Source organism: Microcaecilia unicolor, chromosome 11 (genome assembly GCF_901765095.1).
Source record: "Microcaecilia unicolor chromosome 11, aMicUni1.1, whole genome shotgun sequence".
Classification (NCBI taxonomy): domain Eukaryota; kingdom Metazoa; phylum Chordata; class Amphibia; order Gymnophiona; family Siphonopidae; genus Microcaecilia; species Microcaecilia unicolor.
The window spans coordinates 170,135,903-170,245,368 of NC_044041.1; the positions used below are offsets into that span (position 1 = coordinate 170,135,903).

The window sequence follows — 109,466 nt, forward strand, 5'->3', positions numbered from 1 at the left end:
GTGCAGGCTTCAGTGGCTGCAGGCCAATTGAGAGCTAAGGGAAGTACAAGGTCCTCCAACACATATATGGCAGGGGCGTAGCTACAAGTGGGCCTAGGCCCACCCATTTTTGCCTAAGGTCTGGGTCCATCCGTCCGGGATCGTTGCCTCTTTCTGCTCCTCCCTGCTGCTGCCACAGTGCCTACAGCTTTCATTTTTGGTGGGCCATGGCTGGCAGTGATTCACACAAGCATTTCCCTCTGGCACGTCTGGCCCTCACAGAAACGAAGTTGCAGAGAGGGAGAGAAGCTGGATAGGGTCAGAAAGGAGAGAGAAGCTGGACAGTGAAATATAGGGACACCAGGGGCGTAGCCAGACTTCGAGGGGAGGGGGTCCAGAGCCCGAGAGGGGACACATTTTAGCGAACCCCCCCTTCCCACCGCCACCAACTTTCACCCCCCTCCCGCAATCCTCTCAACCCCCCTTCCCGCCGCCAGCCGAAGTCCTCTCCTCGGCTGCGTGGCATTGCTGACTCCCCCGCCGCAACCCTCTCGATCCCCCCTTCCCACTGCCAACCCTCTCCCGCTGCATACCTTTGCTGGTGGGGGGCGCCAACCCCCGAAGTCCTCTCCATGCCATGCGGCATTGCTTGCTGAATGATCTGATCAAGTTTCTTTCGTGCATCTGACGTCCTGCACGTACAATATGCAGGACATCAGACACACACACAGAAACTTAATCTGATCATTCAGCAAGCAACGCTGCACGGCCGAGAACTTCAGCTGGCGGGGGTTGGGGGTCCCCCGCCAGCAAATGTATGCAGCGGCGGCAGGGGAGGGTTGGCGGTGGAAAGGGGGGGGGTCGAGAGGGTCGCAGCAGGGGGTCCAGGCCCCCGTGGCTCCATAGTAGCTACACCCCTGAGGGACACAGAGAAAGGGAGATACAGAACATGGAAGAAGACAGAGGCACAGAGATGGAAAGTAGACAGAGTAGAAATATAAAATGGACAGGAGTCCTTGCTAAGTGAGTTACGAGAAGCCAGCAGGAAGTAGAAAGCAGAGCCTGGGACCAATATGATCGAAAAATAAAATGACCAGACAACAAAAAGTAGAAAAAAATAATTTTATTTTTCTAGTTTGTGATTAGAATGTCAGATTTGAAATGTACATCCTGCCAGAGGTGGTGTTAGATATGGCTGGGAAATTTGGGAGGGAACCCAAAGCTTACTAACAGGCTGACCCTCCTTCAGCTTCTGGCTGACCTGGGGTTCTCTCTGGCTAGGGCACCAAGGGCAGTTGCCCTAGTTGTACCCCCTTAACACCATCTCTTGCTTGTGCTATCATAATATTTTGCACAGTGTAGGAGAAAATGCAACTTTTTTTATTTCTCTAGGCTGTGCTACATGCAAGGTCTGGCCTCTTCGTATTTCAATTTAATTTGTTTAAGGCTTGTGGTCACTTATTCTGTATTTGGCATTTATGTTCTGTGTGTGACCAAAATATTCTTTTAGCATGAATTTTTCTATGTAGTGTCCTGTAGTAATTTGGCTTGTTCAGTTTTATTGATAGAAATATTGATATTTTAGGGCCCCACTGTAATATTTAGGGCATATTTGAGGGAAGCATATGTGTGTTGGCAGACTGTGGCTCAGTGGAGGCTGAAGAGTGTACCCTCTTGCATTGGCCCTAGCTCTCAATGTGGCCTGCAGCCACTGAGGCCAGCACTGCTACTCCCATTGAAGTTATTGGGGTAGGGGCATAAGACATAAGCATTGCCACACTGGGATAGACCAAAGGTCCATCTAGCCCAGAACCCTGTCTCCGACAGTGGCCAATCCAGGTCACAATCACCCGACAAGATCCACGGAGCAAAGCATTTTGTACTGCTTGTCCCAGGAATAGTGGATTTTTCTCTACGTTCCTTTAATAACATTCTATGGCCTTTTCCTTCAGGAAGCCGTCCAAGCCTTTCTTAAACTCTGCTAAGCTAACCGCCTTAACCACATGCTCCAGCAACGAATTCCAGAGTCAAATTACGCGCTGAGTAAAGAAAAAATTTTCTCTTGTTTTAAACTTACTGCACTCCAGCTACTTCGCATGCCCCCTTGTCCTAGTATTATTGGAAAGCGTAAACAGACGCTCCATATCTATCTTTTCCACTCCACTCATTATTTTATATACCTCTATCATATCACCCCTCAGCCGCCTTTTCTCCAAAGCTGAAGAGCCGCAGCCGCTTTAGCCTTTCCTCGTAGGAAAGTCGTCCCATCCCCTTAATCATGGGCATGAGTGCATCAGATGACAGGTGTTTCTCTAGTGCCCACCCATCCAACTTGTTGGCCCACCCAAAAATTGCCTTCTGGCTACGTCACTGACATATGGTATTGAATATTATCACACTAACTGGGGATACCTAAAGCTAAACTGAAGCATGTGTATCACAAACTTTGCCCAAATATGTTCCAGAACACTTATTTACTATATAGAGTTCTTTATTTGTTGCAATCGCAACTTAAACAAACACAAAAAACAGTATCATCACTCAAACCTCATTCATACCAGATTTTGTTAAGCTGTCTAGCTGATGGAACCTAAGTACTAAGCAACCAGACAACTATAGCACAAAGATTCGCAGCGGATATTTATTTTGTTCTACCACAAAGAGAAGATAATCTCTTTGTAGTAGACCAAAATAACATTCAGCAGTATTATACGAGATTTCACTGAAAAACTTCCTGATTTGCATGAAGCTGTTGTGTTTAGTAAATCTGTACTGATTACATATAATTTTGGACATGGATAAATCATTCAACTCTGTTTTTCTACAATTGACTTTTTAGTTGGATCATCAGCTTCTGGATAACGATAATCTTGGACTTTACTGTTAAGACTGTTTAACTGGCCATTGTGTTGGATGTGGTGAAGGGAAGGTGTGACTGATATGAATGAGGTTTGAGTGATATGTTTTGTGTTTATATTTAAGTAGCGATTGCAACAGATAAAGAACTTTATGTAGTAAATGAGTGCTCTGGAGCATAGTTGATCGAAGTATATGGTATTGAAGACAAATACATCCCGCATCCAGAGAACCTCCTGGCCCTCCACCAACAATGGATGCAGAGCAGAGCAAGGACATTTCCCCATAAAACTTACCATACAAAGAAATTTTGGTTTCTAGTGTAATCTCAATAGACATACTGTAAAGTAATTTTTAAAAATCTATAAACAAAAAGTCACTAACTTCCAAAACAAGGATCCTACCTATGAAAAGGTAGTGCCCTAATATTACAGTGGGGCCCTAGAATATCGATACATCTATTGAGAAAACTGAACAAGCCAAATGACTTTAGAATGCTACATCATGGTGACAAAATACCTTGGTCACACACACAGCACACAAATGCCAAATACAGACTAAGGGACCACAAACTCTACAAATATAAATTCAACTGAAACCCCAAGAAGCCAGATCTTGCATGTAGTGTACTACTAGTACAACATTAGAGAAACAAGAAAAAAAGGCATTTCCTCCTGTGCAAAATATAAAGATAGCACATGCCAGGGATAGTGTTAGAGGGGTGCAACTAGGGCAACTGTGCTTGGCAATCTGGCCAGAGAGAGCCCCAAGCCTGCCAGAAGCTGAAGAAGGTGCAGCCTGGTAATGGGCTTTGGGGTCCTCTCCCAGATTTCTGCCCTGAGCCCCAGCCATGTCTGACACCAGCTCTAGCAAGATGTACATGCCAAATCTGACATATTCCAATCACAAAATAGAAACTAAAAATAAGTTTTTGTACCTTTTAGCAGTAGTAGTAGACAGTGTTAATCTTCATTTGGAAGATGAACCGACTCATTAGTTCCATTGGCAAGGTTATTTCATTTTTTGGCGAATGACATTCGCTTTATCGTTTTTATAAAGGAAGATCAACAAGAAGCAATTGCTAGTTTTAATCAAAAACTGGCAGTATTGGGGAAATAGCTGAACATGAGTTGATATTAAATATGGAAAAATCAGTACCAATGTGGATTTCTCACAAGTCCAATCCTCTAAATTTTAAGCCATTTTTTCAGGGTGAGGAGTTTCTTATTGTGCATGATCTTGTAACACCAGGTTTTTAATTTGTAATGATCAAATGAAATTTTCAGGTTAGTAAAGTTGTTAAAGCTTGTTATTTTCACCTTAGGTTGATATGCAAATTACAGCCAAGTTTGACGAAAGCAAATTTTTTGAAGGTCATACATGCACTGGTGACCAGCAGATTGGACTACTGTAATTGCGTTTTTTCATAGACTGACCCAGGTCAATTTAAATATATTATAATTAGCCCAAAATACTGCAGCCCATTCAATTATGGATGTGAAGACATCTACTATAATAAAACTCACCCTCAACGTTCTGAGGACACTGACGTCAGTGAAGCCAAGCCACTGACTTCAGTTCCTTCAAGTTCGAAGGTTCGTGGTGGTGAAGCCACCGGGCCCCGCCCTCGCGTCAAACGTCATGACATCGAGGGCGGAGCAAACGTTGAGGGTGAGTTTTATTACTGTACCTGTGCTCCGCCCTCGCGTCAAAATGCGATGACGTTGAGGGCGGCCCAGGAAAATCGCCACCCACACAGAGCTAGTGGCGGCGCACGAACCAGCTACAACCGCGACGAGCCACGGGGCGGCCCAGGAAAATCGCCACTGTTCTCCGTATGTGAGTTCCCCCCCCCCCCCCCAAAAAAAAGCTAGCGCCCGTTTCATTGCTCTGAGAAACGGGCCTTCTTTCCTAGTTTAACCATATAACACCAGTTTTGGCCAATCTGATTACTAGTATCTGCAAGGCTTGATTTTAAAATTTTGGGTTTAGTATTTAAAGCCTTTAGATTTAAGGCACCTGAAGATCTTGCTATTCTCATGAATAGGTATGTTCCTTCAAGGCAGTTACAATCTTCACAAAGAACTATTTTGAAACTTCTTTCTTTAGCTTTAGTTAGGCTAACCACTACTATGAAGTGGGCCTTTTGTCATTTTGGCCCTACCTTGTGGAACCAGTTACCTGAAGAAATAAGGAACATTTGAAGTTACTTGCAGTTTCATAAGGCATTGAAAACCATGTTTTAAATATCCACTTTCTGCCATTTGTCATGATAAAAGATTATTTTGTCAGTTAATTTATAATTATTCTGGACTATTTTGTTATTGGTTTTATTGCTAATCTGTACTGGAAAGGTATAATTATGCTATTATTGTGAAATGTAGTATTGTAAACCACTCTGGTGCCTTATGGCGTAATGCGGTACATCAAATAATTAAATCAAATCAAAAATGTACAGGCTTTTCATAACTTTCTGGAAGGAATAAATCCGAGAATAATGAATATGTGCTGTTCCTATATGGGGAACCCTTGGGAGTTATCATCTTGTTTTTTTGATTTGCAAGAGGAGGGCTATGGTTAATCTCAGTGTGAAGGAGGAATCAGGGAGACCAATGTACTCATATTTATTTATTCATGACATTTAAACCCCACATTAGCCCGAACTAGTCTCAAGTTCAATGTGGCTTCCAAACGAACAATAAAGTGAATAAAACATAATAGTGTACAGAATATAACAAATTATAAGTTCAAGAAGCAAATTAATACATGTGCAGTATCTAGACTACAGGAAGAACAGAATCACACCTAAAATAGGTGTTAGAACGTCTCCGTAAACCGAAAGATAAATTGGTTAAATTCTTATTTAAAGATTGGAATAAAGTGGTACTGGATATGATGGCTAAAGTTAAACCTCTTAATTTGATGAAGATCCTTCCATCGGGGAACTTTTAAGAGTGGTAAAATGAGTTTATCTTGTTGGGCAGACTGGATAGACTGTTCAGGTCTATATCTGTCATCATTTACTATGTTAACGAATTTTGTTAGTTCTCCAGGAGGGACTTCACATATTGAGGCCCATGTGAATTCTTTTTTTTTTTTTTTAACAAAAAGAGGTGTGAAATTACAAAATAGTATAAATAGAACACCTACTGGACCAGATGTTCCAGTTAAAGAAAAATCAGAGCTAGACACTGAAGGATGCCCAGCACCTCTTGCCTCCAAGTCCTACTCTCTCTCTTCCCTGTACCCCCAGGTCCATTCTCTCTCTCTTCCCTCTTTCCCAACCCCCCCCCCCCCCCCCCCCGGATTAACACCTCCTTCCTTTCATCCTCTTCACTACAGGTCCATTATCTCTCCCTCCACTTCCCTCCATCCTTCTCTCCCTCAATTGCCATCTTTCCCTATTTCCCCCCCCCCCCCAATGCACAGTCCAGCATTTCTCCTCTCCCCTTTTGGCCCTGCCTACAGCTCTCTCTCTCACCCCTCCCCCACTGTCACAACCCCCCAAGGTTCTCAATTCCCTCCATCCCATCTATCCCTGGTTCTCTCTCAATTCCCTCCCACCCACCCACCCACCCACCTACTTCTCTCTCCATTCTCAATTCCCCCTCGCCATCTGTTCTCGCTCAATGCCCTCCCTCCCTCCCTTGCCTGCACACACAGTCATCGTGTTGCCAGAGAATGTGGTAAAAGCTGTTAGCTTAGTGGGGTTTAAAAAAAGGTTAGGATGGCTTCCTAAAGGAAAAGTCCATAGACCATTATTAAAATAGACTTGGGGAAAATCCACTGCTTATTTCTAGGATAAGCAGCATAAAATGTATTGCATTGTTTTAGGATCTTGCCAGGTACTTGTGATCTGGATTGGCCACTGTTGGAAACAGGACGCTGGACCCATGCAGTCTACTGCAATGGAATCTATGCCAGATGTAAAGAACAACTATTAAAGAAACTGCAAACAGCACAAAACACAGCAGCAAGACTAATATTTGGTATAAACAGATTTGAAAGCACAAGACCACTGCTCCAAAAACTATACTGGCTACCCATCAAAGTACGTCTATCCTTCAAAATCTGCTCCATGGCCTTTAGAATAATTTTTGCCCTTGCACCAGAGTATATGACAAACCTAATAGAACTACCTACACACAATGCAATCAAAGACGCTTTCCTAGATGTCAAGGCCTAAAATACAAATCTTCATACTCAACCAGCTTCACATATGCATGCCTCAAGATAGGGAATACAATACCAAAAGTCTTAAAATGCATGATTGACTACGTAACTTTCCGAAAAACCCCTAAAAGCCCACTTCTTCAGAAAATCTTTCTTCAATGATCCCGCAAAGTCAAACCATCACCAAATGAAACACTACAAACAGAAAATGAACTTGAAACCTGTCACATCAAAACTTTAATGTAACATGTCAGTCTGAAGCAAACTGTAAACCACATTGAACCAACAACTTGATTGGAAAATGTGGGGTACAAATGCAGAAATAAAAATTATTCCATTTACAAAAAAGGCTTTCAAAACCTGGTTATTTCAAGAAGCTTTTTAAAAAAAAATTAGATCTGCAATATACTACTACTTGACATTTCTAAAGCGCTACTAGGGTTACGCAGCGCTGTACAATTTAACATAGAAGGCCAGTCCCTGGCTCAAGGAGCTTACAATCTATTAGGAAGTATTTTACTTATATATTTCTTTTGTTTTGTATTATAAGTGGCTTGCTGTACTGTTAATTTTGTTTTATATTATATTGTAAGTCACCTTGAACATTTTTTTAAAATGGGAAGGCAGCAAATAAATATACAGGCCCTTTATCTATAAGGTTTGCATCCACATAATGCAGGCATCACTACTCATTTAGCCACTGTGATTCAAATCAAGTAGGACTTGGTGACAGGCCACAAGGCCAGCCCCATTCCACATCATCCAGTTTCCAAAACCTATCCAGCACCTTTAGATATGGCTACTAAAAAAAAGAGATGGGCAAGTTCCAACATATCATGAACCTATCATACTCAATGTCTTCATGCATGACTTCAAGGCCCACATTGTTCAATACTCATCCATTAACAGTCATAAAATTGGTTGTAGAAGCAAGATGCAATGTATTCATGATCAAAAGGAACACCAAAGTCAGCCTTTAGACTGCTACCACTACAATCCTACTGCTTTGCCCTTATTAGGTTTTACTTTCAGTAGGCACTGTTACTTCAATACATGTATGCTGATGGGAATGTGCAACTTCCTGATCGTTATTTCAAATATTCAGCTCTTTCTGGCACTGGAATGTCTGCCAACAAGCCAGGGGAAGATGAAGTGCATTATGTCAACAACTTGCTTTTGTTGGTCCCGCACATTGGACACACCTGCCAGAGATTGCTATTGTACATAAGTATTGCCATACTGGGACAAACTGAAGATCCATCAAGCCCAGCATCCTGTTTCCAACAGAGGCCAATCCAGGTCACAAGTACCTGGCAAGAACCCAAAAAAGTACAATACATTTTATGCTGCTTATCCTAGAAATAAGCAGTGGATTTTCCCCAAGTCCATTTTAATAATGGCTTATGGACTTTTCCTTTAGAAAGTCATCCAAACCTTTTTTCAAACCCTGCTGATCTAACTGCTTTTAACTACATTCTCTGGCAAAGAATTCCAGAGTTTAATTACACATTGAGTGAAGAAATATTTTCTCAGATTCATTTTAAATTTATTACGTTGTAGCTTCATTGCGTGTCCCCTAGTCCTAGTATTTTTGGAAAGAGTAAACAAGCAATTCACATCTACCCGTTCCACTCCACTCATTATTTTATAGACCTCTATCATATCTCCCCTCAGCTGTCTTTTCTCCAAGATGACGAACCCTAGCGGCTTTATCCATTCCTTATAGGGAAGTTGTCCCATCCTCTATCATTTTCGTCACCCTTCTCTGTACCTTTTCTACTTCCATTATACCTTTTTTGAGATGTGGTGACCAGAATTGGTGCGGTCACACCATGGAGCGATACAAAGGCATTATAATATCCTCATGTTTGTTTTCCATTCCTTTCCTAATAATACCTAACATTCTATTTGCTTCCTTAGTCACTGCCGCACACTTGAGCAGAGGGTTTCAACATATCAACAATGATGCCTAGATCCTTTTCCTGGTCGGTGACTCCTAATGTGGAGCCTTGCATTATGTAGCTATAGTTCAGATTCCTCTTTCCCACATGCATCACTCTGCACTTGCTCACATTAATCATCATCTGTCATTTAGACGCCCAGTCTCGAACGGTCCTCTTGTAATGTTTCACAATCCTCTTGCGATTTAACAACTTAGAATAACTTTGTGTCATCAGCAAATTTAATTACCTCACTTGTTACTCCCATCTCTAGATCATTTATAAATGTTAAAAAGCAGCAGTGCCAGCACAGACCCCTGGGGAACCCCACTATCTACCCTTCTCCATTGAGAATACTGACCATTTAACCCTACTCTCTGTTTTCTATCTTTTAACCAGTTTTTAATCCACAATAGGACACTACCTCCTATCCCATGACTCTCCAATTTCCTCTGGAGTCTTTCATGAGCATTTTTTTGTCCAGTAACAAAGCTATTTGTCCATCACGGGTCATATCCTTCTTGGGAATAGAGATTGAATTGAAAAAATGGTAACCACACTCTCCCAGTACAAGCTAAAGGTTGATGTAGCAATAGCATCCAAAAAGAACACATTATGGAAGATTCATCTCCTCATAGGATTTCTTAATGTTGTCTATCAAATAATGCACATAGCTAAGATCTTCCTGTACAGCAGTCAACTACTGGCATCTATCAAAGCCATCATTGCATAAGGGTCACTCTACTAGTCAGGCAGGACTGAGTTTATGACAGGCATTCTTTTGAGAAATTCAACATGGTTGCCAGTGGTTAGAGTACCAGTTTTGACAGCGAGAGGTGGCTGGTTTAAATCCCACTGCTGCTCCTTGTGATCTTGGGCAAGACACTTAACCCTCCATTGCCTCGGGTACAAACTTAGATTGTGAGCCTACTACCAAAAAGGTGTGAGCAAAATCCAAATAATAAATAAATGTGTCAGGGCCAGTGTGTAGCAAGGACCTTAACTTACTCAAGGATGCTGCAGGAACCATCAATTTTAAAATCCATTACAAGTTATCTTGCTCGATCTATTCCTGAGAGGTGATATTTTGGTCACATAATGCTGCAGTTATTAGTCAGTAGGCCATCAGCAAAAATCACAAGGTAGCTACACTGAACAGAATCTTTGATGTTGCATTGCCTGCATGGAAATGTGAAACCCGTCCATGAGAAGAGTCATATAGCAGTCTCTTGTACCAGTTACCTGGACAGTATACAAATACAAGCAGGACTACAAATGCAGTAAGGCCTCCCTATTATCAAAGGCTGAAAGTTGGACTCTGATGTTGACAGCTGAGTACTTAAACTATGGTTATGAGCATCAATTTCTGTGTTATTGGCAGATTTCAGTAAGGTTGTGGGTTGGGGCAATCTAGTTTTGGGGTCAAACCACTTTTCAAAGCTGGGGCATGTGGTATCACCAGACAACCTGATAAACCCATGAGAGATTAGTTTCTTCAACTTCTTTGGCAAGTTTTTGGCTACAGGGGAAGGGGATGGGCTTTTGCTGCCCTGGGTCTGTGATCAAGCACCTATTGTAAGACAAGCCTTCGGCTCAGGATGTAATAGAGGTTTGTGTGGTTGCCCTTTTACAGCCACATGCACATTGGCACTCTGCAGCCTTAAAAGTGGGCAAACTAGTAGCTACAGCAGTGAAAGATTTTGACTTTCTACCTGCCATGCTAGTTCTCCTTGGTTTGCAAAACTTGATATCCATTCCAATTGCTTTTCTTGCCAGGCACTGACTTGGGCCAAAGCCTGGCCCACTAGCTGATCAGAACTTGATGTGCATTCCCAAGGGAATTCTGTATAGGTCACCCAAAGTTGGGTGTTCAATTTTGCATCCGGATCGAAGTAATTTGCTTACTTGGTGTTAACAAGCACTTAATTGGTCATTAGGAATTACATACCGATCTGCCCTACACGCTATAATATACACTCCCTCATTTTCATAGCGTCCAACTCCAAAAGGTGCAGGTGCAGGGCCCATGGCCATGGCCATGGCCATGGCAAGGGAATGGGTGATCAGGGGCATTCCTATAATTTAGACAGTGTTACTGAATAATCTTCATTTGTATATCTGCCATTTGTCAGGCACAGGCATAAATGCTCACACCTACAGTTAGGTACAAAATACATGCTAAGTTATTATTCTAGAAAGGCCGTTCTATGCAGAACAGCTTTTACAGAATACTAATTTAGCACAATCATCCTGGCACTTAACTCTGGGCCATCTAAACAGAATTTCCCCCCACCCGGCTGCTTACTTCTTCATGTCGTCTCTTTACATAGCTTCCAGCCGACTGATTTTTCTATTCTTCTCTACCTCTGTCAAATTCATTCCTATGGTCTGATGTAGTTTCAATAAGTCTATGCTGAGTTTACTTTGGTGGTCATGACCGTTAAACCATAAGAGCCAAATGGCACATCCAGTATGCCCATCCACAGCAATCACTATCTCCTCCTTTCCCTAAGGGATTCCCCCCCTCCCCCACATGCTTGTCCCACTGTGTCTGAATTTAAGAAAACATGGGACAGGAACGCTGGATCTCTTAGGGAAAGGAGGAGACAGTGATTACTGTGACTGGGCAGACTGGATGGGCCATTTGGTTCTTATCTGCCGTTATGTTTCTATTTAAAATATATGACTTTCACATCTTTATGTTCCATTCTGTGTCTTATTTCCTCCTAACCTTTATAGACAAGTTGTAACTTCAACCCTTTTGTGTCATGTCCCACCTTCTTGTCATCACTGTTGTAAACCATGTTTATGTTTATTATGAAAGGCAATACAGAAATTCTGGTTAAAAATAAACTTACAATGATGGCCCAGGACTCCGTGATCTAAGACTCGGGATGGATATGGTCATGAATAACCATCTAGCAGTATAAGACCAACAAATTTGCCAAAGATCAGCTTATAAAGTTATTAAGAGGTCCTTACACTTGCTAACTGTCCAGCATCCGTGCTTTGCAACCTGAAGGGAATTAATGCTACAATTATATCACACATATTTCCATCATAACACAATAACTTGAAAGCAATGTGTTCGCAAAAAATGGAATAACCACAGAGCCTTACACAGATCTTTTTCATGTTTCAGTGTTAAATTTGTAATTATTGCTCACCAACTTTATAAACATAACTGCAAATCATATATAAATCTCAGTGATGCAATAGGTTTTCAAAAAAATATTGATAAAGTGACAAACTTCTCTTCATGGAATCCCAACACAGACTGCATTTCGCAATAGCTGCCTCAGGAATCCTCAAGTAGGTGGATTCAAACCCTTGTGCCACTTCCGGCACTAGGGAGCAAGCTATGTTCACTAGTTTGCTTGATTCTCTATCATGGTTGTGCCCCTAGCTATCTGTTTCTGCTTATTTATCAGTTAGAAACTCAAGTCCTGAACATTGGGAATTTTTAATTCTGTATTATCCCAACCCCAGGAAGACTGTAAGATACTTTTTTTCGGCTGCAAATCAATGGAATGAGCTTCCACGCGCAATTAGACATCAGGCAAATGATGGTAAATTTCAAAAACTGCTGAAGATTTATTTGTTTAGAAAGTATTTGGTCTTCAGATGATCTGATTTGATTTTTATAGCAAATCTTTTGTAATGTACCTGAGAATACCCAGTTTCTTATCTTGTAAGCCACACTGAACTCAGGAAGCATGTGTGGAATACAAATGTCATAATGTAATGTAACACCACCAAACACCATTTGGATCTCATCAGTGGACAAGTTCAAATTCACTAGATGACTAAGAGTGGCATTCAATGGCATCATCTTCTTTTTCTCAAATATCTGTTAGTGTCACAGCACGCTGCAACATCATAAAAAGAAGCATAACATAGTAAATGACAGTAGATAAAGACCTCAACAGTCCATCCAGTCTGCCCAACAGTCACACTAATTATCAATTCATGATTAAACCAACAATGAATGTGATATCAAAATCTTGATCATTGTCTTTCTATGTGATTACTGAGGCATAGACCATAGAAGTCCGCCCAGCCTTGTCCTTATGTTCCAACTGTTGGAGTTGCTATCAAAGCCTGTTCCAGAACGTGCTTTAAGGTCAGAACGGGTAAAGGCAGAGTGTTGAGGCTTTATAAAGCACTGCTGTAAAGAGGTATAACTCTTATCACAGAGAAATGGGAGACTATATTAGCACAATATTATAAGCCTAGACAATGGGGCAAAATATTTAAATATCTGTTTAAGATACATGAGGCGACCCCTTTGATAAAAAATGGCTAAAAAGTTTTATCAGTAGTATTATACCCTTGAATACTTATTGAAACTGTCTGGTAGGGGGCCAGCATAGGGATTTAGGCACTTTTTGTATTTTGGTTTTTTTTTTTTTTTACATATTTGGTGGTCCTGTCTTGTGGTGGAGACATTACACGTCAAATAAATGCTTTTTTTTTTGCCTTTGTACCAGCCTTTGAGGGCAGATTGTTGTCTATTACACTTAAAAATGACAGGGGTCACTAAGGAAATACACACACACATATATATATATATATATATATATATATATATATATATATATACAGCAGCCAGGATCACCTTGGCTAAGTTTTGGAAACAAGCAAGGATTCTATCAATGGAAAGCATTTTTAAAAAAAATACATTATTACTGTTTATGTCGCAACTGACAGCCTGGAAGTAAGGAAGAATCATTCAATACCATAAAACATGGAACATATATAGAACTGGCGAGAACATATATTGCAGGAGCCATTGGTTTAACTATGATCCTATAGACAGGACTTTGGCACATGATTAAAGATCAACTTTATTTTTGGGGGGAGGGGAGAGAGGGTTTGTTAATGTGGTAGTATGGAATGGAATGAGTATGTTATGCATATTTGTTTGATTTATAAAAACAATTTAAAAAATATATATATATTTAAAAAAATACGTAGGCTCTTAGTTTCAACCTGATAAACCAGTGACACAAATTCCTTCAAGTCCTTTGTCAAGTTTTGGGCTACAGCAGAAGGGATAATTCACTGGCAGAGGAGGAGAGAAAGCCCAAGGAGAGCCAAGGCATGCCAACTTGGCTGCATGAGAGACACTGGTCTTAGATCAGAAGCAGTGAGTGCCAGAAAAGACTTGGCTTAGCACAACATGGCAGGTCACCCTCAGATCTAGTTATCACCTAACTTGCATTGATAGGGCAGGTGACATGGCGGAGAGTTAGAGTAGGTTGTTTGTTACTTATTATGGAAGCCACTTAGAATTCTTGGATGAGTGGCATACAGAAAATTTAAAGCAAGAAAGCTGCAGTCATTACTTTACCACAAGATAAAAAGGCAATTCTATAACTGGGCGTACACAGTTATGTACGAAAAGTGGCACTTGTGTGGGTAAATGCACTTTGTGTTATTCTATAACATAATGTGTAAATGCTGTATTGCGTAAGTGCAAGGGGGCATACACCTGGGTGGAGCATGGAAGGGGCATGAGTGTGTCTCCAAATTACATGCTCAACTTATAGAATATTATAAGTTATGCATAACAAACGGCACATTTAGGCATGTCCTTTTACACCTGCTATTGACCTAGCATAAATGATTGCACCTTAATTTAGGTGCGTTAATGCGGGTTTACAATGCTACTCTGACAAGAGAATTGGGCACCCAGATGCCATTTTAGAATAGTGGCTCCACAAACTGCACTGGGACACCCTGTTCCAGAATTGCCCTTTAAGTGTCTCAAGTATGGGCTTGCAAAATGTTGACTTACCCAGATTTTAAAGGACATGCCAGGATGGATGGCCCCGTCTGCACCAAAGGTGATATGTTATTATCTAATGTGAGTGGTTCTACTACCAGGCTGTGGTGGGTTTCAGTACTGTATACATTATGTTTCTAATAGCCGGTAACATTTTGGTGTTCATTGCTTTAATTAGAAGTTAGATATCTGTTTTAATATCCACATGAACAGACAGTTTGGAAAATTAAATCTGAAAAGCCATTCAGAAAGGGAAATGAGGATGCAGGGGTACAGGGAAAAGGACTATTTTATCTCTTATGTTCGTATCGCAGAAGGGACAAAAAGTTGAAAATCAAAGCAGAAACACTGGTTTTGATCCACATCCTTGCCCTCTGCAGATGTGCCCATGCTCAGCCGAGCTTGAGAGAGAGATGGAACTCTTCTCTCCACGCCTCACCTTGGGCCCCAGCTGGTGCACAGCTTAGAGAAGCTAGGCTCCCTCACGCAAGCAAGGATGAGTACTCCCAGGCTATGACCTCACTCAAGCAATCACGAGTACAGTGCTCAGCAGAGCAAAACCAGGATAGGTTGAACACTTGCCATGAAATGGCTAAGAACAAGCAACCTTGTGCTTGGTTAGGCATCACAGTGCAATCATACATCAACAGCCTTGATAATGTAGAGTTGATACTAAATCATAAGGACAAACGCTTTCAATGTTAGAAGCAGCCATCTTTCTCTCAAAGGCCAAACACACATCTTCCACTAGCATAAGGGTCCAATGTGCACCCACAGGGGCAGCAGGATTCAGCTGTATCAGAACAGTCTGTGAAGTAAGACTACTTTCTTGCTAGAGTGCCCCCTTGAGGGCTGCAGGGAACACACAGCAATGGCAGAAAAGTATACACAATATTCATGGATAAATTCTCTCTTCCATAATAAATTAAAAGCAGCCCAATACGGAAGAAACAGGATGCTATGTAAAAACTGCAGAACCTCTGTAAAAATTGGGAGCTGGTTATTCTTTCAAGTGATCTCTTCCAAAACATGTGTACAAATTGGACCACTGTGTACCACCTTTTCAAAACTCTCAGCACCTATACTCAGCTCCTGCAGCGAGAACCTGGATTATGAAACTCAGGACAGGTTACTCTCTAGATGGCACAGCCATCACCTGAAAGGGATATAAATAATAGATAAGCAACATCAATAGGTACATCCTCTGGAGCAGCAACACCACCATTATGTTGTTGCAACATCAGCCAAAGAAGGCCTCTCCTGCTCCCAGTACTTCCCATACAGGTCTTGGAATATCTGCTGGCAAGGGATGATGGCTCTGAGCTTGGTGCAAATGAGGAAAGAGCCAGCCATTTTACGATGCAATGAATAGGACTCCTCTGGGGGCGGGACAAGCCGATGCTTCAGCATGACTGGCACCAGGTTGTGGATGCGCCGTATCGTGTTTTGTGCCCCAAAATCAAAGGGCTCAGCCGAGGCAAAGGGCTCACCCAGGATCATCACTGCATCTACATGTGCCTCCTCAAGAACCTGGCAAAGAAGCACATTAGTGTGAATATGGCAAACAAACACTAAAGTTTAATCCTTAAACCAGTTGTATATTTTTTTGGAATAAAAAATGAGTGCATGTTTAAAGTCTGGTTTGAAATAAATTAATTACTTTCCTAATACTGTGCTTCAGCTTTGCATGCAGTATGGATAAAAGTCATACCTGCTAATTTTATTTCCTTTAGTCTCTCCAGACTAGTCCGGATGTATGAATTATGCAATCCTCCCAGCAGAGCAGACTAAGATGACATTACTTCTCAGAAACCTATAAGCACCCTGTGTAGTCCTCAGCCAGTCATACCCAGGCCCAACAGTGTACTTAATAGAGGAACATAGCTGGGAAGAAGGCTATTTCTTTTTTTTTTTTCCAAGCATGAGAGAAAGAAAACTCACATCTACCTAACTCTCCTATCCAGCATCTTCTGTCACTAGGCAAAAATAAGCCATGTTCCAAACTAACACTACAGACAATGCTTTAGGGTGGATTCTGGACCGGTCTGGAGGGACTAAAGAAAGAAAATTTGTAACAAAGACCTAATTCATTGTTCCTTAAAATCCCTCCAGACCAGTCCAGATGTATGGGAAGTACCAAAGCAGTTACCATTATGGGCAAGTTCACAGGAACCCTGCAGTAAAAACTCCCATCATATAACTCTTAAAACTTCTCCTCACTTCTGGAGGTTGCTGAAAGGGAGCAGTGATTCATACATGCTACTTACACCAGCCCCAGAGCTTTCCCTCTGACGCACTCCCACATACGCAGAAACATGAAATTACATCAGAGGGAAGGCTCTGGGTCAGGTGCAAACTGGATGTATGAATTACTGCTCCATGCTAGAGATCTCCAGACGTGAAGAGACATCTTAAAAGGTACACTGGGTGGGGGGGAGGGGGAGAGATTGATGCCATAGGCAGGTTGAGGGACAAGGGAGAGAAGATGGACCGCAAGTAACATAGTAGGATGACAGCAGATAAAGACCACATGGTCTGCCCAACAAGATAAACTCATAGCATAAGGTATGATGCGATACTACATTGTACACCTAATATTGATCTGTCCTTGCTATTTCAGGGCATAGACTGTAGAAGTCTGCTCAGCACTGTCCATGTTCTCCAACTTCTGAAGTTGTCATTGAAGCCCCACTCCAGCCCATCCAAATCTGTCCAGCTATGATCAGGGCACAGACTGTAGAAGTCTGCCCAGCACTGGCTTTGCTTCCCAATTACTGGTATTGCCAGTGAAGAGAAAATTTTGTATCCACCCACTTGAGGCTCAGGCCCAACCAAAATTAGTAGTCTGGCAATGCCATTGCTCCACACCATGGTTTCTGGGGCCAATCTGGTGCCACCATGACCAAACGACTGACATGACTCAATCCTCTGGATAATCCGAGCCACCAGTGGAGTAGGCTGCTGTATGGCCCCAGAGCATCAATTCCCTCTGATACTGGCTCTCTCTGGTGACTGAAGAAAATGGGAATCTTTGCATTAGCCACTGATGCCATTAAATCCCTCAGTGGTCAGCCCCAAGTTCGCACAATGCTGTTGAATGCCTGTTGCCCTAGATTCCACTTTCCTGGGTCCAAAGTATTTCTGCTCAGAAAATCCGCCTGAATGTTGTCCACCTTGGTCATGTGTGTTGCTGACAGATCTAACAAGTGGCTCTCCACCCATGTGGCCTTCATTGCCACCTAGCGATCTTCATGCACTCCTGACGATTCACATACGTCACCACCATCGCATTGTTGGACAGGTCTCGCACTGCCTCAATAACCATCAAGGCATTAAAGGACTGCAATGCTGCTGTGATCTCCAACCAACTGGCTGACCACTGAGTCTCCTCTAGAGTCCTCCAGTCCTGTGCTACCTGCCCCATTGAATGGGCTTCTCACGACTGTCCACTCTGGAGACTATACATGTCTCCTGATGGGATGATGAATCCACCACTGCAGACCACTTCTTGTGCACCCCCTGGAGAGGATAAAGGGGATGGGACGACTTCCCTATGAGGAAAGACTAAAGCGGCTAGGGCTCTTCAGCTTGGAGAAAAGACAGCTGAGGGGAGATATGATAGAGGTCTATAAAATAATCAGTGGAGTGGAACGGGTAGACGTGAATCAATGTTTACTCTTTCCAAAAATACTAGAGCTAGGGGGCATTCAATGACGCAACAAAATAGTAAATTTAAAACGTATCAAAGAAAATATTTCTTCAAGCAACATGTAATTAAACTCCGGAATTCGTTGCTAGAGAATGTGGTAAAAACAGTTAGCTTAGTGGTAAAAAAAGGTTTGGATAGCTTCCTAAAAGAAAAGTCCATAAGCCATCATTAAGATGGACTTGGGGAAAATCAACTGCTTTTTTCTAGGATAAGTAGCATAAAATGTATTGTACTGCTTTGGAATCTTGCCAGGTACTTGTAACCTGGATTGGCCACTGCTGGAAACAGGATACTGGGCTTGATGGACCTTCAGTCTGTCCCAGTATGGCAATACGTATGTCCTTATGCTCTTATAAGGTCTGAGGTGCTGTCACTAGACCAAAGAGGAGAGCACAAAACTGAAAATGCTGCCCCAGGACTGTGAAGTGAACAAATCTCTGATGTCCCTGATGGAAGTTACGCCTCTGTGAGGACCAAGTAAGAAACTCTCCTTTCCTCACCTCCATGGTGACAGACCAACATTTCCATGCAGAACCTGGGCACTTACAGCCTTGTTTACTCTTTTGAGGTCTAGAATCGGCCAGAAGCTGTCCTTCTTGGGAACCACACAGTATATATTTTTATTTATTTCTGCATTTGTACCCCACATTTTCCAATCAGGTTGTCGGTTCAATGTGGCTTACAGTTTAATATGATTTGACGTACCATTTTCGTTAGGCGTGTCATTGATTCCATTTCTGTTAGTGATTGGGTTTCGTGGTGTGTTGTACTGTTGATTAGTTAGTCTATGTGGGATTTTCGAAGAAAGATTGTTTGAAGAAGTGGGCTTTCAGGTATTTTTGAAAAGTTATGTAGTTGGTCGTGCATTTTAGGATATTAGGTATTGTTCCAAATTATGGGACAAATGTATGTGAATCTGGTTGAGTATACAGATTTATTTGTTGCATTTGTATCCCACATTTTCCCACATTTTTGCAGGTTCAATGTGGCTTACATAATACCGTGAGGCGTTCATCAACACCGGTAAAGAAACAAATACATTCAGGTGTTGTGGTCGAATAAAGTACGTGTGCAGACACATTAAAGGAATCATAAAGAGGAGCAGAAGGGTTAGTTTATAATCATTAGTTGCTTGGTTTCGTTGTGTCACAGGGTTTAGATATTTAAGTTGGGTTAGTGGGGTAAGCCTTTTTGAACATATTGGTTTTTAGTAATTTTTGGAAGTTTAGGTAGTTATAAGTTGTTTTCAAGGCTTTTGGTAGTGCATTCCACAGTTGTGTGCTTATATAGGAGAAGCTGGATGCATATGTTGATTTGTATTTGAGTCCTTTGCAGTTTGGGTAGTGGAGGTTTAGGTATGCTCGTGTTGATCCGATTGTATTTCTGGTTGGTAGGTCTATGAGGTCAGTCATGTATTCCAGGGCTTCGCCGCAGATAATTCTGTGAACCAGAGTGTAGTTTTTCTCTGAGAGGTTTGGCACTTTCGAATCGTGTTTTTCCAAATATGAGCCTGGCTGCCTTGTTTTGAGCGGTTTGAAGTTTATTTTTTAATGAGTTGTATGTTAGGCTTTGGACTCTGGAAAAGTGTAGGGTGAGGTAGGTTCTTGCGCCTTTGATTACGTTGCGCATAGGTAGATCTATTAGGTTTGTCATGTATTCCGGTGCAAGGCCAAAAATAATCCTGTGAGCCAGTGTACAAATCTTGAAGGATATACGTGCATTGATAGGGTAGTCAGTGACGTTTGAGAAGCAGTGGTCTTGCACTTTCAAAGCGGTCTATTCTGAATATTAGTTGAGCAGCTGTGTTTTGTGCAGTTTCTTCAGTAGTTGTTCCCTACATCTGGCATAAATTCCGTTGCAGTAGTCTGCATGAAAACAGTAACAGAATTCAAAAATGCGTGGGATAAACATAAAGAAATCCTGTTCAGAAGGAATGGCTCCTCAGAAGCTTGGCGGAGATTGGGTGGCGGGGCTACTGTTGGGCAGACTTCTACGGTCTGTGCCTGAAAATGGCAGATACAAATCAAAGTCAGGAACATACATAAAGTAGAACATATGAGTTTACCTTGTTGGGCAGACTGGATGGACCGTACAGGTCTTTCTCTGCCGTCATCTACTATGTTACTATGTTACATCAGTGGTGGGATAGGGGCAGGGAGATAAGGAGGGAGTTCTCCCAGTTGTAGAGTGGCTTGAGTTTGGGATCCTTTGGGGTTGTGGTGGGCTCTGCAACAAAGCCTGCATATTCTATCAAACTGGTGGAGGCTACTGGAGTAGGTTTTATTCTTTCTGCTGTCTGTTTGCTGGCCATCACAATCACAATCCTGATGCACAGTGGATAACCCTTCCCAAGGTTGTGTCTGTACTCCGGCTTCCTCCCTCTTTGAATGCAGAAGTCTACAAAGCCTTCTGCAGGTCAATGCTTGTCCACCGTGTGGCCGCTCCTGCGCTGGTCGCACTCCACCACGTGGTGTTGGGCACAGGGAGAGAGACTCCTTCAGGGGAGCAGGTGTGTGGATAAAAACCGTGCATCGCAGGCACCAGGTGAGCATCTGTTGATCTCCTGCGGTGTCCAATATCCACTCTCCTCCGGTTCCCTAGTACCGGGCGCACTCTGCCACTCAACGCTGGTTATCGAGAGGGGACATCCTCTGGGATCTCACTCTGCATGCTCCGAACACTCTGGCGACAAGCTGCCCTGGTAGCGACTCTGCCTTCCAGGTCTCAGAAGTCCATGGACACTGTTCTGCAATGCTCCGATGCATCCGATATAGAGAACCTTCTAGATCTGTGCTCCTCCTGTGGGACCGGGACCACCACCTGCAAATGTAGCAACCTCTATAATGTGTTTCCAACTGACCTCCTCCCCCAAGGCATGGGCAAACTCTAGAGCATATCTATTGCATATGACCTTGAGGACCCACTGGTACATAGTAATCTGGGTCCACCGCTGATAAAAGCCTTTATTTTGTCATCTACTGCTACCAGAGGATGGATCTCAATACCTTCATTGAGATGCTCTGGACTGACCAGGTGCAACCACACTGTTGGCCTTGAAAGGTTTGGGTCTTCTGAAAAAAAATGGCCATGTTGGCCACCACCGACTTGATCAGGATTATAACAGTGGACATCATAAAACCTGCCTCAACTTTGAGTCGCCTCATTTCATGCCTTTCAGCTCGTCCTTGGCAACCACGGAACCTTGGTTTCTCCTTGACCAGCTTATCCAAAATCATCCCCAAATAACACGATTCCCTTAAAGGGGCATCTACTCAACTTGATTTAAACTGAACATCAACTGACCTAAAGCAACAAGACTCTGAAAGCCACCATTACAAGTGCCACATTCTTAGCCGAGGTTCTCAGCAAGTCAGAGAGGGCATCCACCAAAAAGGATGACCTCAACTCAATGTTGGCCAGTTCCTGATCTATAGGGACCTGACTGGACACTGGTTTATCTAAGATTTCCACCAAGCAACATGATCCACATTGCAGCCTGCATGGCCAAGGCCGAAATATCAAAACTCTGCTTGAGAAGGAGTTCAATCGACAATCCTGGGGATCCTTTAAGGCTGCCTCTCACCAACTGGGATGGTTGTCTTCCTAGTAACTGCCACTACCACCACATCCACTTTGAGGGCCTTAGTCCCTATCCATCCTTCTCTGAGATTAAAAAAAAAAAAAAAAGCTGAAAGAAACTCTGAAAGGCACATCTGGCACATTCTATTCTGCTTTCATGCTATCTCAGAGATTCTGATGCATGGGGAATAACCTTGTTAGCTTTCAGATGCCTTACAAGACTGCGAGTCCACCTTCCGCATTTCCTCCTCCTTGGGCATCTCCTCAGAAAAACTGAGAACTGAGGAGACTTGCGAAATAATCTCTTGCAGCTCATCTCTGTGGAAGATGCGGACGATTGATGGATCTTCTCCCGGAGGCAGGTCATCCATCCAGATATTCTCTCATTGACCCCTGTACAGCTGTTGCTGTTCTTTATCCTGCAGGCCCAAGTCATTCTCAGACAGGGCAGAAACCTCATCCTCTGGGCAGGGCAGTCCTCAACCCAATCCATTCTGGGCCTCTTGGCTGCACACAGGACATTCTGGAGTGACCCAGGACATGCTAACTCCTGGCCTTCTTCAAGCACAAGACGAAAATCGAGAACTCCTGATGCTTCCCCTACACTAGCAACACCTAATACCTCCAAGGAAGGTCCTACTGGCTCCAGATGCAGCAGCTGCTCCGCAGCCCGTGGCTTTGCCGTGCTTAATATGGGCTGGAAACTCATCAGCGGTACAAAATCGTGGGAGCCATCATCCACTGCATTGGCTATCCTCATCATGTCACACGACTTACAGGCTGCACCAGAGCTCTGCAACCCTCAGCAGCTTGCAGCTGTGTGGAGACTGAAAAAGGAACTCATGGTCACCTCCCCCCAATGGTGGGAGAAGGGAAGCAGAGACACTACATGGCCCTCTCACATACAACCTGGGAATATGGAAGGGCAAATGCTGAGGAGGACAGCAAGGGGAAGAGGGACCTAGTCACCCGAATTTAACACTCCCGGGACTCCTGAGGACTTCTGCCTCATTGGCCTGAGACACAACACAAGGGAAAGGAGGTGGCTTTCTATTTTCAGTGGTAATTAAAAACCCAGAGAACACACCACAGGGACCTCCAAGCTCTCTGAGCGCCAGACTAACCCAGACAATAGAGTCTTTACCATATCTACCATCTGCTGAAGACAAGAAAATACTGGCTAGCTGAGAACTGCAAAGGAGAAATTAGAACTTACCTGATAATTTTCTATCAGTCCTTCCCATTATTCCAGGACTTGTGAGAATAGTTATGTCCATCAACCAGCAGGTGGAAATGGTGAAAATAGAAAAACACAGAACTGAACTGAGACACATACCTGTAGCCAGAACCACCGAGCTCTTCAGTATTTAAGTAGACAAGCAATATGGGAAAACTCGAGAACAAAAACACAACCACCTTAAACAAATGTGCAAATGGAAACTGTAATCGATAAGAGGAAACTTGTGACGCACTCATTCCTCTGAAAAACTTGCAGAGAGCGTAAGATATGAGAACACCCCTAAAGGGTGGTAGCCGTCACTAACCACATCTCTTCGCACTGCCTAAAACTAAGAACCACAGGTGGGCTCCTGTAATAGTAGGAAGGACAAATGGAAAAATAATTAATCAGGCAATTCTTAATTTTTCCTTCTACTGTGTCGTGTCCCACTATTCTAGGACTGGTGAGATGTTCAAAAGCAATCACTAAAGAGGGTGGAGGCTCTAGGCACTACTGCCTATAGAACCGAAGCTCTATAAATGGCCTCTGAGTGAGCCACGTAATACAACAAAGAGGGAGCAAAGTAAAGACACAAGTCCAAATAGCAAAATAACAGTACCAGGAGCCTTCATTCACATGATAATGCTTGACAAAAGTATGCAGCGATGACTATGTCGCCACCATATAAATATCCACTGGGGATATCAATGAGACTTCTGCTCAAGAGGTGGCCATGTGCCGCACAGAATGAGCTTGTAAAGTGGAAGGGGGTTGCTTCCCCATAAGCAGGTAAGTCAATGCAACCATTTCCTTTAGCTATCTAGCAATCATAGACTTAGACGCCATTAGGCCCCATTTCTGTCTGGAGGTCACAAATTATTTTCTTAGATTGGACAGACTTTTCATCCTTTTAAACAGAAATCTGCAGAGGACCCTATGCATGGAATAATATTGAGCCTCCCCATGCAGGTCTCCCCTTTTTTGTTGGCATACACCATCGCCGTTGTATTAACTGAGAAAACTGTGACCGGGGTTCCCCTAGAAATGGAGAAAAGGTAGTAAATGCTTTCCGAACTGCCCAAAGTTCCAAAGCAGTTGATAGGCCACCGAGCCGCCTCCTCCTCCGACCAGGTGCTCTGTGCAAGATGAACTTATAATGGGCCTCCAGCCTGAGAGGATGGTGTTTGTGGTCACTACTTCCCAGCGTGCTCTTGGAAAAGGAACACCGATGGTCAAATTCTGCACAGACAACCACCACTGCATAGTCTGCCAGGCTGATCATATCCAAGGAAGACGAAGGCTATAGTTCTGGGAGATTGGCAACCAGTGGCTGAGCAGTGACTCCTGCAGTGGATGCATATGCACAGATGCCCAGGGTATTACCTTCAGTGCCACTGTCATGGAGTCCAGCACCTGAACACAGTCCCAGGCCCTGGGCTTGCTTTGCTGGAGGAGAAGGTGAATTGCTGAACCAGCTTCTAGCGCCTGCACTCCATTAGGAAGATCCTCTCTCTTTTCAAGTTGAAGAGTACCCCTAGATACTCCAGGGACTGCATCGGACATAGCCTGGTCTTCTCAAAGTTGATCACCCAACCCAACAACTGAAGAAACTGAATAACCTGGGATGTTGAGGCCTCACTGTCTGGAAAGAGGAAGCACGAATGAGCGAGTTGTCCAGTTAAGAGTGAACTCCGATTCCTTGGAAGTGATGGCCGAGCACTGCAAAGTACAGAAAATTCTGATGTGGAATATAGAAATATGCCTCTTTTAGGTCCAGGGTGGTCCATATTGACGGCGGCCAGGCCTGTATTGCCTGCTGTCCCAATCCTACTACAGGAGGCACCTGAAGATGAGCAAGCAGAGGACTTTGGTGTATCATCAGGCAAGCGTTGAGGCTTAGTCTCATCAAGTTTCTTAACCAGGTTACCGAGATCCTCACCAAAGAACCACTTGCCCCTAAAAGGCAACTTCATTTTCGTGACTCAGAAGCTGCATTCGCTGCTCAATTTCTCAACCACAGTTGTCTATGAACCATAATTGTGACAGACATGCCCAGGACCTTAGTGCGGAGCATGTTGTAAACAGCATCCACCAAATAGGCTAAAGCAGCCTCCAACTGGGCAGAATGGAGTCCTCCTTGTGTCCTGGACTTCTGATGCTACTTCAGGCAGGCTCTCACCTCAAAAGAGCTGCAATTGGTTGCCTGGAGACTAAGGAAGGCCACCTCAAAAACATGCTTCAACACATTTTCCAAATTCCGATTCTGCAGATCCTTCAGTGAAATTCCCCCTCCACAGGCAGGGTAGTCTTCTTACTCACCACCGTATTGAATGTGAAAGAGTGCCATGAGCTAATTCTTGGAGGTCTAATCGAGACCTTTTGGGAGCAGGAGAGTCTGTAGGCAAAGAAACTGAAGGGCTGTGCTGAGATTCCAGCTGCCCCTACTTAAATAAATATGCCCAATGCAAGAGCAGGATAAATTCAGGAGAAAACAGAGCCTGAGGCAGCAAGATCCCAGGCATACCTCGAGTGGGAAGATCAGGAGCTTGCTCTCCACTGCCTGCCTGTCTTGTCAACATGGCTGACATATCCCCATGGGCTGCTGAGGAGAACTGCAGACCGGCATAACAGGGGAACCCAAAGGTAGCGGCAAGCTTGTCTGTTGCACACAGTTCCCCAAAACACCTTTGCTGGCATTTTCAGCCATGTCACGAGGGTTTTCCGGCTTGCGCACTCAACAGTGCCCTGATGACCTTCAGTGGGCTCCACAGCGGGAACACCGCTTAACAGCCTCCGCGGAGCTGTTATTCCTCCAGACCACTGCTGCTGTGCACCTAAAGCGGTTTGCATACGCCTAGGAAGATTCCGCCCCTCGTCACAAAACCAATTTCAAGCCCAACCCTTATCAAGGTTCTGTGCCCAGACAGCTGGACTTACCACTGCCTGTTCTTTCCAAAAGACTGTCTCCACCAGTTTACCTTGAGAGGAGCAAGCTGAAGAAGTGCCACTGTGCCATATACTTCCCAGAGCAAAAGCCCAGTTGTAAGCCTTTGTTTGTGTTTTTAAGGTTGCTGTACTTACAAATGAGAGAAGAGGCAGGGGTCTGCATGACCCCGGAGACAGGGATCTGAAGGCTTCCAGATACGACTCTGTAGAAGCCAGGCACCCACCCACTAAACTCAACTGGGGGCCAATGGACCCAGACGCAAAGCACTCAGAACCAAAGGCTGAACAGTATGTTCATCCACCTGCAGGAAATTGAAAATACTGAAAAGCTGGGCGGTCTGTCCATAGGAGTTGACTCTGTGGTATGTGTCCAGGGAGGGGTTATTTCCATTGGGCTTAGCAACCCCAATAATTTTGAAAGTTGGCTCCTATGGGTCTGTCTACAGGTATATGTCTCAGCTCAGTTCCTGTGTTTCTAGCTCCATCTGCTGGTTGATAGGCATAACTATTCCCACAAGTCCTGGAATAGTAGAATGCTATGTAATGGAACGATACAAGTTTCTCAGAAGTGAGTTCCTCTCAGTCTCCATCTGCTAGTAGGAATGTGCAAGCCATAAGTCAATCTCTCTGGAGGGATGCTAAGGAATCATGCTTTATATCCATCCATGCAGCAACTGATGACAATCAGCACATCAACATTTCCTGACACACAGATTCGTAACACCATGAGAGGCTAAGCAGGAGTAGTCAAAACAACCCCAAAACATGTAAAACACTGATATCATTTCAGGAATGAACGAAAAATCAGAATGAATAGTAGGTTCTCAGTGGTTTTGGACCTTAAGTAGGTAATTTTTAAGGTATATGTGGAGTTTTCTTTTTGAAAATGCTGGGCTAGCTAATAATGCAGGTATATCAACATTAAAGCCCATGGGGCTGTCTGTTGACTTCACCTTTTTTCACCTCAGCCATCTGTGGTACCAGTAAAGATACCTATGTAAAAAGTGGCATTTCCAATATCAACAAAACAAGTGTTACATTAAAGTTGAAGAAATTCTAGTGGACTTCTGTTATAAATATCTATATATATATATATATATATATATATATATATATATATATATATATTGATTTAAAGGAAGGAGAAGACCTCACAGTCCAAGTCTAATCATTAAAAGACTAACAGGACATTTACCTCATCGGCCAAAAACCTTCCATAATACCGTGAAGACATTCACCAAATCCAGTACGGGATAGGTACAAAATGTTGTATTGGGAAAGGGAAGATATGTTGTATTGGGATAAGGAAGATAAGATTCAATCAAGTTGGGTTGAGGTAAAAGAGTTCATTAATGTCCAATACGATCTTTAATAGTGAAGTGTTGCAGGGTTGAGTCATTTAAGTTGGGTCATTCGGATATGCCCTTCCGAATAGGTGAGCCTTTAATGACTTTCTGAATTTCAGGTAGTCATAAGTTGTTTTCACCACTTGTGGCAATGCGTTCCACAGGCGCGTGCCTATGTAAGAGAAGTTGATCACATGGGTTGTCTTGTATTTTAGTCCTTTGCAATTTGGGTAATGGAGATTCAGGTAAGACCGTGATGAACTGGTACTATTTCTAATTGGGAGATTGACTAGGTCAATCATGTAATCTGGGACTACTCCATAGATAATCTTATGGACCAAGGTGCAGATTTTGAAAGAGATGCGTTCTTTGATAGGAAGCCAGTGCAATTGTTCACGGAGTGGTGTGGCACTTTGGAATCGTGTCTTACCAAATATCAATCTGGCTGCTGTGTTTTGTGCCGTTTGGAGTTTCCTTGTGAGTTGTTCCTTACATCCTGCATAGATTCCATTGCAGTAATCCACGTGGCTTAATACCATTGATTGAATTAGATTGCGGAAAACATCTCTTGGGAAGAAAGGTTTTAAACGCTTGAGTTTAAAGTGCAGACTGTTGATTTGCTACATTATAGAGTGGCATAATGTGAGATCGGCAGCGCCTGGAAGAGGATCAAACCCCCATCTATTCAGATCTACTTCAAGAGATTTTGGATTATTTACATAATAAACAAGTTGACTGCTATCAGGAGGGGGAAAGCTGATAAGTTGGATATGATTTGGGCCCTGTATGTGAAGTGAAAGGAGGACAAACTGGGCTACAGTAAGCAAACTTGTCTGTTTATGTGAGAGAGAAGTGGTGAAATTAAACATCATCTGCTGTCAAGACTGAGGCTAGGTTTCTCACTGCACTGGAAGGGCACAGTGTCGCCTCTGAAATAGGTAAGAATGACAACTATTAACTGAAAATTGAAGAGGAGACAGTCATGAGGGAAACCAAATTGGAGGGGCAAGGAGAAAAGAGAGACTAGAGAATAAGAAACTGAAGACCCTAATGATGTTCCAGAATTTATTTGTTACATTTGTATCCCACATTTTCCCACTTATTTGCAGGCTCAATGTGGCTTACATGGTACCGTAACGGCGTTTGCTAGTTCCGGTATGAACAAATACAAGGTGGTAGTGTGGGAAGCTCTTTTAAATAGTGCTCAACCATACTTAATTACAGTACTTGAGGCGATTCAAATACTGTTGAAGTGAATAACCTAATAGCTTGGGTTTACAGGTGATACTCTGCCAAAAATATAGGGAACAACTGATATGTTTAAGAAGCAGTCCAGTGAAAGCAGAATTGGATATGTAGATTCAAATAGGGAAATCTGATCTGCAGGGTGAACAGTAACTGAAAGGGCAAATAGCCAAATTTTAAATGGTTGTGCTGCCTGAGGTTTCTGGTTCCACCTCAAAGTTTTTGGAAAGATACCAAATCATTCATATCAAAATACAATGTAAAACAACCCCCCCCCCCCCACCACACATATCTGCTGTTTCTTAAGATCAAACCCAACATCGTCAATGAGAAAAGATGGTGGTAGGTAGGGGAGGAGGGACTCAGAACCTCTAAGAATTGTCCTCTGGTTCAATCCATATCCATGGAGAGCACCACGCTCCACTGGACTCCAAAACTTAATAGGTCCAAAAGCCAGTCTCACATAAGAACTTGTTCAAACTGAGGCACCTCAACTCTAAGAACCCCTGCCAGGGAAAGGGGGACTGACAGGTAAAAAAGGGGACTTGGACATAACCAAGTGCTCCCCAAGTCATTTCCTTTTACGTCCAGTTTTCTTCTGTATGCTGACAAAAAATTGAGCTCAACTTAACCAGTATAAATGATTCAGAAGCTGAGAAGGCCCATGTAGCTGCATGGTGTCCCATCAACATCCCCTGGAGTCAGAGAAATACTGAACATTCTATGGCTGCACAGTACCCTTAGAGAGCAAATCACATATAACCACTTTGTTTCTGTCTCCATCTGCTGGTAGATGGACATAACCCACATGTTCTGGACTAGCCTGGTATGGGTGCTAAGGAAAATATTTTGTACTATTTGTAATATTGTGATACACTAGTCTAGTATGGATGCCTAGGTTAACGTAGTATTTGAAAACTTTAAAAAACAGTTTAAAAAAATAAACTTGCCCTGTGTCTAAGACATAAGCTGCAAACAAACAAACAAACAAAAAAAAAAAAACCCAAACACACACCCAAATGGGACACTTCAGTTCACTGTTACTGCATAACTGCATCTCTCCAGCACCCCCAGAACATGCCTACTTTAGAAGGTGGCATGAACAGTATTTGCAGCAGCCAGGAGTAGAACAGAGGTGAAAAATAAACCAGAGTCCTGTGAACAGGACTGGGTAATTTACCTAGAAAGTTGATGTCAATTCTCTGGGGACACTATGAAGATGGCAACCAGCCACTCTCTATTCCCCACCCCCCCATCACTGCCACTCTGACACAGGTGTGAAGAACAATTAGGCCAGTATCCAGGTACCCCCACCCCCATGCTACAGAAACAAAATGCCCACAACATCAGTGTGACGGAAAGAAAATCTGGCCGTGGAAACACTTACCTTGGTTTCAAAGCCAGTCAGGAATTTCAAGTCTCGAGATTTCTGAAGGACTTTTGCTCTGTCTCCATCTGCTGCAGCTTTCACCACCTGATGAGGGAGTAGGAGAGGAGGGGTATTATTTACAAAGAATGAATCCTGCGACACGAAAGGGTTCTTGGTAATAAAAAAAAAACTTTCATTCCAGAAGTATTGTGTATCTGCTTTTCTTCCTCCTTAGGGTGGATGGTGCCTTTCAGTATTAGGTTGTGCTACAAGGTTATAAAGGAAAAAGTACATGAGTTTTAAGAACAGGGTTTCTGATCCTAGACATTTTTACTGTTTGGAATTTTAGGGGTTTATTTTTGAGGAAATTGGATGCGTTCCCAGGGTCAGAAATTTGCCTTTTTTGTCAAAGACTACCAAGTATCTTGTCCTAGAGCATCTTACTGTACATCATATACTAAGGATACTTGTGTTATACATCCAAATCAAACAGGGTTTTGTAAGAACTATAATACTGAGATAGGCCTGGTGGGTATGACGACTACTATTCAGGCTTTAGATCATCTCTGAGTTTAGATATTTCTGCTGCATTTGATATCGATCACTAATTGTTAACTAATTTAATTTTGATAGAGATTGAAGGGAATGAAGCACATGCTATGAATATAGAATATTGGGGAAGGCAAAAGTAGAGACTAATAGACGATTCACCACTGGAGACGTGAGTCCAACAGTCTTTATTATATCAGAGATAGCGACCCGACACAGGCCGTGTTTCGACGCTAAAAAGCGTCTGCATCAGGGGTCAATAAATACACAAAGTAATGAATGCAAAACGAAGAGTCCTACTTGTATATGTGTTGTCAACTCACTGATCACGTAGCACCAAACAGAATATGCTGGATACAAACTATCAGAGCAAAATGAATATTGGGCCCTTATAGTAAGGTACGAGAAAAACTTTCTGTGCCCTTGTGCAGGTTTTTCCCGTGTGCTTAGGCCATTTTTGCTACAGCCATAAAGTGGCAGACTCTTTAAATTTTTTGTATTAATGACCGTGCGCTAATGTTACCATTAGTACACAGCCATTATTTAAAAAAAAAAAAAAAAAAATTACTGCGTAAGCCAGTGGTTACCGGGCCTGGTCCTGGAGGCGCCCCGGCCGGTCAGGGTTTCGGGATATTCGCGGTGAATATTCATGAGAGAGATTTGCGTTCTCTGTCTTCTCTGTATGTCAGTATCTCTCATGCATGTTCGTTGTGGGTATCCTGGGGCCCTGACTGGCCGGGATGCCTCCAGGACCAAGTTTGGGAACGGATCATCTTCAAAATCTGCACCTTAGTCCACAAAATCATGTACGGCGTAGTCCCAGGATACATGACAGACCCTATAGACTTACCAATAAGAAAGAAAGTCAGATCGTCAAGATCCTACCTAAACCTACACTACCCAAGTTGCAAAGGACTGAAATACAAAACAACTTACGCAGCCGGCTTATCCTACATAAGCGCACAACTATGGAATGGGCTCCCAAAAGCTGTGAAAACAATCCACGACCACTTGAACTTCAGGAAATCACTAAAAACCTACCTCTTCAAAGAGGCCTACCCCACGACCCCACGTAACCCTCTTCACCTTCCAACACAGCATGAGTATGATTGCACAGGACAAAACACAATCTTCATCCTTTCCGACCCTCCACTTATACCTCAAACGATCACTATACAACTTTGTATTTGTTATCCACCGACTGGGCAAACGCCTTTGACGGTACTATGTAATCCATATTGGGCCTGCAAATAGGTGGAAAATGTGGGGTACAAATGTAACAAATAAAAAAATAAATAAAATCACCAGCTAGTCCTAGACGGGTTATCCAATATTACTGATCAGCCTTGCAATGGTTCCGTTCATATCTTTCCATCTGGTCATATCAGAAGGATTTTTGCCTTTTTTTGTGGGGTGCCACAAGGCTCTTTACTGGCACCTACACTCTAATATCTTTCTGGCCCCCTTAGCCACCCTTATACAATCCTTAGGACTCAGTCATTATATTTACGCAGATGACATTCAAATTGTGGCAACCTAAGGTTCAGACTACAGCTTTAACCCTCGACATGGTTACAAAATAATAGGCTACAACTCAATTATCGATAAAACAAAAGCACTAAATATTCTCCAGGAATCAGGATGATCAGCCACTTCAAACTATTACTATCTCAAATGCAGAAATTCGGGTTATCAATTCTCCAAAAATTTTAGGAGTTATTTTTGACTGAAATCTGACCTTTCGTCCTCACATTTCATCAGTTGTTAAGAAATGTTTTCATAGACATTTGTTCTATCCATGCTATTCTTGAATCCAGAGTGGTCCAGATATTGACTCATGCTTTCATGATTGAAAATGAGCACCTATATGTACAAAGCACGTAGACTTACAAAGTTACATAGGGGCTCATTTTCAAAGCACTTAGCCTTCCAAAGTTCTAAGTGCTTTGAAAATATGCCTCATACTATGTAACTCCGTAAGTTTATGTTCTTTGAAAACAAGACTCAGGAAAGTGCAATGCTTTGTTCATAGGCTTAGGCCAAAAGGAGCTTTGAATCCTTCAGCTCATACAAAATGCTGAGGTAAAACTTATCACTGATAAAAAGAAATTTGATCATGTTACTCCCTTATTGATATCATTGGCTGCCGATTGAATTTTGTAGTATTTATAAAGTCTTATCGCTGGTGCACAAAATGCATACTGCAAATGAACCTCTTTTCTCATCTCGCTACTTAATACCCTACACTAATACTTGAACCTTATGTTCTTTAGACCAGAATCTATAGCTAATTCCCTCTTTCCGTCATATAGTTTTAGATATATACCAGGACTCGATGTTCAGTATTACAGGGTCAACCTTATGGAATACTCTTCCATTACATCTACGTCAGGTATCCTCCCATCACTTATATAAACAGTCCTTGAAAACTTATCTTTTAAAACTAGCCTTTAATATATAATACAGTCCTTCCTGTGTAGCTACCAATATCCTTGGTTAATGAACACACCTTTTCTTTTATTCTTTCTTTTTATGCACTATAATACTTCCCCCCCCCCCCCCAATTATATAATCTTTACTAAGTAAGGCCTACTTTACTTGTAATATGTAACTGCCTTGATGGTCTGACTAAAGGGTAGTATATCCAAGCAACTTGGAACTTATCGGTATATTCCCATCATAAAAAATATTTTTGTGGCTTTTTAGATTAGTTTCTCAAAACGCAATTTTCCAGCTCCTCCCCTTCTCTCAGACTTGGCATCAGCCTGGCTTGCACCCCCCCCCCCCCCTTCCATCTTCATACCCCTGCAACAGCATCAGCCACCTCTTCTCCATGCCCTACTTATCCAGCCCCAGCATCAGCCTCCCCTTGAACCAGCTCCAGACACCTCATCTTAACTGGCAAAACAGCAGCAGGTGCTTTGCCTTTGTTCTGTGGCTTTGTGTTTCTTCACCAGCACTACAGAAGGATTTTAAAATGTGAATCTAGGCACTTCCTATTTCTTACAAGAATACAGGAAGTAAACGTTCTCAAATTTAAAACCCTCTTGCAGACAGGGCCGGCTTAAGAGGCAAGTCAGTGAGGCACCCCATCTGAAAGGCACTGAAGTGTGCCTCACTGTCCCTCCTGCTAAAGCGAGAGGGTTTAAAGCATGCAAAAACAGGGACATCCTCTATTCATGCAAGACGCAGGACATGCCCATTCTTGCTGTTTTAAAACCTCCTGCAGTGCCAACAGCAGAAGCAGAACATGATGGGAACAAAGAAAGCAGCTCCAGATGTTGGAAGTATGTAAAAGAAAGGGTCTGTTGATGGGCTGGGGTAAGGGGGCTGATGGTGATGCTGTTTAAAGTAGAAGAGGACTGAACAAAGAGACTGTTAAGATTGTGACCAGGGCTGTGGAGTCAGAGTGGATAAAAATGTACTAACTCCAGCTTCAGATTAAAAAAAAAACAAACAACCCAAAACATAATATATGGTAAAATGTATCATTTAACACTTATATATATCATCTTTGCCCTGGAGCTAAAGTAATGATAAATATATTTAACGGTTCTTTAGGTCCAGAACAAAAAAATTAAAAGCCTAATATCAGTCGAAGTTGGAGTTGGGACAGTAGAAAAATAGAGGAGTCACAGTCGAAGGTTAGGTGTACCAACTCCACAACCTTGGTTGTAACAAGAGGAATAAAGCTGGAACCAGGAAAGGGAACTGATGCTGGGAGAAGGGGCCAGCAGGTGGCAGAAGCTGGGGAAATGAAATTGGGGAGAAAGAATACATACACTGTACAGGGAGAAGTAAGGGCTTATACAGAGAAGGTCAAGAGGCATGATACTGAAGGAGGTGGAAAGGCGGGGGTAGATGAAAATTGGACAAAAGTAGATGGGTAGGAGGTGGTGGTAAAGGGGAATGCCAGGGACAATGGATGCCATGGAAGGGGAAGAAAAGGCAGGAGGGCAGATATTGAAAACAAGGGGAATGTGGAAGCGCTGGGACTGCGACTTACGCAAATGCTCTACAATCAGGTGGAGAACAGAAAAGACAGACTAAATTGGCTGGGTATTTTGAGTGTGTAAATGAGGACCTGGGGCTTGGGTAGGATTGTGTGAGAGGATTCAGGGCTTGGGTAGGGTGGAGCACTGGAAATTTAGTAGGGGGATAGTGAGGACTAAGAAACGGACCGAGGATTAGGAGGACAACGGGGACTGGGTGGTGGAGTGAGGGGTATGAGTAGGGCTTTAAGACTTAGTACAGTAAGATGGGGAGGGGAGACAGTTTGAAGGACTTGAAGAATTTTGGGGGAGGGTTGGGTAGCAGTTGGGAGAGGTAATTTCTGTTGGGTTTAGCACCCTCAATAATTGTGAAATGTTAGCTCCTATAAGCAGTTTAACAATACAACAACAAAGCAATAAGAAATTGTTCACTACTGTTTTCCCATTTATGTGCAAAAGAGGGCAAAGAGGAGGACAATTTCGTAACTGAAAACCCTAAATTTCCCCACCAGAGTTTTTCAGTTACAACTGAAAATCAGAAACTCTAGCTATAGGTTAGAGGTGTCAGACAGTAAGCAATGCCTACCTCAATGTAATTGTCTGTGAACTCCTTCCCAAATTCTCGACTAGCGCCAAAGTCCAATAGTGTAACCTGGTGGAGGGACAAGCAGCTTTTAAAATGAGTTCAAGGGCAACAGTCTCATTAGTACACACAGCAAATAGGGTGGGCAGTTCAGCTAGTTCCCCAAGCAACCTAAGGGGTCCTTTTACAAAGTGGCGATAAGCCCAATGCAGGCTTACCGCTCACTAAAAGGGAAGTACTGCGGCAGCCCAGTGGTAGTTCCCTCCCCCAGTGTGCGCCATTTGGCGCTGCAAAATATTTCAATTTTTGTAGCGCTGGTGTGTACCCAGCAGTAATCGGGCAGTGCCATAAGCTGCCCCGGTTTCCGCTGGGTTAGCGTGGGAGCCCTTACCACCACCTCAATGGGTTGTGGTAAGTGCTCCCCCCACCTTCATATGGTTGCACTTGCCGCATGGCCGTTTTCTTAAAAGAACAGGAACAAGAACCTAAAATAACAAAGAAGGAAAATCATCAAGGTAGGCCAAATGCATCCTGAAATAGGAATGCCTTTAGTTTCTTTTAAATGCCTCCAAGGAGTGCTCCAATCTGAGAAAAATAGGGAGGGCAGTCTAGAGCAATAGGCTGTCACATTAAAACTTTTGCACCCGAGCATTAAAGCAGATAATACGAAAAGATAGTAGCACTAATTGATGTTGCATTAAGGAGTGCAATGATCCATTGGGAAACAGGGAGTCAACAATCACACCAGATACTGCAGAAAGCCAGAATGATAACCTTGTGAACTAACAAAACAATCTTAAATGTTATTCTATGAATGCTGGGCAGCCAATGCTGCCACACGAAGCAGTCAAGTTACACGGTCACATTCCCAGAATTTGTATCAAGCTTGACCGCCATATTTGTACTAATTGTAGTCTTCTAATTTCAGAGGTTCGAGGTACCATTGAGCACAGCATTACAATAGTCTAACCGACTAATAATAAAGCAGCCGTTGCAAATAAATGCTACAAGGAATAGCGCCTCCGAAGCTGAAAAAAAAAAAAAAAGACAATGAGGTACAATGCTAGAGACGTGCATTTTGAAAGTTAGCCGTTATTAAAACAAGCGGGTCAATTTTCAAACGGGATGACTAGTGACATCTGCTAATTCACCTAATGTAACACATGTAGATTAGGTGCATTTTCAGTGGTGCTGCAGGTACTGGGGGTAATGGATGCCTCTGGTTAAATGCCCTGATTAAGCATGATAGGCAGCCTACTCTTTAACAGCACCTGGGTTCCCAGGTGCTGTTATAGAATACTAGTATAAGCTGATATCAGTATGCCTAACATTTATATGCCAGAATAATTGAGATTCTGATTTCCTCTAGTCCGAAAAGTTTGCACATGTTCCCGAGTCTTACATTTTCCATTTTTTCCCCATTGTACTGTAAAAGTGAGCTTACTATGATCTGACCATATTACCTCATCTCAAGCATGGTTTTCTATAATTAGATTATTTGATATAAACATGTAAGCTAAGAAATCTAAAAGATGGCCTTTTATATGTCACATGGAAGACTGGGGTATGATGTCAAGTCCCATAAAAAAAAAAACGTTCAGTAATTCTCTGATGTTTTATGGTCCAAACCATTTTCTAGATTTAGGTTAATGCCACCTAAATGTGAACAAAGTGGTTTGTACTCTAACGTATGACCATATGTCTAATGATATCAAATATTAGAAAATACTGAATACTATACAGGCTATACCGGCGTTTGCAGATAAGGATTGCTAGTTGCTTATAAAAGGAGCAGATATCTGAAAGACTTGATAGCACCCTCCAGTACTGCCAATGAATAATGAGAAGAAGAAGGGTACTGTTGAGGTCACTACCCATGTTATAATTGTTCAGTCCTGTTAATTTGAATATAAACATTTTGAACATCCACAAACAGGGACAGATATGAGTTAGTCATTTTTCTAACTGTAAAACAGAGAGGATTAAAAGAAGTACAGAATACAAAAGTTGTAGACAAACCACTTGTTGAACAGATGTTAAAAATGCAACATAAGTTTGAAGATTTGCGTTTTCTGGTTATTTATAAGATGAAACCACATTGGAGAGGTGGAGACATAGATCGTAGGGTTAATTAGGAAGACAAAAATGTATTTTAAAATTAGATATAGTAGCACCGAATGGGCAAAATATGGAATTGGATTTTTCAGCTTTTTCGTAAATTGAAAAAGGGACAGGTACAGTTTTAAAGGGAATGACATGCATATATTCCATTACTGATTTATAATAATGTAACTTGATTATATATGAATCTGGAATATTATTGGATAATTTTATGATTTGTTTTGAATATTTATAAAGTAATACATATTGTTTTTGGAAATGTATGACCTTCCCCAGCAGTTTTTAGATGAAACTGAGTTTATATTTTATTCTATTTATGAAATTGAGATTTTTTAAATTTGGGGGGATTGCATAAGTACCTTGCTTTAACACATTTGTTTGTTTGATGATGTCATCTGCGTCATTGAAGCGCAAAACACGGCTGCCTGAAAAAAAAACAGAAATTTGTGTTTTTCTTTAATTCATAATGTTTTAAATTGAAATTAGCGTTTTTTAGGTTGGGCAGGCTCGTGTATTAATAGATTTGGTTTTAGTGGTTTTAATGGCTTTAAATTTCAAACTGATCAATTTTAATTAGGATTGAGAATTTTTAAATTTATTTTATTTTTTCAATGTTTTGATGGTATTTTGAAGTTTTACAGTATTCTTGATACAATTTTTTAAAATACTTTTCAAATGTTCTGCTCTTTTAAAAGGGTTGTTTTTTTGTTTTTTTTTTTTTAGAAGAGTGACCTTTGACCTAAGCCACATTGCATTTAGGGCCTCTTTTACAAAGCTGCGCTGCCGATTCTCAGTGCACCCAAATGAGAGGAAGCCATTCAATTCCTATGGGCTTCCTCTCATTGCAGCACAAGAACTTGCAGCTTTGCAGCTTTGTAAAAGAAGCCCTTAAACTTGCACACAGCAAGGGTGGTTGTTTTTTTGAGAAGAGTGACCTTTGACCTAAACCACACTACATTTAAACTTGCAGCAAGGTTGCTTGTTTTCTGTGAGAGGAGGTGGTTACTAAAGAGCTTCAGTATAAGCTGCTTTTGGTAAAGAAATTATTATGACGTGTCTTAAGTTGAGCACTTGGAAATTGTGGAATTGAGTATCATTTTGTCTTGAGCGGACTCAGTTTTATAGAGCTTATGTGTGTTTATTTTTTATTTTTTTAGGCAATTGCAATTTACTGTTGTAGTGTTTGTTTCAATTACTATCAGGTGTATATGCCTTTAGGGACCCTGATAGGTATATGCCCCTTTTAAGCTGTTTCTTAAGAGGCACATATGACAATATGTTTTGCATGTACGTTTTTTTGACGATTATAATTAAATGTGTCTTAACATACTGACTGAATATATGTTTATGCTTATGTTGTTAACATATGTCTGTACTTGTTTTGGGGTTAGTTTTTATTTGGATTACTTACTTTTAACTGATAATAATTTACGATACTATTTAATATTTTTTTATTATTGTTGTATTTTTTTACAATGGAATGATAAGCCCCTGACACAGCCTCTGGGAGGCGAACGTGGCCATGTTGGGCAACTGATTTTAATAAAGAGTGTATTTCTACCTTCAGTCAGGTCTGCATTGTTCCCTGTGGCAAGGGGGGACTCAGATTGACTGAGAAAACTGTTCTAGAAGGGATATAGGGGATTAAGTGTTGTGAGAGATATGTGGGATACTGGGGACTAGCACATTTTGTTTTATTTATTAATTAAACATTGCTAGACGTGTTACAATAAAACAAACAAATTCCACACAACAAACAACAACTGAAATACAGAATATTTCAAGATAAAAATGCTTGGAATAAACAAGTGCGTTCTTAAGCAGTTCTTAAATAAAGATACATCAGTAACCATCCCTAAAATGACTGGGCAACTTATCCCACAGCATTGAACCCAAATTCAAAAGGCAGCATTTTTGTGTATAGAATGATGCACTTCAGAACTACCTGCCAAACACAAGTGTTTTTGCTTAGAACGCAGTGCACATGCAGGTTAATACAATCTAAGATATTCTGAAAATATTGAGGTGACCGCTCCGAAAGAGATCTAAAGACCAACAGCAACAACTTAAAATCAATTGCTGACATACAGAAAGTCAATGGAGAGACCTGGAGTAACGTGTGCAAACCTTCCAATTCCAGCTATCACATGGGCTGCAGCATTCTATCAACTGGCAAGGCCTGAAACCTGGTTGGCATAACGTCAGCATACAACACATTGCAATAGCCTAATTTTGATAAAACTGTACCCTGAATAATAGTGCTGAAAGATCTCAAAGAAAGCATAGGTTTGAGCCTAATCAACAACTTCAGTTGATAAAAGTAAGAAGACTAAATTACTTTCAAAATCTGACCCACTAATCGTCAATTGTGCATCTATCATTACACCCAAATTCAACACTTGATCTTGTATAGGCAAAGTTACTCCCAAAACCTGAAATGGATCATATTGGCCAGATTTAAGTTGTCTCCCCACTATCACCACCTCAGTTTTAGCCAAATTCAACACAAGTCTATTCAATATCATCCATTCTCGAAATGTCTTCAAATATCTCTACCCCCCCCCCCAACAAACGCACAATCTACAAGGGAAAAAACTGAATACACCCTAAAGTCTACATCCAATGTATGAAGCAGACTATGCAAAAGCACAAGATACAAATTAAAAAGCAAGGACCCCAACCTCACTGGGTATATGCAAGAAATGGACTCACCGACTTTTGCTTTGAACTCTTGTCCAGTCAGATAAGACTCAAACCAAAAATAAACTGTTCCCCTCAATCCCTACTCAAACAAGTGTCTAAGCAGAAACAAATGGCTCATCCAATCAAAGGCATAAGAAAAATCCAAGGTAACCACACAATGGCAAGATCCCAAATAAGTACAGCTGGTACCTACTATTGTTCGCCAACACACTTAGATCCAAACTCTCTCTTTTCAACAATGGTCTAACCGAGGTTTCTTTCAACGATTTGGGTAACCTGCCTTCCCAAAGTGACAAACCAACTATCCTGACCAAAAATGGGTAAGCTTAGCACCTAAACTACACAACACTGCCAATGATCAAGGGTCCTGTATAGTTTTACAGGAGTCTTATATCCCTCAAGCTTCAAATATAGCATTCTCTGTAACAGCTTCAAAAGTATCCCAAATTCTATTAAAACTGCCCCCTCTCCACAGTACAAGCTTCTGCAGACATACCAGGCAAATGAACATCAGTCCCAGCAATTTGTGCACTAAAATATTTCCCCAGTCATCATCAGTTAAAACAACCTCGTTTGTTACCAGCTGTCAGCTGCTGAACCACCCAATACAACTCTTTAGGCAGGCCTTCTCGTAGTACTCTTTCTTCAAATTATCACAAATCACCCTATACTCAACCAATCTCAGATGGTAATAATCCAAATCATCTGCTTTACTTTTCGCAGATTTCTACTCAAACACCTATCCTTTTCCATCATCCATGGCTGAACCACACTCTCCTGCAAACAACCTCTCAAACATGAGCAACACATTCTAAATCATCCTGTAATAACGTAGACCATTTCTTCACTGCCTCATCTCTAGTACCGCCACCAAAATCAACCAAAGATGGTGACCAAATATCAAACAACTGTTCTACATCATAAGCCCCCCTCCTCAAAACAACCTCTCTCTTTCAGCCAGTAGCCATCTGCCCTTCTACCTGCACACTAAAAACTAATTAAAATGATCTGATCATCCTACCTTCAAAAACGATAGTTAAAGAAACTAACCAATGCATTAAAACCTTCAACAAAAAAAATTAAATCCAAAACATGACCAACCAGGAGTCGCATGTTATGCATGTAACTGGGAGCCCCGCCCATGACTATGCCCCCTTGCAGTTACACATTACAGCACTTACATGCACCCTTACAGAATAGTGCCTAGGGTGCTTACAAGTGCTCATTTTTTGTGCATATACATGGGGGCATAACCTCAGGTGTGTGCCGATGAAATAGTCACCTATTCAATGCTTATAGGTGCCAATACTGGGCACCATGTCTGGCATATACATTTGGGCCACATGTTCCAAGGGTATACCTGGTTTAGGCACATCCAGTCCATTATCTGCACCTATATGTATAAAGCAGGTGTATGGGGGGATATTTCTATGGGGTAGACACTAATATTCACAAACTTGTTACCTACATGTATTTTACAGATGGGCAAGCACAATAGATGGATTCTGGATGAAGACTACATTTACACATGTAACAAACATTTAAGTTACAGATGTACCATTAGTACTAAGGTGTACGTACACCAGCTCTATGGCTGGTTTAGGGGCCCTTTTACCAAACCAATAAATAGTAGACTTAGTGTGCCCTTATGCGCCAAGGCCATTTTTACTGCTGGGCTAAAATGGCCAAATATCCTATTTTTTTTGTATTAAATGGCCATGCATTAAACTTTGCCATTAATGCATGGCCATTAAAACAGATTAGCTCGTGGGCCCTTACTAACACCCATTAGGTAGGCAGTAAGGGCTCACATGCTAACCACGTGCTAATCGGTTAGTGCACAGGAATATAGCGGTGCTAACCGATTAATGCAGAACACGTCCATTCTCTGCCCCAGACACACACCCACCACGAAAAAAAAAAAAATTTAGCAGGTGGGTAGCAAGTGATCCCGATATTAATGTGGGTCACCTTAGTGCACCCTGCGGTAAGCCTTTTTTTTTTTTTTTGCTGCAGTGAGCATGCATTAGTGTTTACACTTAAGCACACAGTTACGCTAGTATTCTATAAAGGAAGATAGGTGCACTGTTACAGAATTCTCCCTCACCATAGACCCAGTCACAAAAATACCCTTTTAATACCCATATTTCTACATCTATAAACTATACATGAATCAGAGTACAGTGGCGTATTTAGGGTAGGTGCATCGTGGCATACGCATCCCGTCAGACCCTGGCCCCCCTCTTAAAATCCTCTAGGTGTCTTCACCTGACAGTGGCACTCATAAGCTGCCTGCGGTCTGCTTCAGGACTTCCTCCCTGAACCATCCCGCCCCTGAGGGTGATGCAGCCCCTGTATAAAGTTCCTGGCTATGCCACTGCCAGGGTGTACACACTTATTCATGCACTTCCGCTGAAAATGAAACAGAACCAGCACAAACACCAAGGGGTAAATTCTATAAATGGTGCTCTAAAAAAAAAAATTTTTTTTTTTAATTAGCACTGGAAAAAAATCACCCTGGAACGCTATTCTATGGACAGTGCTCCGAGTTGAGTGCCGTTTATAGAATAGTACTCCACGCTGATTCCTGTGCCCAAAGTTGGCATTTGGGCGTGGGAATGGCTTTATCTTAGAACAAAACATGCAAGTTTTTTGGTCAGTTCCTGCCCCTGAGTTGTGTACTACTAGACAACATATTATAATTTACAGTAGCAATAATTGCCCAAGGGTGGGGCTTTTAATGCCTGTCTAGGTTTCAGCCAGGGCATTAACTGCCAATAAATGGCACTTAAGTCAAGGATTACTGCCAAATGATTATTAGATGGAGGATGAACAAAATAAGTTTAGTCAAAATATATCTGTACAATAAGGGAAAATAAAGGTTGGAAACAGAGAATCCCATTGAGCTGTGCAGGGAATACACAGTGACTTACTTACCTTGTGTTTCTGCATATCATAAAAGAAGTTGGACCAGTTGGGATCAGTCTGCATGAAGCGGAACTCAAACACTTCTCTCAAGCACAAGCGAAGGATGTTGTAACAAATCTGGGAAACAGGAGTGCAGAGAAACCGTTAGCTGGCGTTGGATTTTAGTCAACTCCAGCTCCAATTCCCACTCTCTAGGGAGGGCAGCAGCACCAAGCTAGGAGTGTGGTTGTAGGCTTCGGAGGAAGAGATCCATTTATCTTGCTAAGCACCAATTGAAGGCCAGTGAATGGTGCTTAAGTGGAAAACTGGCCTAATGGTTAGAGTAGTGAGCAGAGAACCAGTGCAGCCAGAATTCAAATCCTGCTTCTCCTTCTGACACTCCTTGTGACCTTGGGAAAATCACTTTACCTATCATTGCTCCAGATAACAACTTAGATTGTAAGTCATGTGGGGCAGGAGCCTAACTACTATAATATGAACTGTAACTTGCCTTGAGCCTCCCTCTGACTTCAAGACAGAAATGTCCTCTTGAACCCAAACCGATACAATATTAAGCAATCTTTAGGTTCCTCAATCTGAAATATTCTCAGTGTCATTTGCCCAAAAAGTTGAAAGAACTCTTGACAATCATCGTCATGTCACGCTTCAAACTTGGAAACAAAAAAGCAAACACTTTAGTCTAAAACAAATCATTCCCATTTAACTTCAATATTAAATTCAATAAGATCCCTGTTAAAAGTGGTCCTAGTGGTTAGCCAAAGTCTATATGGACTACAGATCATGTCTTTGTACTAAAAGGCCATTAATGCAAAGTATAATTATTAGTGTAATTATATGGTACTGTGATGTTTTATTATTTTAGTATGCTGAAAGTAGCTTTGAGTTTACCAATAGAAATGATGTACAAGTTAAACTAAATAAGCAGAGAAGCATAATTTTCCTACCTCAGGTTCTTTGTATGGTGCCAAATGATCCATAGTTTACAGCATGGGTGTCAAACTGTGATCCTGGTAGGCCGCAAACCAGTTATGAATATTCATTAAGGATATCCTAAAATCCTGTTTGGTTTGAGGCCCTACAACATCGCAGTTTGACAGCGCTGGTTACATGACATCACCGATACATTCAGGCCCAATATTCTGGCCTCCCTGCTTCCCACTTCTATAGGGAATTCTATACCATGTCTACAGGAGTACAAAATTGCCTTTAATGTGCATTACTAGTAATTATGTTCTATTGAATAAAATGGCACATGTGGTAAATAATTTGCACTAGCATATGCTAACACATATTAACACACTTCAGTAAATCTAGCCCCAGGTTAATGGCTGAGGTAATAGAAGATGAAAATAACTTGCCCAAGGTCACATGGAATGTCGGTGAGATCTGACCCTTGGCATCCTCAGGCTTGCCTGACCAATTTACTTCAATTCTTTGAAGGAGTAAACAAACATGTAAACAAAGGGGAGCCGGCTGATATTGTGTATCTGGATTTTCAAAAGGTGTTTGATAAGGTACCTCATGAAAGGCTACAGAGGAAATTGGAGGGTCATGTGATAGGAGAAAATGTCCTATTGTGGATTAAAAACTGGTTGAAGAATAGGAAACAGAGCAGGGTAGTTAGTGGGGTTCCTCAGGGGTCAGTGCTAGGACCGCTGCTTTTTAATATATTTATAAATTATTTAGAGATGGGAGTAACCAGCGAGGTAATTAAATTTGCTGATGACACAAAGTTATTCAAAGTCGTTAACTCGCGAGAGAATTGTGAAAAATTACAGAAGGACCAGACTGGGCGGCTAAATGGCAGATGACGTTTAATGTGAACAAGTGCAAGGTGATGCATGTGGGAAAAAAGAACCCAAATTATAGCTACGTCATGCAAGGTTCCACATTAGGAGTTACGGACCAAGAAAGGGATCTGGGTGTTGTCGTTGATAATACACTGAAACCTTCTGCTCAGTGTGCTGCTGCGGCTAGGAAAGCGAATAGAATGTTGGGTATTATTAGGAAAGGTATGGAGAACAGATGTGAGGATGTTATAATGCCGTTGTATCGCTCCATGGTGCGACCGCACCTTGAGTATTGTGTTCAGTTCTGGTCGCCGCATCTCAATAAGATATAGTAGAACTGGAAAAGGTGCAGCGAAGGGAGACAAAAATGATAGCGGGGATGGGACGACTTCCCTATGAAGAAAGGCTAAGGAGGCTAGGGCTTTTCAGCTTGGAGAAGAGACGGTTGAGGGGAGACATGATAGAGGTATATAAAATAATGAGTGGAGTGGAACAGGTGGATGTGAAGCGTCTGTTCACGCTTTCCAAAAATACTAGGACTAGGGGGCATGCGATAAAACTACAGTGTAGTAAATTTCAAACAAATCGGAGAAAGATTTTCTTCACTCAACGCATAATTAAACTCTGGAATTCCTTGCCGGAGAATGTAGTAAAGGCGGTTAGCTTGGCAGAGTTTAAAAAGTGGTTGGACGGTTTCCTAAAAGACACGTCCATAGACTGCTACTAAATGGACTTGGGGAAAAATCCACAATTTCGGGAATAACTTGTATAAAATGTTTGTACGTTTGGGTAGTTTGACAGGTGCCCTTGACCTGGATTGGCCGCTGTCGGGGACAGGATGCTGGGCTCGATGGACCTTTGGTCTTTTCCCAGTATGGCATTACTTATGTACTTCCTCCACTCCACACAAATTCAGCAGAGGATAACTGGTGGGAAGGGCATCTCGGGAAAAGGCCTATGAATATAGCTCATTGAGGGAAGGAAGGAACAGGGAAAGAGTGAATGTGGCTCCGCAAGGTAAGGGGAGAGGGGAGTGAGTAAATGGGACTCCATGGTAGGGGTCCACAAATGTATGCTTGCCTTATGCAAATACAATGATACTCTAGTCCTGGGTAAGTTAGAAGTGTGATACAACTTTCTATGGTTTAGATTCTAATCAACATATTAGATATTGTGATTCTAGTCAAATATAAATGCTTCTAGGATGCTGGAAAGAGTAGGATGCCAGATGCCAATTTTTGGTGGAAAGCTATGATTTAAATTTCTAGGAGTAATTTTACAAAGCATTTTCCACACGTAAAGCACGTTTTACATACAGAGAGTAGTTATCAAATTGTACAGGGATATGAATGTACAAAAAGTAGGCACACAAAATAACAGCATCTGTGTGTAGGAGTTCCTGGGGGCGTAGACTGGGCAGAACAACGATGTACATGTGTACTTTATAAAATATGCTCATGCTCACAGAGCACACAAGAAGAAATTAGATTTTACCTGATAAATTTCTTCCCATTAGTCCTTCCCACTAGTCCAGAACCTGTGGGATAGCTGTGTCAATCAACCAGCAGGTGGAGATAGAGAACTGAAAACTGAGCCGAGACATCTCTCTCTTGACATCCAGTCCTTCTCCTCGTATTTATGTAGGCAAAGCAATAAGGATAAACTCAGAACACAGAACAAACACAACAACCTTAAACAACTTGCTAACCTAACACTAACCTCTCTCACCTCTGGACAACTTGTAGAAAACAAGAGATATGCAGGAAGCACCATGCAAGGTGACAGTTATTTGACTCATTATTTCACACTGACTAAACATCTCTGAAACATCAGGTGGGCCAACAGAATAGTGGGAAGGGACTAACGGAAGAAAATTTTTAGGAAAGACCTAATTTCTCCTTCCATTATGTAGCTCCCCATTATTGCAGAATCTTAGGGATGTTCAAAAGCAATCCTTAGAGTGGGTAGGATCCTGGTGCAGCCACACTGAATATCAAAGCCCTGAAAATGTCTTCCAAGCGTGCCACATCATCCACTCTGAAGTGGTTGGCAAAGGTATGCAATGTCAACCACATCGCTGCCTTACAAATATTCTCCAGAGACAGCAAGGTAGTCTCTGCCCACGATGCTTCTGTATGCCTCGTAGAATGAGCCCACAAGTCCTGAGGAACCTGGTTCCCCACAAACAAATAAGTTGACGTGATAGTCTCCTTCAGCCATCTAGCAATTGTGGGCTTTGAAGCCATGAGGGCATGCTTCCGTTTACCAAAAAGCACAAACAGTATGTCCAACTTATGAAACTCATTTGTGTTTTTCAGATATCTAATGAGGACTCTACACACAGTGAGAAGCTTCAAGGAAGAACTGAGCCTCTGCGTCCTCTCTGCAAAAAGCTCCACAGATTGGTTGAGATGAAAATGTTGATACCACTTTGGGAAGAAAGAACTGTGCACAGGGAGACCCATGCCTCCAAAAAGTAGAGACAGGGACCTCAACAAGAAAGCCTGACGCTTCAAAACCCTATGCGCCGACGTAACAGCCACCAAGAACACTGTCTTTCACGTAAGGTCTTTCAAGGAGGCCTTCCGGAGTGGCTCAGAAGGAGAGTTCTGAAGAGTCCAAAGGACTAAATTAAGGTTCCACTCTGGACACAGCGTACAAAAAGGAGTCCACAAGCAGCCCACTCCTCACAAGAATTGAATGATATCCAAGTGAGCCGCAAGAGATGTCATCTGTAGTCGGGCCTTGAAACAGGCTAAAGCCATAACCTGAAATTTTAGAGAACCCAATGCAAATCCTTTCTGAAGGGAGAGTGTCCACACTAGAATACCAGTTCTTGAACGTCTTCTACACTCTCTTATAAACCATGGATGTACAGCGTTTCCGAGGCTTAAGCAAGGCAGCAACGACCGAATCAGAATAACCTTTATGTCTCAACCAAGCCCTTTCAACAGCCAAAACGTAACAACCAAACGGACACAGATCCTCCATGAGCACTGGACCTTGCTTCAGTAGGCTGTGTACCTGTGGAAGACAGAGATGATTCTCATCCAGCAGTTGAATAAGGTCCGCGTGCCACAGCCTTCACGGCCAATCCAGGACAATGAGAATTATTCAACCCTGGTGCAGCACAATCCTTTTCAACATACAGTATGGCCTACAGAGATAGCCTCACTTGCCTACTCCTGGTGGTCTAAACAAGATCTCTCAGGAGCTGGAGGGGCAGCAGGGCGAGAAACTGAAGCACCCTGCAGCAACTCTGACTGTCCCTGCTTCAGTAAATAGGCTTAGTGTAAGAAAAATATAAACTATGCAGAAAACAAAGATCCCGATGCAGTTGAATGCTCAGTCAGGCCCTGAGGCTGTAAAATGGCGGCTGTGCTCCACAAGTGAGCAGAGGCTGCTCCTAACTGCCAGTCGGCCCCAACAAAATGGAGTCCGTTCTCGTGCTCTACTGCATCAAACTGTGCATCGGCCCTGCCAGAGAGTTCGAAGATCCTGGTATATTCAGATGCTGTGCCAAATCCGAAGAGGTGCTGCCGCCGACTGTTTCCTTCACATCCTGCAGGATTCTCGCCTTACATACACTACAACGCCCTAACACCAGCTGGCAGGCCCCACAATAGAAACACCGCTTAACTGCCTTCGTGGGAATTGCCATTCTCCCCATCACAAGTGCAGCACAACGTGTCCCAAGCAGTAAGTCAGGATCCCTCCCCTGTACTAAGTAGAACTTGCACAGTTCTGAGTCAAACTTTAGTTGGATTTGCCACTGCCAGCTGCTCACCCCAAGCTCGGAGTTTCCACAAGTCTTACCACAGATGAGAAAAGCTCAGGATTGATACTCTGTCCCATGCTCTCCAGCAAACCTCTTTCCTTTTTTTTTAGGTTGCTGTACTAGAAAAGGAGAGCTCCACAGGAAACAGGAGAGAGGTGAGGGGAGGGAAGAAGTAAATTTGCGGGGCACCACAGACAGGGATCTGAAGACCTCCAGATATGACTTTGCAGACTCAAGCCACCTGCAATGTTCAACTGGGGACCAGTTGACCCAAGGAGGTTTAATCACAAGAGATGGCTTGATGTCAAAAAGTTGAAGCCGGTTCCCCTAGCAGCTGCCACCCTGGTTTGTCCAAAACAAACTGTCAGCTGATGCAGCCACATTGTCACTGTTCATCATTATTTTATCTCAGTTATAGTTAGAAACATGCCGACTTGTGCAGCGTATGAATGTACACAGAGGAACTACCAGCTTAGGGCTAGCAGTGCATTTTGACAGTGTGACAGCAGCAGAGGCAGCAGTTGGGGGTGCTGGTGGAGCAGAGGGGTCCCTAGCTCAGCCCCCAGGGGGGTGTCGGGACTCCTTGGTGACTTTACTGAGCAGCATGTGGTCTGCTCTTGTGCTGGGGATCTTGGCTGCTATCTTCGCCTGCTTCTGATTCGCGGCTCCAGGGGGAAGCTGCCATTGGTGCAAGAGGAGGCGGCGTGTGCGCAATGGGCTGGCGAGGAGGAGACAGCAACAGGATATTGTCTAGAAGACCAGGTACCTGTGTATGAAGCAAAAGAACAGATGGTGGGGGGAGGAGGGGGCTCAGAGGGCGCAAAGGGACAGAAATCAGATAGGTGTGAATGATGCCAAACATGATCCCCTGCTGTCCTGAAAAGAAAGGTGCAGCTGTACACGCAGTTCTTTTTCACCGCTCACAAACAGCTCCTCGGGCCCCGTGTGCTTTATATGTCCGCCACAGTCACAGGGTGGCATTGAACTCCCCTTACATCCCCCCCACCCCAATGCCCTTCTAACAGAGAGAGTGCCAAACCTAGGAGGTTTAACAATATAAACCTCACAAGTTTGCTATTGTTTTGGACAAAACAATATGACAGCAAGCTCTGCCCACTGGCTTCAGCCCATATAATGGGTCAGATAGGATCATGCTGTCTCCAGTCATCAAAACTTCCCTGAGTTGGCCAACTGCACCAAAAGCAAAGCACTCAGAACCAGAGGAGCTGGACTGGATGCTAAGAGATATGTCTCAGCTCAGTTTTCAGTTCTCTATCTCCACCTGCTGGTTGATGGGACAAAACTATCCTACAGGTTCTGGAATAGTGGGAAGCTATGTGATGAAAACATATTACACTTTCTTCAGAAGAGGTAGAAACTTGTGCGAGAGCATTTGCATGCTACTGGGGATACATTTGAGAACCTCTTTTAGAACTATGTCGGCCTTTGAAAAATCTTTAGGTGCTCCTTTATGAAATTACACCCAACAGGTATGAAGCTGCTGCAGCCAATAATGCAATAGACTAGTCTACTTCATCAAACATGGCAACTGGTTTACTTCCGATATTCACGCATCTCGCTCCTTCCCGTTTATATATATCAATAAAGTTTATTGAATTGTGTAACGTGCCTGGAGCATAGGTATGGAAAAGTGAGTAATTAACATCCGAGCCCTCGAGCAATTGCATCCACCTCCCATTACTTCTCAGCATTACAGGTTCAAGAATGGGAAAATACAAGTGCTCTTCTATAAGAGTTCAGCGAGAGGTCTGGAAGAGAGTCTGAGCAGACGAAAAAACAGTGTGAGCGAAAGATGCAACAGTGTTTCTCTCTCAGCACAAGATGAGTGCAGTTTCTCTAATTCCAAGTTTAGACATGTACAGGTTAGATCCCCTTTATTTGCATGCTAAGTTATTGCAAAGGGAATGTGGAACTGAAAGCTCTGGATGTGTTTATTTCATGCAATTGTCACTGCAGATTGCTGTCAAGCTCTCCAGCAAAAACTAGTACAGGAAACAAAAGTCATCATGATGCTTAATTCTAGAAGACTCACCTCATTCCTAATGTCCTGCGAGAGACTGGCGCAGTGGTCCAGTGGCACACCAGACACCAGCTCCATGGTGAGAACCCTCCTTGTGGTCAGATCATCAATCACTTTTGGGACGTAGAAGAAAGGGTCATCTGGCAGCAACTGCCTGAATGGGGGAAGGGGGAGAGCAAACGGAGTCAGCGTCTGTGAAAAAGGGTCTTGTGCCATTACAGCTCCCAGAACAGGAAGGAGACACATGCCAGGGAACTAAATTCTGCTCAGTGCCAGGCAGATGCATTCCTAAGTTATGCCCCTCTGCTTAAAGGAGAATTGTTATGATTTTAAACGGTCTCTTTCTGCAACATGTGTTAAAATGCCTTTTTCTCATCCCTTTAATATCCAGGCCAGTATGGAGGGAGCCATTTTGTTCAACAAGAAGCCATGGATGATATCAGTCATGTCTCAGGTGCAGCATTTCACTTATTATGCTTACCATTTAAATACCACAGCAGGAGCGAGGAAGACACCCTCTACGGAAATCCAAAGGAACCGAAGCAGGAGTAGAGGATGGTCACAATGACAATCCTCCCAGGGAGATCAAGTCAAAGCAGGTTTTATTACAGCACTAAATGAAAAGACCCACCACGGGCCGCGTTTCGGCAGACGCAACTATCTGCCTCAGGGATCACTGTACACAACTTGTGAATTGTCCACAGTGTCCTTTGTTTTACACCGCAGTGCTGTGGAGACTGCGCTTCATTGGCTTTTGTTACTGCACCAGGCATTACTCTCAGTTGTCCCACAGATTTTGTAGAATGAGCCCTGAGGCAGGTGCTGTGTTCGCTGAAACACGGCTTGTGACGGGTCTTTTCGTTTTGGTGCTCTTAAGCTGCTTTGAACTTGACCCCCTGGTGGATTGTCATTGTGTCATCCTTGACTCCTATTTTGGCACCTTTTAGATACCAACATGCTACAGATGTGCATGATAAAGAATTAAACAGTTATATTTACAGGCTGCTGCTGACATGAAGTATAACAATATGTCACCGAGGACATAACTAATGCACAAAACGCTGCCTCTCTGTTAGCTGCAATATCTGTTGAAGTGTTACTATATCCTTAAGAATATACAAGGCAGCCCTGCTCTGTTGCTTCTATAGCTTTCTGCGGCATTGGACTACTCGTGAAGTATACAGCTGCCCTCTGTCAATTAGGTTATAGCAGGGCTTCCCAGACTTGTCATCTGGATCCCAGCCAGTTAGGTTTTCAGGATGTCCACAATGATATGCATTAGATTAAACTGTATATTCTGTGTCTACAGGTTCACTGTGGACATCCTGAGAATCTGACTGGCCTGTGGAAAGGAAACAAAAGGAAAGGGGATGGGATTTGATATACTGCCTTCTGTGGTTAGAATCAAATTGGTTGTACCTATTACATACAGGTATTTTATTTTTACATGGGGCAGAGAGGGTTAAGTGACTTGACCAGAGTCACAAGGAGCTGCAGTGGAATTGAACCCCGTTCTCAGGGTGCTGCACTAACCATTAGGTTACTCCTCCACTCCAGAGAAGCCCTGGGCTACAGAAAAGCCAGGGTATGGTACAGGTAGAGAGACACATGTTCACTTTTACAGATAAGTCTTGACAGCTTGCAACTGGGGTTCATTTTTACCTCTAGATAGCAGAAGCCAAGTCAAAAAAAGTGTCACCTGAATCTCTGGGCACACTCAGCTTCCCGTGTGTAGTTACATTCCCACTCCAGCTCTCGTCGCAACACCTGGATGCTGTTATCCGGGAAGAGGCCTGAGGAGACAGGAAGTGTCAGGGCAGGGTGTCAGGATCCCAGTAGGAATCATCAAAAACAGGACATGAGGATCCATGGGAACACCACACCTGCCAAACTTTAGCCCAAGGGAAACTGTTTTGGATCGCATCTTTCATGAAAACTGTAAACCCGCGAGCTCTAGAGAGAGCCATATGACCTAACATCTATCCTACAAAGCTTCTCCCACAGTGAGAGAACACCCAGTGCCATCTTACCTTCTGGAAGCACCACATTCATTTTCAATATAGAGAGCAAATTGTCAGTGTCACTGTTGATACTTTCTGCAATCCCTGGGTACTGTCACACAAGAAAGAACAGAAGAATTCTTAGTTGTGGTGATCCAAATAGCAGTAAACCCAAAGTATGTGTAGCAGAGGATGGATAGAAAACCCCAAAACAAAAATATATGCACAGAGTTCAACAAATCCTGGGTGCCAGGTTGCCATGAGGGGCATAATCAAACGGCGCTGGCCATCTATACGGGCAGCCATCTATATGGCCGGCGCCGCAAACAGTGGTCCCGAACCGTATTATCAAAAAAGAAGATGGCCGGCCATCTTTCGTTTCGATAATACGGTTGGGGCCGGCCAAATGTCAGAGATGCCGGGTTTGAGATGGCTGGCATCGGTTTTTTCGCCGATAATGGAAACCGATGCCGGCAATCTCAAACCCGGCCAAATCCAAGGCATCTGGTCGTAGGAGGAGCCAGCATTTGTAGTGCACTGGTCCTCCTCACATGCCAGGACACCAACCGGGCACCCTAGGGGGCATTGCAGTGGACTTAAAAAATTGCTCCCAGGTGCATACCTCCCTTACCTTGTGTGCTGAGCCTCCCAAATCCCCCCCAAAACCCACTACTCACAATTGTACAACACTACCATAGCCCTAAGGGGTGAAGGGGGGCACCTAACATGTGGGTACAGTGGGGGGGGGGGGGGGGTTGGAGGGCTCCCATTTAACTTGTCTGGAATGTTTTTACGTTTGGGGAGCGTGCCAGGTGCCCTTGACCTGGATTGGCCACTGTCGGTGACAGGATGCTGGGCTAGATGGACCTTGGTCTTTCCCAGTATGGCACTACTTATGTACTTATGTACTTAGGTAGGGGGGATGGGCCTGGGTCCACTTGCCTGAAGTGCACTGCACCCACTAAAAACTGCTCCAGGGACCTGCATACTGCTGTCATGGAGCTGGGTATGACATTTCAGGCTGGCATAGAGGCTGGCAAAAAAAATGATTTTTAATTTTTTATTTTTTTTGGTGGGAGGGGGTTGGTGACCACTGGAGGAGTAAGGGGAGGTGATCCCCGATTCCCTCCGGTGGTCATCTGCTCAGTTGATGCACTTTTTTGAGGCTTGGTCCTAAAGATAAATGGACCAAGTGAAGCAGGCGAAGTGCTCGCCAGAGCTGGCCTTCTTTTTTCCCCATTATCGGCCGAAGCCGGCCATCTCATAACCATGCCCCCGTCCCGCCTTCCATATCCTGCGGAAATGCCCCCTTTACCTTTGACCGGGTCTGTGACGGAAAGCAGTTGGAGCCAGCCAAAATTGGCTTTCGATTATACCGATTTGGTCGGGTTCAGGAGATGGCCGGCCATCTCCCGATTTGTGTCGGAAGATGGCCAGCCTTCTCGTTCGAAAATAAGCTGGCATAGCACCTAGAAATTTCATCCTGGCGCCCAGGATTTCTTACCATGATTGTTTTTTAACCCTTCCTCGGTGCTGCATCAAACTCTTCCTCTCCCCTCCACAGCGATTGGGCTCTGCAGATACTAGAGTCACACAATGCAGGAAGTTGGGGAAGTCTTGCGGAACTTGAAACTGCAAGACTTCCCCAACTTCCTGCACCCCGCGGCTCCAGGGGGGGGGGGAAGAAAAGGAGTTTGAGGCAGCGCTGTGAGTAATGGCTGAAAGGGGGGGGGGCACGAGAAAAGCTGGTTGAAGGCTGGAGAAGGAGCATGAAAGAGCCTGGGTGAAGGCTAGAGGGAGGGTTATGAGAGAAAGAGAGATTGAGTGAAGGTTGGGAGAGGTGGTATGAGAAAGAAGCTGATGGAGACCCAGCCTATGGTGACAGGTGAAACAAAAAGGCAAGCTGCCTCTTTGCTTCACCTATCTAAACTAGAGGGTGCTGTCACACAGCTGACAACATGCTTTGGGAAGGGAGACTATTGACTTTTGCAATGATTAGCAGAGGCACCTTAAGGAACTGATTTACTTAAGTTTTGTTGCCCACAGACAAAATAGAAGAGGAGGGTAAAACTTTAGTAAGTCCATTTCTAAAAGAGCTACTGCTAATCTGGGAGGGGATTCCAACCCCCTCCCTCCAAAAAACCAAACAAACAGTATAGCAATGCTTATGTTCTTATTCTTAACTGTATTGATAGAATTACGTTATTTTACTGTGTTTTAGCTCGAACATTTTGAAAGTGCAAAAATTGCTAGGTAGTAATGCTAAAATATCAGTAAAGCGAATGCTACATACCTGTAGAAGGTATTCTCCGAGGACAGCAGGCTGATTGTTCTCACTGATGGGTGACGTCCACGGCAGCCCCTCCAATCGGAAACTTCACTAGCAAAGTCCTTTGCTAGTCCTCGCGCGCACCGCGCATGCGCGAGGCCGTCTTCCCGCCCGAACCGGCTCGAGCCGGCCAGTCCAGTATGTAGCAAGACAATACACTTCAAGGGAAGACACAACTCCAAAGGGGGAGGCGTGGCGGGTTTGTGAGAACAATCAGCCTGCTGTCCTCGGAGAATAGCCTTCTACAGGTATGGTAGCATTCGCTTTCTCCGAGGACAAGCAGGCTGCTTGTTCTCACTGATGGGGTATCCCTAGCCCCCAGGCTGACTTCAAAACAACAACCATGGTCAATTGGGCCTCGCAACGGCGAGGACATAACTGAGATTGACCTAAAAATTTACCAACTAACTGAGAGTGTAGCCTGGAACAGAACAAACAGGGCCCTCGGGGGTGGAGTTGGATCCTAAAGCCCAAACAGGTTCTGAAGAACTGACTGCCCGAACCGACTGTCGCGTCGGGTATCCTGCTGCAGGCAGTAATGAGATGTGAATGTGTGGACAGATGACCACGTCGCAGCTTTGCAAATTTCTTCAATGGAGGCTGACTTCAAGTGGGCTACCGACGCAGCCATGGCTCGAACATTATGAGCCGTGACATGACCCTCAAGAGCCAGCCCCGCCTGGGCGTAAGTGAAGGAAATGCAATCTGCTAGCCAATTGGATATGGTGCGTTTTCCTACAGCCACTCCCCTCCTATTGGGATCAAAAGAAACAAACAATTGGGCGGACTGTCTGTGGGGCTGTGTCCGCTCCAGATAGAAGGCCAATGCTCTCTTGCAGTCCAATGTGTGCAGCTGACGCTCAGCAGGGCAGGAATGAGGACGGGGAAAGAATGTTGGCAAGACAATTGACTGGTTCAGATGGAACTCCGACACGACCTTTGGCAGAACTTAGGGTGAGTGCGGAGGACTACTCTGTTGTGATGAATTTGGTGTAAGGGGCCTGGGCTACCAGGGCCTGAAGCTCACTGACTCTACGAGCCGAAGTAACTGCCACCAAGAAAATGACCTTCCAGGTCAAGTACTTCGGATGGCAGGAATCCAGTGGCTCAAAAGGAGGTTTCATCAGCTGGGTGAGAACGACATTGAGATCCCATGACACTGTAGGAGGCTTGACAGGGGGCTTTGACAAAAGCAAACCTCTCATGAAGCGAACAACTAAAGGCTGTCCTGAGATCGGCTTACCTTCCACACGGTAATGGTATGCACTAATCGCACTAAGGTGAACCCTTACGGAGTTGGTCTTGAGACCAGACTCAGACAAGTGCAGAAGGTAATCAAGCAGGGTCTGTGTAGGACAAGAGCGAGGAACTAAGGCCTTGCTGTCACACCAGACGGCAAACCTCCTCCAATGGAAGAAGTAACTCCTCTTAGTGGAATCTTTCCTGGAAGCAAGCAAGATGCGGGAGACACCCTGTGACAGACCCAAAGAGGCAAAGTCTACGCCCTCAACATCCAGGCCGTAAGAGCCAGCGACTGGAGGTTGGGATGCAGAAGCGCCCCTTCGTCCTGTGTAATGAGGGTCGGAAAACACTCCAATCTCCACGGTTCTTCGGAGGACAACTCCAGAAGAAGAGGGAACCAGATCTGACGCGGCCAAAAGGGAGCAATCAGAATCATGGTGCCTCGGTCTTGCTTGAGTTTCAACAAAGTCTTCCCCACCAGAGGGATGGGAGGATAAGCATACAGCAGGCCCTCCCCCCAATCCAGGAGGAAGGCATCCGATGCCAGTCTGCCGTGGGCCTGAAGCCTGGAACAGAACTGAGGGACTTTGTGGTTCACTCGAGATGCGAAGAGATCTACCAAGGGGGTGCCCCACGCTTGGAAGACCTGGCGCACCACTCGGGAGTTGAGCGACCACTCGTGAGGTTGCATAATCCTGCTCAACCTGTCGGCCAGACTGTTGTTTACGCCTGCCAGATATGTGGCTTGGAGCACCATGCCTTGACGGCGAGCCCAGAGCCACATGCTGACAGCTTCCTGACACAGGGGGCGAGATCCGGTGCCCCCCTGCTTGTTGACATAGTACATGGCAACCTGGTTGTCTGTCTGAATTTGGATAATTTGGTGGGACAGCCGATCTCTGAAAGCCTTCAGAGCGTTCCAGATCGCTCGTAACTGCAGAAGATTGATCTGCAGATCGCGTTCCTGGAGGGACCAGCTTCCTTGGGTGTGGAGCCCATCGACATGAGCTCCCCATCCCAGGAGGGACGCATCCGTGGTCAGCACTTTTTGTGGCTGAGGAATTTGGAAGGGACGTCCCAGAGTCAAATTGGAGCAAATCGTCCACCAATACAGGGAGTCGAGAAAACTCGTGGACAGGTGGATCACGTCCTCTAGACCTCCTGCGGCCTGATACCACTGAGAGGCCAGGGTCCATTGAGCAGATCTCATGTGAAGGCGGGCCATGGGAGTCACATGAACTGTGGAGGCCATGTGGCCCAGCAATCTCAACATCTGCCGAGCTGTGATCTGCTGGGACGCTCGCACCCGCGAGACGAGGGACAACAAGTTGTTGGCTCTCGTCTCTGGGAGATAGGCGCGAGCCGTCCGAGAATCCAGCAGAGCTCCTATGAATTCGAGTCTCTGCGCTGGGAGAAGGTGGGACTTTGGATAATTTATCACAAACCCCAGTAGTTCCAGTAGGCGAATAGTCATCCGCATGGACTGCAGGGCTCCTGCCTCTGATGTGTTCTTTACCAGCCAATCGTCGAGATATGGGAACACGTGCACCCCCAGCCTGCGGAGTGCCGCTGCTACCACAGCTAGGCACTTTGTGAACACCCTGGGCGCAGAGGCGAGCCCAAAGGGTAGCACACAGTACTGGAAGTGGCGTGTGCCCACCTGAAATCGCAGATACTGCCTGTGAGATGGCAGTATCGGGATGTGTGTGTAGGCATCCTTCAAGTCCAGAGAGCATAGCCAATCGTTTTGCTGAATCATGGGGAGAAGGGTGCCCAGGGAAAGCATCCTGAACTTTTCTTTTTCGAGATATTTGTTCAGGGCCCTTAGGTCTAGGATGGGACGCATCCCCCCTGTTTTCTTTTCCACAAGGAAGTACCTGGAATAGAATCCCAGCCCTTCTTGCCCGGATGGCACGGGCTCGACCGCATTGGCGCTGAGAAGGGCGGAGAGTTCCTCTGCAAGTACCTTCTTGTGTTGGAAGCTGTAAGACTGAGCTCCCGGTGGACAATTTGGAGGTTTTGATGTCAAATTGAGGGTGTATCCCTGCCGGACTATTTGCAGAACCCACTGATCGGAGGTTATGAGAGGCCACCTTTGGTGAAAAGCTTTCAACCTCCCTCCGACTGGCAGGTCGCCCGGCACGGACACTTGGATGTCGGCTATGCTCTGCTGGAGCCAGTCAAAAGCTCGCCCCTTGCTTTTGCTGGGGAGCCGCGGGGCCTTGCTGAGTCGCACGCTGCTGACGAGAGCGAGCGCGCTGGGGCTTAGCCTGGGCCGCAGGCTGTCGGGAAGGAGGATTGTACCTACGCTTGCCAGAAGAGTAGGGAACAGTCTTCCTTCCCCCGAAAAATCGTCTACCTGTAGAGGTAGAGGCTGAAGGCTGCCGGCGGGCGAATTTGTCGAATGCGGTGTCCCGCTGGTGGAGAGACTCTACCACCTGTTCAACTTTTTCGCCAAAAATATTGTCCGCACGGCAAGGCGAGTCCGCAATCCGCTGCTGGAGTCTATTCTCCAGGTCGGCGGCACGCAGCCATGAGAGCCTGCGCATCACCACACCTTGAGCAGCGGCCCTGGACGCAACATCAAAAGTGTCATAAACTCCTCTGGCCAGGAATTTTCTGCACGCCTTCAGCTGCCTGACCACCTCCTGAAAAGGCTTGGCTTGCTCGGGGGGAAGAGCATCAACCAAGCCCGCCAACTGCCGCACATTGTTCCGCATGTGTATGCTCGTGTAGAGCTGGTAAGACTGGATCTTGACACGAGCATAGAGGAATGGTAGGCCTTCCTCCCAAAGGAGTCTAAGGTTCTAGCGTCCTTGCCCGGGGGCGCCGAAGCATGTTCCCTAGAACTCTTAGCCTTCTTTAGGGCCAAATCCACAACTCCAGAGTCATGAGGCAACTGAGTGCGCATCAGCTCTGGGTCCCCATGGATCCGGTACTGGGACTCGATCTTCTTGGGAATGTGGGGATTAGTTAAGGGTTTTGTCCAGTTCGCAAGCAATGTCTTTTTTAGGACATGGTGCAAGGGAACAGTGGACGCTTCCTTAGGTGGAGAAGGATAGTCCAGGAGCTCAAACATTTCAGCCCTGGGCTCGTCCTCCACAACCACCGGGAAGGGGATGGCCGTAGACATCTCCCGGACAAAGGAAGCGAAAGACAGGCTCTCAGGAGGAGACAGCTGCCTTTCAGGAGAGGGAGTGGGATCAGACGGAAGACCCTCAGACTCCTCGTCAGAGAAATATCTGGGGTCTTCCTCTTCCTCCCACGAGGCCTCACCCTCGGTGTCAGACACAAGTTCCCGAACCTGTGTCTGCAACCTCGCCCTGCTCGACTCAGTGGAACCACGTCCACGACGGGGGCGTCGAGAGGAAGACTCCCTCGCCCGCATCGGCGAAGCTCCCTCCGCCGACGTAGTCGGGGAGCCCTCCTGGGAGGTGGCCGCGGTCGGCACCGCACGCAGTACCGACGTCGGGGACCTCAACCTGGGCGATGGGCCAGCCGGCGCCACGCTCGACGGTACCGGAGGCGCAAGCACCGCCGGTACCGGAGGGGTAGGGCGCAACAGCTCCCCCAGAATCTCTGGGAGAACGGCCCGGAGGCTCTCGTTCAGAGTGGCTGCAGAAAAAGGCTGAGAGGTCGATGCAGGCGTCGACGTCAGAACCTGTTCCGGGCGAGGAGGCTGTTCCGGGCTGTCCAGAGTGGAGCGCATCGACACCTCTTGAACAGAGGGTGAGCGGTCCTCTCGGTGCCGATGCCTGCTGGGTGCCGAAGCCCTCGGCGACCCAGAGCTCTCGGTGCCGACACGGGGAGGAGACCGGTGTCGATGCTTCTTCGATTTCTTCCGAAGCATGTCACCGGAGCTCCCCGGCACCGACGAGGAGGACGTAGAATCCATCCGTCGCTTCCTCGGGGCCGAGACCGAAGAGGGTCGATCTCGGGGGGGCTGTACCGCGGGAGCCCTCAGGGTAGGAGGAGACCCACCCGAGGGCTCACCGCCACCAGCAGGGGAATGGACAGCCCTCACCTGCACTCCACTCGATGCACCACCGTCCGACGACATCAGGAGACGAGGTCCCGGTACCACCGACGTCGATGCAGCTATCCGATGTCTCGGCGCCGATGCAGAGGCCCGATGCCTCGATGCACTCGATGCAAGGGCGGCCGAGGAAGATGGTCTGGACGCTGACGACGTCGATGCACTCGAAGATCCCGGTGCCGATGCCGACGAAGAGCCCGAGAACAACACGTTCCACTGGGCTAGTCTCGCTACCTGAGTCCGCCTTTGAAGCAGGGAACACAGACTGCAGTTCTGAGGGCGGTGCTCAGCCCCCAGACACTGAAGACACGACGAGTGTCGATCAGTGAGCGAGATAACCCGGGCGCACTGGGTGCACTTCTTGAAGCCGCTGGAAGGCTTCGATGTCATGGGCGGAAAAATCACGCCGGCGAAGTCAAAAGCCGAAATGGCGAAAATTAAAGCACCAAAAGTTTAGAGGGAGAAAAATCTCGACCGAGGCCGAAAGAGGCCTACCCCGACGACGAAAGAAAACTTATCGGGGCAAAAAACTGGAAGTACGGGGAGGATTGACACGAAACCCGGGGAGGGTTTCCGGAGCACTTCCCGCAGTAGAAGAAAGCTTTTCCGAAGAAAAAACACGCTCAAAAAACTTTGGACGCGCGAGGTCGACTCTCCGGGGCTCGACACGGCGAAAAAACGACCGTACCGAGTGCGGACAAAAGAAGACTGGCCGGCTCGAGCCGGTTTCGGGCAGGAAGACGGCCGCGGGGGCGCACGAGGACTAGCAAAGGACTTTGCTAGTGAAGTTTCCGATTGGAGGGGCTGCCTTGGACGTCACCCATCAGTGAGAACAAGCAGCCTGCTTGTCCTCGGAGAACATCAATATAACTTAACATAATTAAATGTTGTTTAATAGCAATTCGCAAGTATGATGATTAAATAAATATGCAAGATTTCTTGTTGAAATTCAAAGCAGTTGTCAAGAAAACAGCAAAAAAAACCTGTAAGGTGTTTCTTTTTTTTTTTTGCCTTACCCTGCATGTCTTTAAAAACCACTCCACCAAACCCACAGAAATCATGGCTAAAATGAGACCATGTAAATCGCGACTCCACCCCAGGAACACCTACACTGAAGTTCACATAACACTATGCGCCTGCTTGTCACTTGCATGTTTGTAACTGGCTGGATAATTTTATAAAAGACCATTTACACATGAAACATCCTTTACAGAAGTTCTGTAATAGACATAGAACAAAGGCCAGGGGTCAGACTAGCAGAGCTCGGAGGGAGATCAGGCTGGCATGTGCCTTGTAAGTAAGACCTTGCAAATGATTTGGTCATTGGTTCAAGAAAGATGTAGGAAGACATCAGTGAGCGTCAAGAATGGAACCCAGACCTTCACATTAACTCCACCCATCAGGATTTTCTTGAGGTGATATGTCAAACTCACCTGGACCTTCATGGCCACCTCCCTGCCATCATTTAGCACCCCCAAATGCACTTGCCCAATGGAGGCAGCTGCAAATGGACGCTCCTCGAAAGAGGCAAGTTTCTGCTGCCAGTCTGGGCCCAGCTCCTCCACCAACACCTTCTAAAACACCAGTGAGAGAGACACACCAAGAGGTATCATTAAGACTGGCAGATGTCTGAATATGACTGCGGTATTAATCAAACACTCTCAGAGAGAGCTGATTGTCATGGCACTTAGCTTCACTTACAAGCATTTGCCAAGTGGGCATAAAGTCTGCACTCTGTCTAACCCGCTCAAAGATCTTCTGCAGCTGAGGGCTGATAAAGCTGCTATCTGCAGAAAAAGAGAGGGAAAGGTGAGGTTTGGGAATCATACAGGCATGACACCAATGAGAAAACCGATGACAGTTAAAGCCACACTGCTATTACTCAGTAGCTCCTGTGTGCGTTACATACTTTGGCAAAGCCATCCTACCAGACAGTAGCTCCAGTGTGCATTACATGGTTCGATGAGACAGCGTTGCTATCAGTACGGTCTTGCCAAACCACATATCAGATGGTAGCCCCTGTGTGTATTATGTGTACAGACTGACTTTAATTATCGTATAGTTGGTGATTAGTGAGGGCAGGAGCAATTCCCACGCTAGTTGCTACATCAGGTTCCTGTCTCAAAATGGCTTCTGAGACTGTCGCTGGAAATCCTAGAACCCATGTTGACGCAGCTGCTGGTGTGGCCAGAAGCAAGTGGGCATCACTCCCGCTTCCACTAGCCATCAATGACATGGTAGGCCGTGGAGGAGGGCTGCTGCAGCTGACAGGTGGGTCTGGAAGGGGAGCTCTTTCTGGTTGGGGTGGAGGGGAGATAGTGAGTGCTGTTTGGGAATTGGGACAGGGCTATTTTAATTTTCAGCTTCGGTTTTGGTTGAAACTGAGCAGCTAATTTAGGCCGCAGATTCAGTTTCGGCTGAAAACAAAAATCCTGGTTTCAGTCAGGCACTAGTTATGTGGTTCAGTGAGGCCACATTGCTATTACAGAATAACCCTAGAACTGCTACCACACAGCAGTCCCTGTGCATGTCACATGGATTGGCAATAACACACTATCAGACCGTAACCTCTATGCGAATTACATTTGCAGGTGAGGGACACTGCTGTGAGATGGTAGCCCCTGTATGCATTATGTGATACGGCGAGGAAAAACTGTTATCGAATAGTAGTCCCTGTACATATTGCATGGATTGGTGAGGATGTGCTATGAAGAACGTAGCCCTTATGTGCATTACATTTTCCAGTTAAACACACTGCTAAGAGAAGTAGCCACCGTACCTTGAATGCTCAGCATCTGCCCTATTTTCAGTGCAGCCCCTCGCACCCGGCACAGCGTGTCCACTATCTTTTCAGCATTGGCCTCTGAGAGGAAAGGACTAGAGTCTAACAGGGACTGAGTATCTGTGCAAAGAGAATAGGGACACTCGATTTTGTGTAATGAGAAGTACTCCTTACCCCACCATTTATAAGAATGAGCCACTGCTCTGGGACTGTACAGAGCTCTTACCTTTGGGGTTCTCCCCATTTAGAGATTTCCGTGCCATTTCTGTCAAGGTGCCAAGTCCTAGGCTTACTGCCAGACCTAGAAGTGAATAACCCTACAGAGTCAGTGTCAAGTCAAAGGGAAATACTGTATTCAAACACCCTCGACTCCCAACGGCCCACTACATGGAGTAACTAAGACACTGGGAACAATTCTACATGCCCTGATGCTGCACAGTCAGCGCCTGTTCTGCGACGGCATCTGGACAGTCAGATTCCGTTATTAACGAAATCTGGTGTCGGTACACCTAATGTTTACATCAGTCATAGACCTGGTGTAACTAAGTTACGCAGCTAAGTGGCAGCTCCGCCTAAGCCCCTCCCATGTAAACACTCCCTTACATTTATGGGATACGCAACTTATCCACATCCTTACAGAATAGAGGTCAGTTGCTGTGCTGCCACTTACGGCGCATTAACTGCACACTTACCCACAAACGTTCTGGCAGCCTGTGTATTTACATGTGTAAATGTGGGCATCTAGTTTAAATAATAGCCCTTAGTGTGTGCACGCCTCCTGTGGACAGCGGGTAAAAATATGGGAGGAAGCAGCACTTACAGCATCCCAGCTAGTGAAAAGGGAATCAGAAAAATGGCTAGGATGGGGGCAGCAGGACATTTCAAGACGTCTCTAGTCTACATACGTTGTAACTGGAGAATAGTACTTGTGAGAGAGAAGCGCCAGCAGAGGGCTCCATTGTCCAATGTAAGTCTCCTGTTGTCAAACTATTTCATCTTTTAAGGCCTTAAATAAACCTGATGCTACCATATCTCCTTCCACCTACTACTGCCCTCACCGGTTGATATAATTACAAAGAACTCTCAGCTCTTAGCAGCCATGTGATGGATTTCATACTACATGAATAATAAGACCTTTGCAAACCTGCTCGGTACATTCCACAGCCAGTCGGGTTTCCAGCACATCCACAATGAATATACACAAGATAAAATTGGTATACTGTTTTCCAACATATGCAAATTTATCTCATGCATATTTATTATGGATTTCCTGACAACCCAGCTGACTGTAGGATCCCCAAAACAGGTTTGGGAAGACTAGAAGTAGGGATCCCTATGCCACAAATTCAGAAGAATCTTATGGTTGAGACAGATTTTTTTTTTTCTTTACCTCCAAAGTTGGCAAGACGACCGATTCGAGAAGCAGGAACTTTCCTCTCCCGGGCCTTTTCATTCAGCTGCAAAATAGGAGGTGAACCATGTTAAATAAATAAAACAAACATCCAAAACACAGCAAACCTGAAATACAAAGTAAGGTGACCAAGTGGAGCAAAGCCATGAGGGATCTAGTTCAGGGCTTATATCTCCTATTCAATCCAGACTACAAGGGAGGCTCAGCCAGTTCTCACTTCATCAAATGACTCTTAGGACGCAACTCCAGTCCAAAAATGACAGAGCTCCATGACAACCCCCAACCCAGAATCAGGTATGAGAAGAGGGCTCAGGGTTCCAGCTGGAGACTTAAGTAAAGACATTTTGTACCCTGAAATTCAAGAGCCAGGAAGGGGAAATGCGGTGATAAGTAAGAGCATGAGGACTATGACCCAAGAAGAATTTCAGAAACATAGGAAGTGGCCCATGAAATGCTCAAGTGGCCTGTCTGTAGAATGTCAGTTATCTGCCATTTGCCAGTCAAGTCACTTAGCCAGGACTCCATAATTCTTGCAACTGAATGGTACCAACCATTAGAGCCACCATGTTTATGTTACTCAGGAAGCAGAAGCTTGAAATTGGAAGGGGGCATATTTGTGGGACAATTAGCTATGAAACAGCCATCATACCATCCAAGCTGCTGACTGATAAAATACAGCAAGCTCTGTAATCTAAGTTCTGGTGCAGTATCTTTCCAGCTGCTATATCCTTACTTTTTGCCTGGGAGGCTTGACCTGGGTTTCTCTCTCCACTTTCTGTTTGCTTTCCCGGGCTTTCTTCATTTCATCGGCCGTAAGCCCTCGCACAACAGTGTCCTGATAGATGGATCTAGTATGTCCCATCCCATGGACTCTGTTCTCTCTAGTAGAGCAGCTAAACTGATTCCAAACAAGATGCCCTGAGGGCCAGTATTGCTCTGCAGCAGGTTTCCTTCGGCTGGAAGTACCAGTCACTATGCAGGAGAAAGAACTGCATTCTCTGAAATCAACACCTTCAGGGGGAAGCATTCCTGAAGCCCATTCCAACCTCACAACCCGACGAAATGCATCTTCTTCCACTGCCTTGGAAAAGTCTCCAACAATTCTCTAAAATACATCCATGTAAAGAAGAGATAATTATCCAACACAGGATTTGAAAGATAATTCAACATAATCATCTCAGGATGGCTGAATGACAAGGAGGCTCATTTTCAAAGCACAGACTTACAAAGTTATGTATGTTACTATGGAACTTTATAAGTCTATGTGCTTTGAAAATGAGCACCCAGGTGTCTAAAGCACAGAGTTGAAGACCCTGGTTTAAATCAAAAGGCGTCACTTGCTATGCTACTTTAGAAAAGCAAGCCACTGCCCTGTGCTTAAAACTCAAAACTGTAAGCTCTTGAAGGCATGCATGCTCTAACACCATAATGTAAACAATAAAGAGAGGAAATGCGACAGAGATCAATGAGTGCAATGGAAAGGGTAACTGAGTCAATTCTTCAAGCTTTTAAAAAGCCCAAAGACTAGGGGACATGCAATGAAGTTAGTAAGTAGTACACTGAAAACAAATCAGAAAATGCATTATTTTCACTCAATGTACAATTAAATTCTGGAATTCGTTGCCGGAGGATGTGGTAAAAGCAGGTAGCTCAGATGGATTTATAAAAGGTTTGCACGAATTCCTGGATGAAAAGGTTAATACTATTATTAACAAGGTAGACTTGGGGAAAGCTGCTGCTTATTCATGGGCATAACCAGGATGGAATATGTCTACCTTTGTGGAATCCTGCCAAGTGCTTGTAATCTAGATCGGCTACTGTTGTATTGGAAAGAGTATACTGGGCTTGACGGACTTTTTAATCTGACCTATTATGGCAGTTCTTCGGTTCTTATGTGCTATTCAAATATTTGCTACGTCCATTTCTTCAAAGTATTTTCCAAATACTGTGAGAATTTAGTAGTACTTAGTTTCAGGTGGCACTTCTTTCATCAGTTTTTGAAAATGAGAAGACCATACCAAGAAGGGGTTTTATGGTATACCCTCTTGTGTGTTTGAACAATGGAAAAATGGGGAGGGGGGTGTAGTTCTAATTTTGATTGTTAGAACAAAGCTTGTGGTGTTATTTTTGTTGGTGTGGTTATTGCTTATGTGCATATTCTCCTTAATAAAAATATTATTGATATATAAAAAAAAAGACCATAGCAAGATTTGAACTCAAAAGTCCAAGATGTTATACTTTGTAAGCAAGCACCTTGGTTAGGTGAGTTATGGCTTTTGGCGCTCATAGTAACTGTATGATCGATTTTGTACAGCACTGTTTTCTGTAATGGTGGTGTGGTCAATGGTAACTACAGTGACCATATCACTCCATGTCAAGGGGAACAGACTGGGCTAGTCTTGAACTTAAACTACAGATGGAGTTCTTTATGTTTATTTGCATCCTTGATATACCACGTTTTCAAATAATATACTCAAGGCAGTTTACAAATCAATGATAGCCAAAAGCAACAAGAAAAGGAACAACATCATAACAACAACAACAGGAAAGATAACACATACACTCATCAGATAAGGAGAACAAAGCAAAGAAGGGGAATCAGGAAGGGTAGAGGGGATCAAGCAGAAACCGGTTCTTTGTCTACCAGGCATACCGTTATGAGTCAACAGAACCAAAAGCAAGCTCAAAATAATGCATTTTCAACTGACTTTTAAATTTAGGAAAAGATAGTTCAGAGCTAATACAATCAGGCAAATCATCCCAATTTCCACACAAAAAAATTGGGACTACAGTACCATATGGGATGGAGTGGACACATAGCTTCATGGTTAGAGCGGTGGGCTGAGAACCAGAAAAGCCAGGGTTCTTCTGATCCCAGTGCAGCTCTTTGGGATCTTGGACAAGTCACTTAACCCTCTACTGTCTAACTTTTTTTTTTTTTTTTAATTATTATCATCTTTATTAGACAACCCGCACAGGACAAACACAAAACAGTGGGCTATAACACTCAATTCAATAGCATATTTTACAGTTCAACATTTATGACATCTCGCCCAGCTTGGTTCTTTTTTCTTTTTATCCTTCCCCCACCACCCAGTCCCAGGTACAGACAGTAAACCCTCCTGAGAGAATATCTACTGTACCTGACTGAAACTTGCCTTCAGTTACCACTGAAAAAACCAGTATGAACTAAATCCAAAATTTCCACTTTCCATGGGGGTAAAATCAGGACTGGTTCAGCTTATCTCCCAACACAGAACTGTAAGGTCAGCCTAACAACAGATATTTGGAGATGAATAATTTACCTCGTAGCTTGCTAGCAGTGAGCTGGTACGTTGCTGAACGGCTCCTCGTGCACACTTCCATCCAGACTCCAGAGTAATGCTGCGAGCTACCAAATAAACCTGCTCTCTTGGCATCTCAACAAGCCCCTGCCCAAAGCGTGCTGCCTCACGCAGCACTGAGCCCGTCTCACGCCACATGTTACTTTCCTAGAACAGAGAAATCAATGAATACCCAAAGGAGACACTTTCACATAAGTTCTGAGGTCCCAGAAAGGGGTCTCTGTATCCAAGTTCAGAGATGCATGCATCAATTTGTTAATTGATTTGTTAACATACTGCAGCAGGACATGTTTATCCGCTCCTACCCTGAGATAATATTTAACCATCTCTCTGACCTCACGTGCAACTTTCTTCAAATCAATCACCTTACTTTTTAATTCTTCCTGCTTTCTTACTCATCTATATGTTACAACTTTGCCTTACCCTTCACTACCAATTATAATGTTCTAGTACACATTGTGTAGTCATTGCAAGTAGTATACCATGCCATACTTTGTATTGTTGTTCGAATACTTTTACTGCTCTAATTGCCTCCTGCTCATGTTTGATCTATTCTTATTGTACACCACCTTGAGTGAATTCCTTCAAAAAGGCGGTAAATAAATCCTAATAAAATGAATAATAGTATTCTTTTACCATTTCCAAATGTTTGTTACAAAATATTTCTTCCTCACTGTCATTTTTGCTAAAAGCCTCCATTGTCCTTTCTTTCTTCCTTGCTTGCTGTATTTTTTAATCAGCTGAGATTAGTATTCTTCCCCATTGGTGCTATTCATTACTGTTCTAGTATTTTATTCACACTTCTACACCATATATCCAAAGCCACAATGTGAACTTTTACAGAACCCAATGTCAATCCTTTCTAAAAGACCTGCCTGAAGAAAAGCTAGGATGTGTGCAATATGAGCAGAGAAGGGAGGAAGTCCACCTCAGAATACCAGCCCTCAAACGTCCTCCATACTCTCGCATATGCCATGGATGTAGAGCGTTGCCTGGTGCTATTCATTACTTTTCTAGTATTTTATTCAGACTTCTACACCATATATCCAAAGCTGCAATCTGAACTTTTAGAGAACTCAATGTCAATCCTTTCTAAAAGACCTGCTTGGAGAAACGTTAGGACATGTGCAACCTGAGCAGAGGAGAAAGTCCACCTCAGAATACCAGCCCTCAAACGTCCTCCACACCCTCGTATACACCATGGATGTAGAACTGAAACCAGGTAACAATGACTGAATCACAATAACCTTTTTGTCTCAACTGAGCTATTTCAATGACCAAGTCATAAGACCAAAAGGCTTGAGCATCGAACCTTGCTTCAGTAGGCTATGTACCTGTGGAAGATGGAAAATATCACCATCCGGCAGCTGAACCAGATCCACATACCAATGCCTCCGCAGCCAGTCTGGGGCTATGAGAATTATTTGACCCTGATGCAATGTGATACTTTTTAACACACAGCTTACCATAGGCCAATGAGGGAAGACATACAGTAGATGTGTTTCCGGTCAGGGCAGCAGTAGTGCATCAATCCCCAAAGAGTTCAGTCCTTTCTAACGGCTCTTGGGCACTTTGGCATTCCACTTTTGTCGCTATCAAGTCCAGAAGCGGAGAACCCTCATCGGTCCATTATCAGCTGAAAACCCTGGCTGGATGGTTGCCATTCTCCAAAGACCAAGGAGTACCTGCTGAAAAAGTTCACCTCCATACTCAAGAGACCCAGCGATATGAACTGCAGACAAGCAGAGAAGATTTTTCTCCGCCCAAGTCATGAGGGAGGCTGCCTTCATTTCCATCAGATGGCTGGAGGTCTCACCTTGCTTGTTGATAAGCCACTGCTGTCGCAATGTCGGAGAAAAATTGAACTGGGGCTCCTGCCAGAAAGTAAGCAAAGTTGTGTAAGGCATTCCACATTGCCCAGAGCTCCAAGCAATTTATCAACCACCACGACTCCTGTTCCATCCAGGTGCCCTTGCCAGATGGAACTACAATTGTAATGAGCTCCCCAACCCAACTTGCTAGCGTCCATTGTCATCACCCCCCCCCCATTGTGTTATCGGAAAGGGAACACAGGGTTAAATTCTTGGGTGAAAACCATTACTGTCTACTCCATCTGGCAACCAGCATCCAAGGAAGATGAAGGTCGTATTTCTGTGACACCAGAGACCAATGGCTAAGAAGAGATTCCTGTAAAGGCCACATATATAAGCCCTTGTCCATGGTACCACTTCCATTGCCACAGTCACTAACCCCAGAACTAGAACATAGTCTCAAATCCTGGGCCTGCCTTGACTGAGAAAAAGATGAATCTGTTGAACCAGTTTCAACCTGTCGAAAGTGCAAACGGAGGAACAAATGGCTAGAAATGTAAGGAGGGGTGACAAAAATTTCTTCAGGTATATTAGTGGAAGGAGGAAGACTAAAAATGGAATTGTGAGACTGAAAGATGCTGCGAACTGCTATGTGGATGATGATGAAGAAAAAGCAAATTTGCTAAACAAATACATTTGGTATGTTTTCACTGAAGAAAATCCTGGAGAAGGACCATGATTGACTGGCAAAAGTACATATGAAAATAGAGCGGCTATAGTACTGTTCACAGAAAAGAGTGTGTATGAACAACTTGAAAATCCATGGGACCAGACGGAGGGAGCTCAGAGAGGTTCTGGTGGGTCCTCTTAAAGATTTGTTTAATAAATCCTTGGAGACGGGGGAGGTTCCATGGGATTGGAGAAGAGCGGATGTGGTCCCTCTTCACAAAAGTGGCGATAGGGAAGAGCTGGAAACTACAGGCCGGTACGCCTCACTTCAGTTACTGGAAAAGTAATGGAAGCGATGCTGAAGGAAAGGATAGTGAATTTCCTGGATGCCAATAAGTTGCAAGATCCGAGACAACATGATTTTACCAAAGGTAAATCATGCCAAACGAATCTAATTGAATTCTTTGACTGGGTGACCAGAGAACTGAATCAAGGATGTGCTATAGATGTAATCTACTTAGATTTCAGCAAAGCTTTTGACAGGGCTCCCCACCGGAGGCTCTTGAATAAACTTGACAGGCTGCAGATAGGACCCAACATAGTGAACTAGATTAGGAACTGGTTGACAGACAGAAGCCAGAGGGTGGTGGTTAATGAAATTTGATCGGATGAGGGAAAGGTGAGTAGTGGAGTGCCTCAGGGATCGGTGCTGGGGCCGATTCTGTTCAATATATTTGTGAGTGACATTGCTGAAGGGTTAGAAGGTAAAGTTTGCCTTTTTGTGGATGATACCAAGATTTGAGTGGACACCCTGGAGGGAGTGGAAAACATGAAAAAGGATCTGCACAAGCTAGAAGAATGATCTAATGTTTGGCAATTAAAATTCAATGCAAAGAAAGTGATGCACTTAGGGAGTAGAAATCCACGGGAGATGTATGTGTTAGGCGGTGACAGTATGATATGTACAGACAGGGAGAGGGATCTTGGGGTGAAAGTATCTGAGGACCTGAAGGCAACGAAACAGTGTGACAAAGTGGTGGCTGTAGCCAGAAGTTTGCTAGGCTGTATAGAGAGAGGTGTGACCAGCAGAAGAAAGGGAGTGTTGATGCCCCTGTACAAATCTTTGGTGAGGCCCCACCTGCAGTATTGTGTTCAGTTTTGGAGGCCGTATCTTGTTAAGGATGTAAAAAGAATTGAAGTGGTGCAAAGAAAAGCTACAAAAATGGTATGGGATTTGAGTTACAAATAGGAGGAAATGTGTGTCCCTTAGTCTTTGTACTTTTTGAAAGAGTAAAATATCAATTTCAGTACAACTTCGATTATCCAGACTATCCTCTGCAGGGGGTGGTCCGCTGTTATTACATGAGTTCCAGAACTTAACTCTTCATTAAGTTCTGGAACTCATGTAGTAACAGCGGTTAGCATATCTAGGTTTTAAAAAGGTTTGGACACGTTCCTGGAGGAAAAGTCCATAGCCTGCTATTGAGACAGACATGAGGAAGCTACTGTTTGCCCTGGGATCGGTAGCATGGAATGTTGCTATTATTTGGGTTTCTGCCAGGTACTTGTGACCTGGATTGGCCACTGATGGACACAGTATGCTGGGCTAGATGAACCACTGGTATGACCCAATATGGCTATTCTTATGTTCTTAAGAATAGAAAGCCCAGATACTCCAGTGTCTGCGATGGAGTTAAGTCTGCTATTCTCGAAATTGATCATCCAACCCGACTGCAGAAGATGGACAACTTTGTCCATCACCATCACACTGTCCATATAGGACAACGCACAAATGAGCCAGTTGTTGAGATACAGGTGAACCTCAATTCCATGCCACCAAAAAAAGGCCACCACTGCAACCTTGATAAAATGTTCTTGTTGCCGTGGCGAGACCAAAAGGCAATGCCCTGAACTGGAAGGGATGGCCCAACGCTGCAAAACATAGGAACACTTGATGTAGCAGGCATACGAGTATATGCAAGTACGCCTCCTTGAAATAGAGGGCAGTGAGACATTCTCCCATTTGAACCTAGGCTATGAGTGCTCTTAGTGTTTTGATGAGGTAGCGGAACACTTGGAGGCAGTGGTTTAGACCTTTGAGATCTATGACAGGACGAAAAGTGCCTTCCTTCTTCAAGACAATGAAGTAGACGAGCATCTACCTTGTCCCTGTTAGGCCTGGGGAACTGGAACAATGGCCTAGAGTGCCAACAAGGAATCTACAAGTGGCCTGAACCTCGACCACCTTGGTTTCCTTTCAACAAGGAGACTGAAAGAAGAGAGGAGCAGCCGGGAGGAAGAACTCCAACTTGTAGCCTTCTTTAAGGATATCCAGAACCCACTGGTCTTAAGTGATTTTGGCCCACACCTCCTGAAACTCCTGAAGACGTCATCTCACCAGAGAAAGAGAAGAGTGGACCAGCCTTGCATCACTGCGAAGCTCAGGAGGCATTGTGTGAAGTAGCTGACCGAGAGGACTTCCTGTCCGCACAAAAAAGATTGGTGTGCCTGCAAGCGGAACTTCTGACCATACTGCTGATGACCAAGCCAGTATCCCAAGAGCTCCCTGAAGACGGACGACCAGAGGCTTTTGGCTTATTCTCCAGCAACCACTGTGGCTTAGTTTCATCCAGTTCATTCACCAAGTTTCTGAGATCCTCTCCAAACAGCCACTTGCCCCGAAAAGGCAGTTTAATTAGATGTGACTTTGACGCTGTATCAGCTGCCCAATGTAACCAGAGTTGCCGACATGCTGCGACAGCCAAAGACATTCTGTGGGCCACAACCCATAACACATCATAAACAGCATCAGCCAAGTAGGCCAACCCCACTTCCAGCTGGGCGTTATGGCGCTCGTCTTGTGTTGCAATCTGCTGACGCCACTTCAGGCATGATCTTACCATGAACAAGCTGCACACTGTCACCTGAAGGCCCAAAGAAGCCACTTCAAAGGACTGTTTCAGTGAGCCTTCTAGCTTCATATCATATAGGTCTTTTAGGGCAATGCCTCTTTCCAATGGCAAGGTGGTGATCTTAGTCACCACCATAACAAGGGAGTCCACCCTGGGAAGCTCTCCCTCCTCTAATGGCTCATTCAATGATGGCTACTCTGAATAGACCGAGGCCACATCAGATAAGGAGAGAGAAGCAGAGATAGACCTCCAGGAGTGGACAAATGAGGCTATATGAGATCTCTTAGGAGCTAGAGGGGCAAGAAACTGAAGCACCTTGCAGCAACTTTGACTGTCCCTGCTTCAGTAAATAGGCCTGGTGTACAAACAATATAAACTCCAGAGAAAACAAAGATCCCGAAGTAGCTGAATGCTCTGTCGGGCTCCGAGGTTATAAAATGGTGTTTGTGCTCTGCATGTGATCAGACTGACAAAATGGCGCCCAGTCCCGCGCTCCCCTGCATCAAACTGCACACTGGCCCTGAAAGAGAGCCTGAAGTCCCTGGCATATTCGGATGCTGTGCCAGATCTGATGATGGTGTGGTTTCTCCCACGTTCCGTGAGATTGCCAGCTTGCACGCACTGGGATACCCTGACACCAGCTGGTGGGTTGCACAGTGGAACACACACTTAACCTCTTCTGTGGAAGTCACTATTCACACCAACTAGAACTAACACAGCACAACGCAGTTCCAAGTGGTGAGTTAGGATCCCTCCCCTGCACCAAGAAGAATTTGAAGTCCTCCAAGCAGTTCCAAGTCAAACTTTAATTGGACTTACCACTGCCAGCTGCTCCCCCCAAGCTCAATCTCCACAAGTCTTACCCCAGATGAGAAAGAATCAGGACTGATACTCTGTCCCACAATCGTCAGTAAACCTCTTTCCTCCCCCCCCCCCCCCCCCCCCCCCCGCTTTTGTTTAAATGGTGGCTGTTCTAGAAAAGGAGAGATTCACAGGAAACAGGGGAGAGGTGAAGGGAGGGAAGAAGTAAATTCACAGGGCACCCAGAGACAGGGATTTGCAGACCTCTAGATATGACTGCAGACTCAAACCATCCACAAAGCTCAATTGGAGACCAGACAAGCCGAAAAGAGTGTCCATCCATCTGTTGGAGATAGAAAACACTGAGGAGCTGAACTGGATGCCAAGAGGGTTATGTCTTGGCTCAGTTTCGAGTTCTCTCTCTGCCTGCTGGTTGATGGACACAACTATCCCACAGGCTCAGAAATAGAGGGAAGCCAGGTAAAGGGGAAAAAAAACCACATTGAAACTTAAATTTGCAATCCACTCCTAAATCTGGACATGTCAATTTCCCTACAGAGCTCACTCAGGATGGCATTTCAAAGCTATGATCCTGCCACCAAAAAGGCTGTCGCACTACCTGGGCTAGCCAGACCTACTTAACCCCCCCCCCCCGAGACAGATAACAGTTGTTCGCCCTGTGATTGCAAATGTAGTCCCAAACCCTTACCTGAATATGTTCAGGGACATGAGAATAAATACTAAAAAAAACATCTAAATCATATAATAAATTGGAAATTGTACAGGCAACCAATGTAGCCGTGCTAACACAGAGGAGAAATGGTTGCACCTTTTTAAACCTTAAACCAAATGTGCTGCAGTATTTTGGACTAATTGCAGCCACTGGATATCCCTCTGTGGTAATACCTGCAAAACAGAATTACAATAGTCCAAACATAGCAACATCAAAGTATGTGCAACAGTCACCAAATCCTCCCAAACCAAATATGGCCTTAACTGATGGATCACCCTTAATATACACATTTAAAAAAATTTTTCTCTAAGCTATTTCCAAAATATGAAACTTTAAATGCAGCTTTGGATCCATCCACACTTGAAATCCACCATATTGCTCATAACTATATTTTACTCAATTTAATTTTGTAATATTCCCTTGCTATTTTGGACTGTAACACAGCTCCTGTTGTATTGAGCTCCTATTGTATTATCCCCCTTCTTTCCCTCAAAATTCTTTTACACAATGGAAACCAACTCACAAAGAAACTCCAGACCGCTCAAAACACGGCAGCTAGGATGATATTTGGCAAACTGCGATTCGAAAGTGCCAAACCCCTCCGAGAAAACCTACACTGGCTTCCAATCAAAGAACGTATCACCTTCAAAATCTGCACCCTGGTCCACAAAATTATCCACGGCCAAGCCCCAGGATACATGACGGACCTCATGGACCTACCAATCAGAAACATATCCAGATTATCTCGAACATGCCTAAATCTCCATTACCCAAACTACAAAGGACTTAAATACAAAACAACCTATGCATCCAGCTTCTCCTATATAAAGCACACAACTATGGAACGCATTGCAAAAGCGGTGAAAACAACCTATGACCACCTAAACTTCAGGAAATTACTAAAAACCAACCTGTTCAAAAAGGCATACCCCACCAATCCAACGTAAATACTCTACATCCTGCAACACAGTAAAACCAAAGCTCACAATGGACAATATATAACCTTCCTCCTCTCAATCCCATTGTACCTAAAACACATGTACCATTATTCAACCACTATCTCACCTTGTATTTGTTTCTACCGGTCTAGGCGAATGCCTCCATGGTACTATGTAAGCCACATTGAGCCTGCAAATAGGTGGGAAAATGTGGGATACAAATGTAGCAAATAAATATTATATAATTTGTGGTATAACAAAGAAGGTGAGCTATGAACTAAGGAGTTCTTACACTAAGGTGCACTAACGGATTTAGAGCGCGCTAATTGATATGATGCCCATTGAAATACAATCTTAGCATTTAGAATATTGTGAGCACACTATATCCATTAGCGTGCCTTAGTAAAAGGACCCCTAAATGAATGAATAAATTAAAAAAGGCTGGTGCCAGTTCAGTATACCTGAAGCAGAAAAAAGGAATGTTTTTTCTTTATTGAGTTATAAATGTTTCACTGAAAACCAACTTTAGATCAATTTCAAATCTCCTCATTCACCATATTAGCCTCTGGGGAACAGACTCAAGATTTCAATGCCATGAGTATATACGTAAAAATGCAAATAAGCAGCACAACTGGACCAAATATGTTTATGTTAAACAGTACATAAAGTTAAGCAAAAGTTGAGCAGATAAGATAATACCGAGTTGATGAGATAAGGAACAACCATCCCTACTTGAACCTACTGAGTCCTACCCGTTAAAAAAGAACTAAACCAATTGAAGACAGGTCCTCACACACCTATCTCAACTAGGATCTGAACAATAAGGTCTGGATAACAGTAATGAAAGCAGCGCTTGAATCAAGTATCACGACCAACACACAAAGGCTACTATCAACAAATGAATGGTTCAGTGCTATGCTGATTTCATTTCATTTATTACCATTTATATACTATCCTTATCCAGAACAGTGTACAAATTAAACACAGATATCAATAAAGACAATACAAAACATCAAATATATTACAAACAGACTTGTCACTGTACTATGTTCATCTGCTGAAATCAATTTTTAACCCGATGGCAACATACCCAAAGATCTCAATAACTGAGCAGCTGCTAATTTCTCGATAAGCTTATATAAAAAAAAAAAAAGGCAAGTTAAAGATAGGTCTAAAACTTTTCACTTTACCTGGATCAGGTGAAGATTTCTTAATAGGATGAATCACCAAATCCTTAAAAGCTGGGGAAAACAGCTTTTCCCTCAAGGAAGCATTTGCAGTTGTATACAAAAAATTCCCGGCCGTATGATTTGAAGGTGCAGGGCAAGACTCAAAAAGTCATGTGGTGAACTTAATATTAACATTAATAATAACCACAGAATCAGCCAGGCAGAAAGCAGTCATAGACTCCTGATTCTTCATCAGCATGAAACAACTACTGACCCCTGAATCTATAACAGATTCATCTGTCTTTAGATCTTGCACCAAAACCTTCACTTGTAGCTACAAAATTCAGTGAAAGACTCACAATGATTTCCAGTGAGAGGAAGTAAGTTGCTAAATAGCCAACTCCCTTGAATCTCTAGGGGCTGGATTCAATTAATGGCACCGGGAAAAATCAGTACTCCACTATAAAGGGCGCTCCAGAATGAACGCTCTTTATAGAATAGCACCAACTTTGGACGCAAGGATTTTCCTGATGTAAATCCTGGCACACAAGTTAGATGCGGATTCCCAGCTATGGGATTTGGGCACCCAACCCCTAATCGATGCCAGTTAACATCACTCAATTGTTTTTGTTTAATTATTGATGATAATTGGCTCGATAATCAATTAGGTTGCACTTGCATCTCTGGATCACACCCAAATTTAGGCAATCTTTATAGAATCCGGGAGTAATGTCCTAATCTTCCATGTAAAGTAATTACACATAGCGGCTTACAGTTTAGAGTAGTCTGACATGTTCCAAACTCCAGCAAATGCCCCTTCCTTCAACTCCTTTCCAACCACTTACATTCCTGTTTATCCCTCCTCGGTTCATCAGAGTACTATGGTGGCACAGAGGTTAGGGCTCTTCAGCTTGGAAAAGAGACGGATGAGGGGAGATATGATTGAGATCTACAAAATCCTGATTGGTGTAGAACAAGTAGAAGTAAATCGATTTTTTACTCATTCCAAAAGTACAAAGACTAGGGGACACTCGAGGAAGTTACATGGAAACACTTTTAAAACAAATAGGAAGAAAGCTCTGGAACTTGCCGGAGGAGGTGGTAACAGTGGTTAGCATATCTGGGTTTAAAAAAAGGTTTGGACAAATTCCTGGTAGAAAAGTCCATAGTCTGCTATTCAGACAGACATGGGAAGCAACTGCTTGCCCTGAAATTTGTAGTATGGAGTGTTGCCAGGATTTGGGTTTCTGCCAGGTACGTGACCTGGCTTGGCCACTGTTTGGAAAACAGGATACTGGACTAGATGGACCATTGGTCTGACCCAATATGGTTACTCTTAAATTCTTATAACACTGTATGTTTGTCATCACACTTCCATTTAAAAAATAAGAAATCTGATATCAAATTCTGTCCTGGACTTATCAGTTCAAAGCTGACATGAGCAATAAATCCAGCACTATCCACAGCTAAGTACTTCTGTAACAAAGTATGTTTATAGTTTGATAGAGATTTTGGCTAATGAGGATTCTCGCCAGCGTGAACTAAGAATAAAAGTCACACAGAGCATTGTGGTTAGCTGTATGGCTAGTAGCATGATCAGCTGAGACCGAGATTCTGAAGTCTTTCCTCTTTAATAATACAGTCATTGAATAAGCACGATATCAGTTTACAATGCAGTAGATGTTGTATAGTAATTACACACAAAACAACTATTTACTTATGACATTTTTATTAGGATTTATTAACTGCCTTTTTTGAAGGAATTCACTCAAGGCGGTATACAGTAAGAATAAACCAAATATAGTAACATAGAGGCATATTTTCAAAGCACTTAGCCTTCCAAAGTTCCATAGAAACCTATGGAACTTTGGAAGGCTAAGTGCTTTGAAAATGAGCCCCTTAGTAACATAGTAGATGACGGCAGAAAAAGATCTGCACGGTCCATCCAGTCTGCCCAACAAGATAAACTCATATGTGCTACTTTTTGTGTATACCTTACCTTGATTCGTATCTGCCATTTTCAGGGCACAGACCATATAAGTCTGCCCAGCACTATCCCCGCCTCCCAACCACCAGCACTGCCTCCCACCATCGGTTCTGGCACAGACCGTATAACTCTGCCCAGCACTATCCCTGCCTCCCAACCACCAGTCCCGCCTCCTACCACCGGCTCTGGCACAGACCGTGTAAGTCTGCCCAGCACCATCCCCGCTTCCGGCTCTGCCACCCAATCTTGGCTAAGCTCCTTAGGATCCATTCCTTCTGAACAGGATTCCTTTATGTTTATCTCACGCATGTTTGAATTCCGTTACCGTTTTCATTTCCACCACCTCCCACGGGACGGCATTCCAAGCATCCACTACTCTCTCTGTGAAAAAATAATTCCTGACATTTTTCTTGAGTCTGCCCCCCTTCAATCTCATTTCATGTCCTCTCGTTCTACCGCCTTCGCATCTCCGGAAAAGGTTCGTTTGCGGATTAATACCTTTCAAATATTTGAACGTCTGTATCATATCACCCGTTTCTCCTTTCTTCCAAAGTATACATGTTCAGGTCAACAAGTCTCTCCTCATACATCTTGTAACGCAAATCCCTTACCATTCTCGTAGCTTTTCTTTGCACCGCTTCAATTCTTTTTACATTCTTAGCAAGATACGGCCTTCAAAACTGAACACAATACTCTAGGTGGGGCCTTACCAACGATTTATACAGGGGCATCAACATCCCCTTTCTTCTGCTGGTCACACCTCTCTCTATACAGCCTAACAACCTTCTAGCTACAGCCACCGCCTTGTCACACTGTTACGTCGCCTTCAAATCCTCAGATACTATCACCCAAGATCCCTCTCCCCGTCCGTACCTATCAGACTCTCACCGGCTAACATATACGTCTCCTGTGGATTTCTATTCCCTAAGTGCATCACTTTGCATTTCTTCACATTGAATTTTAATTGCCAAACCTTAGACCAGTCTTCTAGGTTCTGTAGGTCCTTTTTCATGTTTTCCACTCCCTCCGGGATAAACACAAGCAATAGGCAATTACAGCAGTAAAAATATTTAAATAAAAATACGAAGTATGGCATAGCATACTAATTACAATGTCAAAACAATACGTAATAGAATATTACAATTGATAGTGAAGGGTAAAGCAAAGATGTAACATATGGATAGGTAAGACACTTAGGAAGATATTCCATATTATCCCAAAAACAAGCTCGAGTTCAATGTGGCTTACAGTTTAGGTTTAAAATACAGTCTGAATTTCAACAACAGTGAAGTAGTGTGATGAAGTGGCTGAGTGTAACAAATAACTTATGATTTATTATATTTGATATACTGCCTTTTCTGAAAGCATAACAAGGCAGTGTACAGACTAAAATCCCCTAAAAAGGAACTCTAGCATCTAATAGAAAAGAGAAACAAGAAAACAGCATCAATCATACAGAAGGGTATGGTCTACCCATGAAAACAACAAATGTCAGACTTGGTGGCTAATCATTCAGAACAAAGAAGGCTTGAGACTTCCAGGTCTTTTCCTTTTTGTGTAAGGAGACCTACTTCAAATCCTGTGTCCACCAGGCTTTCAATTTTTTTTTTTTTTTAAATTTCTAAAGCAGGTGCTATTCTATAAACTAAGCTCTTAACTGGTACAGTGGGCCTTTTACAAAGGCACGCTAGCGTTACACGTGCTAAAGCGTGATTCAATGTTAGAGATGCCCATATATTCCTATGGCTATCTCTAGTGTTTAGCGAACGCTAAAAAGGGTACTGTGCCTTTGTAAAAGATCCCCATAGTGCACAAGTACAAAAGCAGGAATGCACATGAGTGGATCAGGAGTGTGTCTTGCAGCTGTGTGCATAACTTCCAACCTTAGGTGCAACCATTTATACCAGCCTTATGCCATGGCATAAGTGCCCGTGCCTAAAGTTAGGTGTGTGTATGTCAACTTGCACTCTATTCTAGAATGGTAATTTTGTGCGCATTTGTCGTTATAGAATTGCTATTTTCCACACCTACATTTTGGTGCCCTTTCTTGAATTTACCTTATCGTCTCCATATACTATCCAGCGTCCAACATCTCCCCTCTATCTCCTGTGTCCCTATATCCTCCCTGTTCATATGCTCCTTGCACATCCAGCATCTTCTCTCCACCTTTTTATATTCCTCCCATGTCCTGAATCTCCTATGTCCATTCCCGCTTTTCATGTGTCTCTCTTTACCTTTCCTATTATCTAACGCCTGCACTCTTCCCCATCTCCCTATGCTTCCTGTATCCAATAGCTCCTTCAATCTCCATATGTAGTCATTGCATCCAACATCTGCTTATACAAATCCCATTCAGCATCTGCCCTCTCTCTACTTATGACAAATACAACCCCAATGCCCAACATCTTCCTTCCATCTCACTATGCTCCCCCATGTGCATCATTTCCTTGTATCTTCACTCTCCCCATGTCTAGTATCTTCCCTCCATTTCCCTATGCCTGTCTGTATCCAACATCTTCCCTATCTCCCTATGTTCTCACTGTATCCAACATCTATCTCCCTACACAAGCTCACAGCCCCCCCCCCCCAATCCAGCAACCGTCTCCTTATAACCTCCCTCACCTCATCCAGCATCTCATGTCTCCCTCCTCCTCTGTTAAACAATCCTGCTGCACTTCCCTCCAAATGTCCCCCTACCACTTGCATTACCCCACATCTGTGGCTGCAACCAGCAGGGGAAAACCCGGAATAAACACGGGGTCATAGACACTCCAGCATGCTTGCAAGGCCTGGTTGATCTCCCTCCCTCTGACGTGTACCTGAGTCTCCAAGGCCCAGTGTTTACTGCTCCTTTCTTCACTGATTGCGACTTGGGGCGTGGAAGCAGGTCAAGAGGCAGTGGTAGCTGTGAAGAAGACGCTACCGTTACATAGGAGAAATGAAGCAGCAATGAGGTAGGCTATTGGTGCCCTGAGCCAATGCCTCACCTGGCTCATATTCCCATGGTACAGCATCCTTCCCCCCTCTCTCCCCTCCCATGGTCCAGCATCTGTCTCCACTTACCCACCTGTGATCCAGCACCAACCATCCTTTCCCCACTTCCTTCCCTCTGCCCAGATGTCACAGCCTACAGCAGCAATTCACACAAGCTACATGTCCGGACCAGGCGCCTTCTATCAAAAGCGTCTCGCTCCGCCGGAAAACACAGAGATACCAAGACAGATGCATTTGGCTACCCTCACACGTATTAAATAACTCGGCATTCCCCCAGTCCAACATCTCTGATCTCTCCCTCTTTCTTAAACTTTCCCCACCTCAGTCCTACCTTCAAACGCGTCCCTAAGGTCGAAGAGTGGGCAGCCACACCAATTCATACAGGTCCCTTTTCCTCCGGCGACCCGCCTCCACTGCAACGTAACTTCCTCTTTCCGGCAGGACGTTCTGCGTCTGAGACGTGAGACAGCGACCAACAAAAAGTTAGATTGAGAGATGGCATGACGTCACGTGAAAAAGTTGAAGCCTCTTAGAGGATGTTTTACTAAAGCTTATTCCGTATGAACCTTGCTGCACATAACTTGAACTAACTAAGCTTTAGTAAATACTTAGTAAAGACCCCCTTAGGTTAATCTGTGTTTTCCTTTCTACGCACAGCCGACGTTGTTTTGCGTACACTCAAAACAAAGCAAACAAACCTATGAGCTGCTGCATCCACGTTGTCGTTCTTTATTGTTGGTATCACTTTTAGGATGTACACAAAGAAAGTATAATAACTTTTCACAGGTAGAGTAGTACTTTGTTATAAATCGTAATCAGTGTGTCATTTATTTATTGCATTTGTATCCCACATTTTCCCACCTATTTGCAGGCTCAATGTGGCTTACAGAGTTCTGTTATGGTTTTGCCATTCCAGGATAATAGATATGATTAGTGATGTAAAAGTGTTAGGGAGAGAAGAAAAGGATTAGGTGGATAGATACAAAAAAAAAAAGGGTTAGACTGTCGTATCTGGGCTAGTTGGTGGGGTGATTTAGTAAGGTTATGGGTTCTCTTTGTATGCTTTGTTGAAGAGGTGGGTCTTCAGAGATTTTCGAAAGTTGATTATATCTTCAATGGTTTTCAAGGTAGTAGGTAATGTATTCCACAGTTGCGTACTCATGTAAGAGAAAGTGGTTGCATGCATCTGCTTGTATTTTAGTCCTTTGCAGCTGGGGAAGTGTAGATTCAGGAATCTGCGCGATGATCTTTTGGCATTTCTGGGAGACAAGTCCACAAGGTTTAGCATATAGGTTGGGGCGTCTGCGTGGATGATTTTGTGAACAATCGTGCAGATCTTGAATGTGATGCGTTCCTTAAGTGGGAGCCAGTGAAGTTTCTCTCTTAGGGGTTTTGCACTTTCATATTTAGATTTTCCAAATACGAGTCTGGCGGCGGTATTTTGGGCTGTTTGGAGTTTTTTGATGTTCTGTTCTTTGGTTCCAACGTACAGTGCATTGCAGTAGTCTAGGTGACTCAGTACCATTGATTGTACCAGGGACCTGAAGATATATCTCGGGAAGTAAGGTTTTACTCTTTTGAGTTTCCACATGGATTGGAACATCTTTTTTGTTGTATTCTTCACGTGGGCATCGAGTGTGAGGTTACGATCAATGGTAACTCCAAGAATTTTCAAATTTTGTGAGATGGGAAGGCAGCAGTATGGTGTGGTTATGGTGGTGAAGTTGTTTGTGTTATATTGTGATGTGAGTTCAAGACGTGTTTTTTTCTGCATTGAGTTTTAGCTGGAAAGCATCCACCCAGGAGTGCATGATTTGAAGGCTCTGATTGATCTTGTTGGTGATTTCATTTAGGTTGTGTTTAAACGGGATAGATATCGTGACATCGTCTGCGTATATATAAGGGTTGAGGTTTTGGTTGGCTAGTAATTTGGCTAAAGGTGTCATCATTAGGTTGAAGAGAGTTGGTGAAAGGGGGGATCCTTGGGGGACTCCACATTCAGGTGTCCATGATTCTGATATTTCCATCTTCGTTGTTACTTGGTATGATCTTGTGGTCAAGAATCCTCTGAACCATTTGAGAACTGTACCTCCTATTCCAAAGTATTCTAGTATATGTAATAGAATTCCATGATTGACCATGTCAAAGGCACTAGACATGTCGATTTGTAGGAGGAGTATGTTATTGCCAGTTGCAATTGCTTGTTTGAATGAGTTCATTGCAGATACCAGAACAGTTTCGGTGCTGTGATTCGTCCTAAATCCTGAATGGGTTGGTGAAGTGGATTAGTGGGGCTGTAGGTTCTCATTGTAGGCCTTGTTGAAGAAATATGTCTTCAGAGATTTGCGGAAGATAGTTGTGAAAGTGCATGTGGGTAAGAGGAACCCGAATTATAGCTACGTCTTGCAAGGTTCCGCGTTAGGAGTTACGGATCAAGAAAGGGATCTGGGTGTCGTCGTCGATGATACGCTGAAACCTTCTGCTCAGTGTGCTGCTGCGGCTAGGAAAGCGAATAGAATGTTGGGTGTTATTAGGAAGGGTATGGAGTCCAGGTGTGCGGATGTTATAATGCCGTTGTATCGCTCCATGGTGCGACCGCACCTGGAGTATTGTGTTCAGTACTGGTCTCCGTATCTCAAAAAAGATATAGTAGAATTGGAAAAGGTACAGCGAAGGCCGACGAAAATGATAGTGGGGATGGGACGACTTTCCTATGAAGAGAGGCTGAGAAGGCTAGGGCTTTTCAGCTTGGAGAAGAGACGGCTGAGGGGAGATATGATAGAAGTGTATAAAATAATGAGTGGAATGGATCGGGTGGATGTGAAGCGACTGTTCACGCTATCCAAAAATACTAGGACTAGAGGGCATGAGTTGAAGCTACAGTGTGGTAAATTTAAAACGAATCGGAGAAAATTTTTCTTCACCCAACGTGTAATTAGACTCTGGAATTCGTTGCCGGAGAACGTGGTACGGGCGGTTAGCTTGACGGAGTTTAAAAAGGGGTTAGATAGATTCCTAAAGGACAAGTCCATAGACCGCTATTAAATGGACTTGGAAAAATTCCGCATTTTTAGGTATAACTTGTCTGGAATGTTTTTACGTTTGGGGAGCGTGCCAGGTGCCCTTGACCTGGATTGGCCACTGTCGGTGACAGGATGCTGGGCTAGATGGACCTTTGGTCTTTCCCAGTATGGCACTACTTATGTACTTATGTACTTAGAGGGTCTATTCCCAGCACAGTTCAGGTCCACCTGCACCTGCCATTTGTGCTGTACACTAGCGCCCTCCTTCCACCGACTGGGTCACAACCGCCTCTGGGCGAGTCTCCTGCTCTCCAGTTATCCCCAGTGATTTCTAGGTTAGTGGAGCTACACTCTCAGTGGTCCCACAGTTCCCAGAAAGCACTCATAGACCAGCACACAAGCCAGCAGGATTCTTTATCAGTCCCGACAGGCAGAACGAACAAACAAATATGTTAATTCTCAGAACTTGGAACAGTGGACAAAAAAATGTGCAAATAGCAAACAATAACAGGTAACTGAAATATGGATCAATTATAACACTAACTAAACATCTATATATTGTCTAAACAGTACCAGGAAAGGTCAGGACATATAACTATTCACAGAGCCTCAACAAAGAGATGTCTCTCCTCCCGGTCTGAAACTGAAGCAACAGCCAGCATCTGCTGGGTAATTTCAAATTCCAGGCCAATCAGAGCCCAGAACAGTCAAACTTCAAATAAAAACTGGTTACATCACAACAGGCACTTCCTATTATCTGTTTGCCAAATAAAGTAAAGAAAAGTCAGTCCTCTGTAACAGCTTTAAGCATAAACATGCACCATCTGAGAAATACACTTCAGACATATTTAAGACAGGAAAATATCCAGTTCCTTTTACAGGCTTAAACATACCGTTTCTTCACAGTGTAACTGTTATATACCTGTGTATTTTATGAAATAAAGTACACGTGTATATATGTATCCACATTAGAGTACATGCAGGTAGTTGCACCTTGAATCAGGTGTAGCTTTGTGTGAGAGCAGTTGTGTGCTGCTGAGGACTATTATAGGAGTCTTTTGTATAAAGGCAGTTAAACACATAACTTGTGTTCATAAAATAAAAGTGGATTAGGATGTCATTTTCAAAGCACTGTACTGATGGTCTTGCTCTCTTCCAGCAGGGGGGAAGTCACTCGCAAGTACACAGTTGGGATGCTTTGGCATTCTCTTAAAGCTCTTCTACGTTGTAAAAGCATTCCACACCAGGCAACGTGGATGATGTCACCCACATGTGAGAATGACTGGCCTTTTGTCCTTGGAGAATACCTGCTACAGGTAAGTATCTTTGCCTTACGCTTCTGCTTTTACTTTTTACTTTTAACTCTAAGCATCAGATGTAACTCAGTAAAAGTAATAAAAATTGGTGAAATTTTTACTTCAGTAAAAATAAAAGTGACAAAACTTTGACTTTGGTACATTAATTCATTATATTTATTTAGTTACTATAAAACACTGCTCTCACATTATAACCTGGAGGAGCTTGGCATCTATCTGAACCTGTGTTTCACATGTTCCAGTCTTGCCATAGACAACTTGGCTGTTCTGCCTTCAGATCTGAAAACAAATGGGGCCAGTGCCTGACTCTGGCTAGATTGATGTGGGCTTTGGCATAGCCGTTCTGTGTTTGGAACTCCTGTCCAGCAGGGCTGTTTGCATCTGGGTGTGCTATGGGAGCAGTGTGCTCAGGTTCATGAAGGGAGGGAAGACTGCTGCAAGTATTCTGGTGCTGAGGGTGTATCTCAGAGAAGATACTCCAACAGCACAGCCCACTGTAAGAAAAAAGGGATTAAAAACAAACAAAAAAAAGTAGATAAATGAGGGCTATTACAACTGGGTATTCCTCATGTATTCCATCTGTAAGGTAATTTTTATATATGATGATCAATTATTATATACATAGTAACATAGTAGATGACGGCAGAAAAAGACCTGCACAGTCCATCCAGTCTGCCCAACAAGATAAACTCATATGTGTATCCTTACCTTGATTTGTACCTGCCTTTTTCAGGGCATAGACCGTACAAGTCTGCCCAGCAGTATTTCCCGCCTCCCAACCACCAGTCCCGCCTCCCATCACCGGCTCTGGCACAGACCGTATAAGTCTGCCCTCCTCTATCCTCACCTCCCAACCACCAACCCCTCTTCCTCCACCTGCTCCACCACCCAATTTCGGCTAAGCTGCTGAGGATCCAATCCTACTGCACAGGATTCCTTTATGCATTATGGTTGCTTTAAAAAAAAACAATCAGGAAGCACACGGTAATGTGCCTGTGAAAGCAGGCATTCCTACTCTCTGCCCATGGTTATTCATCCCTCGCTGGAAAATTAAAAAAAATATTTTGCAGTGTGAGATTAGTGAACGCTGACAGGTAAATACTGCAGGACATTGCAGCACATCCCACGGTAGTGCCCTTTTAGCTTGTGGTAGGCCCACTTTAGCTGGAAGAGTAGCCTAGTGGTTAGTGCAGTGGACTTTGATCCTGGGGAACTGCATTTGATTCCCACTGCAGCTCCTTGTGACTCTGGGCAAGTCACTTAACCCTCTATTGCCCCAGGTACAAAAAGTACCTGTATATCTTATGTAAACCACTTTGAATGTAGTTGCAAATAAACCAACGAAAGACGGTATATTAAGTCCCATTCTCTTTCCCTTAGTAAAAGGCTGGGGCATAGCTAGACCTTGCGGCGGGAGAGGGGGCACATTTTGGTCTGCCTCCCCTCTGCCGCCACCTCACCCCCCCCCCCCCCACCCTGCCACCGCAATTTAATAAGTTGGCTAGCAGGGGTCCCCAACCCCTGCCAGTTGAAGCCTTCATCCGGCGCCGGTCTCGGAGCCACCTCATTGCCTGCCCTGCTTACTCTTCACCTCACGTCCTGCACGCTCCAGCAAAACCAGGGGCCCAGAAGAAATTTTGGGGGGGGCTAGGACCTCATGGCCCCACATTCCTATGCCACTGGTAAAAGGCCTCTAAGTGCAGACATTTACATCTACTTTCGAGCAGGTATAATGGCCTTGCATGCAATGTAGGCGTGATCTCTGCAGAATTTACACTAGTATTTTATAAAACAGGCGCATTCCTGCCCACTTCACTTAGGCACCCTGTTTGTAAATTATCCTCATAAAGTCAGGAATGGATGGTAAGGTTTCTAACTTTGACAAAGAAGGCAGAAAAAGTTAAAAATTATAGATCCAACATTAATAAATAGATTGAAGGGGTCTAAAATAACAAGCATTGAGGTAAAGAAAAATGAAAAACAGACAGGCAGCTTGAAAGAGCTGTTATCGGCTTTGCTGACGTTTTCATAGCTGGTCCACAGCTGTCTCCTGCTGACCCATGGTCTATTTTTAATTACTTTTTCTAACCTGTTTTTTTACCTGCTGTTTGAGTGCCATTTGTACACAGATTTCCAAACGTCCTGTGAAGCAGAAATGAATCATTCACGGTGCTTTCTAGCAGCAACGCTTTTTCTTTAATACTTTTTGATTTATTTTCATTGATTTTATATCTTGTGCCTTGAAGTATTTTTCTTCCTTGATTGGACATGTTTTCTAGATCGGTCCTTCTCGCTAGAGGCACATTTAGCCAGTCATTTTCAGGATTACCACAATGAATATGCATATGATAGATTTGCATATGACGGGTTTCCTGTATATGTAAATCTGACTCATGCGTTATCGTTTTGGTAATCCTGAAACCTCAACTGGCTGAGTGTTCCTCTGTGAGAAGGTTGAGAAGCACTGATCTAGAGATACCTATAAGGCTGATCTAAGATCTTGCGACCCCACTTTAAGAGATAGGCATATAGATCTTCTTAAACATTCTCTCCTGCTGAGCTCCTAAAAAGCAGGTGTGACCGAGGAATCAGATTAGGGCAGGGGTAGGCAACCACGGTCCTCAAGGGCAACAACCCAGTTGGGTTTTCAAGATTTCCACAATGAATATGCATGAGATCTATGTACATGCAATGGAAGCAGTACATGCAAATCAAACTCATGCATACTTGTGGAAATCTTGTAATCCCGACTGGGTTGTGGCCCTTGAGGAGCATGGTTGGGGGATTAGGGGAAGGAAGTTTCCAGTGCTTGGTAACCTCCAGCCCAAAACATGGAAATCCACGTTGACTGAAGACAGATGCAGTTCTATAACACAGGCATTAAAAGTTTCACACCAATTACATAGTAACATAGTAAGTGATGGCACATAAAGACCTGAACGGGTTCATCCACTTTGCCCAACAGTCACATTCATTATCAATTTATGATTGAATCAATAATGAACATGATATTATATACTTGATAATGGTCTTTCTTTGGTGTTTCTGGGACATAGACCATAGAAGTCCAGCTGGCCTGTCCTTATGTTCCAACTACTGGAGTTGCCGTCAAAGCTCACTCCAGCCTATCCAAATCCATCTAGTCATTTGCAGGACACAGACCATAAAAGTGTACCCGGCACTGTCCTCACGTTCCAAATTACTGGAGTTTGTCGAAGCCCATCCTAAACCGGATCGTCATATACGGGACCCAGACCGTACAGCGCTGCACCGGCCTTAGTTCTTCACAGCCAGAGTTCTCATCTAAGTGCCACTCGACATGCAAATACACATGCAACCATTTAAGTTTTGTTTTTATACCATTCATTTTCTAATTAGAGATCCTCTGTGTTCATCCCATGTCTTTATGAATTTTGTGACCATTTTTTTTCTCCACCACCTCCCTCAGGAAAGTATTCCAGGCATCAACCTCCCTCTCCGTGAAAAATAATTTCCTGACATTACTCCTAAGTCTACCACCCCGCAAACTCAATTCATGTCCTCTAGTTTTACTGTTTTGCCTTCTTTGGAAAATATTTGTTTCTTATTACCTTTCAAGTATAAATATAGAAACAAATGTTTAGAACAAGGGTGTCCTACCTTGGTCCTCAAGGATTGCAATCCAGTTAGGTTTTCAGGCTTTTCCCAATGCATATGCATGAAATCTATTTGCATAAACTGCCTCCATTGTATGCAAATAGATCTCATGCATATTCATTGTAGAAATCCTGAAAACCTGACCTGGCGAGGGCCGAGGTTGGACACTCCTAGTTTAGAATAATTGCTTTTATGCTTACGAGTACACATACACGTTTAACTGCCAACGTCCTACCTAAATGCTATTTTGTGAATACCCGCTTAATTTACATAGGGGCCCTTTTACTAAGCTGTGGCAAAAAGTGGCTTTAGTGCGCCCTTGCGCAGTATTTTCCTGAGCAGTAAAGGCCATTTTAACTGCTGCCGTAAAAATGGCCTTTCTATTTTTGTTTGTATTTATGGCCATACACTAATGTTACTCTCAGTCAAACAAGCACCCAAAAATTACATAAGAGGAGGCAACACAGACCACACTGAAAGCAAGCACTGCTCCTATCAATATTTCTTATCAACAACCATTTCCATTTGCAGTTACAAATTTATTATTGGATCCATCAGATACGCGTGCATCATCCACTAGGCTAATTTCTTTTGACCCTGGCATCAATAAGGGTGAGCATGTAATCGTCATCAATCCATATAGAATTTTGAATTTTTACTTTAGCTTTTATAATTTCATTTTCATTTATATTTCATTTGTATTTCTTTCCTCATGTAAAATGAATCAAGTACTTAGCTCAATTTAGTTTCTTCTTATCTTCACTTCAACATAAGCCTTCACTATGAGGTATTAAAGAAGTCATTAAGGAGACATATTTATAACCGACATGAATTCATGTTTTGCCACTGGCTTTCTCAAGGTAGTCTCCTAGAGCAATTAAAAACATATTTACAATAACATCTAAAACAGATTTCCCTTTTATGTCCAATAGTACAGTTATTAACCATACCGGCAGGGACGCCGAGAGACTGAACCAGGCCCGGGGCAGGGCGGCTGCCACCCCCACAATGTCACCGATCGCTGCTGCCCCCCATTGCTGCAGCTGCCGCTTCCCCCCCCCCCCTCCCCCACCCCCGGATCACTGCTGCTTCTGAAATACCTTGGCTGGCAGGGATCCCAGGCCCCGCCAGCAGAAGACGTCTTCTTCCTCCAGCACTGACTGTCTGCCCTTGTGGCTTCTTTTCCTCTCAGAACTGAGCATGCGCGCCTGAGAGGAAAAGCAGCCGCTCAGCAATGGGCAGAATAGCAGCGCTGGAGGAAGCTCCAGGTCCTCCCCAGCCTCCAAGGGGTGCCTGGCACCGGAGTTTTCTCTCTCCTGCTCCTGTCGGGACGCGATCACTCGGGTCCCGTCAGGAGCAGGAGAGGGCGAGAGACAGAGAACCTGGCGCCAGGCCCCCCTTGGAGGCCTGGGCCCAGTGAATTTTGCCCCCCTTCTCAGTGGCCCTGCATACCAGGCTGCCATTAGTATGTGATACAACCACTTAAAAATTAAAACCAATTAAAAAACTTAAAAAATCAGGCTGTATGCACTTACTGCCACCCATTTTGAAGGCAGAAAGAGTTCACATGCTATTCCTACACTAACCAGTTAGTGTGTGGTACAGGAACACCCACTCTCCACCCTAGACATTCCCCCTTCAGAAAAAAAACAAATAATAGTTTTATTGTGTAGTTAGTACACACACATTTGTCACGTACTGCAGGACATCCGAGCGCATCACGTGGTACGCCATTTTAACTTGCATTAGGCGTGCATTAGTTCTCTGTCTTCACTTGCTGGTTGATGGAGAAACTATCCCACAGATTCTGGAATAGTGGGAAGATACATAATGGAATAACAATTTTGTACATGTAAATCATGCTTTACATGGGGAAATTGATTCCCCAAATTCACCCTTGAGACAGGTCCATTACCAAGAACACATGGATTCGGACTTTAATACCTATTTGTTTCTCTGTATCTATTACATCCCAGGAAATTATACGCCAAAGAATTAGATGTATGGCAAAGCAATTGCTATAACTTATATGATGTTTATGTTTATTACATTTTTTAAATTGCTTTTTTTAACGTATGTCAAAGCGATGTACTGTACAATAAAACAAATGTAAAATGTATCAAGTAGAACAGCATTACAGCAGTCTTACAAACTTACAGGTGTTTTAATATTGTATAACAATGCTTATATGGTTTTGAATTCTTTAATGAACAAATGCCTCAAGCCACAAACAAACACACACACACTCTCGGGTGTGGCTACCATAAAATTGTATATCCAACATGGTGTCTCAACACTGTATCTCTGCAGCAGAAAATTATGATCTTGTGTTGCAGTGAGTGAATTTTGGGGTAATTTCATAAGGGATTTCTGCATGTAAAAGCCTTTTTACATTATAAAATTACCCCAGGAGTTACACACACAGAAGGACACACAATGACAAGAAATAGAAAGTGTGTACTTTTCTGTGACCTGTGTTTTCTGCTGATTTGCTCTAACATTTTACAAAGACATATATGTATAAATGTGCACTTTGAGGATTGGTAAAAGTATCTGTGGACCTCACACTTGCCTTTACTCCATCACTGAGGCCTGGATGATCAGTTTCCTCACGCTGTTCCAAACAGCGCTATAAAATTAGGGCGTGAACAGCGCAGGGAAACAACACCCCAGTGATCAAAACTAATAGCATGTAAATTTATGCGCGCTATTAATTTTGATCATTGGAGTACTTCTACAGGAGGATTGTGCCTGGGTATGCCCCAAAGCACAATCCTCCCATAGAAGTTGTTTGACAGGTCCGGGCTGTCAAAAAAAATAAAAAGAAAAGCCTGGACCTGTCAAACAACCCAACATAGGGGACTGGAGGTCTGGACCCCCTTACTCCACCGCACCCCTCCAAAATGGGGGGCTGGAGGTCAGGTGGATCTCCAGCCCCCCCCCCCCCCCAAATATAAAAAAAATACCTGGTGGTCCAGCAGGACCCTAGTTGTAGACCTGGTGGCCTAGAGCACCCCCTCAAGTCTGCCAACCAACCCCAGGCCCCCATACCCCCACAGACACTGACACAGAGGGGTTGGAGATTCAGAGGACCTCCAGACCCCCTATCCTCTAACACGGGGGGTGGGGTGGGGTGGGGGGCTGGAGATCCATTTAAATGAGCTTTGCGGTATTCCCTGGTGCGCTCGTTGTTTGCTGCGCCAGACCCCTCTGATCATTCTGCGCTGGTAAATGTGGGTGCTAGCCCGCTGTCATTCAAAATACATGTCTTTGAATTAAAATGCTGTCACAAAGGGTATATATAACTTGAATGGTAGTCAAACAGAGCCAGATGTGTCTTTATAAAATAGGCTGGAAGGAGGTGCCTACATGTCCTAGATATATGGGCGATCTGTTATAACATTGCCCTATTTTTATTTATTTATTAGGATTTATTTACTACCTTTTTGAAAAAGATTCACCACAGGCGGTGTACAGCAAGAATAAGTTAAACATAGGCAACAGATAATTACAGGAGCTTAGCCGAGATTGGGTGGCAGAGCTGGTGGCGGGAGGCGGGGATAGTGCTGGCCAGACTTATACGGTCTGTGCCCTGAAGAGGACAGGTACAAATCAAAGTAGGGTATACACAAAAAGTAGCACATATGAGTTTATCTTGTTGGGCAGACTGGATGGACCATGCAGGTCTTTTTCTGCCGTCATTTACTATGTTACTATGTTACAACAGTAAAATATTCAAATAACTGTGCATCATGTGGCATAGTATGCTACTTGACACAATACGCAATAAAACATTGTAATAGACAGCATAGTGATTTAGATAGATAAGAAAGGGTAACAGGAATTAGAAAATATGGGGAGTAACTTAAGAAGCGTTGCACGAGGAAGGAGTGGGTAAGCAAGTTCTGCTACACTATGTGCAGTTGGAGTTAGTCTTTTTGTCTGTGACCAGCAAGTTTAATTGTTTAACTTGTCTGTCTAGTCTTTTTCATGCTCTGCAGCCATCCTCCTTCCTTCTCATCCAATTGCCTCTTTTCCTGTATATGGCTTTTTCTCTCTCATCCTTCCTTCAACATGCTCTCTCCCTCCTCCAAACTTCTCTCCCTCAACAATCGCTCCTATGGACCTCCTGTCTCTCCTCACTTCCTCTGTTTCCCACACATATTCCTGCACCACATGGCTCTCAGCTTGTGTGTTGTGCAGCGCCCAAAATCCACGGCTGTTCTCAAATTCTTGGCAAGAACATCTCTGGAGTTCAGTTACCACAAGACTTGCACACAGAGAGGTGCCCAGTGCAGGGGAAGATTGCACAGGCTTCTGTTCAACTGTGGAGAGTTGCTGTAGCCTCGCTGCCTCCTGCTGGCTTGCAGGTCATCATCCCTAGCCATTGTCATCTACATGCACCCTTCTTAGTTATGCAATTATTTATTTATGGCATTTCTATCCTACATTAGCCCAAGTGAAACTCAGGTTCAATGTGGCTTACAATATAAACATAAAAGAAAATAAATAAATTAGAATTACATTTATTTGGACTTTGTTCACACCTTTTTCAGTAGTAGCTCAAGATGAGTTATATTCAGGTATACTGGGTATTTCTCTGTCCCTGGAAGGCTCACAGTCTAATTTTGTACTTGAGACAATGAAGGGTTAAGTAACTTGCCCAAGGTCACAAGGAGCAGCAGTGGGGTTTGAAACAGCCTTGTCTGGATGTCAAGACCAGTACTCTAACCACTATGCTACTCCTCTACTCATAAAAGCAATATATAGGAAATGATAGGAGCAAATTCAGTGGGGCATCAGGAAGAAGTGAAATATAAGGAACTAAATAATATTCAGCACTGAGTTCTAACATTGTTGAAGATTGAGCTAAAAAAAAGTAAGTTTTCAATAAATTATGAAATAACCCATAATCACTAGTATACAGTCCTTTTTTTGTGCCGGTACGCACTGGTACGGCGTACCAGCACCTTTTTTTCTGAGGGCCGTCAGCTCCCCTACATTCCGTTCTGCCCCCTGCAAAATATTCTATTTACCGACGTCGCAGCAGTGAACCAGCAGGCAGCGGCAGTAAAGGCAGCAAACAGGCAGGCTCGCCTCCATCCTTCACTTCCCTGCTCTCTCAGCATCCCGCTGTTACGTCTGTGCCTTCCTCGCCCTCTGGTGGCCAGAACGGGTGGCTGCTATGGACCATCACCCGTTCCAGATTTCTGCTCTATCTGGTCAGGATCTTCTAGGCTGCCAGGGTTGCTTGTGTTGTTTGAGCCTGCACAGCACCCGTAGCTGCCTGGTGATTGCAGCAGCTGAGTTCCAGGTGCTGCTGGGCTTATTAGCCTTTTGGAATCTCTCTGCAGTTGCCTTTGCATCGTTTTAGGCCCTGGTACGTGGGTGCTTGTGCACTTCTGCCTGAGAGACTTTGTCTGGACCTGATTCTGTGTTTGCTGGTTTCCTGCCTTTTGAACCTTTGCCTGGACCTGGACTTTGTGTTGCTTGCCGCCTGCCTTTTGAACCTTTGCCTGGACCTGGACTTTGTTTTGCTTGCCGCCTGCCTTTTGAACCTTTGCCTGGACCTGTCTTCTGCTTGCTGGCTGACCGCCAGAGACCTGGCCTGGATTTGCCGGTACGTCTGTTCTGTTTTGCTTCTGGTGTGGGGTGGTTTTGCCTGCCACTGCTGCTCCTCAGCAGTGGCCCAAGGGCTCACAAACCCAGTTCCTGTTTAGTGAACGTGACAGAATGCAAAGGCCATGAGCTCGGCAGGATCACCCTATCTGCTAGGCTTCCGGCCTAGAACTTCTGCCCTTGTTTCCCTGGTGAAGTTCGGTTCTGGCTCTACTATTGTTCCTGATCTTTTCATGACTCTGGAGGAATATCGTGGGAAACTTTTGGCTGATCCACTCATGAAGAAACTGCCTGAAGCTTCAGCAGAGAGGAAGCATATCAGGCAGCTTGGGCTCGTGGAAAACCCTGTTTCGGCCATTGATCCTAGGACCCCGCTTTGGAAATATCGCCACCTACTTCTCTTCGACCCCGCTCTGCGGGATACTTGGGAAGCTGCCATCGAAAGAAAGTGCCTTGCGAATCCTGAGGTCTAGGCGTACAATCAGTCCATCCTGAGGGACGCTGTCAGCCGAATTGCTCCGGAGTTCAAGCCAAGTTCCAGCCCCGGCCAAGCTGCTGAGTCCATGCTGAGTTCCAGTTCCAGGCAAGCCCTGAGTCCTGTTCAAGTGGCGCTCCCACTCAAGCCTCAGAGTCCAGTCCACGAGATGCTTCTAACCGAGCCTCCCATCCTCGGTCAAGTGATGCTGCCACTCCAGCCTCGGAGTGCAGTCCGAGTCGCACTTTGAACCGAGCCTCCGATGCTAGTCCAAGTGACGCTTCCAGTCAAGCCTCTGAGTCCAGTCCGAGTGACGCTTTTGACCGAGCTCCAATTACAGTTCAGGTGGCGCTTCGAACAGAGCCTCCAATCCTCGGTCAAGTGATGCTTCCACTCAAGCCTCGGAGTCCAGTCCAAGTCGCACTTCAAACCGAGCCTCCGATGCCAGTCCAAGTGATGCTTCCAGTCAGGCCTCTGAGTAGGGCCGTGCCTAGGGTCTCCGGCGCCCCCCTGCAGTTGGCCCCGCCGGCGCCCCCCCCCCCCCGAAAACGATCGCTACACTACCCGCCCTCTTCTCCCCAGATCCTTTTCCTTTTTGTTTAAATTTAGCTCTCCGGCGCGCGGCAGCGTAGCGTTAGTGAGAAGGAGTCGGCGCTCCCCCGCCCCGACGTGTCTTCTTCCCTTTGCTCAGTGTCCCGCCTTCTTCTGACGTCATTTCTGACGTCAGAAGAAGGCGAAACCGAGCGAAGGGAAGAGACTGACATGTCGGGGCGGGGGAGCGCCGCCTCCTCACTAACGCTACGCTGCCACGCGCCGGAGAGGTAAATTTAAACAAAAAAAAAAAGGACAAGGATCTGGGGAGAAGAGGGCGAGGTAAGCATGGTGCGGCGGGGCGCCCCCCAGAGGATGGCGCACTCCTGACATGCTTACCTCGCTTACCGTGTCGGCACGGCCCTGCCTCTGAGTCCAGTTCAAGTGGTGCTTCTAACTGAGCCTTTGATTCCCGTTCAAGTGGCACTCCTAGCCAAGCCTTTGCTGAGTTCGAGTTCCAGCCCAGATGATGCTGAGTTCACTCCGGGTGCGGGTTCCAGCCAAGATGAGACTGATCCTGCCCTGAGTTCCAGCCAAGATGTTCCAGAGTCTGCACTGAATTCCAGCCAAGTGCTTGAGCCTGCTCTGAGTCCCTGCCCAGAGCCTGTCTGTTTTAAGTTTCAGCCCAGATGAGCCTGAGTCTGCTCTGAGTTCCAGTCAAGCTTCTGAGCCTGTCCTGAGTTCCAGCCAAGATGTTCCTGAGTCTGTACTGAGTTCCAGCCAAGTGCCTGAGCCTGCTCTGAGTTCCAGCCAAGCGCCAGAGTCTGCTCTGAGTTCCAGCCAAGCTTCTTTTTTTTTTTTTTTATTCTTTATTTATCTTTTTAATCAAATTTACAAGCTATAATACTTGTGCAAGAAAAACAGATTAATATGATTACAAAGAAATTTTCTTAATCAGAAATTATACAGGAAAAAGAAAAAAGCATCTTATTTTAGACCACCATAACGGGGGGAGTGTACCGATAACTTTAGGAGAAAAGAAACTGGAATATATAAAATGAAGTAAGGCTTAACGGATATTACCACTATAATCTTCAATACATTCCCTAAAGAAAATACAAATTGGTTTCAAACATCTTTCATAATATTCTTTTGTACAATAAATTGTTTTAAGTGATCCGGTACAAAGAAAACATATTTTATATCCATATATTTTACAATGCATTTGCACGGATAATTTAAATTGAAGGAAGCCCCCAATGACAGAACTGCTGGTCGTAAGGTCAAAAACTCCTTTCTTTGCTTTTGTGTATTTTTGGTAACGTCCGGGAAAACCCATATTTTCCCCCCATAAAAGGGGTTTTGTAAATTTCTTAGAGCCAGTTTCCTCACTAGCTCCAAGTCTTGTTGAAACACAAATGATACCAAAAGGGTTTGCCTATTAGTTATAGATGTCAAAGATGTTTCCAAAAGTTCTGATACACTTATATCAACTTGCGGAGTCTGTAATTCAACATTTGATCTATTTGTTGGTAAGTAATAAATTTTACTCAATGGTGGAATATTATCCGATGCAAACTTTAAATTTTCCACCAAAAATCTTTTGAAAATATCCATAGGTGAATATACTGATGTCCTAGGAAAGTTTAACAATCGAAGATTCAATCTTCGATTAACATTTTCAAAATATTCAAGTCTATTGTGAATCTGTGTATTATCTTGAATCAATTTTACAGTTGTTTCTTTCAATTTGGTGGAGTCAGTTTTCAAAAGGCTTATTTGCTCATTGACCTCATTTTTCATTGTGGCAAATGCAGTATTTAAAGTTTGTACCTTTTCAGTCAGGAAATCGATCTTATTTGTTGAAATCTTCATCGTATTATCTAAACGCTGGAGCACTTCCCATATCGTCTCCAGCGTGACCTTTGCATTCGAGGCCGTTGATGTTAATGGACTCTCCTGAGTAGCTATGAAGCTCTCTGGCTCCGTTGGCATGGAAGCCCCGGGGGGGCAAACCGACTTTCTGGCCCAGCGGTAGAATGCCTACTCCGACTTCCGGTCTCGGCGTTTCACCCCCGAAGTCGATCGCCGCCGGTTGCAAAGGTGGGCAAATAGTTGGAGGAGACAACGAAGTGTCTATCCCTAAGATTTCGGCGTCTCCTACCGCCGTAATATCAGCAGGGCCTCCAACCTGAGCAGTGGAATGTCGCAATAGAAACTGATCAAGCTTCTGCTGGACGGGCGTTGATGTTAGCACCGACTGGGCCGCCGGTCTAACGGTCCCTTTTCTCTTGGTGTGCGGCATCGTGAAGGTAAGAAACCAGGAAAAATCTTTAATGAGGAAAAAAAATAAAACACCAAGAGAATTTCAAACTCCAGCAGCGTTGAGTTAGTCACCTATGCGAACAGATGGTACCGCCGCCATCTTGCTCCACCCCCCCCAGCCAAGCTTCTGAGCCTGCCCGGAGTTCCAGCCAAGAAGTGCCTGAGCCTGCTCTGAGTTCCAGCCAAGTGCCTGAGTCGACTCTGAGTTCCTGCCCGGTGCCTGAGTCTGTTTTGAGTTCCAGGCCAGAGGATGCTGAGTCCGCTCTGAGTTTGAGTTCCAGCCAGGCTGTGCCTGAGTCTGCTTCGAGGTCTAGTCCTGAGAGCGGTCTGAGGGCCGGCGCTGATGCCTGTCCGTATGCCAGTCTTGACTCTGGTTCAAGCTCCAGCCCAGCTACCCCGGGTCATGTTTTGAGGCTCCTCCGTAGATTCCATCATTGCTATCCATGGAGACCTAAATTCCCCATGGAGGTAGGGGGGATCTTGAGGAGGGGGTACTGTTACATCTGTGCCTTCCTCGCCCTCTGGTGGCCAGAACGGGTGGCTGCTATGGACCATCACCCGTTCCAGATTTCTGCTCAGTCTGGTCAGGATCTTCTAGGCTGCCAGGGTTGCTTGTGTTGTTTGAGCCTGCACAGCACCCGTAGCTGCCTGGTGATTGCAGCAGCTGAGTTCCAGGTGCTGCTGGGCTTATTAGCCTTTTGGAATCTCTCTGCAGTTGCCTTTGCATCGTTTTAGGCCCTGGTACGTGGGTGCTTGTGCACGTCTGCCTGAGAGACTTTGTCTGGACCTGATTCTGTGTTTGCTGGTTTCCTGCCTTTTGAACCTTGCCTGATCCTGGACTTTATTTTGCTTGCCGCCTGCCTTTTGAACCTTTGCCTGGACCTGGACTTTGTTTTGCTTGCAGCCTGCCTTTTGAAACTTTGCCTGGACCTGGACTTTGTTTTGCTTGCCGCCTGTCTTTTGAACCTTTGCCTGGACCTGGACTTTGTTTTGCTTGCTGCCTGCCTTTTGAACCTTTGCCTGGACCTGGACTTTGTTTTGCTTGTCGCCTGCCTTTTGAACCTTTGCCTGGACCTGTCTTCTGCTTGCTGTCTGACCGCCAGAGACCTAGCCTAGATTTGCCAGTACGTCTGTTCTGCCTTGCTTCTGGTGTGGGGTGGTTTTGCCTGCCACTGCTGCTCCTTGGCAGTGGCCCAAGGGCTCACAAACCCAGTTCCTGTTTAGTGAACATGACACCCACCTTCCTCTGATGTACTACTACTACTACTTAGCATTTCTATAGCGCTGCCAGGGTTACGCAGTGCTGTACAAGTTTAACATGGGGAAGGACCGTCCCTGCTCAAAAGAGCTTACAATCTAAAGGTTACAAACTATGTAATCAGTGTAGGTATCATGAGTGGGGAAGGTGGTTATGCGCCAAAAGCAAGGGAGAAGAGATGGGCTTTGAGTAAGGACTTGAAGATGGGCAGGGAGGGCGCATGACGTATGGGCTCGGGAAGGCTGTTCCAGGCATATGGTGATGCAAGGCAGAAGGGGCGGAGTCTGGAGTTAGCGGTGGAGGAGAAGGGTACAGATAGGAGTGATTTGTCATTTCCTTTCCGCGAGGGCAGGACACTGAGAGGGCAGGGAAGTGAAGGATGGAGGCGAGCCTGCCTGCTTGCTGCCTTTACTGCCGCCGGTTCACCGCTGCGACTTCGGTAAATAGAGAGTGGAGTGGAAGTGAGCCTATCTAGTCCACTGTAAGTAAGGAATACATTGAATTAATCTCTGCTTCCACTCCCCCGTGCAGCCATCGCCGTTCACTCAAAACACAGCAAGCAAACCTGTGAGGTGCTGCATCCATGTTGTCATTCCTTATTGTCGGTCCATCTGTAACAAGTCTAACATTGTTTTTGTTGGATAGGCAGTGCCTTATAAGGTGGAGGAGAAAAGACATAATTGAATATCACTAAAACAACTTCAAAAATTATTGTAGCTAGTAGAAACAGCAATTATAAATTCTGTAGTTTGTGCTCATTTTTCTTCACTGTGCTTCTATACAATTCAGATGGCCAGATGTCAGTGAGAATATTCTGTTTCCTGATGGGTTCATCTTAACTGGTTGTAATCTGCCTTGGGAAGCCTGGTGCTTATAAAGACGATGGAATATATTAAACTTAAATGGAAGTAGAATTAAACTCTCCTTTCATTGGGGCACATGGAATCACATCTTCATCTGTTTTGTAGAAGTTTACCATGGACATGGATGGGAGGGGCGGGCAGGGGAGAGAGGAGAGTTGCTGGACATGGATTGAAGGAGAGGAGGGCAGGAGAAATGCTGGACATGGATGGAGGAGAGGAAAGACAGGAAGGAGATGCACATGGATGAAGAGGAGGGTAGAGAGGAGAAATGCTGGACATGGATGAAGTGGAGGGCAGGGAAGAGAAATGTTGGAGGGAAGGAAAGACAGAGGAAGGAGATACACACCAATGGAGGGGAAGGAAGAGAGGAGAAATGCTGGACTTGGATGGAGGAGAGGGAAGACAGAGGAAGGAGATGCACATGGATGGTGGGAAGGTGAGAGAGTTGAAATGCTGGACATGGATGGAGAGGAGGGAAGAGAGAGGAAGTGAGATGAACATGGATGGAGGGGAGGGGGAGAGGAGAAATGCTGTACATGGATGGAGGGGAGGGAAGACAGAGGAGGAGATGCACATGGATTTAGGGGAGACAAGAAATTCTGGACACGGATGGAGGGGAGAGAGTTAGAATGCTGGAAATGGATGGAGGGGGGGAAGAGAGAGGAAGTGAGATGAACATGGATGGAGGGGAGGAGAGAGGAGAAATGCTGGACATGGATGGATGAGAGGGAAGAGAGAGGAAGGACAGGAGATGCATATGGATGGAGGGGAGGGAAGAATAGGAAGGAGATGCATACTGACAGAGATGAAGGAAAGGGAAAGAGGAGAAAAACTGCACATGGATGGAGAAAATAGGCAAAAACTGGATCCACTCTATACCCCCTCCAGTCAAGTCTGCGGAGGACCCAGCTTTTACCTATGGATGTAGAACAAGAAATGAAGAGGAAAGTAAAGAAACAAATGGAAAGGAATCCCTGGAAACGGAGTTAAGGGAACAGATAGAGAGCAGCAGAATCAGAGACTGGGACCGACATGATCAGAAAAACAAAGTCACCAGACAGAAAAAATCATTTTATTTTCATTTTAGTGTTTGGAATATGTCCAATTTGAGATTTTACACCTGCTGTCTTCTTTTGCACTGGGTATACTGGAGCTGTAACAGCTTACAGAAATTATTTATAATGAAAAAAAATCATGTTATTTGCTTTCTCCTATACCAGTATACTGCCTCCTGATGTAACTTACTGTTTCCTTGTAGTCAGGACGCAACAGAGACAGCCTGTATTAATCAGTGCCTGCCACAGTCCTTGAGCAACAACACAGACACTGCTGTCTAGCTGACACCAACCGGCACCTATTTTATAAAAGTCTGCTCCCCCTGAGATCAAAGCCTTTGGTTGGATGTCCTGATTTTGGGCTTTCCCTAGCCCTGCCCAACCCCCCCTCCCCTTGCTATTTGGGTTTACTGCAATGTTGGATGTCTCTTTTCTGCCTTTGCAAAATCAGTACTTGGATGTTTCAAGCACATGGATGTCCATTTCAGCCCTTTGAGACATCCCTATGCTTCAAAAATAAGCACCAAATTGTCAGAATAAGAAATCATTCCCAGTTTAAGAAAACTACACTAAGTTTTCTCTTCGTTTTCACCTCCAATCTTTATTATATTTTAGAGGTGAAGTGAAGATTTTCTTTTGTAATAGTGGCATACATGTCTGTAGTCATCTGGTGCAAAATGTGGGTGGGTGGTGACTGTCCACAGCAGCAGAAGGCACAGCAGCTGATGCCCTACTGTTTTCTCCTGACTTTCCTCATGTGGGCTGAGATAAGTGCAGATTCAGTGCTTCTGAGAGCCAAGATGGCAGAGAGCAGCCTTCCAGCCTGGTGCTTGATTTAATTTTTAATTTTTTCTAATTTGTGCACTACAGTAATTTTTTGGAACCTCCCCTACCTCCATCTCTCTGTCTCAATGTCTAATGCTGGGATGGACTGTAGCAGCCTAGCATGATGCCAGCTTGTAGACCATGCACCTGTAGGCATCTGCAAAACCACAGTAAAAATCCATATTATCAGCCTGGTTTTTGGAATTAGCAGACATCTTTAATACAGCTCTGATTTGCACATCATTTTATTTATATCGAAGCACACTACATTCTGTAGCAAGCTAATTTCCTAACTGGCATTAAAAAATCAGTTCTAAATTTTTCAGGGCAGGAGTTAGACATGCCCAGGACAGAACTTTGGATGGGGGCCCCTAGGTCTGCCAGCAGACTGTGAGGGGCATTTTTGATATGACATTTAAATCCAGCTTTGAACAGTTTGCTCAAAACGTTCAAAATTCAAGTAGTGACCATAGTGATTTTCGAAATAGCAAAACATTTATCTTTTTGTTTTGAAAATGGCCATTTGATAGTCGTTGCTGTACTCAGTGCAACTACCTTTTTGGACCATTTTTTAACAAAAAAACGTCCAAGTGAAAAATGCACAAAATCAAGCCATTTGGGATGTAGGAGGAGCCATCATTCTTAGTAGACTGGCCACACAGACGTCCCAGGAGAGCAGTGGGGCACCTTAGGGGCAGTGGTGTGCTGGAGTGGGCTCTCATGGGCTCATGAGAGCCATTTGTTAAGTTTTTAAGAATTTGGGGAGCCAGTTGTTAAAGTAGGCCCCCCCCTATGGCTACTTTAACAACTGGCTCCCAAAATGTGGGCCCCTCTTGAATTCTGTTTTACTTTGCTGGTGGGGATGCTGAGCCCTGCCAGACAAGTAAATAGACTGCTGCTGCTCCCCGCTCCTTGTTTACAGCTTTCAGCAGCAGGCTGGGACTTCTCGTGCATACGAGAGAAGTCCCAGCATGCTGCTCGGAGCCAGAAACAAGCTTTGGGGAGTGGTGGCAGTCCATTTATTGACTGGTGAGGCTCGACATCCCTGCAAGCAAAGGTATGCCTAAGGTGCCCGCATGAGAGGGGAAAAGAGAGGTATGTGTTGCCCCTGTCAGTCCTCCCCTCCCCTCCCCCCCAAATTGCAGGGCTGGCTACGCCCAGAGAAAGATCCCAGTGTTAAAAATTTACCAGCACACCCCTGCCAAGGGTGCACTGCAGTGGACTTCACATAAAAGGTCCCAGTTACTCATCTCACTATTACCTCCTTATATTGCATGATGAGCTCTTCCAAACCCACCAAAAATGTACTGTACCCAACTGTACACCACTAGAATAGCCCTTATGGCTGCAGGTGTCACCCATACATGGGAACAGTAGGTTTTTGGTGGGTTTTGGGGAGCTGACACTTTACACTTTACACCACAAGTGTAACAGACTGGGATATGGGCCTTGGTCCCCTTCTTTACAGTGCACTGCATCAAATACTAGGCTACTCCAGGGACCTGCCTGCTGCTCTAATAGGACTGGATATAACATCTAAGGCTGTCATAGAGGCTGGTATATACTGTTTCTTTCACATCTTTGGGGGGGTGGAAGGGGCTCAGTGACCACGGGGGAGTAAGGGGCGGTCATGCCTTTATTCTTCCACTGGTAATGTGGTTATTTAGGGCACTTTTTTGTGACTTAGTTGTTATTAAAACAAGTCTAGCTCAAAAAGTCTAGTTTTTAGCCCTGGATATTTGCTTTGCTCCATTATGGAAGAAAAACGTCCCAAGTGTTAGGAATGCCCAAATCCTGTCCTTAACATTCCCCCTCCCCCTCCCTTGTGATTTGAATGCACTGTGGATGAACAGCATAGAAACTTCTAGAAAATGTGTTTAGAAAATAGCGATTTGAACGTTTTGGAAAGCTAAACGTCCAAATACCACTTTATGCCACTTTCCAAAATAAGCCCCTGTGACTTCTTCAGCTTTGGGATCCCCTGTGGCAAGGGGGACCCAGGGCAATTTCCCTGCTTGTACCCCCTTAATGCCAGCCCTGGTAGTTTTGTTTCATTAGCCCCTAGGAGAGGAGTGTACTTGTCTCAAAGCAGGGTAGAAGGGAGAAAGTACTTTTGGGATAATTTTGTAACAGCAAGGAGGTTTGATGGAGAGGAATCAGCATGACGTCACAAGGCTGAAGCCTATCCACCCAAGGATGTTTTAATTCTCCCCAATGCATCCGCCGCCATCTTTGTACACTCAAAACAATGTAATTGAAAGGGTGACAAGCTCTGCCAGATAATGGGCCAAGTATGTTCCTACTGTCTCTTGTTAATCAAACCTTCTTGTGTAACAGTGTGCATTTTTTTAGGTGCCAAAAAGGCACGTATGAGGAGTTTATTCTATAAAGATGAAGAGCCCTAACCTCTTTAGCTTTTCCTCATATGAGAGGAGTTCTATCCCCTTTATCATTTTGGTTGCTGTTCTTAGAAACTTTTCTAATTCCACTATCAGGCTTATTTACGAAAAAGAAGGGCGCCCATCTTTCAACACAAATCGAGAGATGGGCGTCCTTCTCCCAGGGTCGCCCAAATCAGCGTAATCGAAAGTCGATTTTGGGCACCTTCCACTGCTTTCCATCACGGGGATGACCAAAGTTCCCGGGGGCATGTCGGAAGCATAGCGAAGGCGAGACTGGGGCGTGCTTAACACGTGGGCGTCCTCGGCCGATAATGGAAGAAAGAAGGGTGTCCCTGACGAGCACTTGGCCGACTTGGTCCATTTTCTTCTTGCGACCAAGACTCAAAAAGGTGCCCGAACTGACCAGATGACCACCGGAGGGAATCGGGGATGACCTCCTCTTACTCCCCCAGTGGTCACTAACCCCCTCCCACCATTAAAAAACTTTAAAAATATTTTTTGCCAGCCTCAAATGTCATACCCAGCTCCCTGACAGCAGTATGCAGGTTCCTGGAGCAGTTTTAGTGGGTACTGCAGTGCACTTCAGGCAGGTGGACCCAGGCCCATCCACCCCCCCACCTGTTACACCTGTGGTGGTAAATGTGAGCCCTTCAAAACCCACCAGAAACCCACTGTACCCACATGTAGGTGCCCCCCTTCACCCCTTATGGCTATGGTAGTCTTGACAGTTGTGGGTAGCGGGTTTTGGGGGGGGTCTGGGGGGCTCAGCACCCAAGGTAAGGGAGCTATGCACCTGGGAGCAATTTCTGAAGTCCATTGCAGTGTCCCCTAGGGTGCCCGGTTGGTATCCTGGCATGTCAGGGGGATCAGTGCACTACAAATGCTGGCTCCTCCCATGACCAAAGGGCTTGGATTTGGTAGTTTCTGAGATGGGTGTCCTTGGTTTCCATTATTGCCGAAAACCGGGGACGACCATCTTTAAGGTCGACCTAAATGTTGAGATTTGGGCGTCCCCGACCATATTATCGAAACGAAAGATGGACGCTCATCTTGTTTCGATAATACGGGTTTCCTCGCCCCTTCGCCGGGACGTCCTGCGAGGACGTCCTCAGGAAAACTTGGGCACCCCGTTTGATTATGCCCCTCTATGTCTTTTTTTGAGATACAGTGACCAGAACTGAATGCAATACACAAGGTAAGATTGCACCATGGGAGCTTTGATGTACCCATGCATACCTCCTACCCACCCCCACCTTGCTAGACTGTCATTGAAATGCTTTGATGCTTCACTTATATATACCATCAACTAACACATTTGCTTATTTTCGATCTGACGAAGAAGGGCAACCTTCGAAAGCTCATCAAGAAATGTATTAAGTTATGTCCAATAAAAAAGGAATCATCTTATTTTTTCCATGTTTTATTTTGTTTGATTTCTATTGATAACCATGGGAGCTGAAAGACATGTGAAGGGCCCTTTAGAGCCTTCATTCCTCTATAAATAAGTTATCTACAATAAATGTAAGTATCAGTTTATGCCATGGATGAAAATTGGTGCCCTGCTAGGGAGGAGTTTTCTACTACATTTTGTCACAAGGTGGCAGTATTTCCCCAAGTCCTGGTATGATGGTTATCTGTTCGGTAAGATAGAGGCAATAGCAAACAGCTCACCTACAGGCAGATTCTCAAAATCCTACCGCTGGCAGTAAGGCCATAAGAACATAAGAGTAGCCATACTGGGTCAGACCAATGGTCCATCTAGCCCAAACAGTGGCCAAGCCAGGTCACAAGTAACTGGCAGAAACCCAAATCATGGCAACGCTCCATACTACAAATCCCAGAGCAAGCAGTTGCTTCCCATGTCTGTCTCAATAGCAGACTATGGACTTTTCCTCCAGGAATTTGTCCAAACCTTTTTTAAACCCAGATACGCTAACTGCTGTTACCATCTCCTCCAGCAAAGAGTTCCAGAGCTTAACAATTCATTGAGTAAAAAAATATTTCCTCCTATTTGTTTTAAAAGTATTTTCATGTAACTTCCTCGAGCATCCCCTAGTCTTTGTACTTTTGGAACGAGTAAAAATTCGATTTACTTCTACTCGTTCTACACCACTCAGGATTTTGTAGACCTCAATCGTATCTCCCCTCATCTGTCTCTTTTCCAAGCTGAAGAGCCCTTACCTCTTTAGCCTTTCCTCATACAAGAGGAGTTCCATCCCCGTTATCATTTTAGTCGCTCTTCTTTGAACCTTTTCTAATTCCGCTATATCTTTTTTGAGCTACGGTGACCAGAACTGAACGCAATACTCAAGGTACAGACGCACCATGGAGAGATACAAAGGCATTAAAGTATTCTCAGTCTTATTTATCGCCCATTTCCTAATAATTCCTAGCATCCTGTTTGCTTTTTTGGCCGCCATCACACACTGGGAAGAAGATTTCAGTGTATTGTCTACAACAGCACCTAGATCTTTTCTTGGGTGTTGATTCCCAAGGTGGACCTTAGCATCAAGTAACTATGATTCAGATTATTCTTCCCAATGTGCATCACTTTGCATTTGTCCACATTAAATTTCATCTGCCATTTGGATGCCCAGTCTTCCAATTTCCTAAGGTCTTCCTGCAATTTTTCACAGTTCGCACATGTTTTAAAAACCTTGAATAGTTTTGTGTCATCTGCAAATTTAATTATCTCACTCATCATTCCAATTTCCAGATAATTTATAAATATATTAAATAGCACTTGTCCCACTACAGATTCCTGTGGCACTCCACTATTCACCCTCCTCCACTGAGAGAAATGGCCATTTAATCCTACCCTCTGTTTTCTCTCCAATAACCAATTCCTAATCCACAACAGAAACATTGCCTCCTACCCTAATTTTCTCTGGAGTCTCTTTTGAGGAACTTTGTCAACCAGCTCACCATTATCCACATGTTTATTCACACTAAAGAAATGAAGCAAATTGGTGAGGCAAGAAACCATGCTGACGATTTTACCTGGCACCGATGTCAGGCTTACCGGTCTGTAATTTCCCGGATCACCCCAGAACCCTTTAAAAATTTGGCATCAAATTGGCCATCCTCTAATCTTAATGTACTACGGACAACTTTTAAGTACAGGTTACTAGCAGCAGACCAGCAATTTCATATTTGAATTTTTTCAGTACACTTGGATGCATGCCATGCAGTCCAGGTGATTTACTACTCTTTAATTTGTTGATTTGGCTCAGTTCGTCTTCCAGGTTTATCAAGATTTCTTTCAGTTCCTCTGCATTATTCTGGTACAGATAGATCTCTTACATCTTCTTCCGTAAAGACCGAAGCAAAGAATTCATTCCGTTTCTCTGCTATGGCCTTGTCCTCCCTGAGTGTCCCTTTTGCTCCTTCATGATCTAACGGTCCCATGGATTCCCTCCCAGCTTTCTTCTGATGTACCTGAAAAAGTGCTTTGTATCTAACTTGCCAGTGCTTATGTTGCTTCTTATTTTCTTCATTTGGTCCTTTTTCCATTCTTTGAAGAACATTCTTTTGGTTCTAATAGCGTCTTTCACTTCACCTTTTAACCATGCTAGCTGTTGTTTTACACAGAGGCTCATTTTCAAAGCACTTAGCCTCCCAAAGTTCCATAGAAACCTATGGAACTTAGCCTCCCAAAGTGCTTTGAAAATATGCCTCATAGTAACATAGTAGATGACGGCAGAAAAGACCTGCATGGTCCATCCAGTCTGCCCAACAAGATAAACTCATATGTGTATACCTTACCTTGATTTGTACCTGCCTTTTTCAGGGCACAGACCGTACAAGTCAGCCCAGCAGTATTTCCCGCCTCCCATCACCGGCTCTGGCACAGACCGAATAAGTCTGCTCTCCACTATCCTCACCTCCCAACCACCAACCCCTCTTCCCCCACCTGCTCCGCCATCCAATTTCGGCTAAGCTTCTGAGGATCCATTCCTACTGCACAGGATTCCTTTATGCATATCCCACCCATGTTTGAATTCCGATACCGTTTTCATCTCCACCAACTCCCGCGGGAGGGCATTCCAAGCATCCACCACCCTCTCTGAAAAAATACTTCCTGACATCTTTCCTGAGTCTGCCCCCCTTCAATCTCATTTCATGTCCTTTCGTTCTACCGCCTTCCCATCTCCGGAAAAGATTTGTTTGCGGATTAATACCTTTCAAGTATTTGAACGTCTGTATCATATCACCCCTGTTCCTCCTTTCCTCCAGGGTATACATGTTCAGGTCAGCAATTCTCTGCTCATACGTCTTGGAACGCAAATCCCATACCATTCTCGTAGCTTTTCTTTGCACCGCTTCCATTTTTTAAACATCCTTTG

At 44.3% G+C, this 109,466-nt stretch overlaps 1 protein-coding gene across 3 annotated transcripts; it reads right to left on the reverse strand.

The window, feature by feature from the left end:
* Positions 1 to 13,556: 13,556 nt before the first annotated feature.
* Positions 13,557 to 82,192, reverse strand: COQ8B (coenzyme Q8B). Of its 3 annotated transcripts, XM_030219267.1 has the most exons (16): positions 82,124 to 82,191; positions 81,618 to 81,703; positions 67,740 to 67,925; positions 65,168 to 65,539; positions 64,414 to 64,480; positions 63,250 to 63,324; positions 63,021 to 63,143; positions 61,943 to 62,028; positions 61,675 to 61,815; positions 52,665 to 52,746; positions 52,334 to 52,427; positions 50,647 to 50,788; positions 43,035 to 43,142; positions 35,277 to 35,342; positions 30,168 to 30,254; positions 13,557 to 16,266 (listed from the first exon to the last, which is right to left on the reverse strand). In XM_030219267.1, the coding sequence occupies exons 3-16, from the start codon at positions 67,914 to 67,916 to the stop codon at positions 15,961 to 15,963; spliced, it is 1,926 nt and encodes a 641-aa protein (XP_030075127.1). In that variant the 5' UTR covers positions 67,917 to 67,925; positions 81,618 to 81,703; positions 82,124 to 82,191; the 3' UTR covers positions 13,557 to 15,960. The 3 variants fall into 3 exon arrangements, with proteins under 3 accessions (XP_030075127.1, XP_030075128.1, XP_030075126.1); XM_030219268.1 differs by lacking the exon at positions 81,618 to 81,703 and having other exon boundaries at positions 82,124 to 82,192; XM_030219266.1 differs by lacking the exons at positions 81,618 to 81,703; positions 82,124 to 82,191 and adding an exon at positions 69,245 to 69,273.
* Positions 82,193 to 109,466: the final 27,274 nt, after the last annotated feature.

Bases quoted from the DNA above. Each gene is read 5' to 3' on its own strand.
- COQ8B (XM_030219266.1), bottom strand. The intron at 35,343-43,034 runs GTAAGTAAGTCA...TCCCTCCACCAG, and splicing joins ATGATATGCAGAAACACAAG to GTTACACTATTGGACTTTGG. The intron at 30,255-35,276 runs GTAGGCATTGCT...CTCCCTCATCAG, and splicing joins TCACAGACAATTACATTGAG to GTGGTGAAAGCTGCAGCAGA.